Source organism: Phacochoerus africanus, chromosome 3 (assembly GCF_016906955.1).
Source record: "Phacochoerus africanus isolate WHEZ1 chromosome 3, ROS_Pafr_v1, whole genome shotgun sequence".
NCBI lineage: Eukaryota > Metazoa > Chordata > Mammalia > Artiodactyla > Suidae > Phacochoerus > Phacochoerus africanus.
The window spans coordinates 52957531-53100050 of record NC_062546.1 but is presented as its reverse complement, the minus strand read 5'-3'; the positions used below and the strand labels follow the sequence as shown (position 1 = coordinate 53100050).

At 46.6% G+C, this 142520-nt stretch overlaps 3 protein-coding genes across 9 annotated transcripts; all 3 read left to right on the top strand.

Annotated features, from left to right (window-relative positions):
- The first annotated feature begins 39922 nt into the window (after positions 1–39922).
- GOLGA7 (golgin A7) lies at positions 39923–59639 on the top strand. 2 transcript variants are annotated; one of them, XM_047771820.1, is made up of 6 exons: positions 39923–40000; positions 40224–40356; positions 46746–46898; positions 54273–54374; positions 55586–55648; positions 58285–59639. In XM_047771820.1, exons 2-5 carry the CDS (start codon positions 40246–40248, stop codon positions 55631–55633), a joined length of 414 nt encoding a protein of 137 aa, XP_047627776.1. In that variant the 5' UTR covers positions 39923–40000; positions 40224–40245; the 3' UTR covers positions 55634–55648; positions 58285–59639. The 2 variants fall into 2 exon arrangements, with proteins under 2 accessions (XP_047627776.1, XP_047627777.1); XM_047771821.1 differs by having other exon boundaries at positions 55581–55648.
- Positions 59640–71379: 11740 nt separating this feature from the next.
- On the top strand, positions 71380–83140 carry GINS4 (GINS complex subunit 4). Of its 3 annotated transcripts, none has more exons than XM_047771816.1 (8): positions 71381–71554; positions 72338–72452; positions 76005–76091; positions 77703–77816; positions 80308–80405; positions 80838–80926; positions 81692–81782; positions 81860–83140. In XM_047771816.1, exons 2-8 carry the CDS (start codon positions 72357–72359, stop codon positions 81954–81956), a joined length of 672 nt encoding a protein of 223 aa, XP_047627772.1. In that variant the 5' UTR covers positions 71381–71554; positions 72338–72356; the 3' UTR covers positions 81957–83140. The 3 variants fall into 3 exon arrangements, with proteins under 3 accessions (XP_047627775.1, XP_047627772.1, XP_047627774.1); XM_047771818.1 differs by having other exon boundaries at positions 71381–71566; positions 81860–82022; XM_047771819.1 differs by lacking the exon at positions 76005–76091 and having other exon boundaries at positions 71380–71554; positions 81860–82022.
- Positions 83141–106513: 23373 nt separating this feature from the next.
- Positions 106514–140293, top strand: GPAT4 (glycerol-3-phosphate acyltransferase 4). Of its 4 annotated transcripts, XM_047771813.1 has the most exons (15): positions 106535–106634; positions 111371–111444; positions 119951–120940; positions 121292–121318; positions 128777–128846; positions 129015–129315; positions 130015–130089; positions 131234–131323; positions 131431–131524; positions 132228–132343; positions 133083–133138; positions 133769–133854; positions 136843–136971; positions 137054–137133; positions 139468–140293. In XM_047771813.1, exons 3-15 carry the CDS (start codon positions 120776–120778, stop codon positions 139574–139576), a joined length of 1398 nt encoding a protein of 465 aa, XP_047627769.1. In that variant the 5' UTR covers positions 106535–106634; positions 111371–111444; positions 119951–120775; the 3' UTR covers positions 139577–140293. The 4 variants fall into 4 exon arrangements, with proteins under 4 accessions (XP_047627768.1, XP_047627770.1, XP_047627769.1 ...); XM_047771812.1 differs by lacking the exon at positions 111371–111444 and having other exon boundaries at positions 106514–106634; XM_047771815.1 differs by lacking the exon at positions 121292–121318.
- The last annotated feature ends 2227 nt before the right edge of the window (positions 140294–142520 follow it).

The following is a 142520-nucleotide window of genomic DNA, read 5'->3' as shown; positions in this document are numbered from 1 at the left end:
TTTAAGATAACAACCATTAGAGACAGCAGAAGGGAGTGTGTGTGATAAGGGAGCTGAGCTTCTCTCCTAAGTTTTCTGGAAAGCTCTCAGAAAGCCCCTCGGATGAGCAAGTAAGTGAGGGAAGGAGGATGTCTGGGAATATATTCCCAGATGCTAAGCTGCATTTTACTTATCCCGTAAGAGGGAAAAACAAAGCTGACTCCATATTGGATCTGTTTCTTTTACTTTAACCTTTGTATTCTATTGCCTTTTTTTTTTCTTTTTTGGCTTTCTGGCGGCATATGGAGTTCCCATGCCAGGGGTAAGATCTGAGCTGCAGCTGCAGCCCAAGCCACAGTGGCAGCAACACTGGATCCTCAACTCACTGTGCTGGGCCAGGGATGGAACCCACATCCCAGTGCTCCCAAGACACTGCCCATCCCATTGCACCGCAGGGGTAACTCCTGTATTCTATTGCTGTGGCCATAAATTAATCTCTAAAGGCATGTAGCCTAGAGCTTAAAGTACGTATAAATGTATAGCACCTATCTCCCCCACTTTGCTCTATTAAAAAAACTAGCATCAAACCCAGTCAAGTATCACTTTATTGTACAGAAGAAATTGGCACAGCATTGTAAATCAACTATACTTTAATTAAAAATTAAAAGGAAAAAACCCAGTCATGATGGTTCCTTGAGACATTAGCCCACCATCTTCTCCATCTGTGGGCTTTCCAAATAAAGTCACTATTTTTTGCCCCAACACCTCATCTTTCAGTTGACTGGCCTGTGGTGCAGTGACCTTGGACTCGGTAACAATCCCTGGAGAAGGAGGTCGCATCCTGATAGGGAAGGCGTAGCCATAGGTCGTTGTAGAAGTCCCAATAAAGGATCATAGATAGAGAGGGAAATCTAGGGGACTTTGGGAGATCACTATAAGTTAATAAATTGCTCCAAAAAGCCATCAGAACAAGGCAGGGTGGCTTGACTTCCGGAGGTGCGAGAATTGCCTCAGGTCGTTGGGTGGGGGATAGGGTGAGGCTGCATTCAGATTCAGACCAACGACAGGAGTCTAAGGACCGCCCCTCTGCTGATTTGAATAACACCTTTCTGGATACCAAGGAGCTGCTACTCCCAGAAAGGAAGAGGTGATCTTTTCCGATTCCCACGCTCCTTGGATGATAAAACTGTGGCCCACCGGATCCTTGGGCAGAGCTGCCTTGCCCGTCCACTTGCATCTCTTACAAGCATCCTATCCTAGTAAATCTGTGTCTTGCCTATCACTTTGTCTCTCGCTGAATTCCTTCTGCATAGAGACATGAAGAACCTGAACATCAGTAAGTCCAGACACAGGGTGAGTAACTCAAATTTAAAACTGTGGGTTTGGCGTTCCTGTCATGGCTCAGTGGTTAACGAATCCAACTAGGAACCATGAGGTTTCAGGTTCGATCCCTGGCCTTGCTCAGTGGGTTAACGATCCGGCGTTGCCGTGAGCTGTAGTGTATGTCGCAGATGCGGCTCGGATCCCGCGTTGTTGTGGCTCTGGCGTAGGCCAGTGGCTACAGCTCCAATTCGACCCCTAGCTTGGGAACCTCCATATGCCTCGGGAGCAGCTCAAGAAAAGGCAAAAAGATAAAAATAAAATAAAATAAAATAAAACCGTGGGTTTAAGTCCCAATCTGAGTTTAGGTTGGGTTTGAGTCCCAGCACTTGGGTTCAAGTCCCAGTTCGTATTCTGGCTAGGGTCAGGCTGTTTGTTAGTGCTGTCAGTCTCAGTCCTCTCGCCAAAACTTGTTGGGAAATGACAGCAAAGGCAGGGTCCTTCTCAGTCTATCCCTGGTTCCTTCACATAGCAAATATCTATCAAGCATCCACCACTCGTCCTGAATTTTATTGGACTTAAAAGACATATCTCTGATGAAGCTCAACAAAAACCTTCTCCAGGAGTTCCTGTCGTAGCTCAGCAGTAGCAAACTCGACTAATATCCAGGAGGATGACAGTTTGATCCCTGGCCTTGCTCAGTGGGTTAAGGATCTGGCATTGCTGCGAGCTGTGGTGTAGGTTGCAGATGCAGCTCAGATCCCATGTTGATATGGCTGCAGCAGTTGCAGCTCTGATTCGACCCCTAGCCTAGGAACTTACTATGTGCCTTGGGTGTGGCCCTAAAAAGACCAAAAAAAAAAAAAAAAAGATCTTCTCCTGAAATTAGAATTCCTGCTAGAAAATCTGGCAAACTTTCATTCAGAGACGGGACTATGCGCAGGGTGTGCCAACTTAGAACACAACTTTGAGATGCTATAGATTTCGCTTTACTGCTGTGTTACTGAACTTGAGTTTGTGTGCCAGACGCACAGTGGAGCCAAGCAAACCCAAATGTCAGAGTTTGGAGCAGAGAAAAATTTATTGCAAGGCTATGCAAGGAGATGGGTGGCTCGTGGCCCCCAAATTCCCGAACTCCCCAAAGAGTTTCAGCAAAGCTTTTTTGTTTGTTTGTTTTTGGCTGCACCCACAGCATGTGGGAGTTCCCAGGTCATGGACTGAACCTGAGCGACAGACCAGAGCCCCTGCTGTGACAAGGCGAGATCCTTAAACCACTGCACCACAGGAGAACGCCCAGCAAAGCCTTTTTAAAGGCAAGGTGTGGCGATGGGGGCGGGGAAGCATGGTTGGTTGTTGCAAACTTCTTGTAGGAATCCTTTGCTCTTGCAGGAATCCTTTGTTCTTGCAGCTGTCCACATAAGCCAGGTCACAATGTTCTACCATGTTCCTTGTTGGATGTTAATCTCCCACAAGACAGTATTGTTCTCTGTTCTGCAACTTTTTCTCCCCAGATGAATGGAAAAATGTTACACATTTAAAGGTCAGAGCCTTGAGAATGGGCTGTCCTGTATATTTCCGGTTATAGGCAACATGCTTAAATGGAAGCTAAAGCAATATTATACAAAGATTAAAGTAAAAGAAAACAGATCTAATAATAAAATCAGATTTGTTCTTGCCTATTACACTCGTACCCCCAAACAACCAAATCTCATCCCCTTTCCCACGTCAACTGTGGTCTGGGGTTCAAGATCCATCAGTTCCCTCCACACTCTTCCCTCAGCAGAGATGTCCCATTCCATTAAGCCATGGGACCTCTGATGGCAAAGTCCACTTCCCCCATCCTTCTCCAGTCTTCCTTAGTTCCAAACCTGAACCCAGGCATAAAACAAGTGCCCAACAACTGCTTGTACTGCAGTAAGTGTTTTAACTAGAGAAACAACCCCCTCCCGCCCCGCTGGGCTGAGGAGGCAGCTACCTGCCTATCAGCAGCTTTGCTCACCCTTCTTGTAATCTTGTAGCAGCTACGTACCTTATGGCCTTGCTAGCAGCCCTGCTCACCCCGCACCTGCTCCAAGTATTGCTGATCAGTTTCTCTCTTGTAATCTTGATTGCTCAGCTTCTTAGACAGGAACTCTGTCTGCTTGGGAAGGGGGAGGGCTGGGACTGCTTGCTTGGGAAAACCTTTAGACTTTAAGACCTGGAAGTCTGTATCCTATAAAAGTTACCCAGAACAAAGACCTGGTGCTCAGGCTCTGGAGGCGACTCCTCTGAGCCCGCAAGCTGTTGCACAAACCTGGCTGTTCCGCATGTCTGAGTGCCATTTGTCTCTTTCGGCTGCCACAGTTTCTGCAACGGTATAGTTACTAAGCAAAGAGACTTAACACACAATGGAAAGGCTAAGCCCCCTTTCAGCTCAAGGACTGTTGTAAATGCAGGCTGTATTTCTCTCCTTTGGGGAGAGAAGCTTTTTTTTTTTTTTTTTTTGTCTTTTTAGGGCTGCACACGTGGCACATGGAGGTTCCCAGGCTAGGGGTCGAATCAGAGCCCTATTATACAAAGATTAAAGTAAAAGAAAACAGATCTAATATAAAATCAGATTTGTTCTACGCCACAGCCACAGCAACATCAGATCCGAGCATGTCTTCAGCCTACACCACAGCTCACGGCAATGCTGGATCCTTAACCCACTGAGCAAGGCCAGAGATTGAACCTGTGTCTTCATGGGTGCTAGTTGGGTTCATTAACTACTGAGCTACACAACAGGAACTCCAGGGAGAAGACCATTTGTGCTGGTCTAACTCTGTTTCCTTTTGTGCAGAGGCATTCCTATCTTCCTGAATCATGATTCATGAAAAGCTACAGCAGGGTGACCAGGCTAGATCATATTCTAAGGCAGCTTTTTTTTTAAGGCAGCTTTTTTTTTTTTTTTGGTCTTTTCACGGCCACACCGGCAGCATGCGGAGGTTCCCAGGCTAGGGGTCTAATCGGAGCTACAGCCACTGGCCTACACCACAGCCACAGCAACTCGGGATCCAAGCCACATCTGCGACCTACACCACAGCTCAAGGCAATGAAAGGCAGCTTTTTTAAAAATTTTATTTATTTATTTTGATTGAAGTATAGTTGATTTACAATATTGTGTTAGTTTCAGGTGTACAGCAAAGTGATTCTGTTATACATATATATTTTTTTTATCAATTCTTTTCCATGATAGTTTATTACAAGATATTGAATACAGTCCTTCCTCTGCACTCTATGGTAAATCCTTGTTTATACCTATTCTATATATAGCAGTGTGTATCTGTTAATTCCACACTCCCAATTTATCCCTCCCCCCTTCCCCTTTGGTAACCATAAGTTTGTTTTCTATGTCTGTGAGTCTGTCTCTGTCTTATACATAATTTTATATGTATCATTTTTTCTTTTTTCTTTTTTTCCTTTTTAGGGCCAACCTGCAGCATATGGAGGTTCCCAGGCTAGGGGCTGAATTGGAGCTGCAGCTGCCCTGCCTACACCACAGCCACAGCAACTCAGGATCTGAGCTGTGCCTACAACCTACACCACAGCTCATGGCAACACTGGATCCTCAACCCTCTGAGCAAGGCCAGGGATCAAATCCACGTCCTTATGAACGCTAGTCAGATTTGTTTTCCCTGAGCTACAATAGGAAATCCCCGTTGGCCAAATTTTATCATATGCCACAACTCACTCTAAAGAAGGCCGGAAATGTCATCTTTATTCCTTGCTCTTATAAGCCCAGCTGAAAATGAGAATTCTGATCCTAAAGAAGATGGAGGCAATGGATACTGGAGGAAAACTAACAGAATCTGTCTGGTTGGGACCAATAGTTTCCACAAAATAATATGAGTCTTACAGGTTGGACTTTGGTCATGTGTCTATCACTGAATCAATTTCTTTGGAGGGACAGAGGGAATGCAGTGATCAGCCATGATTCTCATGCTCATGCCTGATCCTAGAAAGGAAGCGCTGGACCGACAGAGATGACAGTTTGCACCAAGCTGCAAAAATAAATTCTGACAACAGCAGAACCCTAGCACTCTGGCACAATCTGTTGATCTTTTCTCTTTCTTTCTTTTCTTTTTTTTTTTTGTCTGGTCTTTTTGCCTTTTCTAGGGCTGCTCCTGCGGCGTATGGAGGTTCCCAGGCCAGGGGTCTAATCGGAGCTGTAGCCACCGGCCACAGCCACAGCAATTCGGGATCCAAGCCGCATCTGCAATCCACACCACAGATCATGGCAACGCCGGATCCTTAACCCACTGAGCGAGGCCAGGGATCGAACCCACAACCTCGTGGTTCCTAGTCGGATTCGTTAACCACTGCTCCACAACGGGAACTCCTCTTTCTTTCTATCTTTCTTTCTTCCTTTCTTTCTTGTTTCCTTCCTTCCTTCCAGCCTACCTTCCTTCCTTCCTCCTCCCTCTCTCTTTCTTTCTTTATAGCTGCACCCTCAGCATATGGAAGTTCCCAGGCTAGGGGTCGAATTGGAGCTGCAGCTGCCAGCCTATGCCACAGCCACAGTAACACCAGATCGGAGCCACATCTCTGTCCTACTCCTCAGCTTTCAGCAATACCAGATCCTTAACCCACTGTGCGAGGCCAGGGATCAAACCCACATCCTCACAGTGATGACACTGGGTTCTTAACCCACCGAGCCAATCTCTTGATCTTTTTATCCATCCCTCTCCACTGCTGCCCACCCATCCAGGTCTTCCCTTAATGACAAGCATCCAGCGGACTCTTAGCAGGTGGCACTGGGGAAAGACTGCTCCCCTTAGTCTAGGTCTTTGGGTATGAGGTGAAACGAATGTCCTCACTCAGATGCTTGGGTCGGCAAAAGCACCCCTGAAGGAGATGGGCAACCCCACCCTGGAATGCGTCCAGGGCCCTGGACGCAGTCCAGGTGCTTGGGAAGCTAAGCCATTAGCCCCACTGTCTGATTTCCGACACTCTGCCTGACCCTGCTGTCGAGAGAGATTAATTGAGCCCATGCCCTGAGGATGGGGCAGGCGTGGGAGCAGGGAGGGAAGGATGAGTCAGACAGATGGGGTGTCTCAGGACTGGCAGACCTGCCTTCACCGAGAGGGGATTTGTGGGGGATGGAGCCCAAGGAAACCTCTGCTCACCTCACCCCAGCAATCACCGGGGGCGCGGGGTCGGGGTGGGGGCAAGATCCCACTGATCCCTGTGCAATTAAATGGATGACATTGTGGCCAGCATGCTGGACCACTCTCTTCTGCCAGGGCACTGATGGGCCCTAATTGGATCCCAGCTTTTCGTCTGCCTGGGCTAGCACCTCAGGCTGTCCCAAGACAAAGAGAGGAGAATGAGAAATGGGGATATTTTGGAGGGATCTCTGAAGCAAACTGGAAAGAAAAAAGAGAAAGGTCATAAGCGAAAAGTTCTCAATAAAAGTTTTGGAAGCACTTAGAGCAACATGGTACCAGAGGCTGTCCAAGAGGATCCGGCAATAAGAGTGCATGGAATTTCATCCCTCTAAGAGGGCTGCAAATGTTCTAGAGTTTAGGAATTCCTGCCGTGGCTCAGTGGGTTACGAACCGTACTAGTATTCATAAGGATGTGGGTTCGACCCCTGGCCTCACTCAGTGGGTTAAGGATTTGGCGTTGTAGCTGCTGGCCCTCTCCATAGCCAACTCAGGTTACAAGTTGCATCTGCTCACCACAGTGCGGGATCTTTTAATCCACTATGTCCTTCTCAAAATTTGTCTTTTTGACTCCTACCTGTTCTAATGGATGTGAATTAGTGTCTCATGATGGGTTTGCTGGGCATGTCCCTGATGGCGAGTAATGGTGAGCATTTTCCATGTGCTTCTTGGCCATTTGTGTCTCTCCTTTAAAAAAAAAAAAAAAAAAAGTCTTTTCAGATCCTTTGGGTCTGGCTTTCTTTCCAGAGAATATTTAGAAGGAGCAAGAAATATGTTTCTGGCTTGACTACATTTCACATAGCATGAAAATCAGAGATTCCTCTGGAGACAGATAATAAACTTACTAGCTTATTCAATGCCGTTCCACAAACCCCTGGTGAACTCCCAGAATGCATGGTCTTTTCAACCCCGTAGAGAAAATAAGGGGAAAAAAAAAAAAAAGAGTCATAGATTGTGCACTGAAGAAGGCTGGGCTGTCATGAGACAATCATTTGTCTTCCTGGTTTGAATTAAAGTTGAACAACTTTGAGTATCCAGACATCAGACTTTTCACTAGTTCATGAGTGACCTGTGACTTCATGCAGGTAGTAGGGTTTCTTCCTACTGAATAGTGTTTTAATTTTTTTCAAAGCCCTCCTTGTTTCTCTACACTCAATAATTCATTTTCTTTCTTAAAATATAATTTAGGTAACTGATGACGCACATAAAAATACATTTCTTGTAGATACTTCTCCAACATGGTAAAGAACATCAAGACAAGACATAACATGACAGCAAAACACTAGAAACATTCCAATTTCACTAGAATCAGCAGTTCCCATTGTGGCTCAGTGACTGGTTAAGGACCTGATGTCACCATGAGGATGAGGGTTCGATCCCTGACTCCCTCTGTGGGTTAAGGATCCCACACTGCCGCAAGCTGCGTAGGTCACAGATGCAGTTCAGATCTGGTGTTGCCATGGCTGTGCTGTAGGCTTCAGCTACAGCTCCAATTTGACTCCTGGCCCAGGAATTTCCATAGGCCGCAGGTGCTGCCTTAAAAAGAAAATATGTATATTATATAGCCCTAAGACTGAGTATCCTAGTCCCACTTGTTGGACTCTCTTCTGCAAAAAAAGAAAAGAAAAAAGAAAAAGAAAAGAGCATCGACATGTAAATTATGCCACTTCCACTGTAAGGAAAAGTGAAAAAAGAGTGACGTGGACATGTATACACAGGCGTGGAAAGACATAGCACTAAGGAGAAAATGCCCAGATGAAAAGCTAAATGAGTAACCAAATTCATTAAAAATAAACAAGGGCGTTCCCACTGTGGTGCAACAGGATCAGGGCCAGGATGCAGTGGGTTAAAAGGATCCCATGTTGTCACAAGCTGCACATGTCACAGATGCAGCTCAGATCCAGTGTGGTCATGGCTGTGGCGTAGACCTGCCGCTGCAGCTCCAATTTGACCCCTGGCCCAGGGACTTCCATATGCCTCAGGTGCGGCAGTAAAAAGAAAAAAAAAGAATCAAACTCCACCCATTTAAGTAGAGGCTGGACTGAGTAACTTGCTTCCTAAGAAAAAACTATGAAAGGAAGTGAAAGAAACTTTACAAGGTAGAAACCCAGCAAACATGACCTTGGCCAGGGGTCACGTTTCTCATTGCCATTGAGGTCACTTTGGTTCCACGGACCCACCCTTGACATGATGTGATGAGAAGGAAATGCCTGCTCATAGTTTTCTTTCCCTAAACCCATAGTCACAGTCTAATATGGGAAAACCTCAGACAAATCCAAAGGGAGGCGCTTTCGACACAACATTGGACTATACACCTTCGAAAACAAGGAAAGACTGAGAAATTGTCACAGATAAGATCAAGACCAGCAAGATATGACAGCTCAGTGCAACACGCTATCCTGGACTGGATGCTGAAAGATAAAAGGGATGTTACTGGGGAAAAATAGTGAAATTCAGATAAAGTCTTGAGTTTGGTTAGTATCCATGTACCAACACTGGTTCTTAGTTTGGGTGGTTACGTGAGATGTGAACAGCAGAGGAAACTGGGGTGAGACAGACAGGAACTCTCTGTACTATCTTTGCAGCTTTTCTGTAAATCTAAAATTATTCCAAACTAAAAAGTATTATTATTATTTTTTGTCTTTTTGTTGTTGTTGTTGTTGTTGTTGTTGCTATTTCTTGGGCCGCTCCCGCAGCATATGGAGGTTCCCAGGCTAGGGGTTGAATCGGAGCTGTAGCCACCGGCCTATGACAGAGCCACAGCAACACGGGATCCGAGCCACGTCTGCAACCTACACCACAGCTCACGGCAACACCGGATCATTAACCCAATGAGCAAGGGCAGGGACCGAACCCGCAACCTCATGGTTCCTAGGGTTCCTAGTCGGATTCGTTAACCACTACGCCACGACGGGAACTCCCTAAAAAGTATTATTTTTTTAAGAAAATGAAGCTTTGGAGTTCCTGTCGTGGCTCAGTGGAAATGAATCTGACTAGCATCCATTAGGATGCAGGTACGATCCCTGGCCTCGCTCAGTGGGTTAAGGACCCAGGGTTGTTGTGAGCTGTGGTATAGGTCGAAGATGCTGCTTGGATCCAGCACTGCTCCAATTCAACCCCTAGCCTGGGAACCTCCATATGCCATAGGTGTGGCCCTAAAAAGACAAAAAAAAAAAAAAAAAAAGAAGAAGAAAATGAAGCTTTATGGAACAATCCAGTGTTTTTCATGTCCCCAACTAGGAAAAAAATAGAATCAATACAAACATGCCCCATCCAGACAAAACTATAATTCAAAAAGATATATGCACCCCTATGTTCATTGAAGCACTATTCACAATAACCAACAACCTAAACATCCATCGACAGATGAATGGATTAAGATGTGGTACATATATAATGGAATACTACTTAGTCATTAAAAAGAATGAAATAATGCCATTTGCAACAACATGGATGGACCTAGAAATTACCATACTAAGTGAAGTAAGTCAGGCAATGAAAGACAAATACCATATGATATCACTTATAAGTGGAATCTAAAATGACAAAAATGAACTTTTCTGAAACAGAAGCCGACTCACAGACATAGAAAACAGACTTGTGGTTACCAGGGAGGAGGGGAGAGGGAGTGGGATGGACTGGGAGTTTGGGGTTAGTAGATGCGAACTAGGATGAGCAGACGACAAGGTCCTACTATATAGCATAGGGAACTATATTGAAATTCTGTGATAAACCATTGTGCAAAATAATATTTTTAAAATAATTATATATATATATATATATATAAAATGTATAACTGAATCACTTCGCTGTACAGCATAAATTAACATATGGTAAATCAATTATATTGAAATTAATTTTTTCAAATGTGCCCATTTAGCCACTACTATTTCATATTTTTCCAGAGCTTTAAACTTTGTAATAAGAAAAAGAAGAGAAACAAGTAATAAAACCATTGTTATTTCTGTGTAGAAGGTACATGAGTATTTATTATAACTTGTACTTTTCCAAAAAAATAAAATCAAAATAGCTATCAGAAAAAAACAAAAAATAATTTATAGAGATCATATGATTATATAAAACACAGGAGAAATGACTAAAATTCTCATAATCAAATTGAGTAATAATGTGGTTAATCATAAAATAAATATACAAAAAAGTAGTGGCTTACCTCTTTGCCAGAGATAACTAGTTAGAAAATATAGCAGGAAATAAGACCCATTCTAAAATCTAATAAAAGACAAAATAAAACCCCAAGGAATAAATTTAACAAAATCGTGAAAGCTCTATTTGAAAAGACATAAAATTCAACTGAGGTACCTAAAAAATACTCACATAAATGGAAGGATGTGGTTTATTCTTGGGTGGACAGATTCAAAAATAATACAGATGGAAATCCTTCTATAAATTATTTCATAACTTTAACGGAACTCCAAATTTTAAAAGAGGAAAAAAATGATCTAAAGTTCAGCAGGAAATAAATGAACAATTCTTTGCGCCAACAGAAACCTTTAAGTGATTTAATAGTCTTCAATCAAGGACTAGCCAAACTAATTATATCCACTCTATGGATTATTATAAAGTGGCTAAAATGAATGATTTAGAACTTGGCATATGGTATGGAAAGATGTTCAGATGTATTTTTAAATGAAAAGGCTAGTTATAAAGAACTTTGGGGAGTTCCCATCGTGGCTCAGTGGTTAACGAAACTTACTAGCAACCATAAGGACTCAGGTTCAATCCCTGGCCTCGCTCAGTGGGTTAAGGATCCTTTGGTGTAGGTCGAAGACACAGCTTGAATTCCATGTTGCTGTGGCTGTGATGTAGACCAGCGGCTACAGCTTGGATTGGTCCCCTAGTCTGGGAACCTCCATATGCTGCAGGTGCGCCCTAAAAGACAAAAAGACAAAAAAAAAAGAACTATGCCTAACTTGGTCCCATGTATTTAATATCCATACACACATGTACATTTTAATACATTCTTTCCTAAGACACAGAAGAAACTATTAGCTGTTTTTGCCTGTAAAAGTGGAAAGCTGAAAAGAGAGGGGGGGGGTGCTTGTCCTTTTCATTTTATATATACCCTTTGTTACTGAAACTATTGGCCACAGGCATGCGTGGCTTTTATTTTTTATTATGAAATATTTATGTTATTCGTTGTTACAATAAAAACTACTTAAGATACACAATAATAATTAAGAAAAATCAAAACAATATTTGCATGTCGGTTATTAAAATACATAATGAAATTAAAATCATCAAAAAGTTATAGTAACTAGTACATTAATGTGATAAAGCTGTAAAAGGACAGAGCAATGTTACAAATTAGAGAGACACAAAGCAAATCTAAATATATGTAAGTATTTGGTATAAAATAAAAGTAGCATCTGGGAAAGTAATAGGTGATCAATAATATTGGCATGGATGGGAGCTCCTGTTGTGGCTCAGTGGGTTAAGAACCCAACATAGCCTCCATGGCGATGCGGGTTTGATCTCTGGCCTCACTCAGTGGGTTAAGGACTCAGCACTGTCGCAAGTTGTGGTGTAGGTCACAGGTGCCACTCGGATCTGGTGTTGCCATGGCTGTGGTGTAGCCCTCAGCCGCAGCTCTGATTCAGCCCCTAGCCTGGGAACTTCCATATGCCAGAGGTGTGGCTGTAAAAAAATTAAAAATAAAGAAACAAATGGAAATAACGTTTGCAACATGTGTTAACAACAAAGAGCACTAAGATGTCAACATCAAAATATTAGCATTCCAGCACAAAAATGGAACAAAGATAAGCTGTCAATTCACAAAACACTTTCCAGGATCCACAAACATATGATTAAATTTTCAGCTTCCTTAGTAATAAATAAAATGCAAATAAGAACTACATTAAGTAGTATTTTATCACTATCCTAGTGTAGAAAAGAATTTAAATATAACAAACACTTAGTGTTGGCAAGAATACAAGGAAGGGGCACTCTCATTCATTCAGGTGGCCACTGTGAAAATCTGTATGAAAATCCCTTAAAAATATGCTTAATTGTTGATTCAACAGGCCAATTCCTAGAAATGTATACTAAGAAAGAAATTAAGAACGTTCATAGGAGTTCCCTGGTGGCTCGGATCTGGCATTGTTCCTGCTGTGGCTCGGGTCGCTGCTGTGGTGTAGGTTTGATCCCTGGCCCAGGAACTTCCACATGCCATGGGTGTGGATGAAAAACACAAATGTGCGTAAATATTGGTATACAAAATATTTATCAAAGCATAATGATTCGCAATAGGGAAATATTGAGGAAAATGCCCAGCAATGGAGATTAGCCTTACAGATTCATTCTATAATTTGCATGAAAATGAAAGGGGCTAGAATCCTCAAGATAAGCTTCTTGCAGTAACTGTATTTAGAACTCATTATTTCTCTTTTTAAAGAGATTTCTAGAACAAAGAGAACAGAATATTAACATTCAGTAAATACACATGGTAAGACATGGGTGTCACATTATTTTCTGCATTTTTGTATCTTTGACAGACTTCACAATTTGTGGAATCTCTGAGGAAAGTGGACTCACTCTCAGCATCACCATTTGAAGGACCAAAAATGACACCAGCCACCTCATCAGATGATGAGCATCCAGCCATTTGAACAGCACCAGCTGGTTGTTGCAGATGGAATGATGAACTTGATAGCCACTGAGGTCCCTTTCAACACCAATCATTCTCATTTCTGTGACTATAAGACAGGACTTCTTTTTTTTTTTTTTTTAGGGCTGTACCTGCAGCACATGGAGGGTCCCAGGCTAGGGGTTGAATCGGAGCTACAGCTGCCAGCCTATGCCAGAACCACAGCAATGCAGGATCTGAATGGAGTCTGTGACCTGCACCACAGGTCACAGCAACGCCAGATCCTTAACCCACTGAGCGAGGCCAGGGATCGAACCCGAATCTTCACAGATACCAGTCGGGTTCTTAACCCACTGAGCCACAACTCTAAGACTAGAATTCTAAAAGTGGAAAAACTCTCATCCAAGTCTGTATGAGGCCTGACTCTGCTTAGCTCTGAGATCAGACAACATCAGGCTTGCTCAGGGCAGTGTAACCATGGACAATGGTGCACATGCGTGCGTCTATCTTACAAATATTTCAGCTGATACCCAAGCTGGATCTGGAAGGATAAAAAGGATTGAGGAAGGGGAGGAACAGACCCAGAAAAACCTGAGCACAGCCACCCTGGACCCTGAGGACCCAAAGCAGATACAGGGAAGGGGTGAGCGTTCACCAGTGTACTTATCAAATCCCCGGGCTAAGCACAGCGCCTCGAGTATGGTGAGGACTATAAACATGTGCCCAGTAAATTAGACAGCCTTCTACAGCCTGGGTACGTAGAGAGCCTAAGACAAATTCTTGGAGCTCCCGTCATGGCTCAGCAGGTTAAGAATCCAACTAGGAGTTCCCATCGTGGCGCAGTGGTTAACGAATCCGACTAGGAACCATGAGGTTGTGGGTTCGGTCCCTGCCCTTGCTCAGTGGGTTAAGGATCCGGCGTTGCCGTGAGCTGTGGTGTAGGTTGCAGACGCGGCTCGGATCCCGTGTTGCTGTGGCTCTGGCATAGGCCGGTGGCTGCAGCTCCGATTAGACCCCTAGCCTGGGAACCTCCATATGCCGCGGGAGTGGCCCAAGGAAATAGCAAAAAGACAAAAAAAAAAAGAATCCAACTAGAATCCATGAGGATGAGGGTTCAGTCCTTGGCCTCTCAGTGGGTTAAGGATCTGGCATTGCCACAAGCTGCAGTATGGGTCAAGGATGGGGCTGGGATCTGGTATTGCTGCGACTGTGGTGTAGACTGGCAGCTATGGCTCGGATTCAACCCCTAGCCTGGGAACCTCCAGATGCTGAGGGTGCAGCTCCAAAAAGACACAAAACAAACAAATAAATAAACAAACAGTTGTTTGAAAAAGAAGCATTCCTAGGACGCACTGAAATCATTTCAACAGATTCAAAACATACCGTTGCCCAAGTCTCACCCCCAGAAAAACTGTTCTTTGAGGGGGGAGGGCCACACCCATGGCACGTGGAAGTTCTGGGACCAGGGATGGAACAGAAAACCTGTTCTGAATGGGCTTTGTGAGTGTGTAGGGATGGGCTCCATCCGACATGCCAGGTGATTCTAACGCATCGGTGAGAATCCAGGACCCTCCCCAGAGCAGGTGAGCATCTCGCAGGTGTTGTCCCATGGAGTCAGGGCAGAACAGAAAGCCTTGGACCTTTCGGGTACCTCTCCTTTTGTCTCCACCTGCCCTGTGTGACCTGCCCTGTGTGACCTGACCCTGTGTAAACGCTTAGTGGTGAATCCAACACAGCCCAGGCCCCCAAGGGCTATTTTTACAGTCCCAACACTTGACAGATTAAAGCCTGAAGTTAGTCTCTGTCACATCCTGCTGTCCTTCTGGCCCATGAGTTTGCTGATAGGCACTGTCCCTTTCAGAGGTCTCAAGGAGGCTTGTTATATGAAACAGAAGAATCCCGGGCCCCAGGACAGAGCACACAGGCTGTTCACGTTTATTTAGCTAAACTCTTTCCACATAATGTCATTCCAGTCAGAGTCCATTTATCTGCAGCAGCTGGATATTCCTACTATATGAACCTCCTCCGCACTAAACCATTGCTCAGCACAAGCTATTTCCTATTCTGGAGGTTGCCTCCATCTTACTCAATAAGAGACCGGAGGGAGTTCCCATCATGACGCAGGGGAAATGAATCCAACTAGGAACCATGAGGTTGTGGGTTCGATCCCTGGCCTCGCTCAGTGGGTTAAGGATCCGGTGTTACCATGAGCTGTGGTGTAGGTCGAAGACGCAGCTCGGATCTGGCGTTGCTGTGGCTCTGGGGTAGGCCGGAGGCTACAGCTCCAATTAGACCCCTAGCCTGGGAACCTCTATATGCCGAGGGTGCAGCCCTAAAAAAAGGGATGAAAAGGCAAAAAAAAAAAAAAAAACCAGAAACCCTCCACAGCAAAGTTAATCTGATGGTGTAAGAGCATGGGAGGGTGTTGTGAGGTCCTTAGACAGGTAAGATCAGCATCCTTTGGGAACTCCTTAGAAATGCAGGGTCTCAGGCCCCCAGACCTGCTGGATGGAATCTGCATTTTCACAAATTCCACCTCACCCACAACTCCCTAGATCCACATGCATAGTTAGAGCTGAGACACACTGGAGTTCCCATAGTGGCTCTGAGAGTTAAGAATCCAACTAGTATCCATGAAGTTCCGGGTTCGATCCCTGGCCTCGCTCAGTGAGTTAAGGATCTGGCATTGCCATGAGCTGTGTGTAGTCTCAGAGGAGGCTCAGATCCCAGGTTGCTGTAGCTGTGGCATAGGCCAGCAGCTGTAGCTCCAATTTGACCCCTAGCCTGGGAGCTTCCATATGCCTCTAAAAAGCAAAAGAAAAAAAGAAAAAAAAGCTGAGAAGCACTGATAGCAAACTCACTTCGCAAAACATGGAGTTTCCGGGGGGGGGGAATGGACTGGGGGTTTGGGGTTGATAGATGCAAACTATTATATTTAGAATGGAGAAGCAATGAGGTCCTGCTGTACAGAACAGGGAACTATATCCAATCTCCTGGGATAGACCATAATGGAAAGGAATATAAAGAATGTATATATGTGTATAACTAAGCCACTTTGTTCTACAACAGAAATTAGCACAATATTGTAAATCAACTATACTTTAAAAAAAATCACTATGGAAGCACAAAGAAGATAGCAATCCAGCTCCGTGCATAAATCAGTCACACTCTTCCCTAAACCAAATGTTCATAGGGAAGTAGCAAATATAGAAGAATTACATGATTTAGAGATTGGAGCAATAAATTCAGAGATGGAATTACAGTTTATTTCAGAATGAGAATTGCTGGTAGAACTTCAATGGTCCTAATCTTGGTCTCAGGATAATGAATATTCTTGATATCCATGAGTGAAGGATTATAGATTATCAACCCATATCTATGCAGAGGGATTTTTGTTTTTTTGTCTTTTTGCCATTTCTTGGGCTGCTCCCGCGGCATATGGAGGTTCCCAGGCTAGGGGTCGAATTGGAGCCATAGCCACTGGCCTACGCCAGAGCCACAGCAACACGGGATCCAAGCCGCGTCCACAACCCACACCACAGCTCACGGCAATGCCAAATCCCCAACCCACTGAGCAAGGCCAGGGATCGAACCCGCAACCTCATGGTTCCTAGTCAGATTCATTAACCACCAGCCACGATGGGAACTCCTATGCAGAGGGATTTTAATTACCAAGAAGTCAGGGAGTTAGCACAGTAAGTGAATGAACACCTGAGTAGGGACCTTGGGCAATAAGGGAGTTGCCTAGATTCATAAAAATTCATACTCTGGTCTGCAGAACTATGCTTGCATGAAGTATAACCAGTATGATTCAAATTGTAAAAAAATAAAACAGTGAGTTCCCTGGTGGCCTCATTGTTAAGGACTTGGTATTGTCACTGCTGTGGCTCAAGTCACTGCTATGGCTCGGGTTTGATCCATGGCCCAGGAACTTCCATATGACCTGGGCATGGCCCCCAAAATAAAAGAGAATAAAATAAAATAAAATAAAACTTAGTGTCTAAGATGTGGTCAGAATTCAAAATAGGAAAGTCCCAAGTATTGGGAGCAAACACAGACCAAAAAACAGAATATGAATTAAAACAGTGCTGGCCTGTAATTTCTGTGTACAGTTCAAACCCAAAGACAATTTTAATTATAAGTACAAAATACAAGGTCTGCAAATGATGGTGCTGGCTAGTGTGAGTTTTTATGCAGAGTTTAACATGAAATATTCTTTGCTCAGTTACCATGTGGACTGATAATTATCTGAAACCCTCTTCTTATATTCCGTCTTAGATTTTGCTTTAATTTTTGACACACAAAGCACTTTAAGAGGAAACAAATACTAGCAAAAGAGTGGCAAAACGCTTGAAGGAGGAAAGCTGTGGTTCGTAAGAATCTAACCTGAAGCTATAGCTCAACATGACATATATAGCATATGCACTAACTCTCTCATTATGAAATTATTTGTAATGGCCAGTGATTGGAAAAACATAAATATCCATCAGGAGACTGGTTAAATAAACTAGGGTACATCTACCCCTTGTGGTTTTATGCACCCCTAAAGAAATGACTATTTCTAGTGAATGGACATGGAACGATTTCCAAGAAAGAAAGAAAAAAAAAAGAGGAAAGGAAGAAAGAAGGGAAGGAAGGAAGAAAGGAAGGAAAGGAGGGAAGGAAGAAGGAAGGAAGGGAAAAATAGGAGAAAGAAAGAGAAGGAAGGAAGGAGGGGAAGGAAGAAAGAAAGAGAAAATATGCATTTTTGTTGTAATTGTTGCTTCAAAAAAAACCTCAGGAAACATAACCCATAAACAAGTGAAAATGGCAGCCCCTGGGTTGGAGGTGGAGTGCAGAACAGGGAGATAGATGGGACCAAGGAATTTCCAAGTAATATAATTTTTATGTGACTTTGACCTTCAAACTTTACAAACATTTAATATATTCAAAACCCCAAATGGAGTTCCCATTGTGGCTCAGTGGTTAACAAATCCGACTAGGAACCATGAGGTTGCGGGTTCAATCCCTGGCTTTGCTCAGTGCGTTAAGGATCTGGCGTTGCCATGAGCTGTGGTGTAGGTTGCAGACGCGGCTCGGATCTGGCGTTGCTGTGTCTCTGGGGTAGGCCGGTGGCTACAGCTCCGATTGGACCCCTAGTCTGGGAACCTCCATATGCCGCAGGAGCAGCCCTAGAAAAGGCAAAAGACAAAAAAAAACACAAAAAGCAAATGAAATCAAAAAGAGTAAAATCCTTAAGTGGAACAGAAACAGAAGCAAATCAGCCTAACTGGGTATCAAAGTAAGAATATGACAGTATTATTAGGAGTCACTTTTTTTTTAGGGCCACACCTGCAGCATATGGAAGGTCCCAGGCTAGGGGTCGAACTGGAGCTACAGCTGCCAGCCTATACCACAGCCACAGCCACATAGGATCTGAACCACGTCTGCAACCTACACCACAGCTCATAGCAACACCACTGAGCAAGGCCAGGGATCGAACCCGGAACTTCATGGTTCCCTACTTGGATTCGTTTCCGCTGTGCCACAATGGGAACTCCTGGAGTAACTTTTTTTTTTTTTTTGGTCTTTTTGCCTTTTCTAGGGCCACTCTCGCAGCATATGGAGAGTCCCAAGCTAAGGGTCTAATCGGAGCTGTAGCCGCCTGTCTACGCCAGAGCTGCAGCAACGCCAGATCCGAGCCGCATCTGCAACCTACACCACAGCTCACGGCAATGCCAGATCCTTTAACCCACTGAGCAAGGCCAGGGATCGAACCCGCCACCTTATGGTTCCTAGTTGGATTCGTTAACCACTGCACCACAACGGGAACTCCTGGAGTAACTTTTGAATACATACTCTCTACATCCCCTGTGGCTCTGTTCTCTCTCTAAAATTATATTCCAAGGACAAAAAGTCCTGCAAGGAAATATTAGATGTCCTTTGGTGCATTTATGGTTAATAGTGATACTGTAATTATCATGTTAATTATGAAAATATTAATGTTAATAGTTAATCATGAAACTATTTTATGTATATTACAAGATAAAGAAAATAACTTAAAATAAGTAATTCTGTAAAGCAAGATTTTCAGAATAAGAGAGCAGAGATACCCATATAAAATAAAAACGAGGAGGAGTTCCCTGGTGGCTCAATGGATTAAGGATCCATCATTGTCACTGCTATGGTTTGGGACATTGCAGTGAGGGTTTCAGAGTGCTGGCTCTGAAACTTCTGAATGCCCCAGGTGGGGCCAAAAAGCGTATTAAGGAGTTCTTGTGGTGGTGCAACTGGATCGGTGTTGTCTCTGCAGTACCAGGATGCATGTTTGATCCCTGGCCCCGCACGGTTGATTAAAGCCAGCATTGCCACAGCTGCAGTATAGGTTGAAACTATGGCTTGACTCTGATCTGATCACTAGCCCGGGAAGTCCTTATGATGCAGGGCAGCCAAAAACAAACAAACAAAAAAATTAAACAAAAGTGAAAGGAAAAAACCTTCTACAATATTAGATTAGACTTGGAAATGCCAACATAAACTCATTTCTTAAAATATTCTTTTCTAGCTTTGTCCACTGAAAGGACCTGGAAACTGACAGGAACAATAAGCATACTGACCCAGCACCTGGATCTTGATTGTTGTTGTTGTTTTATTTGTGGTGAAATACACATAATATTTGCCATCTTAACCATCTTTCTTTCTTTTTTTTCTTTTTTTTTCTAGGGCCACACCCTTGGCATATGGAGGTTCCTAGGCTGGGGGTCCAATAAGAGCTGCAGCTGCCAGCCTGCACCACAGCAACACAGGATCTGAGCTACGTCTGCAACCTACACCACAGCTCACCACAAAGCCAGATCCTTAACCCACTCATCGAAGCCAGGGATCGAACCTTCGTCCTCATGGATGCCAGTCAGTTTTGTCAACTGCTGAGTCACATGGGAACTCCCCGATCTTGGGTTTTAATACCCTTTCTCATTAAAAGAAATCAGGGCTTTCTGGGTGATGGTGGATTTCAGGTCTGGGGAGAGAGAAGGAGGAACACAGGACATCATGGGCCAGAAAGCAAGGAAAGCATGCAAGGAGCGTGGGGTTGGACCAGGAGACAGGAGCCAACTTGAAGGCATGCCCCCTGTCCAATTTGGGGAAATTTAAGCATCACAGGTGGCTGTAATTTTTTGTAGCATGTTAAATAAATGTAGGAGTCCACAGTGATCCTTCTATGAGAGGGAAGGGGTTGGAGGGGTGGCTGCCGAGGGAAACAAGAAGGCAAGTTAGGAGTTCCCGCTGTGGCACAGTGGGTTAAAAATCTGAGTGCAGGAGTTCCTGGCGTGGCTCAGTGGTTAACGAATCCGACTAGGAACCATGAGGTTGCGGGTTCGATCCCTGGCCTCGCTCAGTGGGTTGAAGATCCAGCGTTGCCGTGAGCTGTGGTGTGAGTTGCAGACGTGGCTCGGATCCCGCATTGCTGTGGCTCTGGTGTAGGCTGGCGTCTACAGCTCTGATTAGACCCCTAGCCTGGGAACCTCCATATGTCACAGGTTCAACCCTGGAAAAGGCAAAAAGACCAAAAAAAAAAAAAAAAATCTGAGTGCAGCAGCTCGGGTGGCTGAAAAGGTGCAGGTTCCAGTTCTGGCCCTGCACAGTGGGTTAAAGGATCCGGCCATTGTTGCTGCCACTGCGTCATGGGTCCACCCCCTAGTCCAGGAAATTCTGCATTCCGTGGACGTGGCCAAAAATTTAAAAACAATAAGGAGTCCGGTGTGCCACTTGCAGGGATTTGGGATCAGCAGATATGCTGGTGTGCCTGGGAATCTGTATTTTTACTAAGCTCCCTGGGGGCCCCACCAGAGGGCATGCACAGGGCAGCAACATGGAGCCACTATCAGAATGTTGAGCCCCCTCCCCCCCCCCAAGAGGAAGTTGATGAGAAGAGCTAAAGAGTTGCCCAAGGTCACAAAGCCAGACAGGGATTCACAGTTTCTAATCAAATTCACAGCCACTGTCACACTGCATCCTCTTCCCAGCCCTGGAAGGTAGGTGGGGAACTGCTGTCCTGCTCTTTCTGGGGGAAAAAAGAAAGGCTTTTTGTGCTCTCCAGGAACCCTCTGCTTGGGCTGCCACAACAAAGTCCCACAGACTGGCCAGTTCAAACAAAGAAATGTATTTTCTCACCGTCCTGGAGACTAGAAGTCTGAGATCAAGGTATTGGTAGGGCTGGTTCCTCCAGAGGCCTCTCTCATTGGCGTGCAGGTGGTCGTCTTCTCTCCATGTCCTCACACGGCCCTTCCTCTGTGTGATCGTGTCCTATTCTCTTCCTATATGGACACCAGTCACATTGGACGAGGGCCCGCCCATGTGACCATTTTAACTTAATTACCTTTAAAGACTCTCCAAATACAGTCATATTTAAGGTACCAGGGAATAGGACTATAGCATACGAATTTGGGATGGAAACACAATTCCACCCATAATGTAATAGGGACAAACAAATTTGGACCCCCCCCCCAGATCTGTTTCTTTTACTTGAACCTTTGCTATCTCTTGCTTTTGCTTCCAGTGAAGCATGTTGCCTAGAGCCTGAAAGATACAAGAGAGCCCATTCTCAAGGTACTGACTTTTAGAGGTATAACACAGTATAACACTTTTCCATTCAATGGAGATAAAAAGTTGAAGAACAGAGAATAACATTGTCTTTTTTGCTTTTTTTTTTTTTTTTTTTTTTTTTTGCTTAGGACCCAACCCGCAGCATATGGAGGTTCCCAGGCTGGGTATCAAATTGGAGCTACAGCTGCCAGCCTCTACCACAGCCACAGCAAGGAAGGATCCAAGCCAAGCCATGCCTGTAACTTACACCACACCAATGCCAGATCCTTAACCCACTGAGCAAGGCCAAGGGTTGAACCCACAACCTCATGGTTGCTAGTTGGATTCTTTTCCACTGTGCCACAATGGGAACTCCGGAGAGCAACATTGTCTTGTTGGAGGTTTAGGGAATGTGGTAACCTGACCGTATGAACTGCAAGAACAAAGGATTCCAGCGCCAAGAAGTTTGCAACAACCAACCACACCCCTCCCCCCTTTGGCATACAAGAAGCCTGAAAGCTAACTCGTCGGGTAAGATGGTTCTTTGGGACACTAGTCTACCATCTCAGTCTGCTGGCTTTTCCAAAAAACGTCACTATTTTTTATCCCAACAGACCTTGTTTTTCGATTTATTGGCCTGTCATGCAAGGAGTGGTACAAGCTTGGACTCAGTAACAATAACAGTCCTAACTCTCAAGTGCTGAAACTGCTACTTGATTTAGACTAAAATCAAGATAATTAAGGGGGGAAAAAAATCCCTAAGCTTTCAAGTTTAATACTAATTAGGCATTTTTAATGCTTTTTAAACTCCAAAATATCTTTTGGGTTAAATGCAGAGAGGTTTCTGAGAAATGCTATTTTTAAGCCTAAGGAGTTAAAGTCTGTGTTCCAATTTATTATCAAAGAAGGCTAGAATTCACAAATAATTAATATTGCCTCTATAAAAATCTGATGGGTTTTGATTTTAAAAAGGAAAACGCTAACAACAGATACAAGAAGGGGAACAAAACATCACATTTGGGAACAGCTGAGCGGGGAGTATAACAATCACCCTAATGTTTCATTGAACAAAATAACCTTTGACCTTGCTTCTGTCTTGGGAAGGCAGGATTTTGGAGGTCAAAGGTTAATTGGTCTGGAAACGATAATATGTTTATCGGCAAAATAAACTGAGAAATAACTTATGGGTACAGGCCAATCTGCTCTCATTCTTGCAAATTCATAGGAAACCATAATGAAATGAACAATCCCTGTGGTTTTTTTGCACCAAAAAAAAGGGGGGGCCTTTTCCCTTTTTTGTAGATTTGTGCCAGTATAAACTTCTCACTTTTCATCTTCTGAGCAGTTCAGGGCAACAGTGGTATCTCTGACCCAGGGACATGTTTTTAAAAGTATTGGCTCCTCTTCACACGAAATTAATTAATGGTGCATCTTCATATCTTTCTTAATGGCCCCTCTATGTTGTTCCCAGCCCTACGCCCCCTCCTGCAGTTCTGCATATCTGCATCCTGGAGGGCGCATCACAGGAAGTCTGCAGAGTGGACTTCTCAGACCGACCGCTTTCTCTGGGTTGGAGCGAGTTAATTCAAGTTAATTTGACTGTCAGTTTTCTCATCTGTAAAGCAACAGGGTGAGACTCAGTGACCTCTGAAATCTTTGCCATGATCTTTTTTTTTTACTGAAGTATCATTGATTTATAATGTGTTAGTTTCAGGTGTATAGAAAAGTGATTCTGTTTTATGTATACATGTGTGTTCTTTTTCAAATTCTTTTCCATTAGAGGTTATTACAAGATACTGAATATAGCTCTCTGTTGTTTATTTTATATATAGTATATATTTATACACAGTAACATGCATCTGTTAATCCCAAACTCCTAATTTTTCTTGGCCACACCCATGGCATACAGAAGTTCCAAAAAAAAAGGGGGGGGGGGTAGTTCACGTCGTGGTGCAGCAAAAACAAATCTGACTAGTATCCGTTAGGATGTGATTTGACCCCTGGCCTCGATCAGGGGGTCGGGATCTGGTGGTGCCATGAGATGTGGTGTAGATCTCAGTGAGGCTCAGATCCCGCGCTGCTGTGGCTGTGGCAAAGCTGGCAGCTGTAGCTCTGATTCGACCCTTGCCTGGGAACTTCCATAGGCCATGAATTTGGCCCCAAAAAGGAAAAAAAATTCCTGGGCCAGGGATCAAATCCAATCTTCAGCTGTGAACTATACCACAGCTGTGGGCAATGCCAGGTCTTTAACCTATTAAGCCACAGCAGAAATTCCCTAAACTCCTAATTTATCCTCCTTTCCCCTTTGGTAACCATGAGGTTTTTTTCCTGTGGCTGTGAACTTATTTCTGTTTTGTAAATAAGTTCATTTTTATCATGAGTGATTTTTTTCCCCCAAGGGCCTCACCTGCCACATATGGAAGTTCCCAGGCTAGGAGTTGAATCAGAGCGGTAGCTGCCAACCTACACCACAGTGACAGCTATGCAGGATCTGAGGCACATCGGTGACCTACACTGCAGCCTGCGGCAATGCTGGATCCTTTAGCCACTGAGCAAGACCAGGGATCAAACCCACATCATCATGGATGCTAGTCGGGTTCTTAACCTGTTGAGGCACAATAGGAATTCCTCTCATGAATGAACATTTTATTCTTTTTTTAAGGAAAAGATGTGATAGCATAAAAACCGTATTTTGTTTTATCTATCTGATGGAAAAAAGAAGGAAGAGATGAAGGAAGAAGAAGAGAGAGGAGAAAGGCCAGCAGAAATGAGTGAAGTTTCCTCCATGCAGTGGCTGCAGCACCTTTCAAGGGGAGCATTTGACCTTGGGGCTCCCTGCAAACACACGTCACCAGCAGGGAGCAGCCTCAGCAGATAGAAACTGAACTGGGCTAGAACTTATGTCTTTCGACTCAAAGCACAGTGTTGTCACTCTCTGGCTGTGTGACCTTTGGAAAGCCACATAAACATCTCTGGCCCCCGGTTTCTTCATCTACAAAAGGAGTTAGATTAGATGGTTTCTCTCTTCTCTGGGATTGCATTAGTGAGACAGCTGGTGTTGTTCATTGATAAGGAAGCAGTTCAAAGAGGATCCATCTGTTTTTAATTAAATTCCATTTGAGACATCTTTATAAATGCTCTAGGTCTAAAAGATAACATATTAGGAGATACTGAAAGCATCCATATTGAAGCCATATGGCAATTGTATAAAGCACAGACCCAATTAAATAGAATTAAACCAGTGACTGGTGAGAACTAGGAAGCCTGTGCTTTGAGAGATTTGGGGAGGGAGTTAATGTTTATTGGGCATCAGAAAAGTCTGAGAGTATTTTCGATGGAAATTGGGTGTTAGCAGGAGCATCATTATAAGAAATTGACATTCCACGGACTCTGACCTAGTGAAAGAAAGGAAGGAAAATAAGAAAACAGGAGGCAGAGATGAAACAGGTGAAAGGGTTGGGAAGGTCACTCATGGAGATGCAGAGTGGGAGAAAGAGACTCAAAATCCGGAGAGACAGCAGTTCCTACCCTCAACTCAAACTTACCCATGAGTTTTGGGTTCTGGCTAGGGGTGAAATCGGAGCTGTAGCCACTGGCCTATGCCACTGCCACAGCAACACCAGATCTGAGCGCATCTGCAACCTACACTACAGCTCACAGCAACACCGGATCCTTAACCCACTGAGCGAGGCCAGGGATCGAACCTGTATCCTCATGGATGCTAGTCAGATTCGTTTCCAATGAGCCACGACAGGAATTCCCAGGTTGTTTTTTTTTTTTTTTCAATGCAATGAATTTTATTTTTTAGAGCAGTTTCAGGTTCACAGCAAATTTGAGTGGAAAACACAGACTTTCCATATGCCCTCTGTCCCCACACACATACAACCTCCCCACTCTCAAGATCTGGAAACACAACAGTGCATTTTGTTTTTTTGTTTTTTGTCTTTTTGCCTTTTCTAGGGCCGCTTCCCAGGGCATATGGAGTTTCCCAGGCTAGGGGTCAAATTGGAGCCGTAGCCTCCAGCCTACCTACACCAGAGCCACAGCAGTGCGGGATCCGAGCCTCGTCTGCAACATACACCACAGCTCATGGCAACGCCGGATCCTTAACCTACTGAGCAAGGCCAGGGATTGAACCCGAAACCTCATGGTTCCTAGTCAGATTCGTTAACCACTGTGCCACGATGGGAACTCCCAACATTTCTTACAGTGGATGAACCTACATTGACATGTGATCATCACCCAGGCTCACTGTTGGTGCTGTGCATTTGATGGATTTTAACAAATGTAAATGACATGCATCAACATGTAGCATCATAGAGAATAGTTTCACTGCCTTAAAAATCCTCTGTGCTCCCTCTGTTCATCCATCTCTGGCCCTCACTCCTGGAATCCACTGACCTCTGCATTGTCGCCATAATTTTGCCTTTTCCAGAATGTCATAGAGTTGGAATCATACAAGGGATAGAATTTCCAGATTGGCTTCTTTAATTAGTAATATCCATTTGAGATTCCTCCATGTCTTTTCATGGCTTTCTAGCTAAATTCTTCTTTTAAAAAAAATTTATGATTGCACCTCAGGCACGTGGAAGTTCCAGCTGCAACCTACACTGCATCTGCGGCAACACCAGACCGTTAAACCTGGACTGGGCTGGAGATTGAACCCACAGCTCTGCAGCAACCAAAGCCACTGCAGTCAGAATCGTAACCCACTGTGCCATGGCAGGAACTCCAGCTCATTTCTTCTTAGTGCTAATACTCCATTGTTTGGATGTAGCAGTTTATTATCCACTCACCTACTGAAGGACGTCTTGGTTGCTTCCAAGTTTTGGCATTTATGAATAAAACTACTATAAATACCTCTAAGCAGGTTTTTGTATGGATATAAGTTCTGAATTCATTCAGGTAAATACTAGGAAGTGTGGTTGCTGGATCTTATGATAAGAACAGTTTAGTTTCATAAGAATCTGCTAAGCGCATCCAAAGTGGCTGTACCATTTTTCATTCCCATCAGCAATGAATGAGAGTTCCTATTACTCCTCATCAGAATTTGGTGTTGTCAGTGTTTTTTAGATTTTGGCTATTCTAATAAGTGTATAGTGGTAGCTCATTGTTTTAATTTGCATTCCCCTGATAACATATGACGTGCTTACCTTTAATATGCTTCTTTGCCATCTGTGTATCATCTTTGATGAAATGTCTATTCAGGTCTTTGGCTTATTTTTAAATCAGGTTGTGCATTTCCTTATTGACTTTTAAGGGTTCTTCTTATATTTTGGGTAAGTGTCCTTTATCAGATGTGTCTTTGGCAGATATGTTCTCCCAATCTGTAGCTTGTCTTCTCATTCTCTCTACCCGGTTTTGTTTTGCTTTGTTTTGTTTGTCTTTTTAGGACCACGCCTGCGGCATAGGGACGTTCTCAGGCTAGGGGTCAAACTGGAGCTACAGCTGCTGGCCTACACCACAGCCACAGCAATGCGGGATCTGAGCCACGTCTGTGACCTCCACCACAGCTCATGGCAAGACCAGATCCTTAACCCACCGAGCGAGGCCAGGGATCAAACCCACATCCTCAGGGATACCAGTGGGCACAACAGGAACTCCAGTGATTAGCAATCATCTTTTGATGTTCACTTACGTGGGTTTTTTTTTTTTTTTTTAGTACAATAATTCCTGTATATCCTGGCTCCTCCCTCATGTCTTTGGAGCAGTTCCTCAGCTCCATCTGAAAGGCTGTCTCCCTGGCTATAGTCTTCAGTAAGGACCCCAAATAGAACACAACTCACAACTTGAAGATTGTGTGTTTCTCCTCAGTGGACTCATCTCCCTGAGATAGTGATGCTGTGTTCCCACCCAAAACCCTTGTATTCTTCCCAGCCGTGACTAGATGAAAATGTAGCCCTCCACCATGTTCAAAAGCCAATCATTTCAAGATGACAAGAGTTGAACATTTAGACAAGTATGGGGTCCTTGAAAGCATAGAGCCCTGTGCAACCACACAGGCTGCACACCCATGAAGCCAGCCTTGCATCCACCCAGCTCCAGGATTCTGTACAGCGCTGGTGAGGAGTCTGAAATCTCCAAACTTGCTACCACCAGCCGCTTCAGAGATGAGAGGCCTGTGTGGTGAACCCAGACAATAAAGGCAGAGGAACCCCGTTCAGGACATTGTCAAATCCACGATTCTCCTCTCCCAGGGAAAGAAAAGAAAGTGCAGGCGAGAAAACACTTTGCTCAGAACACTTTCCTGAGCAAAGTGTTCAGAATGACTGTAAAGCATCTGTTCAGCCTACTTTCTGAAACTGAGGCACATGCTGCTTTGGATGGGAAGGTACAGATGCTGTCAACTCAGGTATGCTGACAATGCTCTCTCAAAATGCAATAAAGACACGCAAGCTTCCGAAACAGAAGCTAACTTGAAATCATCCACAAATGCATGAACACCAAGACAATGATCCAGCCATCAAAAAGAATGAAATAATGCCATTTGCAGGAACATGGATGAACATAGAAATGATCATATTAAATTAAGTTAGAAAGACAAATACCATATGCTATCACTTACATGTGGAGTCTAAAGAAAATGATGCAAATGAATTTATTTACAAAATGGAAATAGACTCACCAACATAGAAAGCAAACCTATGCTTACCAAAGAGAGGGGGAGAGATAAATTAGGAGATTGGGATTAACAGATTCACACTTCTGTATATAAAATAAATAAACAACAAAGGCTTACTGTATACCAGAGGGAACAATACTCAATGTCTTGTAATAACCTATAATGGAAGAGGATATTAAAAAAAAAAGAATATATAGGAATTCCCTTGTAGCACAGAGGGATTAAGGATCCAGTGTTGTCACTGTTACGGCTTGGGTCACTTCTGTGGTGTGGGTTCTGTCCCTGGACCAGGAACTTTCAAGTGCCATGGGCGCTGCCCCCCAAAAATATATATGCATATATACATATATATGTGTGTGTGTGTATAACTGAATCACTTTGCTGTATGCTTCGAACAAACACAACATTGTAAATCTACTGTATTTCAATAAAAAGTTTTTAAATTATGTGAGACACACACAAATAGAGACAATGATCCTCGGAGTTCTGTCCCTTGTATGAGTACACCCTGTAAACGAGAAATTAAAACTAAGAAAACAGGTCTGATCTTTCTATCCAGGTCTGCCGTGATGCCATAGAAGGAAATAACCAACAAAAGCAACGTTGGGGAGTACCCTCTGGGGTGCAACAGGATCAGTGGCATCTCTGGAGCTCTGGATGTAGGTTCAATACATGGCTAAGGATCCGATGTTACCACAACTACTGTCACTTGAATCTGATCCCTGGCCCAGGAACTCCATAGGTTGGGAGGTGGCAAAAAAAAAAAAAAATCGATGTTAGATGAAATGGGCGGGGGTGGGGGGGGTGGTTAGCAATGTGAGCATGGCCAGGGAGCACAGTTTCAAATTTCTTTAGTATAAATACATCTTTGATTTCAAATCTTTATGAAGGACCTCTGAGATAGTGATTGGACACAAGCAGAACAAAGCTCAGGAGGAATGGTACCTGAAGCGGAAATTAACCACAGCATAGAAAGCTATTTGTAAGCCGAGCTGAAAATGATCTCTGGGTCAAAAGTTGAACATGAGTTGGTGACACAGAATAGGATGCCATACTGAAAAGCTTGCTTTGTTCTGATTAGGAAAAAAAAAACAAACACAGAATTTACAAGGAAAGGAGCAAAGGCCATTCTCTGATCTCCAATGCTCTTATTGGAGTTCTGTATCTATGCTCTTATTGGAGTTTGGTATCTAATTCTAAACACCAGAAGGTTCCAAGAGTCAAACCAAGAGATTGACGCTTTGGAAGAGATCCTACCATACAAGACAAAGGGAGCTGGGTCATTTACCTTGAAGAAGAAAAGACAGTGAAATCTGTGTAAAAGGCTGTAAGACGTTTACAACTCTCTCTTCTTTGTTAAAGATCTTTTACGCCCCAAATCCCACCTTGCCCTCACCCAGGCAGACACCCAACTCTGGTCACTTCAAGAATATTGGTCAGGGTGCGCAAGGGAAACAAAGCATATACATAGAGAGACAGAGGAAGAGAGGGAGGAAAACAGAGAGAGAGAGACAGAGAGATGGAGAGAGAGAGATGGAGACAGGACAGAGAAACAGAGAGAGACCAATTTATATACAAAGAGACTCATGCAGTTTTGGAGGCTGAGAAGTTGCCTCATGGCTCAGTGGGTTAAGGATCCGGTGTTGTCACTGCTGCTGCGGGAGTTCGATCCCCTGCCCAGGAACTCTCTCGTGCCATGAGCATGGCCCAAGAATAAAAAAACAGAGCCTGGGAAATTCCACAATGTGCTCTCTGGAGGCTAGAGACTTAGGAAAGCTGGTGATGTTGTTTGAAGACCCAAGACCTAAGAGGCCGATAGTGTGGATTCCAGTCTGAAGTCCTCAGACCAAGCAGTGCTGGGAGCAAGACAAGATCAGCCCCCCAGACCAAGGAGTCTAGCAGGGAGCAAATTCAACTTATCTTGGCTTTTTTTGAAATTAAAGTATAGTTGATTAAAGTATAGTGTCAGTTTATGCTATATAACATAGTGACCCAGTCATGTATATACTATCTTCTATCATGTTCTATCCCAAGAGATTGGATATAGTTCCCTGTGCTGTACAGCGGGATCTCATTGCCTATCCATCCTAAATGTAACAGTTTGCTTCTACTAAACCAAAACTCCCAGTCCATCCTGAGCCCCCTCCGGCAACCACAAGTCCCAGTTCTCTATGTCTGTGAGTCCATTTCTCTTCTGTAGATAGGTTCATTTGTGCCATATTTTAGATTCCACATGTAAGTGATAACATGTGGCATTTGTCCTTCTCTTTCTGACTTAACTTCACTTTGCATGAGACGCTCTAGTCGCATCCATGTTGCTGCAAATGGCATTATATCATTCCTTTTTATGGCTGAAGAGTATTCCATGGTATTTCATTCTATTCAGATCGGGTGATGCCCACCCACCTTGGCTGTGCTCATTCTACCAATTCAAATGCTAATCTTTTCTGGAAACACCCTCCCAGACATACCCAGAAATATAGTTTAACCAGGTATCTGGGTACCCCTCGGCCCAGTCGTGTTGACACATAAAGTGAACCATCATAGCAGATACGCTCTCATGCCCCAGACACTATCCTCAGTGCTTTACATACAATATCACACTGAAGCCCCACAAGGCAGGGGTACTGGGTTAACAAGTGTTCCCAAACATCCATGTCCATCAGGAACTCCCCCGACAGTGGCCGTCTTGGCCGATGTCATCAAGGTAAGTGGAAGGTCATATCAGATTCAGGTGGGTCCTAAATTCAATGACAGGTGTCCTATAAGGAGAGAGAAATTGGAAGACAGGGAGGAGATACAGGGAAGAAGGTTCTGTGAAGAGGGAGACTGGAGTTATGCTGCACATAAGGAATCCCAAGGATTGCCAGTGATCCCCAGAGGCCAGGAAAGAAGAAAGGCAAGGAAGGAGTCTTTCCCTCCTTTTTTTTTTTTGGTCTTTTTAGGACTGCACCCGCAGCATATGGAAGTTCCCAGACTAGGGGTCCAATCAGAGCTGTAGCTGCCAGGCTATACAATCACAGCCACGCCAGATTCAAGCTGAATCTGCAACATACACCAGCAGCTTGGGGCAACACCAGATCTTTAACCCACTGAGAAAGGCCGGGGATAGAACTCGCATCCTCATGGATACTAGTCAGATTCTTAAGGTGCCGAGCCACAGCAGGAACTCCTTTTGTTCTGCTTTGTTTTGTTTTTAGGGAGGAGTCTTCTCCCTTAAGCCTTCAGAGGGAGCATGGCCTGGGATTTCCAGCCTCCAGAACTATGAGAGAACAAACTTTTGTCCTTCATGGTCATTTGTCATGCTGATCCTCGAAACTAAAACAGTAAGTGTTTTATATTCATCGACAAGGAGGAAACCGAGACACAGAGAGGTTACCCATCTTGTCCAAGGACATAAAGCTAGGAAATTGAAGAATCCAGTTTCTAGCTCATGTCCATCTGACTCCCGCGCATGCTCTTAACCTGGAAACTGGCCCTAGATTTACAGCTGGCTTAGCTTCTGCCATCCAAGAATCCTAACCAATAGATTGATGTCAGCCTCAAGAGTTTTCTAATGATATTCACTCACTCATTCATTCATTCCTTCATTTTTGTAGAAATGAGGAAGGGGCCTGTCCCAGATCCTGTTCACCTGTGAGTGAATATTATCAATAACAGCTAATCTTTCTGTAGCACTTAACTGTGTGCTGGGCATCATTTAAGTACCTTACATATATTAACGCATTTACTTCTCAAATAACGCCAGGTGAGGCAAAGTGATTTCAATGTGAGGCAATGTGATTTCAAAAATGGCCCAATTCTCTACCAGTCCCTGCAGTGTAACCTTGCAGTTCCTCCCAAGAAGATGCAATGGAGCTGGCTTTGTGACTTGCTTTGGCCAAGAGAGCAGCGGAAGTGACTGTATAGCAGCTGGGAGCCTCGGCCTTGAGAGGTCCTACCTGTTTTTTCTCTCCATACCAGGAAAACAAGCCCTGGGTATCTAGCTGGAGAATGAGCTGAGGCATTTCAGCCCGTGGTCAGTCTACCTCCAGAAGCAGAGCTGCTAGTTACTTGCAGCTGACCACAGACAGATGACAGCATCTACCTCAGACCAGAAAACTGACCAGGAGAGCCCAACTTGAATTGCCACCTCAGAGTTATAAACTAAATAAATGATAAATTTAAAATGATATTGGAGTTCCCTGGTGGTTCAGTGGGTTAAGGACTCAGCATTGTCACTGTTGTGGCACAAGTTCCATCCCTGGCCCTGGTAATTCTGCATGCCATGGGTACAGCTAGGAATAGAAAAAAATAAAATAAACCTACAAAGTAAATAAATAATAGTTGTTTTTTTTTAAATTATAGTTGATTTACAATGTTTTCTCAATTTCTGCTGTACAGCAAATGACCCAGTCATATATATATATATGTGTGTATTCTTTTTCTCATATTATTTTCCATCATGTTCTATTACAAGAGACTGGATACAGTTCCCTGTGCTATGCAGCAGGACCTCATTGCTTTTCCATTCTAAGTGTAATAGTTTGCATCCACTAACCCCAGACTCCCCATCCATCCCACTCCCTCCCCCTTCTCCCTTGGCAACCACAAATCTGTTCTTCATATCTGTTGAGTATGTTTCTGTACTACAGATAGATTCATTTGTGCCACATTTAAGATTCCACATATAACTGGTGTTTTTTTTGTTTTTGTTTTGTTTGTTTTTTTGTTTTTTGTGCATATAACTGATTAAATGAGAATTATCTTAAGCCGTGAAGTTTCAAGGTAGTTTGGTAGCTAAAGGACACAGCTAGTACAATAATAATAGTGCATTTGTGTAAGTTTCACATTTTACATGGGATGAAATAGAGGTACAGAGGGTAGCAACATATCAACTATAGAGAGCTCGAAAGTGTCAGGCCTGGACTTCAACTTAAGGAATCACTCATGTCATCCAGAGCATCCTGCCTTAAGTCATTTTCATGAAACCATGGAAGTCTTGCTTATCAGGCTGGTCAATGACACCAAGCCGAGAAGAATAAATGTTGATGTAAGTGACAGAATCAAGATTCAGAGTGTGGAGTTTCTGTCGTGGCTCAGCAGCAACAAACCCAACTAGTATCCATGAGGACGCAGTTCGATCTGTGGCCTCGTTCAGTGGTTTACGGATCCAGCATCTCCATGAGCTGTGGTGTAGGCTGCAGACGCAGCTCTGATCCCAAGTTGCTGTGGCTCTGGCTAGAGTGACAGCTAAAGCTCTGATTGGACCCTTAGCCTGGGAACTTCCATGTGCATCAGGTGTGACCCTAAAAAGCACACACACACACACACACACACACAAAGATTCAGAATACTCTCAACAGCTTTGACTCCAAATCCACTGATCTATACAGTAAAACTTTGTAGGAAAAAAATATAAAGTCCTGCGTCTGAGGGTTTTTTTTTTTTTTTTCATTTGTGTGTGTGTGTTTTTTTAAGGCTGCACCCATGACACATGGAAGTTCCCGGGCCAGGGATTGAATCCGCACCATAGCTGCATCAACACTGGATACTTTTAACCCACAGCTCTGGGCCAGGATGGAACCTGTGCCTCTGCAGGGACCCAAGCCACTGCAGTTGGATTCTTTTTTTTTTTTTTTTGCTATTTCTTGGGCCACTCCTGCGGCATATGGAGGTTCCCAGGCTAGGGGTCTAATCGGAGCTGTAGCAGCCGGCCTACGCCAGAGCCACAGCAACGCAGGATCCGAGCCGTGTCTGCAACCTACACCACAGCTCACGGCAACGCCGGATCGTTAACCCACTGAGCAAGGGCAGGGACCGAACCCGCAACCTCATGGTTCCTAGTCGGATTCGTTAACCACTGCACCACGACGGGAACTCCTGCAGTTGGATTCTTAACCCACTGTGCTATGGGGGAACTCCTGAATTTTTTAAAAATGTGCAAATGAAAAATAGTGGTGGCTTAACTTAAAAGCAGCTTGTGTGAAAAATTATGGGATTTTCAAGAAATGAAATTGAGTAAGAACCAAATGTGTGGTGCCTGATGTTAATGAGGGTCTGGTGTTCAGGCCCCAGGAAGCAATAATGCTGCAATCCATGGTATGATTTGTTGATAAACTAGAGTCTAACAATGTCAAACAAAAATGCTATCACATGAGAAAGTGAGGATAGTGAATGTGACTGAGGTGGGGTGTGGTTCTTGTCCATGAGATCCTGACTAGTATCCATGAGGATGCACGTTTGATCCCCGGCTTCGCTCAGTGGATTAAGCATCTGGTGTTGCCACAAACTGCTGGCGTAGGGCACAGATGCAGCTAGGATCTTGTGTTGCTGTGGCTGTGGTGTTGGCCTGCAGCTGTAGCTCTGATTGGACCCCTAGCCTGGGAACATCCACATACTGCAAGTGCAGCCCAAAAAAGAACAACAAGAAGAGTTGGGTTGTGCTTCTCCTCAAGCAAGTGCACTGAGAAAATATTTCCAAAAACACTACGCTTTTACACAATGTATGAAAATTGTCTCTCTTCTTTGTTTGCTCCAGGAAACCAATGGTTTAGGAGTGGAGACTGTTTTATCTGTCTCAGACTTTCCCAGTTGCAAATACTGAGTATGTAGGAAAACAATCCCAGGAGATCTCACTGAGTCAATAAGACAAACACTTGTAGAAATTCAATGCAAAATGGGATCAGATGTTAGAACAGAATAGAAAATCCAGTAACACATACAATTTATTTTCAACACAGGTACAAAGGCAACACAGTGAAGAAATATGACTCTTTCCATCAAATTGTGCCAGAAAAAATGGATAATCATATGGGGCGTGATGAACTTCATTCAATCCATACCAGTGGTAGGCAGAACAGCACCTTCCCCAAGAGGTCCACACCCTAATCCCCCCAAAGCCATAAATATGTTAAGAGAATCAATACGTTAAGATAAGCCATGGGCATCAAATATTACTTGTCTATAAAAAGGAACAAAATAATGCCATTTGTAGCAACATGGATGGAACTGGAGATTCTCATACTAAGTTAGAAAAAGAAAGACAAATACCATATGATATGGCTTATATGTGAAATCTAAAATATGGCACAAATGAATCTCTCTACAGAACAGAAAGAAACCCACAGACATGGAGACAGACTTGTGGTTGGCAAGGGGAGGAGGGAGTGGGATGGACTGGGAGTCTGGGGTTAGTGGATGAAAACTTACATTTAGAATGGATAGGCAATGAGGTCCTGCTGTACAGCACGGGGAACTATATCCAGTCTCTTGGGATAGAACGTGATGGAAAATACTATGAGAAAAAGAATGTATAAATATGTATATGTGTATGCTGGGTCACTATGCTGTACAGCAGAAATTGACAGAACATTGTAAATCAACTATGATAAAAAAAATTTTAAGTCACTCAACCATGCTAAATGAAAGACCAAATAGTTGTTCTATTCTCTATAAACATATGTCAAATAATATGAATCTAATAAATGTAAAATAGTATTAAAGAGCCATGCAAGGCTGTTAATTAACAACAACAAAAAAGGCAAGCCACAGCCCAGGGAAAAAAAAGGATTTCAAATCCTATATCTGACATTGGACTTTGCTATATCAGTCCTATAGCAAAGGACTAATATACCAGTCCTTTAGGTTTTAGGACCTTGAGTTTGAGTCCTCAAAACTCAAAAATAGGAAAACAACCACAAACAAAAAAAAAATGGCAAAAGATTTGAACAGCTACTTCATCAGAGAAAAATCTATGGATGGCAAATAAGTACACAAAAAGTTGCTGAGAATCATTAGTCACAGAATGGTGGGCAAGTAAAATGGCACAACCACTTTGGAAAACAGTATGGCAGTTTCCTGAAAAAGTTAAATATGTACATACCCTGTGACCCAGACAGTCAACCCCTAGTACTTGCCCAGGAGAAATGAAAATATACGTCTCTACAAAGACTGGTAGATGAGTGTCCAATAGCAGCTTTTCTTATAGTAGCCAAAAACTGGAAGCAACTCAAATGCCCATCAATAGAGGAATGAATAGGAGTTCCCGCTGTGGCGCAACAGGATCCAAGGTGACTCTGGAGCACTGGGATGCAGGTTCAACCCTGGACCCAGCACAGTGGGGGTTGCTGCAGCTGTGACATAGGTTGAAAGTACAGCTTGGATCTTACCCCTGGCCCAGGAACTCCAGAAGCTGCATGGCAGCCAAAAAAAAAAAAAAAAAAAAAAAAGCAAACCAGCTATGGCAAAGTGGGTTAATGATCCAGCTTGTGTCTGTGGAGGCACAGGTTCAATCCCCAGCCCAGCGCAATGGGTTAAGGATCTGGCATGGCCGTAGCTGCAATGTAGCTTGCAGCTCCTGTTGGGATTCCATCCCTGACCTGGGGAACTCCACGTGCTGCTGGTTGGCCAAAAAAGGAGGAAAAAAAAAGAGAAATGAATAAACAAACTATAGAATACCCACACAATGGAATACTATCCAGCAACAAAAAGGAATGAATTCTTGACAACACAACAACAGATGAATCTCAAAATAATTAGTCTATGTGAAAGAAGCCAGGAAAAAGTGTATATACTGTATGATTCATTTCAAACAAAATTCAGGGAAATTCGACTAATGCATGGAGACAGAGAGCAGACCAGAACCTGGGGAAAGGGGCTGGGGAGGGACAGGAAGGGGGGATTACAGAGGAACACAGGGAACCCTTTTAGGATAATGAATGTTTGCTATCTTGATTGTGGCGATGGTTTCACAGTAGTGTACATGTCAGAACTTATCAAGTTGTCTGCTTTAAATATGTTCAGTTTATTGTATGCTATTTATCTTCCATAAAGCTGTTTTTAAAGTACAATAATAGAAAATTTTTAAAATGTATAGTAGGCAGTAGGGAAACAGAGCTGGACCCTATGGTCCTTCTCCCCTGTCCTCCACTTTCCTTTTGTCTGTGGGAAAGCTTAAGCCAAAGAATAAGTTTAATCAGAGAAGTGAGAAAATGCAGAAGAAAAGGAAAGCAGTCAGACAAAACCAGATAATAATAGCTGAGTCACTAAGCAAAGTCAAGGACCTTTAGTTCCTTCTCAATGGCTGTAGATCATATTCTGAGCTGTTTGCCATGATCTGTGAGCTGTTTTTACAGCTACTAAAACCTCCACCAGGTGGAAGACATTAGCTACACGATGACCAGACAGTAGCCAGGACATAAGCTGCCACAATTTTGAGAACTGGCCTCAAGAAGATGGGAACCAACCAACCTGGGACTAAAGATTAATAGTAGCTAAATCAAGACATAGCTGATCAGACCACCACATGATCAATTTCAAGAAGACTATCAGAACTGACTGTGTTGTTTCTGTATGTAGCCACCTCCCTAAGCCTATACACCCCTTGACCCTCCCCTTTAAAGAGTCTTGCCCACTCTTTGTCAGCAGGGTGTTGGGGTGGGGGAAGGGGGAGTTGGCCTTTGGACATGAGTCCACCCTCCCCCTCCTACTTCAGTTGCTGGTCTCTGAAATAAAGCAAACTTTCCTTTCCACCAACCTGGCCTCTTTATTGGCTTTAGAGTAGTGAGCAGCCAGACCCTACTTTTGGTAACAGTATCAGAAAGCAGTGCTAACAAGTTATACAGTGGTCCCTCTTATTCAAGGGGGACGCATTCCAAGACTCCGCACTACCACCAGTGGATGCTTGAAACTGAAGATCATAGCAAACCCTATATACATTGTTTTTTCCTATATATACATACCTATGATAAAGTTCAACTTATAAATTAGGCTAAGAGATTAATAACAATAATTAACAATGACATAGAATAATTATAACAATATATTGCAATAAAAGTTTTGTGACTGTGGTCTGTCCAGTCATCTTACTGAACTGGACTCACTTATCTCTCTTGTGATAATGTGAGATGATAAAAAGCTTACGTGATGAGATGAAGTGAGATTTTGGGGGAAGGGGAGATGGGACTGCTTGGAGGGCCTGAGTAGGCTTTTGTCTAACACTTGGAAATGAATTGTCCAAGGAGACACAGGTACTGATGAAGCAAAAGACGTTATTGTAAAGGGGCGCCCAGGTGGAGAGCAGCAGGGTAAGGGAACCCAAGGGAACCCATGAGTTGCTCTGCCTTGTGGCTTCCAGTCTCAGGTTCATTATTTTATTTTTAATGGCTAAATCATATTCCATTATACATATGTACCACATCGCCTTTATTCAGGGCCCTTCCTGGTGGTGCATGGATTGCTCAACCAAGATGATATTCAGTGCCAGGGTTTCTGGGAGGTGGGCAGGACATATACGGGGCTGGCATATCCTCCTTCCTTTTGGCCCCTCCCAGATTCTTTTTGGGCAGCAGCTTGTGAACACTGTATTCCTTATTGGAACCTCCTGCTGTGAGACAACTCATGCATGCAGCTATTATTGTGCTGGACAGGGCAGGTGGTTTCTGCATATGGTTCCATAATGAGGTGAATGATGTAGGCTTTGTAATCCATTAGCTACTATATTGACTTTCTGACAATGGATCAGAAGAGAATCATCTGATTTGGGTGATCCTGGATCTTGATGTCAACACTTAGATGTCAGTTGCAGCCATGGGAGATTGGAAGACCGGGGATCCCAATGGGATGGAGCTGACCGTAAGATTTCATCACACTACACAGAATAGGTATACAATTTGAAACATGAATTGTTTACTTCTGGAATTTTCTATTTAACATTTTCAGCCTGCAGTTGACCGGGGTAACTGAAACCCGGAGTTCTCACTGTGGTGCAACAGGTTAAGGATACAGCGTGGTATCTTCAGCAGCTTCGGTTGCTGCTAAGGCACGGGTTCAATCCCCGGCCAGGAGCAGCATACTACTGTGGCATAGATTGAAGCTGCGGCTTAAATTCAGTCCCTGGCCCAGTAACTTCCAAAGGCCGTGAATGCAGCCAAAAAGAAAAAAACAAAAAAGAAAGCACGACAGAAGATAAGGGGGACTACAGAGAAGGGGTTTCTCTGGCAGCCTTGTCAGAGTATGCTGAGCTCAGGGAGGGCGCCAACCGCCAGTGACAAGCCTCTATGTCCTGCAAGAAGTGGAGGCTGCGGTGCTGGATGAAAATCTTTGGGGTGGGAGAGAAGACAACAAATACCTTAGGGAAAGTTGGAAGAGGGATGCTTGATAGTGAAGCCCGTGCAGGTTCTCGCTCCTCTCTACCTCCCGCCCTGCTGCCAAACTGCTCAGGTCTCAAGCCTGCTTTCTACTTCTAACTGTGCGCCAGCAATTTCTTTTGTAGCCTTGGGTCCAACGTGCAAACTGAGACTTCCAACCAAGAGTGAAAATAAGCCCTTAAAAGTAGTGATCAGAAACTATATCGCCGCGATCAACAGGTAAATGACACACCAGGGAAGTGATACACCGGGGAAATCCCAAGTCTCAAACCCGTGTAGGCTTGGGTAGGGTCGCGCTCCACAGCTCTCCCTGCCGCAAAGCCCTCCAGCACCCCTCCACAGCCCCGCCCAGCCCGGCCTTTTCCTTCCGGTTGGACTCCCAAGAGCCGGGGTGGGCGTGGTCACCTCTGGCCACGCCCACTGCTCGCGTCCCGCCCCGCAGCACGCAGCCACGGCAGAGCCACTTTACGGCAGTAGAAGAAGGTGGGCCCTAGACTTGAGGAAGGAGGCCCGGCTACGGGGCGGGGAAAGAGGCATTTTGCGGCAGGACGTAAGTGACGGCTCAGGTGGCGCGACAGCAGCTGGAGGGTGGAGGAGGCGGGTTCGTGTTTCCCGGGCCGAACCGGGCTGTGGGGGGGGGGGGGGGCGTGGGGCCTGGGTCCGGGAGGTAGTTGAAAGCCTGCGGTGACAGCATGGATGAAGGGGAGTGGGGCGGGGAGCCCTTGGGCTGCTTTGGGAGGTGGGTGGGTCTGCGCGGCTGGCGGGTTGAAGTCCTGGGTCCAGGCCGGGGATCTGACCGTGGTTGGTGTCCCCCGAATCCGCAGCGCGGCCCGTCTAGTCCTCGCCATGAGGCCGCAGCAGGCGCCGGTGTCCGGGAAGGTCTTCATTCAGCGAGACTACAGCAGTGGCACCCGCTGCCAGTTCCAGACCAAGTTCCCCGCGGAGCTGGAGAACCGGGTACGCATCCGGGCTCCCCGCACCTGTTCTGGGGTGGGGCGGCAGGGAGTGAGGGCCGACCCCCGGCCGCCGTGCCCCTGGTGGCTCTGGGAGGGTCAGGCACTGAGGGAGCCTGGGCCAGGGGCATACGAAGAGGGCCACTAAGCGAGCCCTGATGTTTGGAGGAGGAAGAATAAGGCCAAGCTTGGGATCTGATGAGCGAATGGGATTACACGGTTCCCAGTGCCCGGAATCTGCGCCGCCGTCTTCCCCAGTCGTCCCCACCCCACCTCGGGTTATTGACCACAGTGATGAGGAACTAATTCCTGATGCTCCAGGCCACCTATCTCTGTGTGTTGTAAACTGTATCCTCCAACCTCACCACGCAAGCGAAGTCATCATTCTCCTGACTGGCGTTTGTGGCCACTGTGCTGGCTGCGCTGCTGGGCAGAAAGGATTTATTAAGTGCCGTGCCATGCAGTGCAGGCCGGCCTTCTCGGAACCTGAAAAACGCAGCGCATTGGATGAGCCTGGACAGGGAAATATCTCAGAGTGAGGCCCTCAACTCGGCCCTCCCAGTTCCGATCACGGAGAGCCACCTGTGTTGGGTTGGCTTGCATGTCAAAATTGTCATCAGAAGATGGGGCCTTTGGGCAACCTTACCTACAGAAAGGGATGTGTTTTCCCTTTCTTCAGACTTAGGGAAGATAATGGTGATGGTCATTGTCTTACTTTAAAGGTACAGGGAAGTGAGCGTATGTGAGAGTGTGTTTTCTCTTGTGCCTACAGGTGTTCACACACCCAAAGAAAGGGTGTTTGGTCTTGAACTTTTGTCTGATAAAACTTACTATGTGTTTCCTGTCCAGAGGTCAACTTCTGGTTAGATGAGAGCAGGTTTTGTGGCTCTTTCCTCTTTGACAAGATGGGTGATTAGGCCTGGGCGTGGGACAAAGAAATGCTGGCCATGGGGTAAGTAGGTGTAGATGACTACATACCGGAGACATGTATAGAAGTCATTTAAAATTAGCTCATAGGGAGGTAGGTGGTTCTACTTGATTGCCAAGATTGGAAAATCAGCGGTGATCAATTTCAGTGTCCTCTTGTTTGATGCATAACCCTGGGCAGGTTGGTGTCCCAAGTATGTGTCTTTAAATGCAAATTAAAGATCAAACATGCCTCATAAAGATGATTTGTAGATTAGTTTCTGACATGTCATATAAATGCTGCAGTTTGTTGTCGCCATGTCATCAGATAACTCAGCCTGATACTAAGTGGACATTTCCGCAGTCATTTGAAGAGCTAGACATGGAGCAAGTTATCTGTTGGCCAGAGCTACTGAATGTTGTGTTTTTGTTTTTTGTCTTCTTAGGGCCACACCCACGGCATATGGAAGTTCCCAGGCTGGGGGTCCAATCAGAGCTGTTGCTGCTGGCCTATGCCAGAGCCACAGCAATGCCAGATCCAAGCCTCATCTGTGACCTACACCACAGCTCACGGCAACCCAGATCCTTAACCCACTGAGCGAGGCCAGGGATGGAAGCTGCAACCTCATGGTTTCCTAGTCGGATTCGTTTCCACCTTGGGAACTCCCTGAATGTTGTTTTTAAAATAATTTAACATCACAGTTGACCTGTTTTACTTGTTAGGACTTATGTGAAATGGATCGAGTGTTTTAGTTTTAAGCCTCTTACAGAAACTCTGATCTAGTACTGTTTATGTACTTTCAAATCAGAATGTAAATTACTCCTTTTCACCATACTTATTTGGATGTCACAAGATACCTTTATTTAAAGGTTGTAAGGTCAGACTTCTAGCTCATAATTTAGCCAAATACATGTATTCAGAATCAGACATTAGTCTTCCACTCTGTGTGTGGTAGAATCTTTACAGTGCAAATGCAGAATCATAGTGTAGTCACAGAACTCCACTGATTGTTACAGAAAATTGGTATTTCTATATTCTGGAGTCCTTTTACTTCTTTGACTTCATGTTGCCCAGAACTGCCTGTGATTCTGAGTACTTTATGGAGGTATTTGGGGCTGTTCAATTGTGCTTTTGAAAAAAATATTTTTTTCTCTTTAAATGTTTGGTTAAAATACTAGCTTATATTTTAAACTGCTTGGAAAAGCTTTGTTGTTGTTGTTGTTTTTCCCAGTGTGTTGAGATTAAATTTAAATTTCAGGTTTAAATTTTCCTTGCTTTGTTTGATGGGAAATTGAAAGGTTTCTTTTTCTCTTTCTCTACTACTTACTGATTGCTCTACCACTGGGCCTGATTTTCCTTTTGTGAGACATCACACTTGGCAACTTAACAGAGGAAGAAATAAACATTCAAATGTTTTGTATGATTTTAAAGCATTAAACACAGACACATACACACACTTGTTCCCTTTAATTTAGGAGTGAGGACAAGTTCTGTCTGTTAACAAGTTTACTTTCTCCACTGCCTGTGAGAATGTAATACTTCGATGTGTGAGTGCATTGTTGCCAGGACAGTTCTTTAAAGAAAGCTTGATTCTCACTTTAGCCAAAATACAGACATTGTATGCACTCTTAGTCTGGGCAGAAGAGAAGTGAATGGACTATAATTGAAGTAATTTTGTTCCCCTATATATCTTTCAAAATGTTTGTATATCTGGTCAGTGGAGATTATCTTTGATTTGCAGTCAACCCCATCCTTTCCACAGGAAGTTCAATAAGGAACAGAAAATTCAGGGGAGGAGTTCCCGTCGTGGCTCAGTGGTTAACGAATCCGACTAGGAACCATGAGGTTGCGGGTTCGATCCCTGGCAAGGGATCCAGCGTTGCCGTGAGCTGTGATGTGGGTCACAGATGCGGCTCAGATCTCGCGTTGCTGTGGCTGTGGTGTAGGCTGGCAGCAACAGCTCTGATTCGACCCCTAGCCTGGGAACCTCCATATGCCGAGGGAGCGGCCCAAGAAATGACAAAAAAAAGACAAAAAAAAATTCGGAGAAAATGAGCCTGATTCTTATTTCCATTCTGACTGCCAGTGTTTATGGCCCAAATTTATATTTTGCTCCAACTTCATATCTCTCCAAATGTTGATATAGCTGCTAGATCAATGTCCAGGTACCCAGGGGCGAACGCTGACAGCTGTGCTTCATCAGGCCTGGAAGGCATGAGAAAAATGCCCACAATTCCTCTGTGGAGCCCTTCCTGTTAAGTATGTCCTTTGCCATTACTGTTGCCTACCATGCTTTTTCCCTCTTTTTCAACCTTTTGAAGAAGCTCTTGACCTTTTTAAAAAAAAAAAAAAAAAAACTTTTATTCTTTTTTATTAAACTTTTCCCCCCAAAATTATTTATTTATTTATTTATTTTGCTTTTTAGGGTCACATATGTGGCATATAGATGTTCCCGAGTTTGGGGTCGAATCAGATTTGCAGCTGCCAGCCACAGCCACAGATCCAAACTGCATCTGCAACCTACACCACAGCTCACGGCAATGCCAGATCCTTAACACACTGAACGAAGCCAGGGATCAAACCCGAATTGTCATGGATATTAGTTGGATTCGTTACCACTGAGCTACAATGGGAATGCCTCAAAAAATGTCTCATTTGGATTTTTTTTTTTAATGATCTCTGATTTGCGTTCATCCTGTAAAGCATTACAACCTTGGAATAACTCTTAAGAATTAGTGTTTCTGGTATTTCTGACCTGAAAGAAAATGTTTCCAGGTTGGACCCCCTAGTTCTAAATCATATTCTGGCCAAAGAAACTTAAATAGGGAGTTCCCGTTGTGGCTCAGTGGTTAGCAAATCCGACTAGGAACCATGAGGTTGTGGGTTCGATCCCTGGCCTTGCTCAGTGGGTTAAGGATCCGGCGTTGCCGTGAGCTGTGGTGTAAGTTGCAGATGCGGCTCAGATCCCACACTGCTGTGGCTCTGGTGTAGGGAGGTGGCTACAGCTCCGATTGGACCCCTAGCCTGGGAACCTCCATATGCCACGGGAGTGGCCCTAGAAATGGCAAAAAGACAAAAAAAGAAAAAGAAACGTAAATAATTCAAAGAATTTCTTTGTCAGATCATAATATCATAGGTAAGTCAAATGCAAGTATTTGAAATTATTTAGACTTTTGTGGATATACTGATGGACACACTGAGGGCATTAACTTAGGTGTAACTAGGTGGGGAGAACAGTGTACAATTAGTATTTGCTCATTGAATTCTTCTCCTAGGTCTGTATTCTGGGAATGAGAACCCAGGTGACCGTTGGTGACACAGCACATGTTCAGGTGGGGGCTCAGTGACGGAACCCTGCCCTGGCTCAGCGCCAGCTCCACCCACCCAGCCCCATGTCAGAAACGCCAATATTCTGAGAAACTAAAAGGGGCTTCTTTTAAAAAACAAGTCCCTAGTGGTTAGGATTCAGCATTTTCACACATGCAGCCCAGGTTCAGTCCCTGGTTTGGGAACTGAGATTCCACATCAAGCTGATGCACAGGGCAGCAAAAAAATAAAAAACAGATCGAGCCACCACCACTTTAAAGTGCTTTTGGTTTATTGAGTCCTCCCAGTTTTCCACATGAAGGACAAAACAATTGCCTCTAACCTAAAGGGCTTACTAGCCTAAGAGTGATGATCGTAAATCATCAAGAGGAGTTCCTGCTGTGGCACAACAGGCTCAGAGGTGTATCTGGAGCTCTGGGACACGGGTTCAATACCCAGCCTTACACAGTGGCTTAAGAATCTGGCATTGCTGCGGCTTCGGTGTAGGTCACAACTGTGGCTTGGATCTGATCCCTGGCCCAGGAACTTCATAGGCCTCAGGGTAGCCAAAAAAGAAAAAAATTTCAATTTAAAATTAAGAAAAAGAAAAATAAATCATCAGACATGTTCTGTCTGTCATCAAAGAATTAGGTTCTCGGAATGTTTTGTCTTAAACTATATATCGAGGTTTTTTTGAATTCCTTTCTGAATCTGTTTCTAAGTAAAGTTTTCATGAAAGAGAATTCATATGTAAATAGTTATTAGTTTTAGGAATAAGAGAGATGTGTGAGAGAAGGCAGAGAATAAGGACAGATCAGTTGTGCTTTGTTACCTACCAAGAAGTGTAGAATCGGATGAACTACTCGTGGGCTTTGGAATTCTTAGGGTAAAGATTGAGATTTGAAATCGGCCAAGTGCTGCGAGAAGAAAGGAAAGTGCTATTGGAAAGAGAAGCAGAAGAACAGGGGCTGATGGGAGTGGTATTACTGTGCGAATAAGGTGGCAGTGTCCTGAGTAGAACAGCTGACAGGAATGCCTCCTGGGAACGGGTGTGGTAGCTTAAGATCTCACCTTGTCCATTGTGAGCTTTTATTAAGCAGACAGTTCCTTGAAAAGAGATGGGCAGTGAGGAAACTATTTGCACCTTTCGATCTGCCTAAAATGTCCTTACTTCCCTTTTTTGCCTGGTAGACTGAAGCATGGAGGGACTTAAAGATCATCTGGTCTTGGGAGTTCCCGTTGTGGTGCATAGGAAACGAACCATGAGGACTCGGGTTCAATCCGTGGCCTCGCTTAGTGGGTCAGTGTTGCCAAGAGCTGTGGTGTAGGTCACAGACATGGCTCGGATCCCAAGTTGCTTCGGCTGTGGCATAGGCTGGCAGCTGTAGCTCCAATTCGACCCCAAGACCGGGAGCCTCCATATGCCATGAGTGTGGCCCTTAAAAAAAAAAAAAGTTACCTGCATTTTTTTTTTTTTTCGTCTATTTAGGGCCAAACCTGCACCATATGGACCCCAGGCTAGGGGTCAAATTGGAGCTGTAGCTGCGGCCGACACCACAGCTCATGGCAACGCCGTGATCCTTAACACACTGAACAAGGCCAGGGATCGAACCTTCGTCCTCATAGATACTAGTCAGGTTCGTTAACCACTGAGCCACTACGGGAACTCTATCTATGGTTATGGGCTGATAAAGGGAACTCAGCCCTCCTTTTGTGCCCCAGCCATTCTTGGCACTTGCCTCGATTACAGATCACAGAACTCTGACAGTTTATTGTGCTTCGATTGTTACGTATCTGCTCTGCTTGTGACTGGAAAGCCCTTGAGGACTAGACAGTGTCTTTCTCACCTTCCTCTACAGCCTGATGCCAGGTGCTCAGTAAATGTGAGTGTAGGAAGGATTGGGCCGGGGATATATAATTTAATGAAGTTACTTGAAATTTGGTATAAAGAGATACCATTTGGAGCCTTGAAGATACCAAGTGTCCACAAGAAGACTAAAATTAAGTAACCACTCATCAGGTTCAGTAACTTGGGTCCAGATTTAACCAAAGTCACCTAAAATGATGTGTTAGATAAGAACGTTGACAGAACAGCAACCTAAAGTAGTGATAGCATGCATTGAGGGAGTTGCTCTTTTTTTCCCCAAAAAACTCATTTTTAAATTCTTTTTTCCACACAGATTGATAGGCAGCAATTTGAAGAGACAGTTCGAACGCTAAATAACCTTTATGCCGAAGCAGAGAAGCTCGGGGGCCAGTCCTACCTAGAAGGCTGCCTGGCATGTTTAACAGCATACACCATCTTCTTGTGCATGGAGACTCATTATGAGAAGGTAGGGCTGCCTTTGTTTTCACACATTCTCTTAAAACCATGAGAAAGGTGAGCTTTTTATGTTTATATTCATGTGGTGACAACTGCCATAAAAGTTAAAGGGGCAGAGTTCCCACTGTGGCTCAGTGGGATAAGGACCCAACATAGTGTCCATGAGGGGTCAATCGCTGGCCTCACTCAGTGGGTTAAGGATCCGGCATTGCCAAAAGCTGCAGTGTAGTTCACAGATGTAGCTCAAATCTGGCGTTGCTGTGGCTGTGGTGTAGGCCGGCAGCTACAGCTCCAATTCGACCCCTAGCCTGGGAACTTCCATATGCTGCTGGTGCAGCCAGTTTAAAAAAAAAAACTAAAGAGGCATTTATAATAATAATCGCTCAAATTTTGTTGTTTCTATGACCAAAGCACACAGAAGAGTCCTGTGTCTTTCAGAAGCAGGTTGACACATCAGTGTTGAAATTGGCTTACACTTAGGAAGAATGTCGAAAAATCTACGTGCTCAATCTGTCCAGCCTTCCGAGAAGCCTTTTCCTTTATTTCCCCCAAACTTCAGTCTTCCATCTCATCCCCCCACCTGAGTTCTTGTCCTCTCTTTGAACTGTCTACTGGACCCAGTCTGGCTGGCTTTTCAACCTAGACATCCAAAAGCCGCACATCACACCTCACCATCTGGTTCAGGAGCAGCCTGCCTTTTTCAGGACCGTCTTTCGATGGGGGCAGGAAGGGGGCAATTCCTCAGCCGTCAGACTCTCCGTTTATGAACAGTTCCTGATGTCCTCTGCCACACCCTGGCTCGTGCCCGTCCTGCCTCTAAGGAAGCAGGGTCTCCCTCCCCTTCTTTGCCTTTTCCAAATGGCCGCCATCTTCCTAAGGCACAGCCCTGCCACCCCTGCCACTTAGGTGAGGTCGAGACCTTCGAGGGTTCTCATTTCTGGCCACTGGGTGATGGTCAGGTCCTTCTCCAGCCCACCTCCAGCTCGCCTTCCCAGCGGTGTCGCCCCTTCCTCACTTTCTCTGCCAGCCAAGCACACACTCCAGGCTGTCCTCCAGCTGGCCTGCCTTCTGGGTCCAGACCTCTCAGCTAACTGTCCATCTCCTCTTCCACTAGAATCCCTTCTCTGTCTCACCACAATGCTTCTTGACTTGTGGCTCTTTGGGGGCACTTAGTGCTCTCTACCTGGGAATGTAGCCTTTTGTGTTGTCTTGTTTGCCTTTTTTTTTTTGTCTTTTTTTTAGCTATTTCTTGGGCCGCTCCCGCGGCATATGGAGGTTCCCAGGCTAGGGGTCAAATCGGAGCTGTAGCCACCGGCCTACACCAGAGCCACAGCAACACGGGATCCGAGCCGCGTCTGCGACCTACACCACAGCTCACGGCAACGCCGGATCGTTAACCCACTGAGCAAGGGCAGGGACCGAACCCGCAACCTCATGGTTCCTAGTCGGATTCGTTAACCACTGCGCCACGACGGGAACTCCTGCCTTTCAAATATGTATCTTTCTTGAGGTCAAGGGCCTTCTTCAGGCTTAACATCATGCCTTGGGTGTATAAGGCACTCTCTGAATGTGTGTTAAGTGCATAAATTGACATTAACCTCAGTAAACCCCTAGTATGGCATGAAATTCTGACCATGTTTAGAAAATGAAGGGCTGAGGAATTCCCGTCGTGGCTCAGTGGTTAACGAATCCGACTAGAAACCATGAGGTTGTGGGTTCGATCCCTGCCCTTGCTCAGTGGGTTAAGGATCCGGCGTTGCCGTGAGCTGTGGTGTAGGTCGCAGACACGGCTCGGATCCCTCGTGGCTGTGGCTCTGGTGTAGGCTGGTGGCTACAGCTCCGATTCGATTCGACCCCTAGCCTGGGAACCTCCATATGCCGCAGAAGTGGCCCTAGAAATGGCAAAAAGACCGAAAAAAAAAAAAAAAGAAAATGAAGGGCTGTGAGGATCTCTGTGCTCCCCCCCCCTCCAGGTATCCCTGTCCCTGTCCCATGCAGTGGGAGAGCAGGTATAGTCACAGCTAAAGTATTTTCAGCTGTTGGCTGGAAATGTTGCTGTATCTTCACTGGCCTCCTGACATGACTCCCCTGCTGTTACCACAGGGAAACATGCAGATAACTAGTTGAGCAGTCTGTGTCCTCCTCATGTCACACAGACAAGCGGCTCCCTGTCACCTCTGCTGGGCCTTTAGCATCAGACGCCCCAAAGAACCAGGGTCAGCTTTCAGTCCGTGCTGTCTTAGCAGCTGCTCTTTAATGATGCAGTTGGTGAGTGAAGGAACAGAGGATTCATTCATTCAATAGCTGTTTACTGAAGGCCTGCTATGTGCTAAGCAGCGTGCAGAGGATATAACTAAAGAGGGCAAACATGCTTGCCGACACTGTGGAGTTTATAATTTCAGGGTAAACAAACACTGATAATAAGGAAACAAGACCAACAGAATTGTAAGGTGTGATAAGTACCTTGAAAAAAACAAACTTTGCTCTGAAAAAAACAGAGTGGGAGAGACCTAATTTAGACTGTGTTGTCAGAAAGGGCCGCTGGCATGTGCAGGATGGGAAGCCCGGCACCATCCACATGGAGAGAGGAACCTATGCCGAAGGCCAGGAGCATCCTGGGGCCTCGCAGAAGGAGAGGAGTGGGGTGAGAAGGGCTGGAGGTGACTGGGGGGTGCGGGCATCCTGCGGGAGTGTGTGCTCAGTGCAGGGAGAAGCCACTGAGAGGTTTTTAAACTGGAGAGTGACACGGTTAGATTTTCACTTCAAAGAGATTTCTTGACTCTTTGAAGAAAAGGTGTAAAAGTGGAAGTAAGATGCTTCACAAGAAGTACTGGCAAGAGGTGACGATAGCTTGGCCGAGGAGCAGAGTAGTGGAGAGGAAGGAGGTGAACAGATTCAAGGGACATGGTGGTGGTGGAGCCATGGCCTAATGTGGAGCTGCTGACTGCAGAGGGGAGGGAAGGCTGAACCCTGTGGGTAACAACAGCCGTGGGGTGGCCACTGAAAGATGTGTAGAATGTTGTCAGTTTAAGGCAGAGACAGACATCCTCCAGAGTATTTTATTCACACTTGAAGTATTAGATGCTTGAATTGCCATTTCACTACAGCTTGTAAGCTTGTTGATGAGATTTTAATTTTTATTTATGTATGTGCATTTGCTAAAATAAATAGATACCTCCTTCTGAGGTCAGTTGTTAAAAAGGAAAAAAAAAATCTCCAAGTTTGAGTTCTCTCAACTATAAAATGGGTCTTAGAATTAATAAGTTGACTTACATATGATAGATGTATGATAGTGTTTCTCAAAATAGATTTAAAAATTGGGTTAGTATATGAAGTTCCCATTGTGGCTCAGTGGTAATGAACCCAACTAGGATCCATGAGGACGTGGGCTCGATCCCGGGCCTCACTGAGTGGGTTAAGGATCTGGCATTGCTGTGGCTGTAGTGTAGGCCAGCAGCTACAGCTCTGAATTGACCCCTAGCCTGGGGACTTCCATATGCTGTGGGTGTGGCCCTAAAAAGACAAAAAAAATTATGTTAGTGTATATGTGTATTTATGTATGTTTTAATGAGATATTTATGAATTTATATACAAATTTTTATTTCAAGTGTAAAATCTTTTTTAGCAGCCACTAGTTTATTTAGCTACTAAACATTTAGCAGCTCTTAATTAAAATCTTTTTTGACTCTTAATCGTGGAAGGCAGTTCTCAGTATCAGAAATATGATGGAAATTGATTAGGTCCAAATTTATGTTTTAACTTGAGTTCATAGGTAATCTGTAAGGCACTACTTTATAAGTCTAAGATCTCTTTCTCTTTACAGATTAAGTATTATAAAGCAACCACTGGGAGTTCCCTGGTGGCCTAGGAGTTAAAGGATATGGCATCGTCACTGCTGTGGTGTGGGTTCAATCCCTGACATTCCACAGGCTCGGCCAAAAATATTAATTAAAGCAAGTAAAGACAAAATAAAATTACTCAGGAAACCAGAATTTAAGGCATGGCCACTTTTTATAAATACTTGTTTGTTTGTTTTTTATTTTAGAAGCTGGGAGTTCCCGTCGTGGCGCAGTGGTTAACGAATCCAACTAGGAACCATGAGGTTGCGGGTTCAGTCCCTGCCCTTGCTCAGTGGGTTAACGATCCGGCGTTGCCGTGAGCTGTGGTGTAGGTTGCAGACGCGGCTCGGATCCCGAGTTGCTGTGGCTCTGGTGTAGGCCGGCGGCTACAGCTCCGATTCGACCCCTAGCCTGGGAACCTCCATATGCCACGAGAGCGGCCCAAAGAAATAGCAAAAAGACCCCCCCAAAAAAAAAAATTTTAGAAGCTGGACATGACTAACTAGATCATGCAAAGTAAATTGCTGGAATGGTCATAATTAAGACATAATGTATCTGTCCTTTTTTTTTTTTTTTTTTAGGGCTGCACCTGCTACATATGGAGGTTCCCAGGTTAGGGGTCCAATTGGAGCCAGAGCCTCAGCAACTCAGGATCCAAGCCCCACCTGCGACCTACACCACAGCTCGTGGCAATACCAGATCCTTAACCCACTGAGCAAGGCCAGGGATTGAACCCACATCCTCATGGATGCTGGTTGGGTTCATTAACCACTGAGCCACGACGGGAACTCCTGTACCTGTCCTTTTAAAAGAAAACATTTTAAGTGTGTCTTTGTATTTTTGATAGGATGATAGAAATTTTAGCACAGTCAGCCCCTCCCTCTCTCCAGTTTGTCCCTTAGGAATGTCTGTGTTGTTATTTTCTACTTTATGAAAGGACAGGCATTTACTCTTCATTGTTTTAAACACTACAACTGTAGTCTGCAAACAGTAAGCCAGATATAATAGTGCTTACATTTTATCATGCGGGTTACATTTTTCGAAATTGTAAATAGGCCATTTAAAACCCACTAGAACAATCATGCATTCTTTTCCCTTATAGTGTGCTATTTATTGATCTAAAATGAAGATAAAGGCTTCAGTGTTATTTCTCTCTGTTGCTGCCCATTATAATCAGGGAACAAATGGGCTTGTAGAAGGTCCTCCCCTCAGCAGCTCTCTGCTTTGTACATCAGCTGGAAGATCCCCCTGCCTGTGTGCTGTGATCTGAAAGGAACACAGTCTAGAGGAACTTGGATCTTACCAGGATCCTGAGGCTCTCACTCAGCCTCCCTTCAGATATCATTTCTTGAGGGTCTGGTAGGCTTTCTCCAGTTTAATAATCTCAGGGACAATGGTAGTGTTTAGCTTTGTTAAGTATACAAATTGAGGTTTTATCGAGGGTTTGAGGATAACAGATCATTTTGTTCAGTATTGTAGTTTGTCTAAACATTGATTTACCAAGACTAGTAGAGTAGAATGTCACCCAGAGGTTTCTTGGAGTGAGAGTGGGGCTTTGCCCTGTGTATGTGATGCGGAATGAGTTCACACCTGTTAATGCTTTCCTATTGCTAACGAGACGAAGAGTTTAAAAGCATCTTGTTCAGGACAGTGCTGCTTTCACCAAAGGACGCTAAGAGGATTTGGAGCTTATACAAAAAGAAAACGAGTTGTTTTCTCCCTGAACCGATACCCAGATGCCCATGGGTGTTATTAAAGTTTACATAAAAATCCTGCGCAACAAAGTTATGCTTGAATTTAATAAAGGAGTGCTGTTTCTCTAGCTAGCAACCTGCACCCAGGGAGAGAGGGAGGAAAGCTAGCTGTTCTGAAGGAATCCTTTCTTTGAAACTAGCCTTGCGGGCATTTTTCTGCGTGTCTCCCGAGTATGAATGGACTGGGGTGAGGGAGAGGGCTCTCCAGTTTCCAGCTCTGGCAGGTGAGCTGAGAAGGCTGGCAGGAAGAAGGTGGAGGGTCCTGAGTTGGGCACCTTGATGGGCTGCTTCCTTGTCATTTCAGCGTGATTGACAAGATACCCATAAAGACCAAGCACCACTCAAACTCTTTGAGAGCTGAAAAAACAGGAGAAGGATATGTATACTTCAGGTAATTAGGTGAAAAAAAAAAAATCTTTTTTTTAGAAATAGTATTCTGGAGTTCCCGTCGTGGCGCAGTGGTTAACGAATCCGACTAGGAACCATGAGGTTGCGGGTTCGATCCCTGCCTTTGTTCAGTAGGTTAAGGATCCAGTGTTGCTGTGAGCTGTGGTGTGGGTTGCAGACACAGCTCGGATCCCCCATTGCTGTGGCTGTAGTGTAGGCCGGCGGCTACAGCTCCGATTAGACCCCTAGTCTGGGAACCTCCATATGCCGCAGGAGCGGCTCAAGAAAAAGGCAAAAAGACAAAAAAAAAATTCTGTATCAAATTATACCAAAGCACCTAAATTTTAACATCCGAATTTGTTACTTTGGTCTAGTCCATTGTAGACACACACTTAAATCATTTCTTAATTTCCAACTATATTTTCATACAAGTCTTTTTTTCCCTCTCTGCTGTGATCACAGTTATCTGACTTTATCATATTCTGGTAGTGTGAATTTAAGAAAATATATAGTAATTAAAGAACTGGATCAAAGCCTCTTTGAACATTAGAGCCAGAAAAAGATTATGACTTTGAATCTGAAATAAAACATGTAGCTCTTTGATTTTGTATACAACTATTAAGATTTATTTTCTTCTCGCTTATCTGTCCCAGAATTGCCCTTATTAAAGCTGGGGATTTGGCAGTTTCCAGAAGTTCCTTTGTATCCTATCTGGTTTCTGTCTACATTTGCTTTGACTTTTACAACCTTACTACTAAACTTATAAACCGAGGTTCCCATCTAGGACACAGGAGCAAGCTACAGAGTACCTCTGCATCCAGTCCTGGAAGTGATATAAGACACTTGTCACTGGAACCTCCATGGCAGCCAGCAAGCACGCGATTTACAAAGGAACAGAAACCTTCCGGATTTAAACTAACTGGGCTCTCTTTGTTATCAGCCTACTCTGTATCCTTACTTACAATTAATGAAAATGTACAAAGGAGGGAAGAAGCAGCGTCTATTACAGGAGAAGGTCAGAAACTGCCCTTGATGTTGGAAAGTGTCACATGAACCACACTTTCTGAGTAGGGCGAGGAAAGCATAACTAAGCGCTGTGTGCAGGGTCCTCTTTGTATTTCCTGCATGCAGGTGACTGGAAGGGGGTAGGGGGCTGCCTCTCAGGCTTCCCTGTGCATCTCTACTTGCACCGCATGGACCAGGCTCGGGACCAAGGGGTCCATCCACTGCCCTGTGTCTTGGTGTAACTGGCCTGAGCCAGACACCCAGAGCTGTGTCCCACCACGAGGAATATCCATTTCCCGCTTTGAAAACGAATTCCGCCTGAGCATTTTGAGGTCCAGCTGATACCGAAAGGGAAATCTGATGAACTTTGTAAAAAGCTGTGATGTTTCTTTTCGTCAGGTTCTGAAGAAGGTCTCCAAATACATTCAAGAGCAGAACGAGAAGATCTATGCTCCCCAAGGCCTCCTCCTGACAGATCCCATCGAGAGAGGACTCCGAGTTGTATCTTTTCAGTCTAGACCACAGGGTACAAAAGGCTCTAAAAAGAACACGGTGATGGTACTGTCTTGCCCTGGCTAGAAGGACCTGAGCTCCCATGTCTCAAGCTTGCCCTGGGACCCCTCTGTGGGGGTGGTTCCTGTCGTAAGCCTCCCAGCTCCAGCATCTTCCTTTAAAGCCCACCTCCTTCCCCTTCATCATTCTGGTCCCTGTGGCTTGTTTAGCATTGGTTGCCATTGTCTTGGTGGTTCTGAGGCATCTTGTAGTAATAATGGCGATGGTGCGAGTAATGCATTTCAGCTGCAGAGACCCAGCGAAAGCCCCTTTGAAATGCATGAACCCTAATGTGTGGTGTGGTGGGACTGCCGGCCAAATGCATCGCAGCTCCGTGGGCTCTTCTGATTCCCTGAAATCAGTTACAGCTGCCAGATGTACCATTTCATTACCTTTGACATACTGTGCCTATTTTTAGAGGCGGTAAGCTTTGAAAATCACTAAGTGAATTGCCAGAAAAAGCCCCCAAACAAAACTAATTTAGTTTGATAGCTGGAGTAATGGGTAAAATAACTTTTTTTCTTTTTTTTTTTCTTTAAAAAACCTAGGTCATATAATCCCAGGCCTTCCGGCTGATTGTCATTTCAGCAGTTTCATTATACTCTGCAGCAGTGGTTCTCAAACGTTCAGAACTCATGAACCCTCTCCCAAGAAAAAGTCTGCTTATAATTTCAGGGCATTTTGAACCCCTGAGTTCATCACCTCCGTGAGTGCTCAGTTAAGACCCTCCTCTTAGTTCTGCAACAAAGCATCCTTTTTCAGAATTTTTTTTTCCCAAAAAATAAGTAATTGATGTTTGAGGAAGAACTGCATGTGGAGTGCTACAGGCGATTACCTTTCTTAAATGTCTCAGCAAGCTGTAGAAAGCATTGCGTTTAACTGAGGTAGGAGACATTTTTAATAATTTAAGTAAAGCAGTTCTCTGGTGGTGCAGTGGGTTAAGGATCTGGAGTTGTCACTGCTGTGGCTCAGGGCACTGCTGTGGCACGGGTTCAGTCCCTGTCCTGGGAATTTCTACATCCCTCGGGCACGGCCAAAAAAATGAAATAAGTAAAGCAATTGAAAGACAAGTCTGCTCAGACCATACCCATCATCTTGCCATGGCCCCTTTTTCTATGTTGTGTCCTATAGTGTGTTTTCTTAACAGCCATGCTGTTTAGATTGAAATTACCATTTATGAAGACAGAGGTGTGAGCAGTGGGAGATAAACCATGGAATTAAAGGTAAATATGAACATTATGTGAATTACCTACAATTTTTGACATTTTTGTAGGATGCATGGATTTTCTTCCTGGCATCGTAAATAAATAGTGGCATATTCTCTGTATTGGCTTTAAAACATATGTATATAACCCAAGCGATTCCAGAATTTAATCCTGATTTCCCCCCCCACCCCCGTATTGTTTTCAGACTTATTTTGTTGTGTTGTTACTTTGTTTTTTGGATTGGGAGGGATCTTATTTTAATATTTCACAACTATCCTAGGCATTTTAATAGTTGGGTCTTGGATATAAGAATCAGTCCTGACGTGTTCCCTGGTGGCATAGTGGGCTGAGGATCCAGCGTTGTCAGTGCTGTGGCTCAGGTTCCATCCCAAGCCCAGAAACTTCTGCGCATGCCAGAAGGATCAGTTCAGCGATTTCCCTGCCTACATGACAAATGGCTTTAATAACCAAGGAAACATATCAGAGTGGAGTAGGGAGATTCAGAATATTTCATTTATTTAAGTGGTGTCATAGCCCTGTAGAAGAAACCTTACCTCTCGAGGGTAGAAGCGTAAATTTTCATTCTTTTTAGAATGTTTACGGTCTTATGTATCCATGTAATGATGTGAGTAAATGAGAAATAAATCAGTGACTACTGATCAGAATCTGCAGCCACAATACTTCAGCTCAGCCTTCTAAGTGACCAAAAAATCCTCCTTCACTGTTTCTGCCTGTTTTAGTCATGTGCTCTTTCTCTAGAGAATGTTCTGTGGGTGAACCTGCCCGATTGACTTTGTCTGCAGGCCTCTCAGTAATTCACAGGCAGCACAGAAACAGGTTCCACCTAAGCAGGCAGAGTCCTTCCCAGGGCAACACTAATAATAACAGCTGCAGTTTTGAGGGCAGGGCACCTGCTGTGTGCCAGGTTAACACAGAATAATTATGTAGATGGTATTTTAAATCTCACAAGAATTCTGCAGAGTATTTCCCCTACTTTCCAGATAAGCCAAAAAAGGTACAAAGAGATTAAATGATGTTCTCCAAGTCACACAGTGATGTGTACTGGGATATGAACCCAAGTCTGACCTGAAAACTCCTGTTTTTTACATCACACTTCCTGGAAGTACCTGCAGCAGCAGAAACGTGGAGAAAGAGTTCATCAGATTATTCTAAGTGTATATATCCCCCTCTTTTCTTTTTCAGTACTGTTTTAAAAACACATTATGTCTGCTCCTGTACTATTTGTTGAACCCTACAAAGCAGCCAGCTTCACAAAGCTGCCCTCTTGCATGAGAGAATGTGTCACCCAAGTCCTTAAAAGCCCCACACCTAAACAATGACACCCTCTACAGTGTGCCTCCTTCTTCACAAAGGCTTTGTTTTAGAACACTTGGTGTTACCTGTCCGTGCGCGCTTTCTCATGCGCAGTTTCCAAACTGATACTTCTCTGGATGATTAACCAGGGACCCTCTGTGGTTTGTGTTACATGTTGGGGTACGTTTGTTTGATCCGTTGCAGCTGCACTGACTTGGCACAGCCCATTTGTCATGACTCATTTTGCAGCTCTTGCTGCTAAATGTCATGTTTTTCCGAGGTAGTGCAGGGTTTTGAGCAATTACACACCAGAGACTAATCTATCAATATTCAACAACAGTGAAAGTTTAAAATAAGATTTACATTAGGAACTGGTGGTAGTTTCACAAATGCAGATATTTTTGTTCAGCGCAGTTTAGTTTTCAGAGCTTTGTGTTCCTCAGGCTCAGGGTCCTGTGTGGGCTGAGGTCTTGGAGGAGGTGGGGGGAACTGTAAGAATAATTCAGTTCTATAATTTTTCTTACGTCCACCTGGTGTCTGTAGGTTGAAGCATTGTGTGGGAATTAAATTACTGATTAACAAAAGAGCACTCAAATCATGGAGATGGCCTTTATTTTTAAAAAGAGCTTTAAATGAAATACTTTGCTCCTTTTAAAAAGTTATTTTTTTTCGATACCTTTCTCATTGGACAGCCTGATGGTGCTTTCCCTCTTTGGATTAAGACTGTCTTCTTTACTCAAAGACAGAATAGGGAGGTTCCCTGATGGTGCAGTCAGTTAAGGATCTGGCATTGTTACTGCTGTGGCGTGGATTCAGTCCCTGACCTGGGAACTTCTGCATGCCCCGGGCACAGCCAAAAAAAAAAAAAAAAAAAAATTTTTTTTTAAATAGAATATATCAGTATTTTATCACAATAAGTTAGTGATTAAAAATAACCAACATCTCTTAGCACTTACTATGTGCCTGTTCTGTTCCAAATGCTGGATTTGAATTCTCACAACACGCTGATGAGGTAGGTGGTGTTATCTCTGTTCTTTAGATGAGGAAACAGAGGCACAGAGAGTTATCAGTCCAAGGCTAAAAATCACAGCAGACAGGCCCCGGGTCAGCCGATCACACCTTTGCTGTCCTACCTCCTGTGACATGATTGGTCAGAGATGGGAACGTCCAGGGCTGGGCTCGCCAGGCCATCAGGCAGGTAGTGCAGATCCAGGTATTTCATAGCTAGAGACAGAGTCAAGAGAACTTAGCCCACATGTCGGGAGCTCGCATCAGGTGATGTCTTAGAAGTTATTTTTGCATCCCTCTCTAAAACCTTCCCTTCTCCCCTCTGATCATAGATCCCATCTCCAGCTGGGACCCTCATCTGTCCCCTGGCCGACCGCAGCGTGTCCCCTACCTCCTCTCAGAGCATCATTCCTTCGTATCTGCTGCCAGAGCCACGGTGCCATTCACTCCAAGGACTCACTTTCTGAAATTCCACACCTGGGGTGACCTCTAGTCGCTCAGCATCCACTTTGTGTCTCCAAATTGTGTAGAACTCTGTAATCATCTGATTAGTTCCTGAGAAACACAATGAAACATTTCACTTTTTTTTTTAATTCGAAGCCATTAATAAAATATGCAGTTGGTCAGCCCAACACAGTTTCTTACCTGCCACCATTCTTCGGGCCAGCTTCCACAAGCCGTATCCTAGCCAGTGTTCAGTCTTACTCCCCCAAATTCATACGCTTTTCTCCAGGATTTTGGTGAAGGATGGGCTGTGTCTGTGGTTTTGCTAAGGCATCTCCCAGATTTCTAAGAACTACCAGTTTTGCCATGACTCAAATCTTAAAAGATCTAGTTCTGCTGTTGACTTTCTCAAACCGAAGCTCATTGGGAAGATAATGTGTAATGTTATTTGTTTTATTACAGCAGTTCCTAATTAAAGCAGTATTTAATGCAATTTCCAGGTTTGGTTTTTGAGAATTTTGTTATTACTGCACTACCTTGAATGTTGAGTTGTGGGATGTGTTGCTTGTTCCTTATAAAAATAAGTAAGCACAATAAAGTGGATGCCAAACCATCAAACATAAATGCCCCTGCTGTGTCCCTGACTGTGTAATGAGCAAGTGTAATAAATATTTTACTTCTAGTTTTGTTATAAATATAACTTAAGAGAAAAAAATTTGATAGGAATGATACTGTATATTGCTAATTTTTAACTGTCCCTACTGGCAAACCTTCTGATTCATAGACTTTCCTCCATATACAGTATTCAGTGCACAGAAATGTTATGATCGATTCAAGTTCAGTAAGTTAAGTGATTTCCAACTGAAACTCTCAAGTCTGCATCAATATCTCTAGTTCTTCTCTTGGCTGTGTGTTCTCAGTATTGGGACTTTTATGCCCTTCATCTTTGAGGTTTGAGAGCACTGGATTTGGGAGAAAGATAAATATATTAGATGAGGATGAAACAGTTACAAGTTTTACTCTCAGAGATATTGTAGGTGCTAATACTGGACTCACTCTTTCAGATTTAATTTCTTTTATGGGTCTGTTAGTTATTCAATAAATCCCATAGGTCTGTGTAATATTTTAATTGTATAAAACTTGTTACTTTATAGCCTATAATAGTGTGTCTGTCTGCCTTTGAAACCCGTTGCAATAACTTTGCTGAAATATTAACACGTTAGTAAAACTTTTCGTAAACAAATCGTCTCCGTGTCATGTTTGCTGTGATTGGGTAAAGTGATCAATTTGGCAGATAGACATTACTACTAGAATCACTGGTTCAGTGCAGTTTAGTATTTTTAAACAAACGTCTGACATTTATACCGTTTGTCACACTTTTCAGTTTTTTACACACTTTAGCTCAAGTGCAGATATGTTAGCTAAGTAGGAAAAAAAAAAAACAAGAAGTAGTCTTTGATAGTAAAAATGTATTTGATTCAAGAAATAAGAGGAGTTCCCACTGTGGCTCAGCAGGTTAAGAACCCGACATGATGGGTTAAGGATTGGGCATTGCTGCAAGCTATGGCATAGGTCGCAGATGTGGCCGAGATCCAGTGTTGCCATGGTTGTGGTGTAGGTCGGCAGCTGCAGCTCTGATTCGGTTCCCCAGCCCGGGAACTTCCATATGCCACAGGTGCAGCCTTAAAAGGAGGAAAAAAAAAAAAGATCTTTGGTTGTGTCTGATTTATACAACTACTTCTTTTTGCAAAATGGAGATTTAAAATATAAATGTATATTATATAAATGTATATAAAATATATATATTTGGCCATGCCCGCAGCATGAGGAAGTTCCAGGGCCAGGGACTTAACCTCTGCCACAGCAGTGACAATACCAGGTCCTTAACCCATTGAGCCACCAGGGAACTCCTTAAAATCTTTTAAAGTGGGCATTAAGTTCCTATAGAGCTTCCCGGTTTTAGGCAGGATTTCACATCTGTACCATTGGAGGTTTAGGGAAAGAATTTAGGATATAATACAGGAGAGCCCCACCCTTATTTTTTTTTTTTTTTCGATCACATAATTCTGTTTGCTTTTGGAACAAAATACATGTACCACTGTACTCCTCAACTCTCCCAGAACATGGGTGGTCTAGAGCCTACATTTTGGCTTTCATGATTCATGGCAAAAAAGATGTTAATCAGCCATTAATAATAATCCTCTACACATTTCCAAGTTTGGAGCACTGCTGAGTACTGTTATAAGACCGCTTACTACAGCTCTTGTGGGAGGAAGAATAAAATGCTTCACACCTTCCACATCTGCAGATTAAAGTTGGTCACTGTGTAATGGTTATATTTACTGATGTTTATTCTCCAGCCAAGAACAAAGCAGGGTGAGGATCACTCGGACCTACTTCAATTAATGTTTGCACCAGTTCAATGAATGTGTATGATGAATACAAAGTGTCGTTCACACTACAAGGTCCTAGAAAATTTGGAAAAGTGGAAATGAAAGTGAATGTTTATCAGAAGATTTAAGAAGTTTAAAGAATTCAGGAGTTCCTGTTGTGGCTCAGTGAGTTAAGAACCTGACATAGTATCCGTGACAGTGCGGGTTCGATTCTTGGCCTTTCTCAGTGGGTTAAGAATCTGGCAGTGCCTCGAGTTGTGGCATAAGTCACAGATGCGGCTCAGATCTGGCCTTGCTGTGGCTGTGGTGTAGCTGGAAACTTCCATATGCTGCAGGTACAGCCCTTAAAAAAAAAAGAAAGAAAAAAGGGGGAAAAAAAGAATTCAGGAGAATACTTTAAAATGTTTTCTATTCTTAGTAGTGGTAGCTAGATTTAACATAACACACTGGCAATGCCAGTGACATACAGAATAACAAAAGGAAAAGGCCTGGGTAGGGGGCTTATTCATTACTGCCATGCTATCTATTTCAGTTTTAAATGCAATCCTGTTCCTTTCCCTGCGAATTCCCCACCTAGGAGAAGGGTCAATGTCAACTCTAACAGAGTTTGGGCCACAGATATGGTCTCTTAGAATGAGACCTTATGTGGGGGGTTTACAAGCCACTATCTTATCAAGCTGGACAAACACCTTACTAGTCAAGATGTAGTAAAGGAACTCTGTTAATGACTCTTTCTATCATTTATCAATTTTACAACTAGACAAGTAAGGATATAGAGCTCTGTATATGATGGTGCTTGGATTCAGAGTTAGAGGCAGGGATAAACAGAAACCACCTCTGCTCTCAGGGGACTTGAGGGACTGAGTGGGGAAGGAAATAAGCGAAGGGGCAGGGGAGGTAAGGATGTCCATTAAAGAGAGCACCAATAACTTTAATCCCTTGATTAAAACAAAAAACAAAACAAGGAAAAAGCCTGTCACTCTTCAGAAATGTGACTTACCCAGGAACCAGGGCCACATGGACTAGGGAAGGAATTTAAGTCTACATAGAGACAGTATTTTTTGGGGGGAGGGGGGGCATATGGAGGTTCCCAGGCTAGGGATCTAATTGGAGCTGCAGCCACTGGCCTACTCCAGAGCCACAGCAACGCGGGATTCGAGCCTCATCTGCAACCTACACCACAGCTCACGGCAACGCCGGATCCTTAACCCACTGATTGAGGCCAGGGATCGAACCTGCAACCTCATGGTTCCTAGTCGGATTCGTTAACCACTGCGCCATGGCGGGAACTCCGAGACTGCGCCATGGCGGGAACTCCGAGACTGTATTTTGTAAGCTGTTATTCTCAGCAAAGGCATTTCATTTTTAAAAATGGAGTCATCAGATTATCCACATTTGTAATATGTGATATGTTTTCCTAATGAAACATTCCAATCTTTTTTTTCTTTTTACCGCTACACTGGCATGTGAAAGTTCCTGGCTAGGGGTCAAATGGGAGCTGCAGCTGAGGCTACACCACAGCCATAGCAACGTTGGATCGGAATTGCATCTGCAGCCTACACCGCAGCTACGGCAATGCTGGGTTCTTAACCCACTGAGTGAAGCCAGGGATTGAGCCCCATCCTCACATGCACAATGTCGGGTTGTTCTTCACCCACTGAACCACAAAAGGAACTCCCTGAAGATCTTATATTAAGGTTCATTGTCAAGTTATGCCAATATACAAGTTTGCAAGTTTATGCCACCAGAATTTTCAGATTTTTTAGTAAGATCTGAGTAACACAAGCATTTACAGACCTTGTTTTTTTTTATTTTATTACTCAAATGAATTTATCACATCTGTAGTTGTACAATGATCATAACAATCTGATTTCACAGGATTTCCATCCCATAACCCAAACGGACCTTGTTAAGAACTTATTTAACTTTGCGTTGTCACGTTTTACCTAGATAGGGAAATCTTCAATCTTCAGATTAATCACTTGTCTTTGAAGAATTTTGTTGTTGCTGTTTCTCTTACAAAGGGTTCTTTATTTTTTTTAAGGTGGGGGTGTGGCTAAAAATCACTCCAGTCTGTTGCTATTAATGTTTCTGTTCATGTTAATATTCTGTTACTTCATATTTTCATAGATCAATTGATTGCCAGGAAATGAGCATCCTAATTTGTATTCAAAATGTTTTGGCAATTAGTCTTTGGGGAACCACCAAATAAATGCCAAACAGCATAACTGTAGAAGCTCAGATTCTGTGACACATGAGGACTGAGAAACGTAGATGTATTGTGACCTTTCCTTCCCAATTAAAGGGTTGGTGTGTGCACAGAGTCTGCACATCGGTGCATCTCATACACAGAACAAATGTTTTATTTAGTTCAACTCCTAATTTCTTAGCTATTTGAAGGATTATGTGCTTGACAAAACAATATTATTGTAGATCTTAATAAAACCTGTTAATTTTAACACAAAGAGTTCTTCCGTTAAGTGATTAGAAAAGGAAAGGGCTGACAGCGTGTCTGGAGCATTTTAATCCTGCAGAGAAAAACCCCCACTTAATATCTAATAATATAGGACTAATTGAGGATAGGAAAAATCATCTTTTAAGTGATCAGAATTCCCAGCAGCAATCATGTTTACAACAGAAATTTTACCAACCTCTGCCAGCAGGAGCTATAAATTAAAAATAATCAGATCCTAGCGTTCCCATCATGGCTCAGTGGTTAACGAACTTGACTAGTAACCATGAAGTTGCAGGTTCGATCCATGGCTTCACTTGGTGGGTTAAGGATCCTGCTGTGAGCGGTGGTGTAGGCCAGCAGCTACAGCTCCAATTCCTCCCCTAGCCTGGTAAACTCCATATGCCACGGGTGTGGCCCTAAAAAAAAAAAAAAAAAAAAAAAATCAGATCCTGATAGAGACTGTAAGAAAATTCTGAGGAAAAGAAAAAGATGCTTGTGTACATTATTTTCTATGCCCAAGTTCTCTGCAGATTTTGAAGTGAACACAATTATTTCTATTTATCAAGGAAATACATGGTGTCAGAATTACCGCAGCTACATTATTAACCATGTGAAACAGAGGCATAAATTAAAAAAGGCCTCTGAGGGAGTTCCCATTACGGCTCAGCGAAAACAAATTCAACTAGTATCCATAAGGATGCGGGTTTGATTCCTAGACTTGCTTGGTGGGTTGGGATCCAGTGTTCCGTGAGCTGTGGTGTCGGTGGCAGACATGGCTCGGATCCTGAGTTGCTTTGAATATGGCTTAGGCCCATATCTGTAACTCTGATTCAACCCCCATCTTGGGAGTTTCCAAATGCCACAGGTGGCCCTAAAAATGAAACAAAATAAATAACTTTTTTAAAAAAGCCTTTGAAACTGGAGGCATTTAGGCTTAGAAGGTAAAATTTAATCTAGTCAGTTCACTTTACAGACAATGCCTGAAAATCAAAGTCCCAATAAGGTCTGTTATGGAATTTGACACCCTGATTCTAGAAGTGAAGAGACAGGGCCTACAACTAGCAAGGCATGTAAAGCTGAGATGTGGCTTTGGAGCAAGGATGGACTCAGGGGATCAACGGGACGCAATAGAGAGCTGCTGGACACAGGCTCATGGTGGGCTGGACAGCTGCCCTTCCCATCTTTTCTCCGTATTTCCTCCACGTTCTGTCCTGGAAAACGGGATCTGTGCGGGGAATCCACCTGGCTCCCTGGTTCCCAGACTTCCGGGAGGTTCTGCCAGTGGGAGGGATGAGCAGGAAGGGTTCTGAGCATGTGCACTGATTCAGGGCGTGGCCAACGAGTCAGACCACTGCCCTGTACAGCCTGGAGGCTGGTGAGCAGGAGCTGAAGACCATGGCGAGGACCTCTAAGAGCTGGTTGGAGTGGGAGGAAATCCACAGGCCGTGGAAGCGCCTATCGGAGGGCATCCCAAATAGAGCTTCCTGCTGCGGAAACGCAAAGGCCTCTGCTGTGTGCCAGCCTCGTCCCACCCTCGTGCTCCCTCCATGGGACCACGTGAAATGGTCATGGCAGCGAGGGGGCGGGCACGTGGCTCTACATCATAGACTTCAAGGCCGATCTGGCTACGGCTGGGTGCCCAGTTGCCCATCCGAGGCCCAAGCGAAGCCCCCATTCTGAGGGGCAAGGGAGTTGGTGATTATAACAAGTCATTTTAATGACTGAGTAGAGACTGTGATCAATGGAACTTTTTTTTTTCATAATAGAGAGTGAGAAGAGCAGTCGCGGGCCTTCCTTGGTCTTCATCCAGAGGGAGGGAAGAACTATTCCCAACAAGTAAATGTAAAGGGACAAAAATAAAGTTGCTTGGAATTCCCGTTGTGGCTCAGTGGGATACAAATCCAATAGTATCCATGAAGATGTGGGTTCCATCCCTGGCCTCACTCAGTGGGTTAAGGATCCAGCGTTGCCTTGCCGTGAGTTGTGGTGTAGGTTGCAGATGCTGCTCCCACCGTGTTGCTGGGGCGTAGGCCAGGCAGCTGCACCTCCCATTCGACCCCTAGCCTGGAAACTTCCATCTGCCACTGGTGCGGCCCTAAAAAGAAAAAAAAAATTGCCTTATGAATACATTCCATGAGTTATCCTGCTATCCACACACACAGTGTTTATGTTATCATCATATTACTTTTGGGTACATATGTGGTAAAATATGTAAACACGCCTGGGAGTGATAAATGCCGAATTGTGGTCACTTCTAGAGGGGGAGGAAGAGCATGGGGTCAGAAAGAGGAGGGCAAGGTCCAGATTGAACGTGGTAGGTGAGGTGGTTTCTTGATTTCCATACTTCATCTAGTGCCTAAAAAGTGTTTCTGGAGTTCCCGTCGTGGTGCAGTGGTTAACAAATCTGACTAGGAACCATGAGGTCGAGGGTTCGATCCCTGCCCTTGCTCAGTGGGTTAACGATCCAGCGTTGCCGTGAGCTGTGGTGTAGGTTGCAGACTCGGCTTGGATCCTACGTTGCTGTGGCTCTGGAGTAAGCCAGTGGCTGCAGCTCCGATTCAACCCCTAGCCTGGGAACCTACACATGCTGTGGAAGCGGCCCTAGATAAAGCAAAACAAAACAAAAAAGTGTTTCTTATGGAAACCACTGCATGTATTTGTCCACATAAATGACCATATCCTAAATACTATGCACACCAATTAAGCTGTGGGCTTAGTAGCAAGGTGGGCTTTGATAATTTTACACAATACCCTCCATCACCCCCACCCCAGCTGGCATTTTTACTCAAGTCTCTATTTGCAACCTCTTCCAAGCCTTCAGGCCTGCTGGTTTTGTTGGCTCATTAATTACCAAGAAACATTGGTCTTGTTGTGCCAATTTCTGCTGTACAGCAAAATGACCCAGTCATACACATATATACTTTCTTTTTCTCATATTCCATCAAATCTAGCCCAAGAGATCCGATAGAGTTCCCTGCACTGTACAGCAGGTCCTCATTGCTTATCCATTCTAAATGGAATAGTTTGCATCTACTAACCCCAAATTCCCAGAAACTGGCATAGCATTGTAAATCAACTATACTTTAATGAAAAAAAAATTGTTTTAATAAATAAATAATTTTGTTAAAAAGTTCATTATGATCTAAACAAACAAACCAACAAAACAAAACACTAGCCTTGGAATTCCCTGGTGGCCTAGTAGTTAAGGATACAGGGTGTTACTGACATGACTCCTGTTGGATCCCTGGTCCAAGTACCGCACCACAGGCATGGCCAAAAAAAAACCAAACAAACAAACAAACAAAAAAAAATAGAAAGAAAAGGAACACTACACTAGCCTCAGAGTCCCACGAGGTCTAATTATACCCCCCCCCCAAAAATGAAAAATATGGACAAAGAGCTTTTTCCTGTTTATAAGTATGTGAGTAGGCCTCTAAAAGAAACGAATTAAACTTCCAGCCTAGAAGCAGCCTATAGCCAAGGGTAAAGTTCAGGGTCAAGCTGAATTTCTCTCATAAAGTAAACTTGTCAAGGCGAGACAAAGAGGGTGACTGGCAGCTTATGAGCTCACTTCCCCACAAGCAGGGAAAAGTCCAGAGTAATTGCAGTCCTGCCAGAGCTCTGTGGGTCACATCCAAATCTTATTGATTCCAAGCACTGCCCTACGTTGTAAGCATTTAGAAATACTGAGTTGGACCTGGTTTTCAATTAGAGCTAGAGACAATTCCCTAGAGTAAATGATGTGGACCCTAATAAACACGAGGACCTACCTAGCTCGTAGACATTTTTCCATGGGAGATTCATGACACAAAGGCACATGGATTTCTGGCTGGAAAAGTCACATTTCTCTTTGCTTGACTCTTATCCAGAAAGTCGTTAAGAAAATCCTTTTCCTTGGTCTGATAAATGTTATTTGGCCATAGTTTTTCAGAAGACAGATTTAAGTGGGGCAAAAAAAAAAAAGCATCACAGTCCCTGTATATTCTGCAATGAGCAAATAACTGCACAGACTTCACATCTCCTCGCGGCTGTTCACATCCTCCTCCTTGGAACCAACTCATTTCTCCTGCAAACTGTGCTCGCCAGCCACCTCCTCAGGGAGTCTGCGCTAGGGTGAATGTTTGTGTCCCCCCAGAATTCACTTGTGGAGACCCTAACCCCCAAGGTGAGGGCGTTAGGAGGTGGGGGCCTTGGGGAGGTGATTAAGTCATGAGAGTGGAGCCCTCGTGAATGAGATTAGTACCCTTATAAAACCAGTCCAGGGAGTTCTGGCAGGGCTCAGTGGTAACAAACCCGTCCAGTATCTATGAGGACTCGGTTTTGATCCCTGGCCTCCCTCAGTGGGTTAAGGATGGCCGTTGCCATGAGCTGCGGTGTAGGTCACAGACACACCTCGGACCTGGCGTTGCTGGGGCTGTGGTGTTGGCCAGCAGCTGTAGTTCCAATTCGATCCCCAGCCTGGGAACTTCCATATGCCTCAGGGACAGCCCCAGAAAGACCAAAAAAAAAAAAAAAAGGTTTACAGTAAGAGTTCCCGCTGTGGAGCAATGGAATCAGTGGCATCTCTGCAGCACCAGAACACAGGTTCAGTTTCTGGCCCAGCACAGTGGGTTAAAGGATCTAGCATTGCCAGAGCTGTGGGGTAGGTTGCAACATCAGCTCAGATCTGACCCCTGGCCAGGGAACTCCATATGCCAAGGGGCAACCAAAAAAGAAAAAAAAGGAAGAAGAGTGTAAGGTATACAGGTGACCTAAATGTTGGGGATAGTTTCACGGAGGAAGAAGTCCTCCAGTTTGGCTGAGTCCTAAAGGATGCACAGGAGTTCATCAGTTGGTTAAATGGAATGAGAAAAGTCAAGAAACAGGGAACATCAGGTGCAAAGAAAGGAGACAAAAATCCATCACATCCCTGAGTAGTTCAACATGGACAGAAGAGGGTTAAGGATCCGGTGTTGTCACTGCAGTGGCTCAGGTTGCCGCTATGACACGGGTTCGGGTTCGATCCCTGGCCCCAGAAATTATATGTGCCATGGGCATGGCAAAAAAAAGAAAAAAAAGCAACTGCTTTGGGAAATTGATCCCTGACCTAAGATTTGAGGGAAGAGGTAAAGAATTACAGGAGTTCCCGTCATGGTGCAGTGGTTAATGAATCCGACTAGGAACCATGAGGTTGCGGGTTCGATCCCTGGCCTTGTCAGTGAGTTGAGGATCTGGGGCCCCCGTGAGCTGGGGTATGGGTTGCAGACGCAGCTCAGACCCCGCATTGCTGTAGCTCTGGTGTAGGCCAGTGGCTACAGCTCCGATTAGACCCCTAGCCTGGGAACTTCCATATGCCGAGAGAACAGTCTAGAAAAGACAAAAAAAAAAAAAAAAGAAAAGAAAAGAAAAGAAATATCATGTATTGCCCAGATTTTATAATTGTTCAGGGCTCTGGTCTCCTGAGTGTTCCAGCATCTCAGCCACACCAGGTATGGGGTTTTACCATCAGCCAGAAAAATACTTACACATTCACCAGTCAACTGCTTTTCCTGTAAGGCTAAAAGGAAATATTCTTAGAGGACCTTTCTGCCTTCTGTAAAAATGCAAGTTGCCAAGTTCCCACTGTGGCACAACGGGATTGGCAGCATCTCTGGAACACTAGGGCACAGGTTCAATCCCTGGGTTAAGGATCTGGCATTGCTACAGCTGTGGCATAGGTTGAGGTTGCAGCTGCGGCTTGGATCTGATCACTGGCCCAGGAACTCCATAGGTCATGGGGCGGCCAAAAAAGAAGAAAAAAAAAATGCAAGTTGCCCTCTTTCATTCCAATCCTTAGTCCAGATCGTCACTAATTCAGAACAACTGGGGGTTAAACTTCGCTTAATGAATACACGCCCCAAGACTACCAAGGGTAGTGAGACTAAGAATGTGATGGAATTCAGAGGAAGGAAACATTGAGAAACACCTGTTGACCAAATGAGCAAGGCAGTGATGACGTGAACCCTAATGACAGCATTACATACTATTTAGAAAGTACTTTTCTCCAAAAAGGCCCAAGATACTGTATGTGTATATACATATATATATATATATATATATATATATATATGTATGTATGTATGTATGTATATGGCCTATTACCCTTAGTGATTGAAAAAATAGGTCCAATGGAGTTCCCCCTGTGGCTCAGCAGTAATAAACCCCACTAGTATCCATGAGGACGAAAGTTGTATCCCTGACATTGCTCAGTGGGTTAAGGATCTGGCGTTGCTATGACCTGTGGTGTAGATCACAGACGTGGCTTGGATCTGGTATTGCTGTGGCTGTGGTGTAGGCTGGTGGCTGTAGCTCCTATTGGATCCCTAACCTGGGAACTTCCATATGCTATCCCTAAAAAGAAAAAAAAAGAAAAACGAGAAAGAAAGAGAGCGGGCGGATGCCGCCTGGCCCTTCCTGACTCAGGTCCGGAAGCCCTGTAGCCTTACGTCTGCCACATTATCTCCGTCCAGGCAGTTACAGAGATCTTCCCAGGTTTAAGGGGCAAGATCACAGCCCCCACCTCCAATGGAGGCGATCAGCATCATAGTGCAGTAAGAGGAGTTGATCATGAGATCGATATCAGAGCAGCACTCTTGGGAAAACACAACCTGCCACAACTCAAAACCGCTGGATCACCAATCATTGGAACGGACCTTGAAAAGGCCATCATCTGTCACAGCCCAAATGTCCCTCCCTTTTGGGATTCCCTTTGAGGTTCCACAGCCCTGTGTAAATATGCCCACTCTCTCACTCAGTATACTTTATTGTAATCATTTTCATAACATGATAATAACCCAACAGGTATTACCAACCTGTCAAGTAGCCGAACTTTTTTTTTAAATGATAGTTGATTTACAATGTTGTGCCAATTTCTGCTGTACAGAAAAGTGACCCAGTCTCATGTGTGTATATATGTGTGTGTGTATTCCCTTTCTTGTGTTCTATCATAGTCTATCCCAAGAGACTGGATATAGGATATTTCTTTTTCCTAATCAATCAATATGGCAGAGAAAAGAAATACCACAGGGGAATTCCTATCATGGTTCAGTGGAAACAAATCTGACTAGCATCCATGAGGACATAGGTTCGATCCCTGGCCTCACTCAGTGGGTTAAGGATCTGGTGTTGCCATGAACTATGGTGGAGGTCGCAGCCACTACTCGGATCCTGTGTTGCTGTGGCTCTTGCGCAGGCCAGCGGCTACAGCTCAGATTTGACGCCTAGCCTGGCAACCTCCATATGTCGCAGGTGTGGCCCTAAAAAGACAAAATAATAATAATAATAATAATAAAAAAAAAGAAACACCACAAAGAGTCTTCCGATTGATGGGGAAGAGACACTTCCAGGGGAGCCAGAAGTGAAACTCTGCACAGAAAACGAAGGAGAGCAGAAAGAAAAGCGTCAGCAATTTAGAGATAAAAAACTATAATCACACAAAGAAAAACAAAAAAATATGCATATATATGTTTTTGCCCTCCAGCAAAAGGTAGAAGGCATAACATTTAATGTCAAAATAACCTAGAGAGCAGCTGAGCTGGAAGCATTGCCCAAAGCAGTGGTTCTCCAAGCTCACCTGCATGGGAATCACGTGATGAGCCAAGTCTGTTGAACCTCATCCCCCAGTTTCTGATTCCACAGGTCTGGTTGGGTCTGAGAACCTGGATTTCTCTCAGGTCCCAACGGATGTGGTTGTTGGTGGTCTGGCACCCCTTACAGCGCCTTTCGAACCACTACCTATAGGCTGGGAGTAGTGGCCAAAGCAAAGGTTCCAGCAGAGATGAAGGAACCAGAAAGGACACAAGAGCGGGCGTGAAAATACGCAGGAGGTGGAAAAGTCCTGATTTTAACACAGCCCACCTTTCTGTCCGCCGGGCTACAAGCCAGAGCACACGCGGGCGACAGCACCAGGTGGAGAGGCCCACGTCGCCGATGTCCTCAGTCGCGGTGGCCAGGCGCCCCCTGCCGACCATCACTGGCGCCGGCCAAGGGGGGCGGGGTTCACCCGGCCCCGCCTCCCGCCTCCTCCTGTCAGGAAGTTGCTGGGAGAGCCCCACGGACGCAATCCCCGCCCCTGGGTGGGCACGGCAGCAGGGCGTGATTGGTCAGCGCCGTCAGTGCGCGCTGACGTTAGACGCAGAGGGGATGTTCGGAGAGAAGAGCGGGAGCTGAGAAGTGGATCGACTGCTTCCCCGGAAGTCTTCGCGTGGACTGCCAGGGGGCCTGTGCTTAGTCGGCAAGCGTCCGGCCCTTCCTGCCCGTACCCCGGAAGGCCTCGCACCTGCCCCGGCACGGGTGAGCGTGCAGGTGGGAGCGGGTGCGCGCGCGCGCGTTGGGGGAGGTGGTGACCATGTGCCTGCGGCCCCAGGAGGGGAGCTGAGCTGAGCTGTAGGAATGTGCCCTGGGTTTCCCTGAGGCTTCGGAGACGTGCCCTCCGTCCCCACTACCCACCTTCCCGATGCTACTGGACCATGTGTTTCTAGGAAGTGGGCGTAGGTTGGTTCTCCTGGCAGTTTTAAGTGTCTGCTGTGAGGCGCGGCGCCAAGCGCAGGGGCTGCCCTGGTCGTTGTGTCCCCAGTACTTAGAGGTGCCAGGATTCCCATTAGAGCTGAGTGAACGCAGTCCCTTAGGAAAGACCTCTTCTTGGAAAGCAGACAAGTGTGATAGTTGTTTCGTTCAGGGTGCACGTGGAAACACGGGTTAAGGATCCGGCGTTGTCACTGCAGCGGCTCAGGTTGCCGCTATGACACGGGTTCGATCCCCGGCCCCAGAAATTATACATGTCATGGGCATGGCAAAAAAAAAAAAAAAGCGACTGCTTTGGGAAATTGATCCCTGACCTAAGATTTGAGGGAAGAGGTAAAGAATTACAGGAGTTCCCGTCGTGGCTCAGTGGTTAACGAATCCGACTAGGAACCATGAGGTTGCAGGTAAGTAAAGAATTACAAAACCACAGTCTATGAATTCTCTAGCCACCACCAATGACAACTCCAGTAAACATTTCCCTTTTCCAGATATGTAATTGCCTATTCTTGCAAATGGAAAACATGGCACAGTATGGGTTCTTTTATTTATTAGGTTCCCGATTTCAGAGAAGATGACAGAGGAACTGGACCTCTTGGGACAGGACTCTGATGGGGACAGTGAGGAGGTGGTCCTGACTCCTGCAGAGCTCATTGACAGGCTGGAGCAGGTAAACAGCCCCCACAGAATCCCCCTGCTCCAAGTTGAGCCACTGTATTTAGTGCAGCTGTGCAGATGTCAGGAATCAAAATGAGAAGATGGAATTCAAGGCTGATTTCAAGAGAAGATGGACTGGATATAACCACCCACACAGAAATAGGAAATAAGGGCCCTGGTAGAAACCTCATAATGTCAAAAACAGAGTCCTCAAGTGAGGCCAATAAGAGACAGCTTTGGGGACATTTACTAGAACAGTTTGCACAACAAAGATCTACACATTGTTTGCATGCACTGCGGAAGTGTTGCAGTAGAGACCTGCAGGGTGTAGACTTTAGTCCCTTGAAATGTCTGCCATTTCCCTGTAGAATGCTTGGATTAACAAGAAAGTGCTGAAACACCTTCTTTAGCCAAGAAAGTGCTGAAACACCTTCTTTAGCCAAAACTGGCCTTATTCTTCTTTTTCCTCCAAATACTTTTCTTTTATCAGTTCTGTATGTTTACTGCTTCCCTAAAATCACTTCTGGGATACTTCTTTTAGTCATAGCAGCCATGGTTTATTGGGCATTTCCTGTGTGCCAGAGTTGTTTATAGTTGTTTTCTCATGAAGTCTTGATGGTTTCAGAGTTCAGACTGCCTCTATTTTTTGCTCGGGGCCTCACGCATCAGCATGTGGAAGTTCTAGGACAGGGATCAAACCCGAGCCACAGCGGTGACAACACTGAATCCTAACCACTGGGCCACCAGGGAACTCCCCAGCTATTTGTATATTTTTTTCCCCCCAGACTACCTGTGTTTAAATCTCTGCCTGCCACTCGTGTGTCTTACAACTTAGGCAAGTTGGACAGTTTGTCTGCAGCACTTCCTCAGCTGTAAAGTGGAGTTAATAATGGTAGCCTCACAGAGTTGTTGTGGTGAGGATTAAACGAGATAACATGTGGGAAGTGCTCAGAGTGCTGTCTGATGCATGCTGAGCACTCGCTGGATGTTAGCTGCGAGTGGTAATAGTCCTTACAGCAGCCCACCGGGGCAGGTATTACCTCCATTTTACAAATGAGGACACTGAGGCTTAGAGATTAACACACATAACTGGCCAAGGTCATGCAATGGCAGCAGAGCCAGGATATGAACCTGGTCTCTGATCCACTGCAGTCACTGCTTTTTCTTTCCCACTTTAACTGCCCCTTTGCAGAACTCTCTCATGTTTGTTGCTTTAGCATTATTTATTTTTTATTTTTTTGTCTTTTTAGGGTCGCACTTGTGGCATATGGAGGTTCCCAGGCTAGGGGTCTAATCAGAGGTGTAGCTGCTGGCCTATGCCAGAGCCACAGCAACGCCACATCCAAGTCCCGTCTGCGACCTACACCACAGCTCACGGCAATGCCAGATCCTTAACCCACTGAGCGAGGCCAGGGATCAAACCTGCAACCTCATGGTTCCTAGTTGGATTCATTTCTGCTGTGCTACAACGGGAACTCCCAAGCTTTAGCATTCTTTGTGCTCTCCTACCCTAAATGCCATCATGAGTGACAAAACCCAAGAAGGTAATTTTGAAATTATATTTTCTATGAGAATTCTGACTATATTGCAGTGAATTCTTAATTTGTGTTTGTATCAGAGCTTTTTTTTTTTTTTTTTTAATCTTTTGAGAGACACACCCGTGGCATATGGAAGTTCCCAGGTCAAATCGGAGCTACAGCTGCCCACCTACACCACAGCCACAGCAACTTGGGATCCGAGCCACGTCTGTGACCTTCACCACAGCTCATGGCAACACCGGATCCTTAACCCGCTGAATGAGGCCAGGGATTGAACCTACATCCTCGTGGATACTAGTCAAATTCGCAACCCGCTGAGCCACAGTGGGAACTCCTTGTGTGTATTTTTGTACCTATTGAATAAAAAGGAAATAAAAATTCCTGCTTTATAAGTCCTCTGATAATTTGATCTTTTTTTCACAAATTCTGCTCCTTGAAAACACAGGACGTCTCAGAGTTCCCACTGTGGTACAGTGGGTTAAGAATCTGACTGCAGCAGGCTAGGTCACTGTGGAGGTGCAGGTTCAGTCCCTGGCCTGGGAACTAACTAACATGCAGCCATAAAAAAGAAAGAAAATACAAGATGGTCTTTCTGGTTAATTCTATATATCTGCAATACTATTATAAAATTTTGAGCACCTGGAAAAAATGATAGTAGCAATACCTGATACTTAATAACATGTCCAGATGGTGATGTTGGAGAAGCAGAGATGCAAGGATGTCAGAAGGAATAAATGGAGACTGCTTGGCCTGTAATTCTGAGCTATGCTAAAGCGAAATCCCCTGTGATTGCAAGATTTCCTCAGTCCCCTGTTCTAGTTCCCTAAGCCTTGATAATTTCTGAAAGGTACCAAGTGTCTGGGCCTGAATCATAAATGAGGAATTGACCGTCTCATTCCCAAACTGTGTAGTGGCAGAATTTCCATATCTATTGTGACCTTTTATACTCTTGGACTAACAACTTCATCTCTGTTTTTCATGAGTAAGGTACAGATAACCGTATCCACTTCTCAGATGAGTATAATGATGAGTAGGAAAGCATGAAGTGCTCTGAGCTTCAGTAAGAGACTGTAGATTTACCACTTCTCCTCCCAGAATAGAGGGGTGCTGGTGCCCCCTGGTGGACAGTAGCAGGAAGAGTAGAAAGGTGCTGCTTCTTGGTAAAGCGCACCCTCTGGCTACCAGGTAGGGTTATTCTTAGCAGGAGGTATGCTGCCAACATTTCAAAGTGAATGGTGATTTTTTTTTTTTTTCCTGATAATGCTGGTTGAATAAAAGGTCGTGAACACAGCCCGCCCACTAAAAGAAATTAAAAAGCCATCATTAAACATAGCTAAATATAGTTAAATATTTCCCGTTGTGGCTGGGTAGGTAAAGAACCCAACTAATATCCATGAGGATGCGGGTTCAATTCCTGGGTTAAGAATCCAACATTAGGAGTTCCTGTCGTGGCTCAGTGGTTAACAAATCCGACTAGGAACCATGAGGTTGCGGGTTCAATCCCTGGCCTTGCTCAGAGGGTTAAGGATCCGGCGTTGCCGTGAGCTGTGGTGTAGGTTGCAGACACGGCTCGGATCCCGTGTTGCTGTGGCTGTGGTGTAGGCTGGTGGCTACAACTCCTATTTGACCCCTAGCATGGAAACCTCCATATGCCAAGGGAGTGGCCCTGGCAAAGGCAAAGATTAAAAAAAAAAAGAATCCAGCATTGCCATGAGCTGGGGTTGTGGGTCACAGACGTATCTTGGATCCCTTGTTGCTGTGGCTGTGGTGTAGGCCGGCAGCTGCAGCCCCAATTCGACCCCTAGCCTGGGAACTTCCATATGCCACAGGTTCGGCCACAAAAAAACAAAAACAAAAGCATAACTTGTTTTCAAAGCATTTCCAGTATTTCCTTCTGGTCAGCAGTCATCTTTGCTGAAGGAGCTGTGATTTGGGATGAGTGCACTAATTCACAGGGTTATTTCGCTCCATTGTGAGTAATGCTCTTTCGTTGGGGGTGGGGGGGGGGGGTGGCATTGTTTTCTCAGGCCTGGATGAATGAAAAGTTTGCACCTGAGCTGCTGGAAAACAAGTCTGAAATCGTAGAGTGTGTCATGGAACAGCTGGATCACATGGTAAGAGGTGCCTGTCTCGGGTCAAAGGACAACTCTAGGAGGGATGTCGGCAGAGTGAGAGGTCTTGCTCTGAAAGCAAACCTGTTTGGCCCAGCCTAGTTTTGTTTTAAACACTGAATGAGTTATCTACGTTTACAAAGTGTGAGAGCCCCTGGGAACATCTGAGTGTTGGCTTCCCATGAAATCCCCATGGATATAGGCTTCTCAAAACCTGTTCACACCACTCCCGTGTCTGTACATGAGAACAGCTGAGCAGAGCAGGGTAAGGGCCACCCTTTCAGGTGCCCCCCAATGCCCCAGGCCCTGGGCGCCCACCTTCCTCCGCTGTACCTCACCCTCCTGGCCCTGTGGCCTCTGAGTTTGTTGCCTTTGGCTTAGATGAGCCCGGCTTTGGTCACTGTCAGTCTCAGGGTAGCTGTTTTACAGTTTCTTGGCTAATGTTTTCACACTGCTTTTAACATCCTTAAAGGAGTTCCCATTGTTGCTCAGTGGGTTAAGAACCCAACTAGTATCCATGAGGATGTGGGCTCAACCCCTGGTCTCGCTCAGTGAGTTAAGAATTCATTGTTGGAGTTCCTGTCGTGGCACAGTGGTTAACAAATCTGACTAGGAACCATGAGGCTGAGGGTTCGATCCCTGGCCTCACTCAGTGGGTTAAGGATCTGGGATTGCCGTGAGCTGTGGTGTAGGTCGCAGATGCGGCTCGGATCTGGCATTGCTGTGGCTGTGGCATAGGTGGTGGCTACAGCTCCAATTAGACCCCTAGCCTGGGAACCTCCATATGCCACGGGAAGTGGTCCTAGAAAAGGCAAAAAGACAAAAAAAAAAAAAAAGAATCCGGTGTTGCTATGAGCTGTGGTGTAGGTCACAGATGCCATTTGGATCCTGTGTGGCTGTGGCTGTGGTGTAGGCTGGCAACTGTAGCTCCAATTCAGTCCCTAGCCTGGGAACCTCCATATTCCTTGGGTGCTGCCATAAAACAAATGAAAAAGACCCTTCAGATCTTTCTTCTGTTCTGCTGTGTTATCTCCTTTACAGTTGAGTTGTTCTTCTGGGCCCTTCTGACCACCCAGATTCAGATTCTACTCAAATGGTCATTTTCTACAAGCAAAAGAGTACTGTTTGCACTTTTTGCAACAAGACTATAGTCGTGTATAACTGTGTGATTAAGAAACTAAAATGAGAGCCCTTACAAGTTGCTTTGTCCTGTGACCGCATGTGGCTTCACCATTGCCAACAGTGATGGTCCTCGTGGGCCTCGTGCAGTGAACAAAAAAAGTGCTTAGCCTTTGACGCTCCTATGCTCATGCTTTTTTACAGACTTCATGTTCTCTGTTTTTGTTCTGTTTGTTTTGCTTTTTAGGGCCACACCTGCAGCATATAGAGGTTCCTAGGCTAGGGGTCAAAATGGAGCAGCAGCCACCACCCTTCGCCACAGCCACAGCAGCACAGGATCAGAGCCGAGACTGCGACCTACACCACAGCTCACAACACTGGATCCTTAACCTACTGAGCAAGGCCAGGAATTGAACCCACATCCTCATGGATCCTCATCAGAATCGTTAACTGATGAGCCACGAAGGGAACGCCCCTCATGTTCTCTGTTAATAGGAGGAAAATCTCAGGAGAGCCAAGAAGGGGGACCTGAAGGTCAGCATCCATCAGATGGAGATGGAGAGGATCCGCTTTGTCCTGAGCAGCTACCTGCGGTGTCGGCTCATGAAGGTTTGCCAAGGGCTCCCTGCAGCCCATCCTAGGGAGGAGCTGGGAGGGTGCAGCCTGGAGATGCTCTGGGGCCCCACAGCGGGGGGCCAAAGTGAGGAGGGCCAGACATCGTTCCTGGGTGTCACCCACATCACAGATCCAGGGACGGTGTTAGTCTGACTGCTGCTCGATGGCACCCCATGGAGTGGCCCTGTGGCAGCATTATGGGTGGAATTTGCATTGGTAGAACAAAGAATACTGAAGAAGGGAACTAGATGGTTTGGGGGTTTTTTGTTTGGGTTTTTTTTGGGGGGGGGGCATGCCTGTGGCATGCAGAAATTTCCAGGCCAGGGATCAAACCACAACACCACAGCAGTGCCCATGCCAGACCTTTAATCCCCTGGCCACCAGGAAACTCCCAAGGAGAACTAGTTTTAAGAACTCTTTTGCATTTGTCATTCAGTCAGTGTCAAGTGCACCACAATAATGACATTTAACGCAGTCTCTGTGGCCACCTAACTTATAAAAATGAAACTGCAAGACATCCTGATTTTGTATCATGTCTCTTTTAATCCTGGAAAGTTCTTACTTCTTTGAAGCTGCTTCTCCTTTGGTTCCACTTGTCCTCTGAGTTATTACAAAGCAAACACATTTACTTCTTTAACAATATGGGTCTGAACTGCATGGTCCACCTATAGGCAGAATTTTTTCACTTGAATCTGCGGTCACAGGACTTTGGATACAGGGGCCAACAGTAAAGTTATTCACAGGCTTTGACTGTACAGGGTTGAAGGTGCCCCCCCTCCCACCCCGCAACCCCAGAGTCATTCAGGGATCACCCATACCCTCTTCCACGTGAGAGCGCGGCAGAGATCTGACAGCAGCTCCCCAGGCTCATCAGAGTCCTCTAGCTGAACATTTCGGCCTTTATTTTCTCCTCTTCTCTTCCCTGAAAAGGTTTGTCCACAATCTTCCTAAATTATCCCACCCTCAATGGAGCACAGAATTCCCGCTGTCATTTGGTCACTTTGGTGAAAGATGGGCTGACCACTTCCTTTATCCTGGATGTTAGACTGTTGGATTGGTGGTGATGCTGCCCAGCATCACGTAGCACTTGCAGGCTCATTCTGCCTCTCCGTGAACACAAATCTCTTCTGAAGTTTTTAAATTATTGTTATTACCCCATCCTGTCACCCCCAAGTGTTTGCATGGCTTGATTTATCTTTTGGCTGTACCCGTAACGTGGAAGTTCTCAGGCCAGGAGTCAAACCTGAGCCACTGCAGTGACAGTGCCAGATCCTTAACCCCTTGCACCACTAGGGAAGGATCAGACCTCCTTGATCTCCGCCCTCGGCTCCTCCTCACTGTTGTCCTGACCCTGCTTGCAAGGAGTAGTTCCCCAACGGAAGTGATCATGACAGCATTGACTCCAGACCAGAGTGCCCTTCCTGGTCCCTCATCACACACACACACCTTTCTGTGGCTTTTAGCTTTTTCTTCTCTTTTTACGGCCACACCCTCGCCATGTGGAAGTTTGCAGGCTGCCGGCCTGCACCACACCCACTGCAACACCAGATTCAAGCTGGGCCCGCAACCTACACCACAGCTCACAGCAATGCCGGATCCTTAACCCACTGAGTGAGGCCAGGGATCAAACCCCCATCCTCACAGATGCTATGTCAGGTTCTTGACCCGCTGAGCCACAATGGGAGCTCTTAGTTTTTTGGTTTAATTTTTTTTCTTAGTTCTCAGCATTTTTCTCAAGCCTCACTTCATCATAGGCTTTATCCTTGCTGATAATGTTATTATGATTGATGTTACTCTCTGCCTGCTCATATATTCTGTGTGTGTCTCTCCAGCCTTTATTCTTTCCAGCCTTTGCTTCATCCTACAGAAGAACACCCTGTACGTTTACATAAAAATATTGAATGGCCTCCCCTTCCCTTTCTTTGAAATTCCATTTCCAGTGGTAGCTGCAGCGTTTCTTTTATGAAAGCCTCTCATCCTCTTTAAACCACCTTCCTTTTCAGAGCCCTGGTCTTTTTTTTTTAATTTTTAGGGCCACACTCGTGGCGTATGGAGGTTCCCATGCTAGGGGTCAAATCAGAGCTACAGCTGCCAGCCTATGCCAGAGCACAGCAATTTGGGATCCGAGCCGAGTCTGCGACCTACACCACAGCTCACGGCAATGCCGGACCTTAACCCACTGAGCGAGGCCAGGGATGGAACCCGCAACCTCATGGTTCCTAGTTGGATTCCTTTCCGCTGTGCCACAGTCTTTTCCTCCAAATTCTTTAGAAACCTGGCTTTTTAAAATCCAGAGGGCAGGTCTTATGATTAGAAAGCGTCTCGACCATGGAGACTGGCCATTTTTTAAGTCACTTTCAAGAGGAACCCGGACCTGTTGCAGAAAACTAGTATGTGTGACCCTCGAATCAGACAGGACCTCTGGTGACCCACTTCTCAAACCTGCTGATGGCGTGAAGTGCTGACATGTTTTCTGTCCCCACAGATAGAGAAGTTCTTTCCTCATGTCCTTGAAAAGGAGAAAACACGCCCTGAGGGGGAGCCTTCCAGCCTTTCTCCAGAAGAGTTTGCCTTTGCCCAAGAGTGAGTAAGCAGTACGTGTGGGCCGCCTGCACTGCCCTGCTCACGAGCACAGCTTCGTGGTTGTGTCCTCGAGGCCGATCACATAGCCGCTGTTGCCTGTCTGACAGCCCTGGTGGCTCCGCCAGGTCTGTTGCCACAGTGATTTTTTTTTTAATTATTTTTGTCTCTTTAGGGCCACATCCACTGCATATGGAGGTTCCCAGGCTAGGGGTCGAATCAGAGCTGTAGCCGCCAGCCTACGCCACAGCCACAGCAACGCCAGATCCAAGCTGTGTCTGCAATCTACACCACAGCCCACGGCAACTCCGGATCCCTGACCCACTGAGCAAGGCCAGGGATCGAACCTGCATCCTCATGGATACTAGCTGGGTTTGTTACCGCTGAGCCACCATGGGAACTCCATCACTGCAATCTTGAATCCGTGTGTTTCAGGTACATGGTGAACACAGAGAACTACTTGAAGAATGTCGCCTTAAAGCACATGCCTCCTAATTTACAGAAGGTGGACCTCCTGAGGGCAGGTGAGCGGATGTCCCTTTACAGACTCCAGGGGCCATGGTTACATCCCTCGGGTCTCCAGGTACCTTTGAGAAGGATCAGTGTCTTCCCTCAAACATGAGAAAATAAGTGTGTAGAGAGGCAGACAAGAGAAAGAGAGGGTTCTGGATCAAAAACAAAAAGTCTTTGAGGAGTTCCCCTCATGGCTCAACAGTAAGGAGCTCAACTAGTATCCATGAGGACGAGTATCCCCGGTCTCGCTCAGTGGGTTAAGGATCTGGCGTTGCCATGGGATGCTGTGGAGGCTGGCAGCTTCAGCTCCAATTCAACCCCTAGCCTGGAAACCTCCATATGTCACTGGTGTGGCCCTAAAAAAAAAAGTCTTTGGTAGCAGGAACAAGGGTAGCCATCGCCATGTGACCCCATCTCTCTAATCCCCTCTCCTCCCACCCTCCATCCAGAAATGTTTTCCGACTCGCTTTGCACACTGTCCTCCTAGGATGTGTGTGGTTCCCCCACGTCCCATGCTCTTTCTTCCCCTGCTCCCTGTGCACCCTAAGGCCTCCTCAGTTGCCGACCACATGGGTGCTGTGCAGCCTTGGTGGGAAGTACTCTCTTTCCCGAAGGAGCCAGATCTCCCACTTAGATCTCCAGTGCCCCAAGATGCTTTGACACCCGGGGGCGGGGGTCCCTTAGTGCTTGAGGCAGCTTGTCCCGGCAGCTTTTCGAACCTCGATCTCGTTGGCTGAGCCTTTCCTTTCTGATGGCATGGTCGTTTTTTCTGGCAGTTCCCAAACCAGACCTGGATTCATACGTGTTTCTGAGAGTGAAGGAGCGACAGGAAAACATCCTGGTGGAACCAGAGACAGACGAGCAGAGGTGAGTGGACGGTGGAGAGGCTGTCCCCATCGGGCCACAGCTGAGCTCTCTGGGCACGTGTCCTCCTCCTTTTCCAGGGACTACGTCATCGACCTGGAGGAAGGCTCCCAGCACTTGATCCGATACAAAACCATCGCTCCCCTTGTTGCCTCTGGAGCTGTACAGCTAATTTAAAACCAGAAGTTACTGGAGTTCCCGTTGTGGCTCAGCGGGTTAAGAACCCAACATAGTGTCTGTGAGGATGCCAGTTCAATCCCTGGCCTTCATCAGTGGGTTAAAGATCTGGCCTTGCCATGAGCTGTGCTGTAGGTTGCAGCTGCAGCTCAGATCCTGCGTTGCTGTGGCGTAGGCCAGCAGCTACAGCTCAAGATTTGACGCCTAGCCTGGGAACTTGCACATTCTGCAGGTGCGGCCCTAAAAAACCCCACAAATATCAAAAAGTAAACAAAGGTCAAAACAGAAGTAACTGACCAAGAACGAGGGCACAGAACATTACAGAATATATTTGGGACATCCCCTCCACCCCCACCCCAGTCACCTGCCCACCTGACCCCAAGCACAGTGGGTCACTGGGACAGTGAGGAGAGGACCTCAAGGCAGATCCCTCACTTATCACATATCCTAACTCTGCCCTTTTGGCGGAAGCAGCAGGTGGGCTGTCCCTCTGGGGGGCAGGGTCCAGGGAGACCCCCTGTGATATTTGAACTGAGGAAGGTGGGGCCCCCCTGCCTGTGCTGAGGGGACCAATTGGCCCTGAGCCCACGGAGGTGGGAGAGCTCACTTAACCCTCCTGGTAGAAGGACTGTAAATAGATTAAGCCCTCATGCCGCCTTCTGTGGCGTGTCCCTAGATCATGGAAACTCACCTTTTGGAACCTCTAACATTGGACTTAAAGCCAGCTTCTGTCACGCTTCCCTGAACATCCCAATAAGCTATTATTAGGTCCCAGCTCCGTGGCAGAAGGAGCCTGCGGGCGGTGCCCAGCATGCAGTTGAATGAAGCTCGTCCACCACCCCCAGGCCCGCCCGCAGGCCATCTGCCGGCCTTGCCAAGGCCCCGAGAGCCAGGTGGCATCGGCTCTTTTGAGGCTTTTCACTTTCTCAAGGCAAACAGACGAGGTTAAACTAAGTGAGTGGGTGACCCCTGAGGGAGGGGCATACAGACAGTGCGTGAGTCATCTTCCTCTGAAATGTGTTGATTGCATGCCAGTCTTTTCTCGCTCCATGGGAAGGCAGCAGGTTTTTATTTCCGATGCAAGTGTGTAGCAGCATCAGCGTGATGTTGCTGTCATTGCCAAGAGAGATCTCCAGTGAAAGCAAGGCAGGTTGTATTCGTTAATAAAAGCATTTTCGTTCTCACGCATGGCTTCGTTTCATCCAGCATCTTCAGCCTCTTGTTAACAAATGTGCACTGAGCATAGTGTGCTGGGTACAGTTCAGGGCTCCGGGGCTCAAACCCACAGTAAGACCGTCACCGACTCTGCCCAGGCAGGATAAGCACCTTGCAGCGGATTAGAACAGAGTGACCAGATTGGGTGCTCTGAGGGGTTCTCGCCGATTTTAGTGAACCTCTGAATTAGGCAGAGGATCTGAAAAACAAGAAGGGGCCAGACACACAGAGCTCAAAAGGAAAAGCTTTCTAGACCAAAAAAAAAAAAAGTTTGTACAAAGGCCCTGAGGCAGAAGTGAGTTTTGCCTGCAGTCAATGTAGCAGGAACACAGTAGGCACCATGAAAAGTGATACCCAATAAGGTCTGAGAGGCAGGCTGGGCCCTGATCACTTCAGCTTTGTCAGCAAGGACCCCACTGGCCCTCAGGACATCCTGAGATGCAGGCAGGGCTGGCAGTAGTCATAGGTGGGAAACGAAGTGGGCATTTAGCAGTAAGTGAACCCGAGTCTCCTTCCTTGTTACCTGTGTGCCTGACTGTGGCTTCTGCTGTGCTGAGTGGCCAGGACAGGGCCAAGCTGTCATTTCTTCATTTAGAAGAGCGCTTCTTAGGCCTTCAACTGCACTCCAATTGACTGGAGATCTTGTCAAGATACAGATTCGGACTCTGGAGGTCTGGGGTAGGGTCCTGGACTCTGCTGTGTGTCTGGGGAACCCCCAGGCTGTGCAGACGCTGCTGACTGAGGGATCCCGCTTTGATGGCATCTGTCACCCTTTCCCACCCCATGCGTCTAGTGAGGTCACTATCAAAGCCACAGACGGCATGGCTCCATTTCCTGGGTCACCTCTTCAAAGGAAGGCTAGTGTAGATAACTCATTTCAAGATCAGGGGGAAGTTGATTTCAAAACCAAGTAAAGGGAACTGACGTAGTGTGATGTCCTCTTTTTAGCTCTTTCAGCTTGTGGTGGATGTTTGGCTTTATTGTTTAAAAATTCTGCACTGGAGTTCTCTGGTGGCTCAGTGGGTTAAGGACCCACTGTCACTGTAGCAGCTCAGGTCACTGCTGTGGCTCAGGGTCAGTCCCTGGCCTGGGAACTTCTGCATACCGTGGGCTAAAAAAAAAAAAACAAACAAAAACAAAAACAAAACCCCTCACTGGAAGCGTGAAGGAATATTTGCCTTAAATCCTGTCATACTTTGTCACAAGCTCATTGCCAGCGAGCTTCCTGAGAAGTGCTTGCAGGTCCATGTCTGGGTTTCCCAGCCCAGCAAACATGTATCAGCCATGACTCTGCACCAAGACCCCAGCTGTGTTGACTCAGTGCCACACCCGCGCACATCCAGCTCCCCTCTGTGACAGACGTGAGTTAACCATGAGGCTCTCGTAGGCAACTGTTAAGCTCGTACATCATACGTCAGAACTTCATAGAACATTAAGTGATTTCTCTTGGGAGGCTTAAACATTCCAAACATTGAGAATGCTTCAAAATCGATTTTCTTTTTTTTTTTTGTACTGTGGTAACATATGTAACATACTCATAACTGCCATCTCAACCAGGACAGATCGGCCACCTCCTCACTACTAGGTAAAGGAGGTGGATTCAAAAAGCCTGGTGAGGAGTTCCCGTCGTGGCTCCATGGTTAACAAATCCGACTAGGAACCATGAGGTTGCGGGTTCGATCCCTGGCCTTGCTCAGTGGGCTAAGGATCTGGTGTTGCCGTGAGCTGTGGTGTCGGTCGCAGACGCGGCTCGGACCCCACGTTGCTGTGGCTGTGGCGTAGGGCAGTGGCTACAGCTCCGATTCGACCCCTAGCCTGGGAACCTCCATATGCCACAAAGAAAAACTGAAATAGAGGAAACAGGAGCAATACCAAGAGCGGTGTCATTAGTCTGTTCTGGTTCCCTAAGTCTTATTTCAATATCAGACTTGCTCCCAAAGAGCAAAATTCCTGGGCTAATGTGAAGTTCCTTGCTTTTAGCAAAGAAATAGCCATGTGAATAACGTCTTCCTATCTTCCAGAAATTACAATTGAAGACACTGTCAATTACGTGCCCTATTATTTTCTTTATGAGGATCCCTGTAACAGTTTTTTCTCAGAATCTAGTGCCAGTAAAAGTTGGCCTCTTTAAACATCTATGATTCATTTTTATCAAACAGACGAGACCATTCGCTTCCCCTTTTTCGCCTCTTGAGGCCATGGGTCTCAAGAGTCAATTACTGTCTTCCTGTCTCACCCCAGATTCCTGTAATATGGCCGGGTCTTTCCCTAAACAGTCTCTGATCTCCTTTTTATACCTCAAATGTTTCTATTTCACTTTATCTTAATTTAAAAAGCTACCCTAGGAGTTCCCACTGTCGCTCAGCAGGTTAAGGAACCAACATTGTCTCTCTGAGGGTGTGGGTTCAATCCCTGGCCTCCCTCAGTGTGTTAAGGACTTGGTGTTGCTGCAAGCTCTGGTGTAGGTTGCAGCTGTGGCTCGGATCCAGTGTTGCCTTGGCTGTGGCATAAGCCCCAGCTGCAGCTCCCATTTGACCCCCAGCCTGGAAACTTCCATATGCTGCAGGTGTGGCCATAAAAAGAAAAAAAAGCTACCCCAATGTGGGGAAGAATTAAGTAAAGAATAAGGAGTTCCCTTGTGGTGCAGTGGGTTAAGGATCCAGCATAGTCACTGCTGTGGCTTAGGTTGATGCTATGGCACAGGTTTGATCCCTGGCTCAGGAACTTCTGCATGTCATAGGTGCTGCCAAAAAAAAAAGAAGAAGAAGAAGAAGAAGAAATAAGCAGATAATAGTAACTCAGGCATGTAGAACTAGCCTGGAATTCCCCATTTTTTAATTTTAATTTTAATTTTTATTTTTATTTTTTGCTTTTTAGAGCCTCGGCATATGGAGGTTCCCAGACTAGGGGTCCAATCAGAGCTGCAGCTGCGGGCCACAGCCACAGCACTGCAGGATCTGAGCCCCACCTGCCATCTACACCACAGCTCGTGGCGACGCCAGATCCTCAACCCACTGAGCAAGGCCAGGGATCAAACCTGTGTCCTCATGGATACCGGTCAGGTTCATAACCCACTGAACCACAATAGGAACTCCTCATTTTTATTTTTGATCTCACATAAGAAGTCAGCTGCAGCCTGGGTTGGAATTCCCTCCCCAAGGCAGCCACCTCCGTGTGCATATCCCACTTTCCACCCCACAGCCCCACCTTCAGAACAAGAGCTTCCCCACCTCCCATGGGAGAGTGCCCTGGATTTGAGTGATCCCGACCTCTGGAGTGGTGGCATCATGAAACTGTGCACAAGCCCCACAGTCCCTGTGTTTAGAGGAATCCTTAACCCACTAAGCGAGGCCAGGGATCAAACCCGAAACCTCATGGTTACTAGTTGGATTTGTTTCCCCTGTGCCACAACAGGAATTCCCCCCATTTTTTAAACACAGATGAGAATACAAATACAAAACACGTATTGGAACACAAATTCCTAAGTGAGGCGCCTAAGCCAAAGTGGTAATAAAGGCAAGAGTTGTGGTGTGCTGCGACTCTAGAACTTTATAAGCAAGGAATAGGTCAGGTAAGATCCAATCAAAATAGTAGTTGCCCAGGATAACTCCATGCTATTGGTACATGAACATATAGGGTCAGGCACAGCGCTGTGTAAGCTGCTTGTAGCCTGTGCCTTCAGAGGAAGAATGCTTCAGCCTTGAAGTCTGTAGTCTAGAGAAGGAGACCAGCCAGAACACAAGTCACAGAATGATACGCTTTTATCAAAGTAGGGATGGGCACGGAGCGTGATGAAAGGGCCTAGGAAGGCCTCCAAAGAAACTACCAAAGCTTCCCAGAGCGGGAATGCCTGAGCCAGGACCTGAAACACAAGGGAAGTCAGCCGGGCCAGAGAGGGAAGAGGCAATGGCTGTTTGGGATGGAAATGCCCCAGGCAGAGGCACACGAGCATTCTAGGTCTCCAGCCAGTTGGGTGAGGCAAGAGCCTAGGATGAGAGTGGGGGGAGCAGGAGGGCCGCTTCCAGTCTTATGGGGTCTCATAGGAGAGTGATAAGACTTATGTGACATAACCTAATCAAACTTAAAAGTTTCTGCAAGCAAAGGAAACCCTAAACAAAACGAAAAGACAACCCACAGAATGGGAGAGAATCTTTGCAAGTGAATCAACTGACAAGGGATTAATCTCCAAAATTTATACACACCTCCTGCAGCTCAATACCAAAAAACCCCCAAATGACCTCATCAAAAAATGGGCAGAAGATCTAAAACAGACAATTCTCCAAAAGATATACAGATGGCCAACAAACACACGAAAAGATGTTCAACATCACTCATTCTTAGAGAAATGCAAATCAAAACCACTCTGAGGTACCACTTTACACCAGCCAGAATGGCCATCGTCCAAAAGTCTACAAACAATAAGTGCTGGAGAGGGTGTGGAAAAAAAGGAACCCTATTACACTGTTGGTGGGATTGTAAATTGGTGCAACCACTATGGAAAACAGTATGGAGATTCGTCAGAAAACTAAACATAGAACTACCATTTGATCCGGCAATCCCACTCCTGGGCATCTATCCAAAGAAAACCACGACTCACAAAGACATATGTACTCTGATATTCATTGCAGCACTATTTGCAATAGCCAAGACACGGAGACAACCTAAATGTCCATCGACAGAGGAGTGGATCAAGATCTGGTACATATACACAATGGAATATTACTCAGCCATTAAAATGAATGAAATCCCAACATTTTTAGCAACATGGATGGACCTAGAAATTATCATGCTAAGTGAAGTCAGCCATACAATGAGACACCAACATCAAATGCTTTCACTGACATGTGGAATCTGAACAAAGGACAGACTGAACTTCTTTGCAGAGCAGATGCTGACTCACAGACATTGAAAAACTTACAGTCTCTGGAGGAGAGAGTTTGGGGAGGTGGGGGGAAGTGCTTGGGCTGTGGGATGGAAATCTGATGAAATTGGATTGTTATGAACATTATATAACTACAGATGTGATAAATTCATTTGAGTAATTAAAAAAAAGAGAAAAAAAAGACTTATGTGACATATAAGTCTTACTGGAGTCTGGTTTACTCTGCTAAAAAAAATTGAATGTTGCACCAAGACATTTGGGAGCCACTGAAGGACATTAAGTTCTGATATGATCAGATTTACATTTTATTTTTTATTTATTTAAAAAAATTTCATTTTTGTCTTTTTAGGGCCACACCCGCAGCAGATGGAAGTTCCCAGGCTAGAGGTCAAATCCAAGCTGTGGCTGCTGGCAGCCATAGCAGCGCCAGATCTAAGCCATGTCTGCGACCTACACTGCAGCTTGAGGTAATGCCGGGTCCTTAACCCACTGATCAAGGCCAGGGATTGAGCCTGTGTCCCCCTGGATACTAGTCAGATTCGTTTCCACTAAGCCAAAATGGGAACTCCCAGCATTTTATTTTTAATTAATTAATTTTTTTTGCTGCACCCAAAGCATATGGAGTTCCTGGGACCAGGAATCAGATCGGCAGTTTTGACCCTTGTGGCAGCAGGGGGAATGCCAGATCCTTTAACCCCACTGTTCCAGGCTGGGGATCTAGCCTGCTTCCTGGTGCTGCAAAGACTCAGCAGATCCCTATGTGCCACAACAGAAACCCCAAATTTGCATTCTAGAAATCTCATTTGCATTTAGAACAATCCCTCTGGTGACTGTGGGGAACAGAGGGCAGACTATATGTCAAGAAACCAGTGGCTGGGTTTGCAGCCCATGAAGGTGGGGACCTGTGGCAAGGGGCGAGTGCCTCTGCTTCCGGTGATGCTGGGCTAGGGAACTTCGGTCAACTCTCATGCCGAAAATAATTTAAGCATTGGATAAAATAGAAAAAGCATTTTTAAAAGACATCAAATTGCACATGAGCTAGTGGGAAGTTGTTGCACAAGACTGAGGAGAAAACAGAAGTCAGGAGAGGTGAGTCCAGCGTTGCCAAGGCAACATGGTGGCCACAATGGGTACTCTGACACATAATTTTTCAAATTCACTATCTAACCATGGAGATAACTGGGCATGTAAGGAAAAACAAATAGAAGGAAGAGGTCACAGAGAAAGGTACTCTAGATGGAGGAATGAATAGACATGGGCTGCAAACCAGGCATCCTCATGGGGCTAGAAGATGCAGTCAGACATTTTCAGGTGGAACTAGAAGGAAGACAGAGCAAGGTTGCAGATGTGAAAAAGAATGTCAGCAAAGAGCAAGTCCAAGGGAAGAGGATGACCCCTTAGATTGAAGGTGGGCAGGTTTGGGGTCAAAGAGAGGGGAGGCCAAGAAGATACCTGCTCCGGGTAACTAAAACAATGATGCCACTCATTGGTACAGGAGAACCTGGAACGGTGTTGTAAGGTGGAGGTGGAGCAAAGCAAGCAGTAACGTGGAGTTTCCTGGTGGCTCCGTGGGTTAAGGATCCGGTGTTGTTACTGCTAATAGCTTGGGTCACTGCTGTGGCACAGGTTCAATCCCTGGCCCAGAAATTTCCCTTTGCCATGGGTTCAGCCAAAAAAAATAAATAAATAAAAAGAAGAAGAAAAGAAAAGAAAAGAAAAAGCAAGTGATTATGTAGTGGACTTGATGTCTTCATGAGACGTGGAGGGGGAACTCCTACATGGGACGTGGAGGCCGGGTGTCTGGGACTCAGGGAGGAGGTCTGGTCTGGAACGGGACATGGAATTCCCCAGTGCTCCGGGAGGCTGAAGTTCCAGGAATGGATGAGATAACCACGGGGCAAGAGTAAGATTGGGGTGTGAAGAGAGCTCCGGATATCAGGGATTCTGGTTTTTGCATTTTAGGGTCGCACCCTCAGCATATGGAGGTTCCCAGGCCAGGGGGTTCAAACGGAGCTACAGCTGCTGGCCTATGCCACAGCACAGCAATGCCAGATCTGAGCCTTGTCTGTGACCCACCCCACAGCTCACAGCAATGCCAGATCCTTAACCCACTGAGTGAGGCCAGGGATCGAACCCACCTCCTCATGGATACTAGTCAGATTTGTTTCCGCTGTGCCACGACAGGAACTCCAAGGGATTCTGATTTTAAGTGATGAAACTCATGCCAAAGTAGCTTCAGGAAAAAGGAGATTTACTGGCTCCTAAAACTGAAAGTGGCAGCTGGCCTCCAAGGACCCCCCTCCAAAACCACAGATTCAAACACTACTATGAGGGGTGTGTGTGTGTGTGTGTGTGTGTGTGTGTGTGTGTTCTCTCTTTTCTCCTGCTTCTCTACACCCTTCAGCTTTATTCTCCCATGCAGATGGGGTTTCTCCCACATGGAAACAAAGCTGCAGGCAGCTACCCCACTCCAGGTTAGAAATCTTGCTTCCAGCTTCATGGGTTTTTTAAATTAATTATTATTATTATTATTTTCTTTTTAGGGCCACACCTGTGGCATATGGAGGTTACCAGACTAGGTGTTGAATCAGAGCTGTAGCTGCAGGCCTACACCACAGCCGCAGCAATATGGGATCCAAGACTTGTCTGTGACCCACACCACAGCTCACCAGATCTTTAACCCACTAAGCAAGGCCAGGGATCAAACCCAAATCCTCATGGATGCTAGTCAGATTCATTTCCCCTGAGCCATAGCAGGAACTCCCAGCTTCGTGGGTTTTTTTTTTTTTTGTCTTTTTTTTTTCTTCTTTTTTTGCCATTTCTTGGGCTGCTCCTGCAGCATATGGAGGTTCCCAGGCTGGGGGGTCTAATCAGAGCTGTAGCCACAGGCCTACGCCAGAGCCACAGCAACGTGGGATCCGAGCTGCGTCTGCAACCTACACCACAGCTCACGGCAACGCCGGATCCTTCACCCACTGAGCAAGGCCTGGGATGGAACCCGCAACCCCATGGTTCCTAGTCGGATTCGTTAACCACTGAGCCATGACGGGAACTCCCCAGCTTCATGTTTTAAAGCCCCAGTGCCCACCCCCCTGAACCAAACACAGGCCCAAGCAGGGAATAGAATATGAACCCATATGTCTTTTCATTAACTCGGGAGCCTGGGAGAGATTATTTCCTGATCTGTAAAAGAAGGATAATAATAATAATGCACCAGGTTGTTGTAAGAGAAAAGTGAGCTAAGGTATGGAAAGATTTTGGAGAATTCTAAAATAGTATGTACTGGCACTCCCTGGTGGCAGAGGGGTTAAGAATCTGGCTTTGTCACTTGTGGCTTGGGTCACTGTTGTACCATGGGTTTGATCTTTTGCCTGCTGTGGGCACAGCCAAAAATATTTTTCAAATGAAAATAGCATGCATATGGAAATGATTAATCCATTATTGCCTTCTACAGTCATGTACATGGATATCAAATCCCACTGGAAGATGGAGCCTGGTCTTTCTTTTTCTTCCTTCCCTCCCTCCCTCCTTTCCTCTTTCCTTCTTTCAACACAGCAATTCTGTGCCTTTGCTTTCTTTTTCCCCCTTGGCCTTGCCCACAGTACGTGGAGGTTCCCTGGCCAGGGACTGAATCTGAGCCACAGCAGCTGCAGTGACATTGGTGGATCCTTAATCCCCTGCACCACAAGGAGACTCTTGCTTTTCTTTTCTTTTTTCTTCTCTTCTCGTCTTTCTTTCTTTTCTTTCTTTTTCTTTCTTTCTTTCTATCTTTCCTTCCTTCCTTCCTTCCTTCTTTCTTTTCTTTCTTTCTTTCTTTCTTTCTTTCTTTCTTTCTTTCTTTCTTTCTTTCTTTCTTTCTTTCTTTCTTTCTTTTTCTTTCCTCCTTCCTTCATTTCTTCCTTTCCTTTTCTTTTTAGATTATTGTTCATAGGTGACAAGTTATTTCTTTTTTTTTAGGGCCACCCCCGCAGCATATGGAGGTTCCCAGGCTAGGGGTTGAATCAGAGCTGTAGCTGCCAGCCTATACCACAGACAGAGCAACACAAGATCAGAGTTGCATCTGGGACCTACACTGCAGCCTGTGGCAATGCCAGATCCTCAATCCACTGAGTGAAGCCAGGGATTGAACCTGCATCCTCATGGATACTAGTTGGTTCTTAACCTGCTGCCCCACAATGGGAACTCCCTGCCTGGCTTTTCTTAATCACCAGTAGGTGGTTTGGCCAAGACTGGAAACAAGCCCTTTTGCCTCAGAAAATCAACTGTCTTTCCTCAACCCCATGCTGCTTGTCCAGCAGAATTATGTACTGGCCTTATGCCCTTCAGACAGCTTGCACTGCAGGCCACACTGCGAACCATCCAGTTTCCACCTGTGCTGAGCAGTGAGATTGCTTAGTTTATGGGATGGCTTAGTTTCCTGCCCCAACTTTGGTTGAATGTGTCCTTCCAACTCAGATCTCTTGAGGGGGTAAAAGTTTTTAGAATCTTTCACACTTTGGCATCTTTGTGCTTGCACATGTGTGTTTCTGTGTTGAACAGATTTGGGAGCTTTAGGTGTGCAGATAAATGCACACGATCCTGATCAAAAGAGGTCTAAATAATCAGCTGAGAAACTGCCTTTCAAGTCTCCGTTAGCCTGGAGAGCAGTGCCAGGATCATGCTGAGCTAGATGCTTGTGTTAGCCAACACAAATGGAGAAAAACAAACTTACCCAACATAGATCAACTGAACACAGCAGAGCTTGCTGAGAATACCAAGAACAATAGGAAAAGAAATCTAGAAAAGCACCATCTGACTACTTTCTGTCCCCACCCCCCAAATAACGTGACACTTAAAATCATGGAAAAATGGGAGTTCTCTTGTGGCTCCGTGGGTTAAGACCCCGACTAGTATCCGTGAGGATAAGGGTTCAGTCCTTGGCCTCACTCAGTAGGCTAAAGGATCCGGTGTTGCCGCAAGCTGCAGTGTAGGTCACGGATGCAGCTCAGATCCTGTGTCTCTGTGGCTGTGGTGTAGGCTGGGAACTTCCTTATGCCACAGGTGCTGCCCTAAAAAGAAGAAAAAAAAAGAAAAGAAAGTGGAAACTTAGGTAATAGAAAAATAAGCACAGCTGTAACAGACTGACATTAACCATAAAACACTCGGATCTTGCGTTGCTCTGTCTGTGGTGTAGGCTGGCAGCTGCAGCTCTGATTCGACCCCTAGCCTGGGAACCTTCATATGCAGCGGGGGCGACCCTAAAAAAAAGAAGAAAAGAAAGAACTTGTCACCTATGAACAATAATCTAAAAAGAAAAGAAAGAAAAAAAAGGAAGGAAGGAAGGAAAGAAAAACAGACAGACAGAAAGAAAGAAAGAAAGAAAGGGGGCATCTATAAAATTATTAACATTGACACAAAGGCAAAAAAATTAAAGAGATAAAAAGCTTTATCATCTATGGATAAATGGATGAAAACATCAAGAAGATGTAATAGGGCTGAGTGAGATTTCACACACCAAATGAGGTAGTGTTACAATAATGTAAAGCATAAACTGCTGGAGAATACATGAATTTGGGGGAAAAACAATCATCATAGGAGGTGTGACCTCTCCTTTCTCAGAATCTGAAGATCAAGGGAGAACTTCATTTGAACAAACTGAGAAAACGCTTGCTTTTTTAAAGAAAATGTTCAAATGCTAGCCAACAAAGAAAATCTCGATAAATGCCACATTTTCTGAATGCCAGAAATTCAACCCCATGTGGTCAGCAAGCTCACCAGTTTTATTCACTTCTGTACCTGAATACTATGTACATTGTGTAGGGAGGCGTACATTGTGTACATAGTAGGGATTTGAAAGCGTTTGTTTCATAAGGAAGGATGATCCACAATATGACACAAAAACAACATGAAAATATTTATGCCCCTAATATAATCCCTTAGATATTTCAATTACTTTTCAATATAACTCCTTCCTTCCTTCCTTCCTTCCTTCCTTCCTTCCTTCCTTCCTGCTTTTCAGGGCTACACATGCAGCACATGGAAATTCCCAGGCTAGTAGTCGTATCAGAGCTGAGCTACAGCACAGCTCACAGCAATGCCAGATCCTTAACCCACGAAGCAAGGTCAGGGATTGGACCCTCATCCTCATGGATATTAGTCAGATTCATTACCACTGAGCCACGACGGGAACTCCACAAAAGAATTCTTTTGAGAATTTCTTTAGAGAAAACTGAAATGGAAATTAGAACCTATTTAGAGATAAATGGCAGTAAGAGTACTGTGTATCAAAATGTGCAGGGTTTCTGGAATTCCTGCTGTGGCACCGTGGGTTAGTGATCCAGACTGTCTCTGTGGAGGCATTGGTTTGATTCCCAGCCCAGTGCAGTGGGTTAAGGATATGCTGTTGCCACAGCTGTGGCTCAGGTTGCAGCTGCAGCTTGGATTTGATCCCTGGCCTGGGAACTTCCATATGCCACAGGGCAGCCACAAAAGAAAAGAAAAATGTACAGGTTTTCTTTGTGGAAAATTTACACTCTTAAGAGTGTAAGGCATTTCTTAGAAAACACAAAAGACTGAAAATAAATGAAATAAAGTATTCCACTGAAGAAAGCAGAAACAGAAAAAAATAGAAAAATAAAAGAGGAAATCTTGGAGTTCCCATTGTGGCTCAACGGAAACAAATCCAGCTAGTAACAATGAGATTGCAGGTTCGATCCCTGGCCTTGCTCAGTGGGCTAAGGATCCGGCGTTGCTGTGAGCTGTGGTGTAGGTTGCAGACGAGGCTCAGATCTGATGCTGCTGCGGCTGCAGTGTAGGCCGGCAGCTACAGCTCTGATTAGACCCCTAGCCTGGGAACCGCCATATGCCGTGGGTGTGGCCCTAAAAAGCAAAAAAAAGAGGGGGGTAATAAAATGGAAAGAAAAAAACAATGAAGTAGACAAAAAGAAAATCATTGCCAAAAAAAGCTAAAGAAGAAAACCTCAAGTCTGACCATGAAAAAAATAGAAAACACAAGTAGAGTATATTAGGAAGAACAAAAGGATTGCAGAGAACATGGAATTTATTAAAAATTCAGAAAAGACTATGCCTAACTTCATATCATTAAATTTAAAGTTTAGAGGAAATGGCTGATTTTCTTGGAAAATACAAAGGTGAAAACTGACTCAAGAAGAAGTAACATCACCTTGGTCAGTCAGATATTCCCAAATACATTTTCCTAGTCTTTTTATTGATGATTTGTTTACGGTGTCCTTAGCCATACAGAATTTCTCCCACCCCCAAATTATACAAATATTCTCCTATAAATCTTTCATATACTTTATAGTTTTTTTTTTAATTAAACTCTTCAATTATCTTTGGTGTGAGGTAGGGGTCTACCTTTATTTTCTTCTAGCTAGGGAGCCCACAGTCATTTATTAATCTAAGAGCTCCTACTACATAATTTAAAAATATACAAAAGGCTTACTATAGAAGTTGGCAAAAGCTTGGTGTATGTGTTTCACTGAGAAGGAAATGGAAATGGCCAATATATGTAGGAAAAAATATTACCTACCATTTTTTGTTTTGGCCCCACCCCCGGCCAAGGCATACAAAGTTCCCAGGCCAAGGATCAGATCCAAGTTGCAGTTGCAACCTAAGCCACAGCCATGGCAATGCCAGACCCGTAACCCACTGTGCTGGGCCAGGGATTGAACCTGTGTCCCAGGACTCTTGAGATACTGCCGATCCCGTTGCACCATGGCAGGAACTCCCTACCTAATATTTTCATGAACAAGGAATTCCCTGATGCCTCAGTGAGCAAGTTAAGTACTTCACATTGCCACTTCTGTGATGTGGGTTCAATACCTGGTCCAGGAATTTCTGCATGCTGTGGGCGTGGCCAAAACAAAATAAAATAAGTAAAATTAAAATAATCATGAGCTATTATCGGCTATCATACTGGAAAATATTTAAACTTTGATCATTTGGGGGAGTTCCCTGGTGTCTCAGTGGGTCAAGGATCCAGCAAAGTTACTGTTGTGACACGAGTTCAATCTGTATGTCCCATGTCTGGCCAAAAAAAAAAGTTAATAAAGTTTGGTCATTTTTAATGCTGGTGAAGGTGTGAGGAAAGGGCAATTCTTAAGGGTTGTTGGTGAAGTTATAAATTTATACAGGCTTTCTAGAGGCAGTTTGGTTATACTTAGGATTTTAAATGTGTAACTTTGAACTAACAAACCTCATTCTAAATATTTGTAGAGGAGAAATTCTACAGGAGGTATGTATATAATAATGCTGGTTGGGGAGTTCCTGTGGTAGCTCAGCGGGTTAAGAACCCTACTAGTAACCATGAGGTTGCGAGTTAGATCCCTGTTCCCTCTCGGTGGGTTAAGGATTCTGTGTTGCCGTGAGCTGTGGTGTAGATCACAAATGTGGCTCGGATTCGACCCCTAGTCCGGGAATTTCCATATGCAGCAGATTCACTCCCTCTCCCTCACAAAAAAAGGAATGTTGGTTGGACTATTTTATTAGTCAAAAAATTTGAGAACCCCTTAAATGTCTGTAGTAGAGTATGGAGGACCCATATGATGGAATCCACAGGCCATGATGAAAACTGGGCTACTTTTATAGTATATTGATATGAAAATATGTCCACTATATAGTAAGTAAATAATGCACATTTGCCTGTATCTGCTCAGAGGCCATTTTTATAAGAATAAAATCTCCAAATCACTTCATAATGAAAGACTTGCTGTTTTTTTCCCAATAAAAGTTGGTTGGCTGGAGTAAAACATACATACAGAAAGTGACACAAAGAACAGACCTGAGTTACCACCACCCAGATCGAAAAACAAATCTAGGAATGTGGAGCACAAGAGAAAGGTCCAGACTAAAGATGGAGACCTGGGAGTTAGCATAGGAAAATCATGGAATTGAGTCCAAATCGGATAAGGACATCCAAAGTGAAAGTATAAAGTGAAAAATGTGAGGGCTGAGGACTTTGGGTACATTAAAGCTTATGGGACAGTTTCCTGGTGGTCTAGTGTTGGGATTGCGTGTTCAATCCCTGGTCTGGGAACTGAAATCCCATATCAAGCTGTTGCGTGCCATGCCGGGAAAAAAAGGAAAAAAAAAAAGTTTACGTGGTAGGGACAGTATACTGGGTCTGCAAAGGATACTGAGAAAGATGCCCAAGGTAAGAACCCCAGGAACGTCTTTCACACCTGAGCCAATCTGATCCTGTCCAGCACAAGCTCAGAGCCCAGTAAGGCGGTCCGTCTCAGGACACAGGTAGGATCGCTTATCTATGTACCTTGTATCCCATGACCTTGTGGCTCTGGCCCCAATTGACTGAAGAAGAGATCAGTGCGAAGCTCTATGTGAGCTCTCAGTATTGGTCAATGAATACTACAGCCAAAGACCCTCCTCTGAGAGGGCGAGGGCGAGGGAGAGAGAGAAACAGAGTAGTAAAGTAACACAGAAAAGCAAAACGGAGAAAGAAGGCAGTAACAGAAGTCTACCAAGGGGCACTGACGTCTGTACACAGGTTTGAAGATGCCGTGGGCGCAGACTCAGAGGAGGACACGTACTGCGGATTCGCTTGCGCCTGCGCTTGCGCTGCACGGCCTGGCTGGCCAGTGCCAAGCACCTCGACTCCCAGCTTCCCCCGCCCCAGGTAGGACTCCGGGGTAGCCCGAGGCGCCTGCAGACCCTGCGTGTGCTCTGAGCAGCGCGCAGGGCCAGAGGCCTCCTGCGAAGCGTGACGCGGGCGCAGGGGCTGAGTTTCCAGGAGGCGCTGAGTGTGCGCGTCGCCTTGGATGCCTGGGGCTCCGTCTTTGAAGCGCCGCATGTCACCAGCCCGGTCCTGGCGGAACGCACAGCTTCGCCCGCCAGTGTTGCTTCGAGGTACCCCGGCCCAGCAGGCGCCACCCAGTTCTGCTTCTCCTTAGAATGTATTGGGCGGCTTTTGAGGAACAATAATCAAGGTGGAAACGATTGCTTAGAGCCCAGTTCACGATCTTGCTTATCAAAATTAAACAGAACTCTGCTCTCCCACATAAAGGGGAGCCCTCGGTGGGGCACTTTTTCTACACGAAGCTTGACTCACTCTCCCAGGATGTGCGCCTTTCCTCTCTGCCCTGGAGCCCATCTCCTTCTCTTCCAGCTCCTGCATCTGGGTGGGAAAACGGGATTGACGCAACTCCTTTGCCCTCCAGAAAGCCTTGCATTCTCATTTCACAAAGGCAACTCACTTCCGGACCAAATGAATGAGATTTCTTTTAAGAAGATGCTTCGCGGAGTTCTCGTCGTGGCGCAGTGGTTAACGAATCCGACTAGGAACCATGAGGTTGCGGGTTCGGTCCCTGCCCTTGCTCAGTGGGTTAAGGATCCGGCGTTGCCGTGAGCTGTGGTGTAGGTTGCAGACGCAGCTCGGATTCTGCGTTGCTGTGGCTCTGGCGTAGGCCGGAGACTACGGCTCCGATTAGACGCCTAGCCTGGGAACCTCCATATGCCGCAGGAGCGGCCCAAGAAATAGCAAAAAGACAAAAAAAAGAAAAAAAAAGAAAAAATATATAAACTAATGGTTGAGTATATATATATATTTACTATAATTTACTAAGGTCCAGAAGGCTGACCTTTGCTCCCACCACCATCCACACTTCCCTGTTGTATTTATCACCCCCTGTCGAAACTGCTTATTGGGGAGTTCCCGTTGTGGCCCAGGGATTAACAAATCTGAATAGCATCCATGAGGATGCAGGTTCCATCCCTGGCCTCGCTCAGTGGATTAAGGATCCAGTGTTGCCGTGAGCTGTGGCATAAGTAACAGATGCAGCTCAGATCCTGTGTTGCTGTGGCTGTGGCCAGCAGCTACAGCTCCAATTTAACCCTTAGCCTGGGCATCTCCATATGCCAAGGGTGCAGCCCTAAAAAAGCAAAAAAAAAAAAAAAGAAAGAAAGAAACTGCCTATTGAACTGTAAGATAATGTTGCCTACTACCCAGTTCTATAAGAATCAAGTCATCAGTTGCTGAAACCTACAGCTCATCTGAAAGGGATTCAGGGCAAAGATCCAGGATGAGGCACTTTGTGCTCTGGGAAAAGAGGCAAAATGAGACCTGATCTAAGTGAGACCTATTTCAGGAGACATTTTTGATGAACCTGGATCCTTGCATCTCCCTCTACTTAGAAAAGCACTAAAATCATTAACTGAGATAATTGTTCCTTGTGACCAGCAGCGACCTTCTAATGTTTGGTTGCCTGTACCCTCTTGGCCAAAATCACATGTAAACTGACCTTATCTCTTTTTTTTCTTTTTTTAACTCAGTGAATTTATTATATTTGTAGTTGTACAAAAACTGACCTTATCTCTTTAGATCAGTTCCTCAGAGTGATCTGAGAGGTTGTCTCCCCGGCTATAGTCCTCAGTGAGTTCCCCCAATAAAACTGAAATTCACAGCTCTCATATTGGGGGATTTTATTTCAGTCAACACCTCCCTCAGGTCTGGGAAGGCTGGGACACACTGCCACATACACTGTTGGCCCCCAGAGTGGCCACCCCCAAGATGCTGAGAATGTATGTGTTGCAATAATACATGAGTGTTTGTGTCTAGTATGTTTCTGGCTTCAATTTACAGTGTTTGGAGATTTTTAGTCTTTGGAAGATTCTAACCTCTTTTTCGAGATTGTTCATTCTCTCGGATTGTTTTTCATAGATGACAATTTCTTTCTTTTTTTTAGGGCCGAACCCATAGCATACAGAAGTCCCCAGGCTAGGGGTCGAATCAGAGCTGCAGCTGCTGGCCTATGCCACAGCAACAGCAATGCAGGATCCGAGCAACATCTGAGACCTATGCTGCAGCTTGTGGCAAAGCCAGACCCTTAACCCACTGAGTGAGGCCAGGGATTGAACCCAGATCCTCATGGATACTAGTCAGGTTGTCAACCGCTGAGCCACAGTGGGAGCTCGGGATGACAATTTTCATTTATTTTTATTTTATTTTTTTTGGCCACAACTGTGGCATATGGAAGTTCCATGGCTAGGGAGCAAATCTGAGCCACAGCTTCAACTTATGCCAGATCCTTTACCCACTGTGCCACAGTGGGAACTCCCATGAATGACAATTTTTAAATAAATATTTAAAAAATTATCTGGAAGTTCCCATTGTAGCTCAGCAGGTTAAGAACCCAACTAGTATCCATGAGGATTCAGGTTTGATCCCTGGCCTCACTCAGTGGGTTAAGGATCTGGCATTGCCAAGAGCTGTGGTATAGGTCGCAGATGTGGCTCAGATCTGGCGTTGCTTTGGCTGCGGCATAAGCTGGCAGCCACAACTCCAATTTGACTCCTAGTTCTGGGAACTTCCATATGCCACAGGTACAGCCCTAAAAAGAAAAATAAAAAATAAAATAAAAATGTTTATCTCTCTGGAGTTCCCATCACGGCACAGTGGAAACAAATCCGACTAGGAACCATGAGGTTGTGGGTTTGATCTCTGGCCTTGCGGTTAAGGATCCAGCATGGCCATGAGCTGTGGTGTAGGTCGCAGACTTGGCTTGGATCTTGTGCTGATGTGGCTGTCGTATACGCTGGCAGCTGCAGCTCCGATTCAACCCCTAGCCTGGGAACCTCCATATACTGCAGGTGTGGCCCTAAAAAGCAAAAAAAAAAAAAAAGTTTATCTCTCTGATCTTGACTTCTTGGGCTACAATTGTTTGTGCCAGTGGCAGGCTATGTTAATGGTGGTTGAACATGCAATATTCTATTATTTTTCTGTGTAAAGGACCTGCCCCAGCCAACTCTGTAAAACAACCAGGTGGTTCACAGGTGACTTCCAGGGGAGGGTGTGAACACAGCTGCAGCTTCCTCATCTGGCAACGGATGCTATCCTCACAGAGAATGTGGTCAGGACCGGGGGTTCTCTCTGAAATTAAAGCTGATAAGAGTTGTCCATGAAAAAACTAATCATTAGCCAATCTAAGAAGGAAATGGGCTTTTTTTGTCTTTTTAGGGCCACAACTGCGACATACGGAAGTCCCCAGGCTAGGAGGTCTAATCGGATCTGCAGCTGCCAGCCTAGGCCACAGCCACCACAACTCAGGATCTGAGCTGCATCGGTGACCTACATCATAGCTCACAACAATGCCAGATCCTTAACTCACTGATCAAGGCCAGGGATCGAACCTGAATCCTCATGGATATTAGTTGGGTTTGTTACTGCTGAGCCACCATGGGAACTCCAGAAATGGACAATTTTATTCGCACCAATGTGAGGATTATAGCTCAGGAGATAGTCTTTTAGCAGGTTCTGAGAGCCATTCTGGAAAGATAAAGGGGAGGCCAGTATATGTGTGATTTGGGCGTATGGTTTGTGCAATGGAGCACTCATCTTGGTAGGAGCTCACTGCTCTTCTCGAGAAACAGAGAATAGTTTAATGGTTTTAGTGCTTTTCTAAGTATGAGAAGATGCAAGAAACTGGATTCATAACATTTTCTCCTGAAAATATCTCACTGTCTGAGGGCCCGTTCTGCCAGTTTTCCTAGAGCACAAAAAGCCTCATCCGAATCTTTATCCAGAATTCCTTTCAGGGTGTGCTGTAGGTCAGCGACTGTGGGGGGCTGATGACCTGATTCTTGTAGAACTGGATGGTGGGCAACATTCTTTTAAAAAATTTTTCGGGAGTTCCTGTCGTGGCGCAGTGGTTAACGAATCCGACTAGGAACCATGAGGTTGCGGCTTCGATCCCTGCCCTTGCTCAGTGGGTTAACGATCCAGCTTGCTGTAAGCTGTGGTGTAGGTTGCAGACGCGGCTCGGATCCCGCGTTGCTGTGGCTCTGGTGTAGGCCGGTGGCTACAGCTCCGATTCGACCCCTAGCCTGGGAACCTCCATATGCCGCGGGAGCGGCCCAAGAAATGGCAAAAAGACAAAAAAAAAATTTCGGGAGTTCCCATCGCGGTGCAGTGGTTAATGAATCCGACTAGGAACATGAGGTTGCGGGTTCGATCCCTGGCCTTGCTCAGTGGGTTAAGGATCTGGTGTTGCTGTGGCTGTGGTGTAGGCCAGCAGCTACAGCTCTGATTAGACCCCTAGCCTGGGAACCTCCATATGCTGCGGGAGCGGCCCTAGAAAAGGCAAAAAGACAACAACAACAACAACAACAAAAATTTCCTTCTTGGATGCTCTGCAGCATTTGGAGTTCCAGGGCCAGGGATCAGCTCCAAACTGCAGTTTTGAACTTTGAGGCAGCTGGGGAAACACCAGATCCTTTAATCCACTGTGCCAGGCCAGGGATCAAACCTGTGTCCTGGCACTGCAGAGATGCCACCAATCCCATTGCACCACAATGGGAACTCCAACATTCTTTACTTATAATCCCCTCCCTTTCAGTCTTGATTTTGACCAAAATTTGGGAGGCATTTCACCACCAATTTGTCCTGTGGTGCTAGGAATGCTTATTACTGGGTCAGGCAAGGATTTCACTTGATAGGCCTCTCAATGTGCTATTAATGGACTAGGTCCTGTTAACAGTCACCAAAACCCTTGGACCACCTGACTTAACTACTCTGTTATGGTTCAGAAAATGCTTCCCTTTTAGTGCTTCTTCTCTTACCTAGAGTTACAATAAATACACACACACACACACACACACACACTCATGCTTGATCAGTTGTTTCAAGTCACCTGCAGTTCCCGTTGTGGTGCAGCGGAAACGAATCCCACCAGTATCCATGAGGATGTGGGTTTGACCCATGGCCTCACTCAGTGGCTTAAGCATCCGGCATTGCTGTGAGCTGTGGTGCAAGCCAGCAGCTGCAGCTCTGATTCAACCCCTAGCCTGGGAACTTCCATATGCTGCAGGTGCAGCCCTAAAAAGAAAAAAAAAAAATGTTTCAAGTCACCTAATCATCGTTAATTTCATATGAGCCGCAGTCACACCTTTGGTAATGCAAGAAACAATAATCTTATAAAATAGGTAGAATATAGGTAATATACTGTAGCACTAATAAGGTCACATAAGTATTTAAGGTAAGAACTTCCGTTAAGTATGGCCCAGTATCTCCCCAGGTTGTTGGACCCAGTCTGTTCGACTCAGTTTGTTCTACACCAGTCTTCATCTTTAAGGGAAATGATATGTTGGCATTGTCCATGAAGTTCACAAAAGATGTCTGCATGTACAAGGTGAATGGCTCTTTGTGACCCCTTACAAGACTGAGTAAGGAATGTTGTTTTGTAAGGAGTTAAAAGCCTGATGCCAGAAGAAGAAAAACTGATCTTTATGGTTTAAGCATGCATTTCTGCCAGTGGAGAGAGATCTGCTTACCAAATAATCCAAGTACATACTGTACACTGGAGGGGAGGGAGGAGGGCCCAAAGAACAAATTTTATGGTTTTTTATTTTTAAAAATTTTATGTTAATTTTATTTTCTTATTTTTAATTTTAATTTTTATTATTTTTTGGTCTTTTTCAGGGCCGCACCTGTGGCATATGGAGGTGCCCAGGCTAGGGGTCTAATTGGAGCTGCAGTTGCTGGCCTACACCGCAGCTCACAGCAACACCGGATCCTTAAACCATCGAGCGAGGCCGGGGATCTGACCTGCAACTTCATGGTTCCTAGTTGGCTTTGTTAACCACTGAGCCATGATGGGAACTCCATATGTTAATTTCATTTTATATTTATGCTATGTTTTATGTTTATACATAAATATTTTGTTTAACTTTTTGGTCATGCCTGCGGCATGTGGAAGTTCTCAGGCCAGGGATGGAACCCAAGCCACAGCAATGACCTGAGCCACTGCAGTGATGATGCCTGATCCTTAGCCTACAAGGAAACTCCAATGTTAAATTTTACATTATGTTTTATTTTTTGGTTTTAATTTATTTCAATTTTGTTTAAAATGTCCTTGTCTTTGCCTCAAAATGCAAATTTTTATTTCTTCTCTGTCAACAGAAAAAATGAGTAGCCAGCTGTAAAGGCAACTGACCTGAGAACGTGTTGCAATATATTTCTAATGAAACTAGGGGTTTCTGAAATCTCATAGATGAGTCTCTGAAAAAATACAACACAGGTCAGGGCCCACCACTGGGGAGAGGAAGTCTGGAGGACCACGTAGGTCAGGTCTCAGAATTATGGGGGTCTGGAAACTAGATTTTTGATGTTACCTCCAATGACTTTACAGGTGCAACCACAGCCATAGCTAACACGGTTGATAAAAGATGCTGCTTGGGCTCATCTTTGAATTTCACAAGCCTGTACACTTTGAAATAATATCGGATATTTTAATAAAGCTTTCTCTTAGAAATAGCACAACTGTATTTATTGCCTTTTCCATTAAAATTGTTAATTTTGGTTTTGTTTGTTTGTTTTTGTTTTGGTCTTTTTGCATTTTCTAGGGCCGCACCGAGGCATATGGAGGTTCCCAGGCTAGGGGTGGAATCGGAGCTATAGCTGCCAGCCTACACCACAGCCACAGCAATGAGGGATCCGAGCTGCGTCTGCAACCTACACCACAGCTCATGGCAACACCGGATCCTTAACCCACTGAGCAAGGCCAGGTATCGAACCTGCAACCTCATGGTTCCTAGTTGGATTCCAGTCACTGAGGCATGACTGGAACTCCAAAATTGTTAATTTTGGAAATACACACATGTAGTATATGTCACAACTGTAATCTTATAATTCTGTTTTTTTTTTTTCTTTCTTTTAAGGGCTGCACCTCTGGCATATGGAAGTTCCCAGGCTAGGGGTCAAATTGAAGCTGCAGCTGCTGGCCTGCACCATAGCCACAGCAATGCCAGATCCATGTCGCATCTTGGACCTATGCTGCAGCTTGCAGCAATGCTAGATCCTTAACCCACTGAGTGAGGCCAGGAATCGAACCCTCATCCTCACGGACACTACGGCAGGTTCTTAACCCACTGAGCCACAATGGGAACTCCCTGTTCATTTTATAATTTATGGTGATAATGTCAAAGAAAAAAAAAAGAAAGTGGCCCAGGACTCTCTTGACCTCTGAAGAGTCCAGCTAACATATAACAATTCCTATCTGGGCAATATTTCCATTCACTGAGCTCTGATACTTTTGCCGTTAAGAATCCCTTTGACTATTTTTTTCCACACACCCTATGTATTGTCTACCATGTTTCATGCATTAAGTACTTATTCATTTCATGGTTTTATTAACTACATATACTATTTGTCAAGTTTCTGGTAGTTACATCGTATAGTTTTTATTCATTCAACAAACACTGATTGAGCAACTGCTATGTGCCAGACATTATGTTAAGTATTATGGACAAAAAGATGAATTTTAAAAATTCAGTCCAATGAGGGAAGCCAAACATATAGATAATAAAAATATTAGAGGTCCCCAGAGAGTGTTAGGGACACATGGAGAAGGAGCCCTAGGGAGAAATCAGAGAACACTTCCTGTTGCAGCTGACCCTTAGTGTGAGTCCTGAAAAGGTGAGCAGTTGTTGGCCAGAAACTGCATTTTAGTTAGCTCAAGTGGCCTTATTTATACTTGATTTCCACTAGCCCTCTTGAATTATTATCAAAACAATTAAACAGGAAGCAAAAGGTTAATTTTTTCTTTAAAGGAGGACCAGTTTTAGGACAGATGATATAGCTTGGGTTAGGCGTTTGAAGTCTTAAAAGATGGTGAGAAACACACATGCAAACTCCAGTAGGCTCAACTTTATAAGTAGAGAGGTCGGTTCCAAGTTGCAGCTGCGAGGGGACACAGAGATCGCCTACGCCAACCCTTGACCTCCTTGGCTTCACTAGTTGGCAAATGAGACTCGGAGGAAGATGGTGGTGTTGATGGCATCTAATATCTTTTGAGCGTGCCGGGCGCAAGCCAAGTTCTTTACATACCTATCTGTATCTTGTACCTCACTACATACAGCAGCCCCAAGATGATAAGGCCATTTAGTGACTCAAGCCGCCTCTCTAATATGGGCCGATTTCACCTTCTCCAGAACCTATACGTTTTCCTTTGGGGAAGCAGCCAGTATTCGGACCCTGGCCCACCTCTGAAGCGTGGTGAGGCACACGCCCGGCGTGGAGCAAGCGACTAGGAGGCAGGGCCCACAGCACCGGTCTCAGCAGCAGCTGGTCCTGCTGGGACAGCGGGCCTCGTCCGCCAGGTGGCGGCTCGGCAGGTCCCGGGCGGACCCTCCTGGTGTTACTGAAGCGGCGCCCAGCTTCCCCGACGTCCCGCCCATCAGCGCCCTTTCTCCAACACCGCCCTTCGGCGCCCCGCCTCCCCAGAGCCCCGCCCCGCCCCTCGGCGCCCCGCCCCGCCTACCCGGCGCCCCGTGTCCCCGCCTACTAGCCTATCCAGCCCACCACTTGGCGCCCCGTCTGCTCGTCTCCTACCGCCCCGCCCCTGAGGTCCCGCCCCTCTGGGCCCCGCCCAGCCGGGCGCGCGCCGGCGCGTGGGTGCTGAGCGTGAGATTGGACAGCGGGAGGGTGGGGATGGGATGCGGGGGTCACGTCAAAGCGGCGTAGACAAAGGCAGGGCGCGCGCACGTCCTTACGCACGCCTCGGCCAGCGGCGGCAACGAGGGCGGGAGGGACGGTCCGCGGAAGGATTTGGCGTTTTGGTGCCTCGCGGTCGGTGAGTACGGTCCGGCCGGCCCCTTCCTGAAGGTCTCTGGCTCCGGGGGAGCGGAAAGCGGGGCTGAGGTTCGGGACCGGTGCTTCGCGGGGGCTACGATCGGGAGACCCCCTCCTCCTGCCGCCGCTCGGGCGTCGGGAGGCACCATTGCGGCTGCAGGGGGTTCCGGTGCCAGAACGTGCCGCCCCCTGCCCGCGGTGGAGCGGCCCGCCGGTCCACACTCGCCCTCCGCCCGGCGCTCAGAGGGCCGTTCCCGCTCTCCTCGTGGCCTCCAGAGTCCCGGCCCCGCGACCCGCCCTCCGAGCGGCCTGGAGTGTCGGAGACGGCGAGCCAGCGCCTTCACTAGGGATTCTTTGGCTGCTTAGGTTTCCCGGGATGTACGTTTTCCTTCCTTGTTCTCCGAAGGAGCCCCATTTTGCCTTCTTTGGGGTTTTTTAATTCTCCAAATCTCTCCTGTTTACGTTTAGATTTCTCGCCCTGCGAAGCATCCTTTCACGGGAGGGTCTTGTTTAGTCCCTCGCTTCCGTGTCGCTGAGGGCTTTAACTCTGGCCTTTGAAAACTTAGGAAAAATACACCTTATGAAACATTTGCTATAGTTCTCTGGCGGTAAGTTCCATACTGCACTAAATAACACGCCTCACTGCCCTGGGTCTTCTCATTGATAACTTCCTTGAGACCAGTTAAAGAATTTACTTTCTGGTTCCTTTTCCTTAATTTGGGCCGCACTTTGAGTACCTCAGCTTAGTTTCATGTCTTGTAGATTATATCTCAGGCCAGGGGATGTGCTGTTGAAAAGCCATTATCATCCTCGTAGAAAAAGAGCTTTGTAATAATGCCACTTTGGTATTCTTGTCTCACTGAGACAGTGATTTTTTTTTTTTCCACCTTGTTATTGTGGAGACTTTCAGACATAGAAGAGTAGATAGACTAGTGAGCCAGTGAGGTCTCATCCAGCCTCAAGAACTCCCCCATGACGGAGGCTGTCCCCTCACATCCTCATCCATCCCCCCGTCTCCTAAACTCTGGGATAAGCTTGAGATTTGAAACAAAAATTTTTACTATGGAGTAAAATTCATAATGTGCTTTTATTGGGATGTAGTTTACTATCCTAAACCCTTCAGCTCAGAAACACGGCTTTGGAAAAGCCCCCAAAAAGTATATCCAAAATGATAAAGCTGCAGGTTGAAACAAAAAGTGTGGATGAGAACTTCCAGATGATTTTCTCTAAGAGGTTCAGTGGCTTGTCCAGAGCTACAGGGAGTGTGAGGTCGATCTGAGACTGGAAAGGACATTTTCCAGGGCCCCTTCTAGTCTGTCTTGTGTTTCGTTCGGACAAGAGGAATAATGTGTGGAAGGCCTGTGACTGAAAAGTCTTACCATGGAGAGGGGGTGGGTATATACAAACCTTCTGCCAGATTCTGGGATAAGAAAACTTAGGGGGTAGACCTTAAGTTTATTTTTTAAGCTAAATTTGGGACAAAAGGAGGCCTTCTTGGAGTTCCCATCGTGGTGCAGTGGTTAACGAATCCCACTAGGAACCATGAGGTTTCGGGTTTGGTCCCTGGCCTTGCTCAGTGGGTTAAGGATCCGGGGTTTCCCTGAGCTGTGGTGTAGGTCGCAGACACGCCTTGGATCCCGAGCTGCTGTGGCTCTGGCGTAGCCGGCGGCTACAGCTCCGATTAGACCCCTAGCCTGGGAATCTCCATATGCCGAGGGAGCGGCCCTAGAAAAGGCAAAAAGACAAAAACAAAAACAAAAGGAGGCCTTCTCATTGCAGCTTTATAGGAAACATGGGAAGATGCTGACCGTAGAAGTGGGATACCAAACAGAATCAGAACAGGCTTTAAGGAGTTCCTCTTGTGGCTAAGTGGGTTAAGAACCTGACTTGTATCCACGAGGATGCAGGTTCTATCTCTGGCATCGATTGGTGGGTTAAGGATCTGGTGTGGCTGTGGGTGGTAGCTGCAGCTCTGATTCAACCCCTAGCCTAGGAACTTCCATGTGCCGCAGGTGTGGCCCTAAAAAACACAGGCTCTAAAAGATTTAGATAACATGTATAGCTATTTCTTGAAGAGTGACTAAGGGAAACTGGAGTCATTTCAGGAGGTATACCCCGATGCGAAGCATTTTACAAAATGCTTAGCAGAGAGAACAACAGAACCCTCCCATAAAACATCGTTCCTGAGCTGGATGCAACATGGGTTAAGCTTTTTTTATTTTAAAAAATTTTTATTATTATTATTAATTTTTTTTTGTCTTTTTGCCTTTTCTAGGGCCGCTTCCGAGGCATATGGAGATTCCCAGGCTAGGGGTCTAATTGGAGCTGCAGCTGCCGGCCTACACCACAGCCACAGCAGTACGGGATCCGAGCTGCATCTGCAACCAACACCACAGCTCACAGCAATGCCAGATCCTTTAACCCACTGAGCAAGGGCAGGGACTGAACCCTCAAACTCATGGTTCCTAGTTGGATTTGCCAACCACTGCGCCACGACGGGAACTCCAAGCTTTTTTTATTTTTAAAACAAAACCATGGTGTGCATTTCCTAGCACGTTTTCTTATCTTAAGAAAGACAGGTAAATTCAGTACTTGTCCTTGTTTTTTGTCGTTGTCTGTTTTAACATGTAACACTAGTTTTAGGCGTACAACATAATGATTCAATATTTTTATATATTGCAAATTGATCACCACACTCCATCCCCACACATGATTAACACAAATTTTTTTTCTTTAGATGAGAACTTTTAGGATCTACTTTCTCAGCAACTTTGAAATATATGCTATAGTGTCATTAACTGTGCTCCCTATGCTGTATATTAAATCCCCAGGATTGGAATTTTGTGCCTTTTGACTCCCTTCACACATTTCACCCAACCCACTCCATCCCTGCCTCTAGAAGCCACTAATTTTTCTGTGCGTTTGGTTTTTTATATTTTTTATTTTTATTTTTTGCTTTTTAGGGCCACACCTGTGGCATGTGAAAGTTCTCAGGCCAGGGGTCGAATCAGAGCTTCAGCCACAGCAACGAGGGATGCCAGCCACGTCTGCGACCTGCACCACAGCTCACGGCAATGCCGGATCCCAAGCCCACTGAGTGAGGCCAGGGATCAAACCTGTATCCTCATGGGTCAGATTCATTACCGCTGAGTGGGAACTCCCCTCCCCCCCCTTTTTTTTGCTTGTATACTTCTTACTGTATCATTAAACTCATGAGAAGAACTGACCAAAGGTCACTGGTTCCTGTGTCACCACATAAGAATGCCTACTGTAACACCATGAATACCCTTTAAAAGTATGGGATTTTGGTGATAGGAGTAATGTTGTTCTAAGTGCGTGGACTTTTTCCTAACTCCTGTCAGGTAACCTCTCCTTTATTTTTTAATTTAATTTTTTTTAATGATAATACGCTCGCCTTGTGGCCCAGGGGGTGAATCTGAGCCACAGCTACAGCAATCCTTTAACCCACTGTGATGGGTCAGGGATAGAACCCATGCTGCCGCTGCCACCTGCTACATTTGGCTTCTTAACCCTTGGTGGAAATTCCGGCATCTTCTCCTTTAAAACAGGAACACACCACCAGCAACAGCGGCTCCTCTCCTCTCTTTGGGTGCTTTTTATTTTATTTATTTATTTATTTTTATTTTTATTTATTTTTTTTGTCTTTTTGCCATTTCTAGGGCTGCTCCCACAGCATATGGAGGTTCCCAGGCTGAGGGTCTAATTGGAGCTGTAGCCACTGGCTTACGCCAGAGCCACAGCAACACCAGATCCTTAACCCACTGAGCAAGGGCAGGGATCGAAGCCGCAACCTCATGGTTCCTAGTCGGATTCATTAACCACTGCGCCACGACGGGAACTTCATCTTTGGGTGCTTTTTAAATTTTGTCTTGCCTGTTGTTAGTGTGTTTAGATTGTGTCTCCTGTTAAACTGTCAGCTCAAGATCTACAATTCTAGAATAATACTTTGTAAAAAGTAGGCACACACTATGCTTTTGTTGACTTTTTGAATTACAAATCTAAACCCAAAACACTGGTGAGGAAACTTAAATACAGGGAAGGCGAATGACTTACTGCAGGTCACACAGGACAGAGAGTAGCAGAGCTGTGTCTGCTGCCTGAGTCCAGTCCTCAGGCCCTTCCATGGCACCTCTTCACAACTTAGAGGAGTAGGGAGGGGAAAATATCCTATATGTGTCTTTTTTCTTTACCAATTGGAGTTAACATCATCTTCAGGGTCTGCTCCAAAAGTTTGTGCCAGTGCTATCCAGTAGAAACATAAGACAAGCCACACATATACTTTTTAAAATTTTGTAGGCATTCCCGTCGTGGTTCAGTGGTTAACGAATCCAGCTAGGAACCATGAGGTTGCGGGTTCGGTCCCTGGCCTTGCTCAGTGGGTTAAGGATCCGGCGGTTCCCTGAGCTGTGGTGTAGGTGGCAGACGTGGCTCGGATCCCGCGTTGCTGTGGCTGTGGCGTAGGCCGGTGGCTACAGCTCCGATTAGACCCCTAGCCTGGGAACCTCCATGTGCCGCAGGGGTGGCCCTAGAAAAGGCACAAAAGAACTAACTAACTAAATAAATTTTGTAGTAGCCACTTTAAAGAAATAAAAGGAAACAAGTGAGAATAATACTTAACTCAAATTATCCAGAATGTCACTTCAGCCTGTGATCAACATACAAATTATTGAGGAACCCTCCCCCTTTTTGTTCTCCCCACATGAACTCATGGCCCAGCCAGTGTCTCTTTGATGTTTACAGCCCGTTTCAGTTTGGACTGCCACGTCTCAGGCACTCAGGAGTGGCGTGCGGTGAGTAGCTGCAGGGTCGGACCCTGTGTTCACTGTCATTTGAACATGGGGTGAGGGAGCATTTTCTGTTCTTGGTAAGACTCAGTTCTGAGGTTAAGATAGAGTTTGTGGGTTTGATGTTTTTCTTTTTAATTTTAGGGCTGCACCCGTGGCAAATGGAAGTTCCTGGACCAGAGATTGAATCTGAGCTACAGCTGCAGCCACACCAGATCCTTTAACTCACACCTCCTCGGTGACTGAAGGTGCTGTGGTTGGATTCTTAACCCACTTTTCCATGGTGGTTACTCCCAAGTTTGTGCTTTTGGTCATTTTTTTGTATGTTTTTTGTTTTGATGATTTTCTTTGCACAATTCGGGTGGTTTCAACTTTGTGGCAGGTTGAAGAAAAAGTCTGCTGTTTCAAAACTTATGTGCCTTTGTGAGGAAATGCTTTCTCATTTTAAGCAAGACTGCCTCGTCATTGGGGGAGAAGGCTGTGGACTTTTACAAAGTGGCTAGTAACAAAATTCAGTAATAAGAGACCCTAATAAAAAAACAAGTGGAAGATTTGAGCACTTCGCTGGAGAGGATAGACCAATGGCAGATAAGCCCGTGAAAGATGCTTAATGTCCTTGGTTGTGAGGGAAACACAAAACGGTGAGGTACCACCTCATGTCCATTAGCGTGTCAAAAATTTAAAAGACTGATCCCATCAAGTGTTGGTGAGGATGTGGAGCAGCTGGAACTCACAGCCACTGCTGGTGAGAATCGGCACAAGATGGTACAGCCAGTCGAGAAGCCGGTTTGACAGTTCCCTAAAAAGCCAAGTGTACACCTCCCTCATTCCACTCATGGCCATTTGCCCAGCAGGAGTGAAAGTGGGTGTCCACATAAGGCTTCTAGTTAGCAGTTTTATTTGTCACAGCCCCAAACTGGAAGGACCCAGATGTCATCCCCGCGTGAGTGGATAAAGCTGCCGAGGCGTGTCCACCCCTGGGGCACCACTCAGCAGTGGCAGAAATGAGCTGTCAACATGTGCAGTAGCATGAACGATTCTCAGGGGAGTTGTGCCAAGTAAAATAGACCAGACACAGCTTTTTGGAAAAAGGAGAGACCAGGCAATTGTCTGCCATTGCACATTCAGTACTCAGATGTCAAAGCACCGGTTTTGAAATGGAGCTCTGAGAGCGCTGTTCAGGTTGGGTCATGGAATGTCTTGGGTCTCAGAGCCCCAGCCAGTCAGATTGTCCTCTCGTCAACTGACGGCCCCAGAATATCAATGTATCCTATGTCTTCTTCATGCTTTTCTCTTTTTCAGCCTTGCAGATTTCGATACTTGAGGTTGAACTTGGGACCACGTTCCTTATTACCCAGGTCCAATTCCCGTTAGGCCTTTCTAGGCAAGGAGAAAGTACCTAAGGTCAGAGTGACCTTGATTAAGACCAAGACCCTGAAACTGACCATATTCCCGGCTTCTTCCTCGCGAGTTGAGTCACATGGGAGCCCGTCATCATCACCTGGCTTTGTCCTGGACCGTTTCTTTTATCCAGGATTGCTGTCGGCTCTAAGTGGGCCCTTGGCTTTTCAGCTGTTCTGGGTCGCTTCCCCTGGCAGCTCCTGTCTCCTTGGAAACATAAGACTTTTCCTCCCAGGCAGCAACATCCTCTCTGAGCAGGTTGCTCCTACTCCACCACTCTGATATGCTTGGCATTTATGTCACCCCAGCACACATTTCCTTTCTGTGCGTGCATTTGTTTACTGTCACGCCAGAGTGGGGGCATTAGATGGGTCTGTGCCCTGACAGCATAAACTAGGAAAAGTGAATGGCTTTCCTCTGAAGCATAACCCACCCCAGAGCAAAGGAGGGGCCAGCCTCGAGGGCAGAAAGGCTGTTAGACTGGAGGTCAGATCCGAGTTCTTCTGCCTCTGTTGCTGGCCAGTTTTGTGACTTGTCTCATTCATTTAGCTCTTCCAAGTCTCAATAATTTGAGCCATTAAAAGAGCTTGCATTAGGATTCTCAGTGACCGGCTAATAAAGTTGCGATTTATTCCAGCCATCTTCGTGATTGTCTGCAGAGGAATTCTTGCTGTGGCTCAGCAGGTTAAGGATCTGACACAGTCTCTTCAGTGGCATGGTTAAGGATCCAGCATTGCCACAGCTGTGGCATAAGTCAAAGCTGCAACTTGGGTTCAATACCTGGTCCAGAAACTTCCATATGCCATGGGTGTGGCCAAAAAGAAAAAAAAAGTAAGCAGAAATTACCAAATATTCCCCAAGGGCGTTAAAAAAAAAAAAATCAGCTCTGGTTGAGAACTACCGTTCCAATTTATCTTTAGTATACATTTTTGGAAGAAGACTTGCTGGATTAAGGTTATATGTATTTTTTCTTTTTTTAAAATTAAAGTATGATTGATTGACATTGTAGTGCCAATTTCTTCTGTACAGCAAAGTGGTCCAGTCATGCATATATACACACACATTCTTTTTCTCATGTTCTACTGCGTTCTATCACAGGTGATTGGATATGGTTCCCTATGCTGTACAGCAGGATCTCATTGCTTATCTATTCTAAATGTAATAGTTGGCTTCTGCTAACCCCAAACTACCAGTCCATCCCACTCCCTCCCCCTCTCCCTCGCCCTTGGCAACCACATGTTTGTTTTCCATGTCTGTGAGTCTGTTTCAGTTCTGTAGATAGGTTCATTTGTGCCATATTTTAGATTCCACATGTAAGTGATACCATGTGGTATTTGCCTTTCTCTTTCTTACTTCACTTAGTATGAGAATCTGTAGTTGCATCCATGTTGCTGCAAATGGCATTCTTTTTTTATGGCTGAGTAGTATTCCATTCTTCTTAATCCATTCCTCTGTCAATGGACATTTAGGTTGTTTCTATGTCTTGGCTGTTATGGATAGTGCTGCAGTGAACAAAGTGTGAGCTACAGTTCTTTTTGAATTGTGGTTTTGTCCAGTTAGATGCTCAGGAGTGGGATTGCTAGGTCGCATGGCACATTTGTTTGCCGTGAACGCCCAGCATGGCGTGTGGCACATCCTATGTGCCCAGTGAATGCTGTTTTTAGTTCTGTGTTTAGTTTTCTGAGGTACCTCCATACTGTTTTCCGTAGTGGTTGTACCAATTTACGTCCCCACCAACAGTGTAGGAGGGTTTCCTTTTCTCCACACCCTCCCCAGCATTTGTTTTTTCGTAGACTTATTAATGATGGCCATTCTGACAAGTGTGAGGTTGTACCACATCTTCTTAATCCATTCATTTGTTGCTGAACGTTTAGGTTGCTTCTGTGTCAGGTATATGTATTTAAAATTCTGATGGCCATTGCTGAGTTGTTCTGCAGAGAGGTTGTACCATTATACATGCCAGTCAGCTGTGTTTGGATGTTTTCTCATTTTCACCAACAGGGTGGTTTATAAAAATTTCTCTTTTTTGCCATTTCACTGTAGTGGTGTTTTTTGTTTCTCATTTTTGTTTTTTGTCTTTTTAGTGCCGTACCTGCAGCATGTGGAAGCTCCCGGGCGAGGGGTTGAATCGGAACTGTAGCTGCCCGCCTACACCACAGCTCATGGCAACGCCGGATCCTTCACCCACTGAACAGGGCCAGGGAACAAGCCTGCATCCTCATGGATACGAGTCGGGTTTGTTACCACTGAGCCATGGCAGGAACTCCCCTCACTGTAGTGTTAATTAACATTTGTTTGCTTTACAGGCACCACTGTAGTATTTTTTAGTTTATGGGTTTTGTGACATACTTTGAAATGCCTTCCTTTCTCTCTCTAGCCCTCTTAAAGTTTGGTGTTTAGCACTGAAGACAGTGCTCTGGGTTACTTCTGATCATGAGGAGGTGACAACATGTACCATTTATTGAGATCTAATAAGTGACAGCATGCTTCAAAAAGGCACTATCCCTGTGTAGCCTAAGCACTTATTATTAGTAAAATGACATAGCTTCTTTTTTTGGGTTGGTACGTGGCATCTCTCTGGACATGTTCTGACTGGTGTCTGGTCTCCTGAGGTGTAGGACGTGTCACAGAGAGCCAACAGGAAAAAGGGTTTGATTCTGCAGCTGAAAATTGTAATAGCCCCCACCTCATGTTTGGGTCAGAATTTAGCTGTCCTGATTTAACTTTGTAAGTTCCCTCTGTATTTTCGCTTTAAGGACTCTCTTCCTGTTGGCATTCACTGAAGAGTGAAATATGACTTTGCGTGTGCGTATTTGTTCAGTGCCTGGGCACATTTGTTCGCCGTGAATGCCCTGCATGGCGTGTGGCACATCCTGTGTGCCCAGTGAATGTTTGCTGGCTCTCTCTTCACCCTGAGAGCCGAGCAGCCCTGGAAGGTGGGTCATTTGGGGACCAGGTTTGCCATTCAGTGGGTAGAAGAGTCCCATGAGCTTGGTGGTGGGCTGTCACATTCCTGGTTTGAAGTCTTCTTCCCTCCGAAAAGGTTCAGAGGTGGGTTGGTGAGGGTTTTCTGTTTCTCCCGGACCATTTGGACTCTCAGGGCCATGTGCCCCTCTGGGAGTTTGGAGGAAGCTGTGGAAGGGAGAGGGAAGGAGTAACTAGTTCTATTTTATTATTATTATTATTTTTTTTTTTGTCTTTTTGCTATTTCTTGGGCCTCTCCCTCGGCATGTGGAGGTTCCCAGGCTAGGGGTCTAATCAGAGCTGTAGCCACCGGCCTACGCCAGAGCCACAGCAACGTGGGATCCAAGCCGCGTCTGCAACCTACACCACAGCTCACGGCAACGCCGGATCGTTAACCCGCTGAGCAAGGGCAGGGACCGAACCCGCAACCTCATGGTTCCTAGTCAGATTCATTAACCACTGCGCCACGACGGGAACTCCAGGAGTAACTAGTTCTGAGCAGTGGCTTCCCCTGCCTCCTGCCTGAGGCGTCGTGGTTATTACTTGAGGCAGAGGGCCAGCCTCTCCTGCAGGAATGTTTATGTAGAAATTAGGCTGTGACAGAATTCCGAGGTGAGCCGTCCTAACTCACCCGGATCGGAATCTGCGTTCAGGGGCCTTAAGACCCCAGCCTTTCCGGCTTTGCTGGCTGCCCCGCTGATCCGGGAAGATGTTTGGAACCTGTTCCATCACCACGGAGGCTCGCTTTCCCTCTGCTTCTAAGGTGTCAGGGAGGATTGTTTAATGTCGGCCACGTAGCTTGTTACCTCTCTGTGCCTTGGAGTCTGGGCTTCGAGAACAAGAACCCCAGGGTGGGGCCTGACCAGGGGGAGTTTACTGCCTTGGAGGGGTTGGGAAGAGCGGCTGGGTCAGGGGTCTGCAAATGTCCGAAATAGTGTGGGTTTTGCAGGCCGGGGTCTCTGTCACCTGTTACTCTTTTTTTCTCAACTTTTTAAAGGTGTAAAAACCCTTCCTAAGTCATGAGTCTTATAAAATCTGGCCCATGGAGTTCCTTTCGTGGTGCAGTGGTTAACGAATACGACTAGGAACCATGAGGTTGCGGGTTCAATCCCTGGCCTTGCTCGGTGGGTTAACGATCCATCGTTGCTGTGAGCTGTGGTGTGGGTCGCAGACGCGGCTCGGATCCAGCGTTGCTGTGGCTCTGGTGTAGGCCGGTGGCTACAGCTCCGATTAGACCCCTAGCCTGGGAACCTCCATATGCCACGGGAAGTGGCCTTAGAAAAGGAAAAAATAAATAAGATAAAATAAAATCTGGCCCAAAGTTGCCCTGTGAGCCTGGTGTGCCAGCTTCTGAACTAGGTGAAGAAATCATTGTATTGCTAAATGTGTTTACTTTCATGTTTTGGGTACATGGACCCAGTGACATGATGGTGCTTGAGTTTACCTCACTTCCCTTTGGAGCAAGTCCCTGGGGACTTAGTTGACTGTGCTCCAAAGGGAAGTGAGGTAAACTCAAGCATGGCAAGTCACAGGGACCTGACATCGGTGACCTTGGGCCATGGAACTCAAGGTGACCTTGGCCAGGGTGGCAGCAGCTGTCCAGTGGGACACCGGCATCCTGCTGCCTCTTTCACACGGGAGTGCTGGTCAAAGGGGACAGGCCCGGGGACAATGCAACGGAGCTGTGGCCCTCAAATTAGGCTGGAGTTAGGTTTAAGGAAGAGAGTGACTCGGTGATTAAGTCCCAGAAATATGTATCATTTCCGGAACCTCTGTTGGGATGTAGTTAGAAATCTGGCATGTGCTCTCGGTTTCTCCAGTTAATGAAAATGAAAGAGCAGGTTTGTACCCTGGATTCCGAGAATAGCAGGTTCTGATTCCTGAATCCAGGTTTGTCATGTGGTTTTTCTCTGACCACCAGAAGCTGTGGAGGGCAGACCTGGCACGAAGGATGTGTCAGTTTAGGTCAGGGTAGTTTGACAATGTGGCTTGGGAGATTATGGGCTTGGCCAGGCTCCTCCTCTTCCTTTCAGTGGCCGTGTGGTCCTGGGTAACTGGGTCCACTAAGCCTCACTTCCCTCACCTGGAAATAGCAGTGATGATGATAACGACACCACCATCCCATTGTGAGAATTCAGTGAGCCTGGTATGTGTAAAATGCTCCCTGTGTTAGCTCAGTCTGTCGTGTTGGCATTTGGTAAGTGTTAGCAAGAGTCATGATAACATGCAAGTAGAAGAAGTGGGGGACGGCTGCTGCTGAAGCAGCGTGTCTGTGATCCCCAGCCTTGTGGGAACATCGTGGCTTAGCAGTCAGAGAGCTGGATCCCTGTCTCCTCCCTTGGTTCCCTCCCTGGGGAAGTGGAAATAGTGCACATTGACATGTTGAGAGGTAACAGGTGGAAGGGCTCTGCGTTCTCTACAGCACCAGGCGGAATTTAAGCGTAAAGTGAGTCACCTGCTCCTTTGCCCTTGAATGTCTCAGCACGTTGGAACAGAGCGAGGAGCTGATGGGTGTGAAGGCAGCACATTGGTCAGAGTCGTGACACGGTGCTCCTAAGTTCAGAACTCACATTGGTAACTTGTGGTTAGCGGTGAGTAATATAGAATCAGAATAAGCAAGCTATCTGAAGCAGTGACATTTAAAAAAAGAAGTGGCTCTTCTAAGTGAAGGCAGCCAAGAGGGCTCCATACTGTATTATTCCAACTCTGTGGCATTGTGGGAAAAGCCAAACTATGGAAAAGATCTGTGATTGCCAGGGTTGAGGGAGGGAAGGTAACCTGAGCACAGGGGACTTTTAGGGCAATGAAAATATTCCGAATGGCACTACAGTGATGGATACATGTCGCCGTATACTTGTCCAGACCCATGGATGGTGCAACACCAAGGGTGAACTTCAAAAAAAAAAAAAAAAGGGTGGGAGTTCCCGTCATGGCGAATCAGAAACGAATCTGACTAGGAACCATAAGGTTTCGAGTTCCATCCCTGGCCTCGCTCAGCGGGTTGAGGATCCAGCATTGCTGTGAGCTGTGGTGTAGGTCGCAGACATGGCTTGGATCTGGCATTGCTGTGGCTGTGGTGTAGGCCGCCAGCTGTAGCTCCGATTCAACCCCTAGCCTGGGAACTTCCATGTGCCGCAGGTGCGGCAGTTTAAAAAAAAGAACGAAACAAAGAAACTACATTTCCTAAGTCAGAATCAAAACATCAGTGCAGTCTGTTCTCACATAAATGTGGAATCCAGAAAATAAGAACTTGTAGAAACAGAAGAATGGTGGTTACCAAGGGTTTAGGAGTAGGAGAAATAAGTTCTGGGGATTTAAAATACAGAGTAGTGATTATAGTTAAAAATGCTGTATTATATATTTGCAAGTTGTTAAGAGGGTGGACCTTAAATGTTCTCACCACACACAAAAAAAGTATTTGACCTCCACAAAAGTATTGGAGGTTGCTGTGTGGATATCATATTGCAATATGTAGGTGTATCAAATTGTGCTTTGCGCCCTTCAAACTTGCCCATTGTTATAGGCCATTTATTTATATCTCAGTAAATCTCGGTGGGGGGGGGGGAACAAATAAAAACAAGAGAGTTATTTTTAAAAGCTTATATTTCCTTTTCCTGTACAATTCCATTTCTGGAAATTTATCCTGAAAGTTTGTTTGCATGTGCAAATTTTTTTTTTTTGCCACCCCTGAAGCATGTGGAAGTTCCCGGGTCAGGGATTAAACCTGAGCCAAAGCAGTGACAACGCCAGATCCTTAACCTGCAGAACCACCAGGGAACTCCTGCATGTGCATTTTGTCTGCTCAGTCCTGTAGGCGCATTCATGACCATACTTATAACAACAAAAAGGTGGAAACATTGGGGTCTAACCTCAGGAAATCAGTTCACCAAATGGTGAAGTTTGAGTGGCCACAGGTCACACATATTGTTGGAGGTGAAAATTGTACGAGACATCTGTGCATTTTCTTCCACATCCGCATCCACTGTTGGTTGCTCTGCCCTGTCCCCTTGACCTTGATGACACAGGAAGTTGGCACTGGCTCTCGGCTGACCCTGAGACGCCTCCTTACCCCCACTCCCACCCCGAGCATAATGACGTGTCTCCACAAAGTTTGTGTGGCTGATGGTGTGTGTGCTTCTCCCTCCAGCTTTGGCAGCATGTAAGCAGCTTCCTGCCAAGAACCCAGGTCACCACGGCAAAGGGGGCCTTAGGGAGAAGAGTCTCCAGAGGACGCCCATGCCCGCGGCATCTGGAGTTACACTCAACCGCAGGCGGCATGAGACATTTGGTGCCCATGTCCATGTCCTGGCAGAGCCTGTAACTCCAGGAGAGGGTCCTGGGAGCAGCGCCAGGAGCCTCGAGAGGGAGATAGGGCCAGATGTGAACTCTCTGCAATGAACGCGATCTTCAGCTTGGGAAGGAGTTTTAAGTAAAGCAGTTATTTAATTTCCACATATGCAAGTTCACTAGCCTTCTGTGGGAAGTGCCAGCCGTTACCCCCTCCACAGGCATTATCAGGACTTTTCTGGCACCACTTTGAACTCTTCTCGGTACTTCTGGCAATGACCGGTCTTCGTCAGGACAGATTTATCTGCTAAATGCTCTTGGGCAGGAGAAACAGGAAAACTTCTGGAAGCAGCACAAGGGGAGCTGAGCCCAGATCGAACCCTGTCAGCTCCCGCGCTCGGACGCTCTGTCTGGACTTGGATGCTGGCGGTGAAGACTGATCCTACCCTGTCCACCTCCGAGCCCATCTCAGTGGGGAGAGCCCCCCTGCCCGGGCTGCCTCGGTGGCCTCTTTTGTGGTCATCCCACGCCCCCGAGCCCTGGGCTCTGGCCGTCGAGTGATGTGAATTTGGGAATGGAGGTGGAGCCCCTCCCCAGGCTGCTGCTGTCAGGGAGGACCATCCCCATCTGAGGCCGTGCCCTGCTCGCCAGGAGGTGGGCGCCGGCCTGGCCTGCATCCTCCACCATGTTCCTGCTGCTGCCTTTTGACAGCCTGATTGTCAACCTCCTGGGCATCTCCCTGACTGTGCTCTTCACCCTCCTCCTCATTTTCATCATCGTCCCCGCCATCTTCGGCGTCTCCTTCGGCATCCGGAAGCTCTACATGAAAACCTTGTTGAAGATCTTTGCGGTGAGTGTGCCGTTGCCAGACAGCTGCCTCGCAGAGGAGGGCAGAGGCGCTGTAGGCAGAAAGAATGGCTCTTGTCTGGCGGATGGTGACCTCTTATGGGATGGGGAGAAAGGTGGGAGACTGGGAGGGAGGTGGCATTTGGCGTAGAAATACTAACTAAGCATATGCTGTGCAAGCCCTCGAGCCCTAGGCAGTCTCTCTTTTGAGCTAAGACACTCCTGTGTTTGTTCCATATGAACAAAGGAATCTATTCCACCACCACCCCTCCAACCTTGCCTGTTTATGTCCAAGGGAGGGGCTTAGGATTAAAGGAAAAATCACTGCCAGATGCTGTTTCTTCTTTTGTAACAGATACTGAAACTCAAAGCTACTCCTGGGGTAAGTGTGGGAGAGTCCTTTCTTTCAAACCTTTATCCTCAGCAGCTTCTTGCATGTCACTGGTCAGACAAAAAGAATTAACAGGAAAGAGATTTTTTTTTTGTCTTTTTGCCTTTTTCTAGGCCCGCTCTCGCAGCATATGGAGGTTCCCAGGCTAGGGGTCCAACTGGAGCTGTAGCCACTGGCCTACTCCAGAGCCACAGCAACGAGGGATCCGAGCCACGTCTGCAACTACACCACAGCTCACGGCAACGCCAGATCCTTAACCCACTGAGCAAGGCCAGGGATCGAACCCACAACCTCATGCTTCCCAGTTGGATTTGCTAACCACCGCGCCACAACGGGAACTCCTTTTTTTCTATTTTTTTAAAGAGAGAGGAGACGACGAATCTATTTCTTAACATAAGTCAGAACCTAAGTAATTATACCTCTGAACAGAAGGGGTCACAATGTTAAGGAAATGGGTGAGAACTGCTGTTTCCTGGAAGTTGAGTTGTGCCAACAAGCCTTTTAATATCTGTTCAGAGATTTGGTGATTGATTAGCAGTATCTGTTTTCAGTAGTCCCCAGACCATCAGGTATTCTTTTGCACCTCTGTGACCCGGCATCATTTGAGAAATGCACTCAAAATAGAAAAACAATATGGTTTTATTTGTTCATATGGTATCTTGTGGTTGAGAATAATTTTACTTTCCTTCGGTTCCTTGTGGTTCTGCAGTGGACAGGCTGTCTGCATTTTATCGGTGAAGAAATAGTGACTCAGAAAGATGAAGTGAGCTATAAGACGTGCTACATTACCGCAGAAAGTATTTTTATGTATATTATTGAACCTTAACTTTTGACATCTAATATTCACGTAAGAACATGACTTTTTTGGAGTTCCCATCATGGCTCACTGAAAATTAATCTGACTAGCATCCATGAGGATGCAGATTCGATCCCTGGCCTCGCTCAGTGGGTTAAGGATCCAGTGTTGCAGTGGCCTGTGGTGTAGGTCGCAGATGCAGCTTGGATCTGGTGTTGCTGTGGCTGTGGTGTAGGCCGGCAGCAATTCGATCCCTAGCCTAGGAACTTCCATGTGCCATGGGTGCGGCCCTAAAAAGAAAAAAAAAAAAGAATGTGACTTTTTCACATTTATTTAAATCGAGGTGAAATTGACATAACATAAAAGTAGCCGTTTTACAGAGAACAACTCAGTGGCATTTGGCTATATTGACAGTGTTGTCCAGCCACCACCTCTCTGTAGTCCCCCAGCATGAAACCACATAGTCATTACGCAGTTGTCCCCTGCCCTTTTGCCCCCATGAGTCTGTGTTCTGTCTCTGGATTTCCTCTTGTGGATATTTCATTAATGGAATTGTGTACAATGTTTTCTTTCCTGGCAGGCTCTTTTCATGCGGCATGATTTTGAAACATGTTTCATTACTTCCTTTTTTGTGGCTGACGAATGTTTACTGTGTGTCTGTACCATAATATACTAGCCATTATGGGCATCCATAGGCCCTTTTCACCTTTGACTGCTGCTGTAGCTCTGCTTAGGTGTGCCTGTGCTTACTTGAGTACCTCTGTCCGTAGGAAGGTGTCTGAGCACCATGGGGTCTCTGGGTTGTTGTGCTGCTCAGAGACCAGCAGCTAAGTGTCACCTAAGGCTGGTTAGAAATGGAGACATGGGCCCTCCAGACCTCCTGATTTAGGGCTTGCATGCCAGCAAGCTCCAGGCGCACATTTGAGTTTGACAAGTGGTGATCTAGTCAGTCTTTGGTCCAGCTCCTTCTACTAAGGCATGGTATTTATTTTAATTAATTAAGAAATGTAATTTTCTGAACTTTCAGTCCAGGAAAATCTTCAGTGCAGACCGGAGTTGCTGTGAACCTTAGACCCACATAGGCCCTTTTGTCAGTACAGAGTCAGAGCAGCTATCAACTTCTAGGACCTTTAGTTTGCCTTTTTGATCCTCTTCATCCCTGCCGAAATGGGATGCTGTCTGTAATTTTGCGGTTGGAAGGAAGCTCAGAGATCATTTTAAATCTGCAGATCTCTTCCTAATTACACATCTGAATTACCTGGGGAGTGTTTAACAGGTACTTATAGGGGAGCACCAGACTCTTCCACAAATTCTGATTGAACTGGTTTGAGTGGGCTTTTTTTTTTTTTTTTTCCAACTGTTCCCCTGGCATGCAGAAGTTCCCAGGCCAGGGAACCGAACCCTCGACACAGCAGTGACAACACTGGATCCTTAACCCGCTGGGCCACCAGGGAACTCCAAGAGGGCATTTTTAAAAAGCTCCATAAGTGGTTCCATCATCTACCAGAAAGGTGGAGTCTGCTTGGCTTTCTCTTGGATGGGGACCTGCCTTAGTGACCGTTTTCTAGCCATTGGAAGGTGATGGCCAAGATGCTATGTGATGTGGGAGGTTAGGTTAGAAGCAGCAGTGTAATTTCATCAGACTTTGGACACTTGCCCCAAAGCCTGGCTGCCATGTTGGGAGGAAGCCCATGCCACAAGCAGGTGTTGAGCTCACAGTCCGGCAAGGCTGTGACAGCCAGCATCAGGGGGCTCCAGCCCACCTTCAGCCACCCAGCTGAGATCAGACCCTGTACCCTTTGCAGAGTCATGAGGAAAATCAGTGGCAGTGGTATTTTGAGCCACTAAGTTATGGGGTGGTTTGTTACACAGCAGATAAGTAAATAATGAAATATTAAAGAATTTTAAACACTCGGAGTTTCTGTCTTGGTGCAGCGGAAATGAATGTGACTAGGAACCATGAGGCTGCGGGTTCGATCCCTGGCCTCGCTCAGTGGGTTGAGGATCTGGTGTTGCCGTGAGCTGTGGTGTAGGTTGCAGACTCGGCTCGGATCTGGCATTGCTGCAGCTCTGGTGTAGGCCGGCAGCTACAGCTCCGATAAAAAAAAAAAAGAATTTTAAACAGTCAAGGAGTTCCCTCATGGCTCAGTGGCTAAGGAACCTGACTAAGATCCTTGAGGATGCAGGTTTGATCCCTGGCCTCACTCAGTGGGTTAAGGATCAGGCGTTGCTGTGAGCTGTGGTGTAGGACATGGCTGGGATCCTGCACTGCTGTGGCTCTGGTGTAGGCCGGCGGCTACAGCTCCGACTACACCCCTAGCCTGGGAACCTCCATATGCTGCGGGTGCAGCCCTAAAAAGGACAAAAGACAAAAAAAAAAGGAATTTTAAACAGTCAGGGAGTTTCCTCGTGGCTCAGTGGTTAATGAACCCAACTAGGATCCATGAGGATGCAGGTTCGATCCCTGGCCTCACTCAGTGGGTTAAGGATCCGGCATTGCCATGAGCTGTGGTATAGGTTGCAGATGTGGCTCAGATCTGGCGTTGCTTTGGCTGTGATGTAGGCCATCAGCTGTAGCTCCAGTTCGACTTCCCCATGTGCCGTGGGTGTGGCCGTAAAAAACAAAACAACAACAACAAAAAAATTCATATTATATCTAAAGGCTTACAACACCTTAAAAATATTTTTGTATGTGTTACGTTTTGGTCTTGGCAGCATGCATTCCTATGTTATGGTTGTGTTGATAGATAGCACAACCTTGTGTTGGTGTTTTCTTATATATAACCTTGTGTTGGTGTTTTCTTCCGGAATCTTGCTAGCCATTTTAACTTCTAAACTGGATAATCCCGGTAAAGATGATTAAAGCTAGATATCTGGTGGTCCAGGCAGTACGTATACCTTTTGGAGGACCTAAAACAGATAGTTTTCCATGATCAGCTCACCCTTGATCAGCCCAGGTACACCTGTGTGTGGTGGGGGGGTTGTCATATGTGTCTGGGTACCTGCCAGGTGGATATAGGGTGGGCAGGTCAGTGCCAGTTAAAATACACAGGCAGAGGTGCACCGTGACCGTGGACATCGGGTAGCTAACATTTCATGTAAGATTTGGCATTTGAACCGGGTCTTAAAAAGGCACAGGTTCTAGGAGTGGGCTGGGTAGAACTGAGAAAAGGCAGTCTGGCTGAGAGATGGCACCCAGGTCGGAAGGAAAGGCCACTGGGTTCGTGGAGCCAATGAGTTAGCTTGTAAAACTGGCTATTTCTGTAGGCATTGAGAAGCTGCTGAAGGCCCTCAAGCCAGGGAGTGACACGATATCAGATGATCAGAGGTGTGTTGGGAGAGAGGGTGAGAGATGCAATGGCTGCTGCAGCCCCTCGCCTGTAGGTGAGGTAAGAGCAAGGGAAGGAAGGTAGTGACAGGAAGAGGACCTCCTTAGGAGCAGATAGAGGGACTTGGCGGGCAGATGGAAGCCTGGAAGACCAGGAGACCAGGGGAGGGTGGTCCCAGGACAGGGGAGGAGGCCCTGGGAGCGGGGCACACCGGGTAGGGGTGTGTGCTGCTGCCTGTCAGTTGTCATGCCAGCCAGATGGGAGGGCGAGGTGCACAGGAGCAGCAGGTGACTGGCAAGTGTGGGGAAGTGAGGAATGTAGTTGTGACGGTGGCTACTGAGAGCTTGCATGGGAAGCAGGAAGACTAGAGTGTTAAAAGATGTGGTCTTTGCCCGGGAGGGGAGAGTGCTGGCTGGGGAAGGTTACAGGCAGTGCAGCCGAGGCTGGTGAAGTAGGGAGGGTGTCTGCCCAGAGCGCTGCTGCTGAGCCTCTCAGAAACTATCCCTCTGGCGGTAGTTTCTCACCTGCAGGCTTTGCCACAGTGGGTACCTGGCAGAAACGCACTGTCCCACAGCCACATTGCTAAGGGCTGGGCCTGCCTTTCACATGCCAAGGACTGTGTCGGGCTTACTGTTCCCTAAGGTGCAGCACTGTCAGGGCCCCTGATGGCGTTGGTTCGGGAGAAGCTGCAAAGGGAATTAAGTCACCTGATCCTGAACAGCACAGTACATGGCGTCTCAGATCAAAAGGAGGGAAAGGAGGGTTATGGGGAGATAAACTCCGAACCTGGGATTCTCACATTTATTTTGGACGTCTGACCACGTGCGTCTTAAAGCGAAGCTCTAAGAGAAGAGCCAGTTGTGCTAAGCAGCGCCCCTTCCTCTTCCCCTGCTCCTGTGACTTAGCACAGTTCTTTGCTCATAAGCACAGAGGCATTTGGTAATGCACCTGAAGTCTGCAAAGGAAAAGCCGAAAGTACGAAGCCGGGGGCATGAGGATGTTTAGACAGAGCTTCGTTGTGGAGCTCGGAGACTGGAACCTCACAGAGCCAGCACCTTTCCAGTGCAGATGGCAATGCCAGCCTTCCTGGATTGTCCATCATGAGGCAGTCCTCATAGACAGAAGTCCTGGCGCCCATGTGGCCTGAGTGCATGTTACCTGCCTGTTCCAGTCCAACCCAAGGGTCAGAACTGTCAGCACAGAACCATGGTGCTCTGACTCTGCGCTTGCAGCACCACCGGAGTCCTGGCCAAAATGAAAACCCTGAATTCTGGTTGAGTGAACTGTGTCTGTGTGCCAGGCTTGTCCTAAACGCTCTTGCCCTTTATTCACCTCCTTCCTTGATGAAATCCCCAGATGGAAGTCATCTTCCTCCATTATGGGAGTTATTTTTACTTTTCTTTCTAGAAAAAAAATCATTCCAGAAGACATCAAGGGCGAAATATCTGAAATACCGGAGTTCCCTGTGGCTCAGAGGGTTAAGAACCCAAATCGTATCCATGAGGATGCAGGTTCGATCCCTGGTGCCTCGCTCAGTGGGTTAAGGATCTGGCATTGCCATGAGCTGTGAGATAGGTCTCAGACGCGGCTCAGATGTGGCGTTGCTGTGGCTGTGGTGTAGGCCAGCAGCTGTAGCTCTGATTCAACCCCTAGCCTGGGAACCTCCATATGCCACAGGTGTGGTGCTAAAAAGAAAAAGTAAATATATATCTGAAATACGATGATGGGCTATGGGAATTTTCCTGCCTTAGACCTTTCTCTGAGTGGGTGACGCCATAAGCTGCCTGTTTTCTTTAGATCATGGCATTTGAAGAAATGTCCACATGAGGTCAGACCACTGATTAAACGTGTGTCCTGCTTTTGGCTGTGCCTCAGCATCAGGGCAGCCTTGCTGGTACTGCTCTACCAGCAGAGTCTACCAAGTGTCCGGGGCTATGCAGCTCCTGCTGTGTCATAGGGTGATGGGGCTTATTTCTACCTTGTATAACTATGGAGACAAGCTTGGGAAAACACCTTTTCAGATATCTATTCTATGTCTTTGAGTCAGGTGGTCGTGACTTCCTGTTCAGGGTCCCCTGTAGCAGGGGGGTGGGAGAGGCTCACGCCTTCACCCCTCATCCTTGGATGGTAAAAGAGACCTAGCCTCTGCTCTCAGTATTGTTAAAAGGATCTGAGCCACATCTGCGACCTACACCACAGTTCATGGCAACACTGGATCCTTAACCAGCTGAGTGAGGCCAGGGATCAAACCTGCATCCTCAAGGATACTATTCGGGTTCTTAACCCGCCGAGCCACAATGGGAACTCCTGTTAAAAGGATTTTAATGAAGGAAGAGAGGCCCTAGGAAGAGCCTCTTTTCTGGAGACCATAGTATTTCAGTATTATGGGGACAGTTAGGGTGTTTTGTGGGTGCTGAGGTTCCTGCTTGATCCTGGTGAGGTAGGAGGTTGAAGCCCTGTCATCGTTGGGTTTTGTAGACAGAAAAGACCAATATTTAGAGAGTTGAAATGAGCTGCTTAAGGGACACAGCAAAAGTGTCAGACTTGGGGTTTGAGCCTAGTTTTGTTTCTTTCTCTCTCTCCTTTTTTTTTTTTTTTTTTAAAACAAGGTACATACTTTTGTTTATTTTTTCTTTTTTGTCTCTACCCACACCAAATGGAGTTTCTGGGCCAAGGATCAGATCTGAGCCGCAATTGCGACCTAAGCACACCTGGGGCCGTGCCAGATCCTTTAGCCTACTGTTCTGGGCTGGGGATCAAGCCTGCATCTTGGCACTACCCAAACTCTGTGGTGCAACGGGAATGCCTGTTTCATTTTTTATCTCCAAACAGTGGTATTTTCATTAACAGTTTTTTGTGGGTTGTCTTGCTTTGTTTTGTTTTTTAAACATTAAGCTGCTCTCACGCTTTCTTTGCACGGTTGTGGAGTCCTCCTGTTCAAAGGTTACTTGGAGACTGAATGGACAGCCCAGACATGCGTATACTGTTTAAATCCTTTATCGACTTGAGAATGAGAGTTGTTGCTTTGATGGAGTAATTTGGTGGCAGGCAGAGCTTAGAGGATGCTTGATTTTGCTGTTGGGCAGAAAAAAAGGGCCATCTGAGGTCCATGGACGGCAAGCCGGTGGTTCCCGAGGAGCCAGGAGCACCTCCCCCGGCCCAGCTCCACCACAGGTGACAGAGCTGTGGTTGGGGTGGGTCTGCGCTGGGAGAAGAGGTGCTGCCTGAGCCTGGGTGAGCGGGCTCGAGGCTCTCACAGAGTGGAAATGGGGGTGCCCCCAGAGGGACAAGACCTTATTCCGGTGTGTTGTTGTCCCCCCGCAGTGGGCTACCCTGAGGATGGAGAGAGGAGCCAAGGAGAAGAACCACCAGCTTTACAAACCCTACACCAATGGTGAGCCGGGCCTCCACCCCATCCCGAGACGTGCCCTCGCCCTGTGTCCCTGCAAGCTGGGCTTCCACACCTGCCCGCCGCTGCCACGTGGACCATAGGGTGTGTGCCCTGAATGTTTGTAACAGGCTGCTGTGCCACCTGCCGCCTGACAGGGCTCTTCTCTTGCAGGAATCATCGCAAAAGATCCCACGTCGCTGGAGGAAGAGATCAAAGAAGTCCGCCGGAGCGGGAGCAGCAAGGCCCTGGACAGCACTCCCGAGTTTGAGCTCTCGGACATCTTCTACTTTTGCCGCAAAGGAATGGAGACCATTATGGACGATGAGGTGACAAAGAGATTCTCGGCAGAGGAGCTGGAGTCCTGGAACCTGCTGAGCAGGACCAACTATAACTTCCAGTACATTAGCCTCCGGCTCACCGTGCTGTGGGGGCTGGGCGTGCTGATCCGCTACTGCTTTCTTCTGCCCCTCAGGTGAGCCGGCCTGGGGCCTGGTGTGATCTGCCCGCTGCTCTGCTCTGTCCCCTCCTGGGCGAGAAGGATGCTACAATCTGCTCTGGCCAGGCCACCTGGCTCTCAGAAGGGTACACTGGCGATTGTCTGCGTAGCAGGCAGACGCAGCTGGGTTTCTCAAAGACAGGTTGCTGGTCCGGACAGACTCCACGCAGGAACAGGGGACACGATGTTCCTCCTGGCCACCCCTCTTCCTGCAGCTCCCCTCTGGGACAGAGGCAGCATTGACCTCCCGGCCTTTCTGTACTGCGTGCTATTCTGAGTATGTCTTGCTGGCTGCTGGTCCTTCAGGCTTTACTTCCTCTTGCTTCACAGAGAAGCTGTGCTGCTGCCAGGGTTTAAAGCCAAAGGGAAGCAAAGGACAGCGGGTGCCTGAGGGTGGCTCAGCCAGCCTTTGGGTCTCCCTCCCATCGTCCTGGCCACCTGATGCCTGAGGAGAGTGTTTGCCCAGGGCTATGTCCGTGGTGGCCTGTCAGTTTGGAAGCAGAATGGCCCCAGCTTGGCCAGGCCTGCTCACGTTTCTGGCTGGAGCTCTTGTCTGGGCCCAGGTGGTGGGATCTGGGGGTGGTTTCCGCGATGCCCACTTTGGTTTGCACACATTGAGCTCTACACTTGGTACAGGGATTTACCCGCAGGGTTTAACCTGTCTTCTCATTTCAGGATAGCGCTTGCTTTCACGGGGATTAGCCTCCTGGTGGTGGGCACAACCGTGGTGGGGTACCTGCCGAATGGGAGGTAAGTGGAGCATGGAGGTCTGAGGCTGGGGGTCCTGGGGGCGGGGCTCCAATCTTGAAGGCCAGGCCACCCCTTTGGGTTCAGCCCAAACCATTGAATCTTGAAGAATAACCCACGGATAATGTGCACCGGCACTAAAGTCTTACTATCTTCCTTTTTTGTTTGTTTGTTTTTTGACCTATCCTGATCTGTGACCTTGTTCTCTTTGCTCTCCAGCCCTCACACTCTTCCCACTTGATAAACAAAAGGGAGAAACCACAAACCATAGTGTCCAAGGGCTATAGCGGGGTTTTACAGAGCGTTGTTTAGTTTTGGGCCTTCCACTGTGTTGATGAACTGGTGAGAGAACAGGAAGTGTAGTTAGGTCGTTGTTTTTTCTTCTTCTTTTTCTCTTTTGGCCACACCGGCAGCATGTAGACGTTCCTGGGCCAGGGATTGAATCCATGTCACAGCAGCAGCCCCAGCCAAGCAAGGACAAAACCGGAACTTTAACCTGCTGCGCCACAAGAGAACTCCTTGTTTGCTTGCCTTTTTTTTTTTTTTTGTCTTTTCTAAGGCCGCACCTGTGGCATATGGAGGTTCCCAGGCTAGGGGTCCAATCAGAGCTGTAGTTGCCAGCCTACGCCACAGCAACACGGGATCCGAGCCACATCTGCAACCTACACCACAGCTCATGGCAACGCTGGATCCTTAACCCACTGAGCAAGGCCAGGGATCGAACCCACAACATCATGGTTTCTAGTCAGATTCATTAACCACTGAGCCACAACGGGAACTCCCTTGTTTGCTGTTTTTTGAAGAGAAACTGGCTCCTTCTGGGAAGTTCTGGGGCTGGCAAATCTCTTCCGCCCAGGCTGGTGGGGAGGGGTGACTCTCTGGCCTCAGTGTTGACCAGCAGAGGGGAGTCAGGAGACCCACCTGGGCTGAAGGCTCCAGACTGTGAGTTCTAAGTGCATCAGCTTCGGTGAATTTAAGCCGTCCTCGTCATTTCTCTCTGTATGTGCACATGCTCATGCAGGGGTTTACCGTACACGCTAACATGTATAGAAACACTGCAGTCATCAAGGAGATAGGCATTGGTGCTGAGATGGTTCCCGTTTTCCGGTGTGTAATAAAAGAAAAAGCCTGGGTCCTCTTGTTGCAGGTTCAAGGAGTTCCTGAGTAAACACGTTCACCTGATGTGCTATCGGATCTGCGTGCGAGCCCTGACGGCCATCATCACCTACCACGACAGGTGGGGGGGCTCAGGGTGGGATGGGGGGATGGGGCTGCGGCCAGGCCTGAGTCCAGGTGGATAGTTTCACACTCATTTCTGTTGCTCTGGGTACATCTTAAACGCAGGAAGAACAGGCCTAGAAACGGCGGCATCTGCGTGGCCAACCACACTTCTCCCATCGACGTCATCATCTTGGCCAGCGATGGCTATTACGCCATGGTAAGGCCTGTCTCTGTGGTCTTCTCGGGGCGGGACTCTTCCTTTAGACTGGTCTGGGGTGGGAGCTCTTTCTTAGGGGTGCGCACGGGTAGGGGATGCCTTGGGACTTGGGTGTTCTGCACAGAGTGGCTGAGAGTTGGGGGAAGTGTAGAGGCCATGGGAAAGGGGCTGGAAGGGACTCGGTTTGGGCATTGGGGAGCCCATGTGGGGACAGGTATGCTCTGCTTCATTGTCTCATGTTAAGGTTTTCAGCGTTGTTTTTGTTTGTTTTTGCTTTTTAGGGCCTGACCCAAGGCATATGGAGGTTCCCAGGCCAGGGGTCTAATTGGAGCTATAGCTGCCGGCCTACGCCAGATCTGAGTCACGTCTGCAACCTGCACCACAGCTCACGGCAATGCTGAATCCTTATCCCAGTGAGCGAGGCCAGGGATCGAACCAGAAACCTCATGGTTCCTAGTCGGATTCTTTTCCACTGCGCCACAACGGGAACTCCGGTTTTTCATTGTTGTTTTAAATGACGCATCTCTGCTATCACTGATGAGAAGCAGAGGGTCTCATAATGGTCTCTTAATAGTGAGAAACCTGTGGTTCCTGACAAACCGTTAGGGATGAAAGGTTGGAGTCTGTGTCTCATGGGGTCTGGGGCCTTTGGGCAAGGATGGCCTCGCTCCCACTGTCCCTTTGTCCTTTTGTCTGAGAGCAGGTGGGGCAGGTGCACGGCGGGCTCATGGGCGTGATTCAGAGGGCCATGGTCAAGGCCTGTCCCCACGTCTGGTTCGAGCGCTCGGAGGTGAAGGATCGCCACCTGGTGGCCAAAAGGTAACCAAGTGGCACAACCTATGGACGGGAAGTTATGGCCTCAGTCTCGGCCCAGTCTCCATCCGCTGATCCCAGACTGCTTCCGTGTACAGTGTTTTTCTGGAACATGGAGTATAAAAGTATTGAAGCCCTAGCATTATTTCCCAAGTTAGTCATGTGTTTAACCTTTGTAATGAGCAACATAGGCACTTTTAATGTGATTTGAAAATCTCAAAATCAATTCACTATCAAAAAAGAAAAGACACTTAAAGCAATAGAACAAAGTGCTGCTTGGTGTTCAAGCTTGAAAAAAATAGGTAAATCCCCACATAGGTGATGGCGAGCGCTCTGCAGTAAATCGAGAATGAAGGCTCGGCAGAGGCCGTGCCTCCCCGGGGGCAGTGAGCTGCCACTGGATTCCTGCACCGTGTCTCAGGGCTGAGGTCCCACCGGCACGGCTGTGGGGAGTCGGGGCAAGTGTTTATCCAGGCTGCTTCTTGCCAGACCCCACGGTTATCACCTCCTTTAGACAGTCCCAGGTCTGCGCTTTGTTGACCAGCTGTGTGCATTAAATGGAAGTCGTCCAGTTGTAGGTTTTGTCTTTATGAGATTCAGGCCACGGGTTTATACCAGAGGCTGGCGTTTGTTACCCTGCTCTTGTGCAGCAGCTGGCGTCACGTCCAGCCAGGTTGTGGATAGACGCGCTCGGATGATGACAAGACGCGAGGCCGGCTGACCCTTTTACTTTTCTCTTCTCAAGGCTGACGGAGCACGTGCAGGATAAAAGCAAGCTGCCCATCCTTATCTTCCCAGAGGGTGAGCTGCTCCGTGGGGAGGCCGCGCACGGGGGCTGACTGCACAGTGGCGTTGGAGCCCCCGCCTCACCCTTGTTGTGGGGCATGGGATGGGGGGAGGGAGTCACTGAATAATGTGAGGTCCCCAGTGGTACCGAAAACTCAGATTCAGAATTTGGGCCAGGAGTCCCCAGTGTGGGAGTTCCTTTCAGAGTGTTGCCGACAGACTTATCCAGCTTCCTGTGGGGTCCTTTCCCAGCCCTCCCATATCTGCTGGAAATCTGGCCTCTCATCCAGGCTGCTCTGTTGACCCAGGGAAGTGGTCCTGTGATAAGAAAGGACAGCATTACGCTCATCTCTTTTAAGTGCTCATTCAAGAGTTTAGGGAGGTGACTGATCTATCCCCTAATGGAAGAGCCATTAGAAGAATTTTTTATTATTATATTTAACCCTTAAAGTCCTTGGGGTATAGGATCAAAAGAGGAGTTCCCCGGTGGCCTAGAGGTTAGGGGTCCAGTATTGTCACTGCGGTGGCTCAGGTCACTGCTGTGGTGCGGGTTTGATCCCTGGCCCAGGGAACTTCCACATGCTGTGAGTGTGGCCCAAAAGAAGACGGAGAAAAGAAAAAGCATTGTACTCTCCTGCATTTTAGGAACCTGCATCAATAATACATCAGTGATGATGTTCAAAAAGGGAAGTTTTGAGATTGGAGCCACCGTTTACCCTGTTGCGATCAAGGTAGGAGCCTTCTTAGGGTCCTGTGGTCATTGCTGCTATTAAGGGGCCTCGGCCAGAGACAGGAGGGAGGTGCTGGGGCCTGGGCCCCCGAGTGGCCCTCTGGGTGGAACATCTGGGGCTGGGACGGCCGCCTCCAGCCTCGCCTCACCTCCTGCCTCAGCTTGGCCTGTCTCCCCCACTCACTCCTCCTCTTTCATAAACCCCGCCCTGGGAGCAGGCCTGCCGCAGGAAGAGGGGGCCCTTCAGGGAGGGCGTGCTGGGCTGTGTGTTTGGTGGAGGTGAGGGTGGGCGGGCGCAGTTGTGCCTTGCTGCTCCACTGCCTTGGCTTCTGCGGCACCTGACGTACCTGAGGCGCCTGTGAAAACAAAGGGGCCTTAAGAGCCTGTCTCATCTGCCCCCCCACCCCCCTTTCAGGAACTTGAACCTCTGACCGCTCACCCTCACCTAGGAGGCTGGGAAGCATTTAGCTAGTTTCTTTTTTCCTCCTTCCTCTCTCTCCTCTCTCATATCCACCTGACTTCATAAAGGAATATGCATTACAGTTTCCAAAAGAATGCTGTTACTCACATGATAATGTGAGGAAAAACACAGGCAATTGTCACTGTGTTGAAGTGTTTGGGTTGAAGTCTCAGCGCAGAGATTCGAGTCAGAGCTGTGCTTGGAATTGGTCTCCATCCTTTTGGAGCATCTGTTGCCTGCAGAGTCTCCTGCAGAAAGTCTTACTCTCACCTTGCCAGTGCATTTGGGATGCTCCTCTTGGTTAAGCCACTGCTTCCCAGCTGCCCCATTTTTACCAGACAAGTGGGTGCCAGTGCTGGGACGGTGGGTAACTGGTGGCTGCAGGGTAATTGGTCCCTGGAGCAGGGCTGCCCCCGTAATTTGTCGAGGACAACGTGTCTGGAACAACAGAGAATGTTCTGTTAGGGTCTGCCACAGCTGTGGGAACAGGGAATGGTGTTGGCATCACATGCCTGCCGTCCCACGTTAACGTCCTGGGAGCTCGCCACCACTGCCCTTGCGCGTTTATGAATGATCCCGCCGCACCAAAGCCCTGGTTGCTCGCTCCAGAGCACCGGTTCTTTGAGCTGCATCGGCACCACCTGGTGCCTTGTGAAAATGCAGCTTGCTGAGCCCTAGGCCCAGGATTTCTGAGCCTGAATTTCTAACCTTCCCTGGAACTGCACTGAGAGCCCTGCCCTTGTTAGCCAGTTTGGGAACAGGGACCCTGGGTCCTGCCCCCTCCCAGAAAGTTCCCTTCCACCGCAGCTTTATTAAAGCTCACCTTTGAGTGAGAATTTCTGCTTCCCAGATGCTTTCCTGGTTTTTGGGAAGCCGGCATGGGTAACCAAACTTGCATAACCTCTGTGGCTTCAAAGCTCTTATTACCTTTCCACTGAAATTAAGTTGTTGACTTATTTTGAGGGCTTTATTGCTGTTTTGAACTTCCGCCTGTTTTTTTCTCTACGGCGTCTGCCCAGCATGGACTAGAGGATCTGACCCCCACAGAGGGCTCTCACACATAGGCTCAGGGTTGCCCGCAGCCACGCTGGCCAAAAGGTTGCAGCACTTTCTTCTCATCACACACGGGCTCCTGTTTAAAACTCCGTCTTCTCCCTTGTTTCTTCTTGGTGTTGGAACAGGAACCCATTAGACTTCTGTAGTTACCACTGAGATTTTTAGTTTCTATAATTAAGTCTGAATGTCTTCATTTCTGTAGTCAGGTCTACAGTTAGGCATGATTATCTCATTTTTATTCTGAGAGTCATAAAATTCAGCTTGAAAGGCCTGAAAGTAAATCCTGTGGTTCAAACCCAGTCCTACCATCCCCTCTGCTGGGGCATCTTGGCCAGTGTCCTCCCTGAGGCCTCTGGGGACAGGACATCCGACACTAGTGGCAGCTTGGTCCTGCGTGATAACTCCTGAGATTTGGTTTCCTTTTGTTTTTCTACTCTGGTCCTGAGCCTTTGCTTTGCGGTCACACAGTCTGACATCCTGTCTGCGAGACCCCTCAGACGCTCGGTGGCCGTTTGTGCAGGCCCCCTATCCTCCAGCTGCTCGTGCTGCCTCTCATGACTTCCTCCCGCCCCTCCCGCCCTGCTCTCCGGCGCCACTTTGCTGTTCAGTGAGAATGAGGGTCACAGCTGCAGCCTCATGGCCCACAAGATGCCACTGAAGCTCAGCCCTTGCCTCTGTCAGAGCTGCTCGCAGATGAACGTATCTGATGAGCCCCTTCTCGGTGGGAAGTGTGGCAGCCCCGTGGGCCGTGGACGTGCGCCTGCCGCTAAGGGACACTGATGACTTTGCTCACCAGAGCTTAGCCTCCCCCTCACACAGACTCTGAACTCCGTTAGGAGGGTAATCACAGGAGTCTCCTGGTGGCCAAGTGGGTTAAAGATCTAACGTGGTTGCTGCTGTGGTACGGGTTTGATTCCTGGCCCAGGAGCTTCAGAATGCTGCAGGCATGGCCTCAAAAAAGTGTCATTACAGAAGCAGAGCTTTTTCATCGTTTCCTCCTCTGTCTGACATGATACCTGAAAGTTGGCAGTCGTGTGAGAAAATCTCTCTTTGCGGGGGCCCCGTGGTGTGGATGTGTTGATTAGCACTGGCCTCGATGGGAGGGGCAGGTGGGGCGGGAGGCTGGTGGTCGTTGGCTCTGGGGAGTGGATGCGGGGAGGGCATTAGCCCATTTTGTGTGGGACGATGCCTGAAAACCTCAGCTCTAGATCGTAGGCGCCTGTGAGTAAAACATGACTCCGATCAGAGCAGGGGAATGTGAGGAAGACCACGTGTCCTCCCTGAGGGTCTATAGCGGAGCCTGGTCCAAAGCACCCAGGCGGGGGGTACTTGGGGAGTGTTCTTGCAGGGGTCCAGGAGCAGTGTCCGGACACGACGCAGCCCTGGGCGGCGTGTTCAGAGACCCTGCTGCGGCCGCCCACCCGCCGTGGCAGCAACCGAGCGCTCACGGCCCAGCTTCCCATTGTCTTGCAGTATGACCCTCAGTTTGGGGACGCCTTCTGGAACAGCAGCAAGTACGGGATGGTGACGTACCTGCTGAGGATGATGACCAGCTGGGCCATCGTCTGCAGCGTCTGGTACCTGCCCCCCATGACCAGAGAGGTGGGTACCCCCCTGTGCGAGGCCTGCCCTCCCTCTGTGCCCAGAGCCTGCGCTGAGCACCACCCTGCCTTCTTTCTCACAGGCGGAGGAAGATGCTGTCCAGTTCGCCAACAGAGTGAAATCTGCCATTGCCAGACAGGGAGGGCTCGTGGACCTGCTGTGGTGAGTCGGGAGCATCTGGGAGGACTTCAGATCTCTGAAGTGGGTGCTGCATGCACCACTCCCCTACCAAGGGTCCTCCTCTCCCTGGTGTGGAGGGTCATGCTCACCCCCTGGAGAGGCGGCATCTGACGTGCTTGTGGGGCCCAGGATGCTTGGGCGAAGCATCAAGCTTGGCTGTCCTTTCCAGAGCACCCAGACAGCCCTGTCTCTAGGCAGGGGACCCTGGTGGCCAGGGAGCCTCACGGGAGCACTGGGCTGTCTAATGGTGTGTGTGTCTGGCAGCCTTGGGCCAACTTTAATTTTTTTTTTGTCTTTTTTTGCCATTTCTGGGGCCGCTCCTGCGGCATATGGAGGTTCCCAGGCTAGGGGTCTAATCGGAGCTGTAGCTGCCGGCCTACACCAGAACCACAGCAATGCGGGATCAGAGCCACGTCTGCAACCTATACCACAGCTCACGGCAATGCTGGATCCTTAACCCACTGAGCAAAGCCAGGGATCGAACCTGCAACCTTATGGTTCCTAGTTGGATTCGTTTACCGCTGAGCCATGACGGGAACTCCTGGGCCGACTTTAAAAAGACCTGTTTGGTTTTGGCATTAGCGTGTTACCTGCTAGAGCAGGAGCTGGCAGACTTTTTCTGAAAAAGAGTACGTATTTCCGGCTCTGTGGGCCTTGTGGTCTGGGGCGGCTGCTGGACTCTGCCCTTGTGGTTCAAGAGTAGCCCAAGACGGTCCACGAGCACGGGCGGGGAGAACACACCCTGGCGTTGGTATATCTGGCCCATGGGCCACAGTTTACAGATGCTTCTTTTGGGGTATGAGCGCGTTATAGTCCAGGTAATAGGAGGCCAACAGAGATGAACACTGGATCAGGGGACCTGACACACACACACCCCACCCCCGGGCCCCTTAGGTTTAAGTGCAGGGGTTGCTCTGGAGCACACTTGAACTGAGTGGACACGTAAACTGGCCCGTGAACTCTTGGGCAGTGGCTTGGCCCTCAGATGGTGACCTTTCTAGACATGTGCACATGTGCCAGGCACGGAGCTGCACTGCTCTGCTAATCTTATCTCCTCAGAGTGACCCCATGAGTAGGAAAGTAGCCATTATTCCCATTTTTCAGATGAGAAACAGAAACTCGGAGAGGTTAAGTAACTATTTTGTGAAGTCATAGAATAAGCCCTGGAGCTGCACCTTGAGCTCAGGGCTGACGGGCTTCTAGAGCTGCATGTTTAGCCACTGCCCCACGTTCCCATCGCTGAGACCCAGGGACGACAAGGGGGCTGCTTTTGAAGGCAGCCTCTGCTGGGGATTTTAGAGGATGTGGCAGGTGTGAGAGCTCCCAGCGTGAGGTGTGTCCAGAGGGGAGGGCCTCACCAGAGCCTTTTCCCGCCGCCTCCACCTCCAGGTGTAAGGGACAGACTGCCTGGGCAGGCTTGGGTTTGCGTCTGGCACCGAGGGGATGATGTTCCAGGGTGTGGGCCAGGCGTTAGGGTGACAGGTGTGGGGGTTGGGACTTTGCAGAGCATTTCTTTGGCGCTGTTTGTGGCGGTGCCGGGGTTGAAGCCCAAACCCTGCATTACTTCAGTTCCCTTACGGGACCGTCCCTTGAGCTCAAAGGGTAAGAACTTGTATTTTTCCCTTTGGCTCTTTGGTATGAATCTGGAGCATCTGTGGATCTGAGTTTTACAGATCTTATCGTACAGATCAGTTTTTCAGATTCTTTATAAGTCTCACTTTTTCTTAAAGCTTGGCTCACTTTCCATGAAGCCAGATAGATACCTTCTTGAAATTGAGGATGAATGTTCAAGCAGAAAGAACTCTACAAACTCCTTGGAAAGCGTAAGCGGTTAGAAAGCACCCTGGGAGTTCCTGTCGTGGCTCAGTGGTTAGCGAACCCAACTGGCATCCATGAGGACTCGGGTTCAATCCCTGGCTTCACTCAGTGGGTTAAGGATCCGGCGTTGCCGTGAGCTGTGGTGTAGGTTGCAGACACGGCTTGGATCCCTCATTGCTGTGGCTCTGGCATAGGCCGGCGGCTACAGCTCCAATTGGACCCCTAGCCTGGGAACCTCCATGTGCCTTGGGTGCGGCCCTAAAAGGACAAAAAGACCAAAAAAAAAAGACAAAAAAGCACCCTGCACAGGGTGCAGGAGTGAGATGTGTAAATGAAGAGTGTGGGTCCCAGGGGCCCAGGGCCGGTTCCAAGGTCATCCTGATGAGGGACCCGCGTGGTGCTCGGTCTCTGGCGGGAGTGTCCTGTGCACCTGGCCCCCAGGCGGGGCAGCAGCAAGGCCTCTGCTCTGGCACCCAGCCCTTCTCTTTCTCTCTTCAGGGATGGTGGTCTGAAGCGGGAAAAGGTGAAGGACACATTCAAGGAGGAGCAGCAGAAGCTGTACAGCAAGATGATTGTCGGCAACCACGAGGACAGGAGCCGGTCCTGAGCATGCGCCCCGCCGGCCGCAGCTGCCTCGCTGCCGCTGCCTCCCCAGTTGCGGGCTCCTCGGGCTGCTCTGCATTGGGGGCTCCAGCGTCTTCGAAGCTTCCTGGGCTCCCGGGGCTGCCTTCTGAGGGGGATGAGACACCTCCTTGTTTCTTTTCTGCTAAGCCCGTTGGAGGAATGCCATTAAAGCCCTCTGCACCGCGCAGTGCACCTGCATGCTGCGCTCAGGACTCGCTGTGTCTGTCCCTGAGGCCTGCGTGTGTGGGAACCTGGCTGGGGAAGGGTGGCCCTGAGGGGCCCTGCAGACTCCATAAAAAAAAAAAAAACTGTCGTATGCAGGAGCTCTCGGCAGAACGAAGCTCTGCGATCCTGAGCCCCTGCCCGGCAGCCACTCAAGGGGATAAGGGGACAGGGGCAGGCGGGCCATGTGGACTGTGGGAACCTGTGGATTCCCTCGCCCAGAGCACCTGGACCCGCTCTCTGTCGCTCGCGCCTCGGCTTCCCTGTCTGTCACCTGGGTCGGGAGGGGAGGGTGGTGAAACCTACCTCACAGGGTTGTTGTGGGGGTTCAAGTGCTACCGCGGGGCAAGGACGGTTCAGCTCAGTGTCACCGTATGGATCCGTGAGTGCGGCGGGAGGAGGGCTGAGCTCGAAGCCACTCACGGGGCTTCAGATTTGTTTTTGTGGGTAAATAAAATTGTCTTTGATGGTGACTGAATCAAGGGATTTTTCCCATCACTCCCTCCCCCTGGATGTGGCCCAGGGCAGCGTTCTTAGCAGAGGTAAGATTCTCTGACTTGAACCGTCCGCCGGGAACCCACCTGGCCCCTGGAACAAGGACCAGCCTTGTTGGAAGAAGGTATGGCTCCCCTCCCACCGACATCTGTGCGGCTCTGGTTGATTTGGAATTGCCAGCGGGAGGCGCACGGCCTTGTTTGTTGGGTGGGGGGAGTGGGAGGAGGGGCAGGGGTGGGGGTCAGGATGGAAGCCACCAGGCGGGAGCAGGGCTCTGGAGGGTGGAGAGGAGGGGAGGGTGGCAGGCGGGCATTTGGTGCATTGCAGGCCCCATGCAGCTGGGAAGGCAGCTGCCAGCCTCCTGTACCTGCTTGCCATTGCCTGAAGGCAGGTTCAAAGCCAGGCCCCCTTCACTGGTGCCTGCTTCCAGGCCTGGCTGATTTCCAATCCCTCGGGAAAGAGAGCCACCTCTCCTACCACTTTTCCATCTGTCCGTCCCTCCCATCCCCTCCCTGCTCAGGCAGAGCAGCCACTGCACCCTTCAGGGTTATGCGTGGAATGGGTAAGTGTCACCTCTCCATGCTACCCTCTGGCCTCTACCTGGGGCCTGGGGGAGGTCCCCAGCTCGGAGGCCCCTGAACCAGTAGCCCCCTCCTGCCCTGAGTGGTGGTGACTTTTTATTTTAACCTTTGGTAGGCAGTGCCATTTACAGTGTGTGAAAGCTCTCTGGAATGGTCTTTAAAAATTGGTCTTGAAGATCAGGCTCCCTTTTAAAAATTCCCTTTTTAAAAAGCTTTTTTTTTTTTTTGGTCTTTTTTTTTTGCCTTTTCTAGGGCCGCTCCAGCAGCATATGAAGCTTCCCAGGCTGGGGGTCTAGTCGGAGCTATAGTCGCCGGCCTACACCACAGTCACAGCATCGCGGGATCTGAGCCATATCTGCAATCTACACCACAGCTCATGGCAACGCCGGATCCTTAACCCACTGAGCAAGGCCAGGGATCGAACCCGCCACCTCATGGTTCCCAGTCAGATTCGTTAACCACTGTACCACGAGGGGAACTCCTCTAAAATTTTTATGTAGTAAAATTGCTCAGCCTCAGATTGCTCAGCCTTTTGAGTGAGAAACCCTGCAGGCCTGGAGTTATTAAGCCATTGATGATTGGTTTGGTGTAACTGACCTGGTCTCATAAAACCTTTCAGCCCTTAGGAATGACTAATAACAGCAGAGAAGCCTGTAAAGCAACGTAATGTATGTACTACGCTTGCTCTTGGGACCCCAGCTGCCACAAGGTCAGCTCTGGATTAAACCAGGTGGCATTAGTGGGGTGAGAACTGGCCACCTTCTACTCCCACTTCCAATCCTGCTACTTGTTTGCTATTTGGGATTTATTTCTCTGTGTCTATTTCCTGATCCATAACTAAGGACTTGGGCTGGGTGACCTCTAAGGCCCTTACCTTGTCTGGAATTTCTGTAAATTTTTTTTTTTGGGGGGGGGGTGCCTTACCCACAGCATGTGGAAGTTCCCGGGCCAGGGATCAAACCCAAGCCCCAACAGTGACCTGAGCCATAGCAGTGACAATGCCAAGTCCTTAACTCTATGAGCCACCAGGGAGCTCTTCAAAATTTGGCTTTTTTTTTTTTTTTTTGGCTACCCCTCGGCATGTGGAGTTCCTGGGACAGGGGTCGGATCTGAGCCATAGTTGCTACCTAAACCACAGCTCAGCTGCAGTAACACTAGATACTTTACCCACTGTGCCAGGTTCGGGGATCAAACCCTTGTCCCAGCGCTCCCAAGACGCCACTGATCCTGTTGTGCCACAGCAGGAGCGCCAACATTTCTGTCATGTTTAAACCCACAGTTCATACTTAGGCTTTGAGCTCTGAAGTCATCTGGGCTCAGAAGTAAATGAGTTTGAATCACTTACTTCCTGCAGAACACTGGGCTGGTAAAGCAGCTCCTTGGAGGGTGTCCCACGTGCAGAGGAAAGCCACCTCAGCCCACCCCTCAGGGTTCCAGGTGATTGTGGGGTTAAGTGGATTTGACTGAGGATCTTGGAAAGACTTTTTTTCACTGAAACATGAGATGTTTTCTCTCCAGCCAGCTGGAGAGGGTACTTTCTGAATAAGCCGGTAAAATCCCCCTGATGGGGCAGCTCCGTAGAAAGCTGTCTCCAGGCTGGGGCTCAGCGAGCTCAGCTTGTCCGAGGTT

Excerpts from the sequence above, each read along its gene's own strand:
- GOLGA7 (XM_047771820.1), top strand. The coding sequence starts at position 40,246 with ATGAGGCCGCAGCAGGCGCCGGTGTCCGGGAAGGTCTTCATTCAGCGA. Across the intron at positions 40,357-46,745 it reads CCGCGGAGCTGGAGAACCGG|ATTGATAGGCAGCAATTTGA; the intron begins GTACGCATCCGG and ends TTTTCCACACAG. Across the intron at positions 46,899-54,272 it reads TGGAGACTCATTATGAGAAG|GTTCTGAAGAAGGTCTCCAA; the intron begins GTAGGGCTGCCT and ends TCTTTTCGTCAG.
- GINS4 (XM_047771816.1), top strand. The coding sequence starts at position 72,357 with ATGACAGAGGAACTGGACCTCTTGGGACAGGACTCTGATGGGGACAGT. Across the intron at positions 76,092-77,702 it reads TGGAACAGCTGGATCACATG|GAGGAAAATCTCAGGAGAGC; the intron begins GTAAGAGGTGCC and ends CTCTGTTAATAG. Across the intron at positions 80,927-81,691 it reads GGTGGACCTCCTGAGGGCAG|TTCCCAAACCAGACCTGGAT; the intron begins GTGAGCGGATGT and ends TTTTTCTGGCAG.
- GPAT4 (XM_047771812.1), top strand. The coding sequence starts at position 120,776 with ATGTTCCTGCTGCTGCCTTTTGACAGCCTGATTGTCAACCTCCTGGGC. Across the intron at positions 130,090-131,233 it reads GGGTACCTGCCGAATGGGAG|GTTCAAGGAGTTCCTGAGTA; the intron begins GTAAGTGGAGCA and ends CTCTTGTTGCAG. Across the intron at positions 131,324-131,430 it reads ATCATCACCTACCACGACAG|GAAGAACAGGCCTAGAAACG; the intron begins GTGGGGGGGCTC and ends TCTTAAACGCAG.